At 34.6% G+C, this 136,170-nt stretch overlaps 21 protein-coding genes, 1 long non-coding RNA gene and 5 pseudogenes across 68 annotated transcripts in view; 13 read left to right on the top strand and 14 right to left on the bottom strand.

Moving 5' to 3' along the window:
• The first annotated feature begins 1,204 nt into the window (after nt 1-1,204).
• On the top strand, nt 1,205-7,399 carry LOC111284846 (Translation elongation factor EF1A/initiation factor IF2gamma family protein). 7 transcript variants are annotated; one of them, XM_022873872.2, is made up of 13 exons: nt 1,205-1,401; nt 1,817-1,937; nt 2,101-2,207; nt 2,430-2,585; nt 2,894-3,115; nt 3,345-3,422; nt 3,863-4,383; nt 4,505-4,615; nt 4,698-5,182; nt 5,948-6,116; nt 6,311-6,550; nt 6,637-6,771; nt 6,884-7,399. In XM_022873872.2, exons 3-13 carry the CDS (start codon nt 2,105-2,107, stop codon nt 7,010-7,012), a joined length of 2,349 nt encoding a protein of 782 aa, XP_022729607.1. In that variant the 5' UTR covers nt 1,205-1,401; nt 1,817-1,937; nt 2,101-2,104; the 3' UTR covers nt 7,013-7,399. The 7 variants fall into 7 exon arrangements, with proteins under 7 accessions (XP_022729607.1, XP_022729610.1, XP_022729611.1 ...); XM_022873873.2 differs by having other exon boundaries at nt 1,226-1,401; nt 1,812-1,937; XM_022873875.2 differs by lacking the exon at nt 2,894-3,115.
• A 1,897-nt stretch (nt 7,400-9,296) lies between these two features.
• On the top strand, nt 9,297-11,719 carry LOC111286720 (uncharacterized; annotated as a pseudogene). Its single transcript, XR_016343026.1, has 3 exons — nt 9,297-10,366; nt 11,083-11,119; nt 11,509-11,719. The product of XR_016343026.1 is annotated as an uncharacterized LOC111286720 (transcript).
• Nucleotides 11,720-12,087: 368 nt separating this feature from the next.
• On the bottom strand, nt 12,088-14,399 carry LOC111286719 (cytoplasmic 60S subunit biogenesis factor REI1 homolog 1-like). Its single transcript, XM_022876861.2, has 5 exons — nt 14,231-14,399; nt 13,186-13,764; nt 12,925-13,094; nt 12,622-12,837; nt 12,088-12,414 (listed from the first exon to the last, which is right to left on the bottom strand). Exons 1-5 carry the CDS (start codon nt 14,333-14,335, stop codon nt 12,255-12,257), a joined length of 1,230 nt encoding a protein of 409 aa, XP_022732596.2. The 5' UTR covers nt 14,336-14,399; the 3' UTR covers nt 12,088-12,254.
• A 726-nt stretch (nt 14,400-15,125) lies between these two features.
• Nucleotides 15,126-21,766, top strand: LOC111284580 (flocculation protein). Of its 11 annotated transcripts, none has more exons than XM_022873296.2 (13): nt 15,126-15,467; nt 16,018-16,082; nt 16,227-16,384; nt 16,626-16,732; nt 16,832-16,968; nt 17,979-18,161; nt 18,665-18,914; nt 19,027-19,103; nt 19,299-19,335; nt 20,343-20,424; nt 20,589-20,677; nt 21,002-21,101; nt 21,183-21,766. In XM_022873296.2, the coding sequence occupies exons 1-13, from the start codon at nt 15,200-15,202 to the stop codon at nt 21,520-21,522; spliced, it is 1,893 nt and encodes a 630-aa protein (XP_022729031.2). In that variant the 5' UTR covers nt 15,126-15,199; the 3' UTR covers nt 21,523-21,766. The 11 variants fall into 11 exon arrangements, with proteins under 11 accessions (XP_022729031.2, XP_022729034.2, XP_022729033.2 ...); XM_022873299.2 differs by having other exon boundaries at nt 20,361-20,424; XM_022873298.2 differs by having other exon boundaries at nt 16,832-16,953.
• A 590-nt stretch (nt 21,767-22,356) lies between these two features.
• Nucleotides 22,357-24,614, top strand: LOC111284581 (COP9 signalosome complex subunit 5a). 2 transcript variants are annotated; one of them, XM_022873303.2, is made up of 6 exons: nt 22,357-22,759; nt 23,240-23,521; nt 23,607-23,754; nt 23,884-23,960; nt 24,053-24,136; nt 24,264-24,614. In XM_022873303.2, exons 1-6 carry the CDS (start codon nt 22,379-22,381, stop codon nt 24,351-24,353), a joined length of 1,062 nt encoding a protein of 353 aa, XP_022729038.1. In that variant the 5' UTR covers nt 22,357-22,378; the 3' UTR covers nt 24,354-24,614. The 2 variants fall into 2 exon arrangements, with proteins under 2 accessions (XP_022729038.1, XP_022729039.1); XM_022873304.2 differs by having other exon boundaries at nt 24,059-24,136.
• A 7,220-nt stretch (nt 24,615-31,834) lies between these two features.
• HA5 (plasma membrane H+-ATPase) lies at nt 31,835-39,105 on the top strand. Of its 2 annotated transcripts, XM_022875177.2 has the most exons (16): nt 31,835-32,156; nt 34,084-34,203; nt 34,292-34,528; nt 34,627-35,388; nt 35,476-35,598; nt 35,697-35,801; nt 35,888-36,032; nt 36,113-36,277; nt 36,590-36,828; nt 36,930-36,962; nt 37,054-37,135; nt 37,245-37,405; nt 37,496-37,669; nt 38,096-38,278; nt 38,403-38,584; nt 38,747-39,105. In XM_022875177.2, the coding sequence occupies exons 1-16, from the start codon at nt 32,100-32,102 to the stop codon at nt 38,841-38,843; spliced, it is 2,865 nt and encodes a 954-aa protein (XP_022730912.1). In that variant the 5' UTR covers nt 31,835-32,099; the 3' UTR covers nt 38,844-39,105. The 2 variants fall into 2 exon arrangements, with proteins under 2 accessions (XP_022730912.1, XP_022730911.1); XM_022875176.2 differs by having other exon boundaries at nt 37,245-37,669.
• A 320-nt stretch (nt 39,106-39,425) lies between these two features.
• On the bottom strand, nt 39,426-41,271 carry LOC111285639 (peroxidase 16-like). Its single transcript, XM_022875189.2, has 4 exons — nt 40,687-41,271; nt 40,400-40,597; nt 40,079-40,244; nt 39,426-39,926 (listed from the first exon to the last, which is right to left on the bottom strand). The coding sequence occupies exons 1-4, from the start codon at nt 40,888-40,890 to the stop codon at nt 39,511-39,513; spliced, it is 984 nt and encodes a 327-aa protein (XP_022730924.2). The 5' UTR covers nt 40,891-41,271; the 3' UTR covers nt 39,426-39,510.
• A 1,122-nt stretch (nt 41,272-42,393) lies between these two features.
• On the bottom strand, nt 42,394-46,729 carry LOC111285638 (centromere protein O). Of its 4 annotated transcripts, none has more exons than XM_089762670.1 (13): nt 46,644-46,729; nt 46,411-46,446; nt 46,277-46,325; nt 46,130-46,178; nt 45,248-45,318; nt 44,978-45,036; nt 44,678-44,776; nt 44,193-44,250; nt 43,825-43,961; nt 43,681-43,737; nt 43,459-43,556; nt 42,935-43,146; nt 42,394-42,667 (listed from the first exon to the last, which is right to left on the bottom strand). In XM_089762670.1, exons 2-13 carry the CDS (start codon nt 46,420-46,422, stop codon nt 42,597-42,599), a joined length of 972 nt encoding a protein of 323 aa, XP_089618796.1. In that variant the 5' UTR covers nt 46,423-46,446; nt 46,644-46,729; the 3' UTR covers nt 42,394-42,596. The 4 variants fall into 4 exon arrangements, with proteins under 4 accessions (XP_089618796.1, XP_089618795.1, XP_022730921.2 ...); XM_089762669.1 differs by having other exon boundaries at nt 45,248-45,321; XM_022875186.2 differs by having other exon boundaries at nt 46,634-46,729.
• A 2,286-nt stretch (nt 46,730-49,015) lies between these two features.
• On the top strand, nt 49,016-53,894 carry LOC111285637 (uncharacterized). 5 transcript variants are annotated; one of them, XR_016343028.1, is made up of 4 exons: nt 49,016-49,489; nt 50,046-51,845; nt 52,507-53,272; nt 53,366-53,894. XR_016343028.1 is itself a non-coding variant. In XM_089762672.1 (2 exons), exon 2 carries the CDS (start codon nt 50,193-50,195, stop codon nt 51,450-51,452), a length of 1,260 nt encoding a protein of 419 aa, XP_089618798.1. In that variant the 5' UTR covers nt 49,370-49,489; nt 49,720-50,192; the 3' UTR covers nt 51,453-51,953. The 5 variants fall into 5 exon arrangements, 1 of the variants encoding a protein (XP_089618798.1); XR_002689750.2 differs by having other exon boundaries at nt 49,140-49,489; nt 49,717-51,845; XR_016343027.1 differs by having other exon boundaries at nt 49,304-49,489; nt 49,720-51,845.
• Nucleotides 53,895-54,763: 869 nt separating this feature from the next.
• LOC111285635 (uncharacterized) lies at nt 54,764-59,021 on the bottom strand. 3 transcript variants are annotated; one of them, XM_022875179.2, is made up of 7 exons: nt 58,940-59,021; nt 57,539-57,606; nt 56,009-57,217; nt 55,698-55,748; nt 55,530-55,628; nt 55,257-55,421; nt 54,764-55,114 (listed from the first exon to the last, which is right to left on the bottom strand). In XM_022875179.2, the coding sequence occupies exons 3-7, from the start codon at nt 57,191-57,193 to the stop codon at nt 54,962-54,964; spliced, it is 1,653 nt and encodes a 550-aa protein (XP_022730914.2). In that variant the 5' UTR covers nt 57,194-57,217; nt 57,539-57,606; nt 58,940-59,021; the 3' UTR covers nt 54,764-54,961. The 3 variants fall into 3 exon arrangements, with proteins under 3 accessions (XP_022730914.2, XP_022730916.2, XP_089618797.1); XM_022875181.2 differs by lacking the exon at nt 57,539-57,606; XM_089762671.1 differs by lacking the exons at nt 55,698-55,748; nt 57,539-57,606.
• A 4,723-nt stretch (nt 59,022-63,744) lies between these two features.
• LOC111285357 (calmodulin-binding protein-like protein) lies at nt 63,745-67,158 on the top strand. Its single transcript, XM_022874772.2, has 2 exons — nt 63,745-64,154; nt 64,842-67,158. Exon 2 carries the CDS (start codon nt 64,872-64,874, stop codon nt 66,105-66,107), a length of 1,236 nt encoding a protein of 411 aa, XP_022730507.2. The 5' UTR covers nt 63,745-64,154; nt 64,842-64,871; the 3' UTR covers nt 66,108-67,158.
• On the bottom strand, nt 66,689-67,485 carry LOC111284427 (uncharacterized). Its single transcript, XM_089762673.1, has one exon. It carries the CDS (start codon nt 67,336-67,338, stop codon nt 66,967-66,969), a length of 372 nt encoding a protein of 123 aa, XP_089618799.1. The 5' UTR covers nt 67,339-67,485; the 3' UTR covers nt 66,689-66,966.
• Nucleotides 67,486-72,054: 4,569 nt separating this feature from the next.
• LOC111284428 (protein KINESIN LIGHT CHAIN-RELATED 3-like) lies at nt 72,055-75,102 on the bottom strand (annotated as a pseudogene).
• Nucleotides 75,009-76,985, bottom strand: LOC111284986 (uncharacterized). Of its 2 annotated transcripts, none has more exons than XM_089762675.1 (2): nt 75,802-76,985; nt 75,009-75,651 (listed from the first exon to the last, which is right to left on the bottom strand). In XM_089762675.1, exons 1-2 carry the CDS (start codon nt 75,870-75,872, stop codon nt 75,189-75,191), a joined length of 534 nt encoding a protein of 177 aa, XP_089618801.1. In that variant the 5' UTR covers nt 75,873-76,985; the 3' UTR covers nt 75,009-75,188. The 2 variants fall into 2 exon arrangements, with proteins under 2 accessions (XP_089618801.1, XP_022729910.2); XM_022874175.2 differs by having other exon boundaries at nt 76,562-76,933.
• A 376-nt stretch (nt 76,986-77,361) lies between these two features.
• LOC111284984 (pentatricopeptide (PPR) repeat-containing protein / CBS domain-containing protein) lies at nt 77,362-83,397 on the bottom strand. 2 transcript variants are annotated; one of them, XM_022874169.2, is made up of 12 exons: nt 81,979-83,397; nt 81,728-81,910; nt 81,464-81,596; nt 80,850-80,947; nt 80,528-80,689; nt 80,350-80,418; nt 79,925-80,060; nt 79,213-79,445; nt 78,881-78,958; nt 78,437-78,505; nt 77,896-78,072; nt 77,362-77,647 (listed from the first exon to the last, which is right to left on the bottom strand). In XM_022874169.2, exons 1-12 carry the CDS (start codon nt 82,165-82,167, stop codon nt 77,384-77,386), a joined length of 1,791 nt encoding a protein of 596 aa, XP_022729904.2. In that variant the 5' UTR covers nt 82,168-83,397; the 3' UTR covers nt 77,362-77,383. The 2 variants fall into 2 exon arrangements, with proteins under 2 accessions (XP_022729904.2, XP_089618800.1); XM_089762674.1 differs by lacking the exon at nt 77,362-77,647 and adding an exon at nt 77,654-77,801 and having other exon boundaries at nt 81,979-82,409.
• Nucleotides 83,398-84,099: 702 nt separating this feature from the next.
• LOC149518551 (F-box protein AFR-like) lies at nt 84,100-84,907 on the top strand (annotated as a pseudogene).
• Nucleotides 84,908-85,051: 144 nt separating this feature from the next.
• On the top strand, nt 85,052-85,671 carry LOC111284429 (F-box protein AFR pseudogene; annotated as a pseudogene).
• A 613-nt stretch (nt 85,672-86,284) lies between these two features.
• Nucleotides 86,285-88,027, top strand: LOC149518552 (uncharacterized; annotated as a pseudogene).
• A 1,108-nt stretch (nt 88,028-89,135) lies between these two features.
• On the top strand, nt 89,136-94,354 carry LOC111284749 (coatomer subunit beta-1). 4 transcript variants are annotated; one of them, XM_089762676.1, is made up of 6 exons: nt 89,136-89,271; nt 90,234-92,293; nt 92,554-93,063; nt 93,394-93,479; nt 93,854-94,097; nt 94,191-94,354. In XM_089762676.1, the coding sequence occupies exons 2-5, from the start codon at nt 90,248-90,250 to the stop codon at nt 94,056-94,058; spliced, it is 2,847 nt and encodes a 948-aa protein (XP_089618802.1). In that variant the 5' UTR covers nt 89,136-89,271; nt 90,234-90,247; the 3' UTR covers nt 94,059-94,097; nt 94,191-94,354. The 4 variants fall into 4 exon arrangements, with proteins under 4 accessions (XP_089618802.1, XP_022729384.1, XP_022729383.1 ...); XM_022873649.2 differs by having other exon boundaries at nt 89,136-89,265; XM_022873648.2 differs by having other exon boundaries at nt 93,854-94,354.
• Nucleotides 94,355-95,977: 1,623 nt separating this feature from the next.
• LOC111285285 (uncharacterized) lies at nt 95,978-98,756 on the bottom strand. Its single transcript, XM_089762677.1, has 3 exons — nt 98,481-98,756; nt 97,318-97,865; nt 95,978-96,309 (listed from the first exon to the last, which is right to left on the bottom strand). The coding sequence occupies exons 2-3, from the start codon at nt 97,687-97,689 to the stop codon at nt 96,127-96,129; spliced, it is 555 nt and encodes a 184-aa protein (XP_089618803.1). The 5' UTR covers nt 97,690-97,865; nt 98,481-98,756; the 3' UTR covers nt 95,978-96,126.
• A 618-nt stretch (nt 98,757-99,374) lies between these two features.
• LOC111285123 (major centromere autoantigen B-like protein) lies at nt 99,375-101,152 on the bottom strand. The gene is made up of 2 exons (XM_022874380.2): nt 100,327-101,152; nt 99,375-99,930 (listed from the first exon to the last, which is right to left on the bottom strand). Exons 1-2 carry the CDS (start codon nt 100,620-100,622, stop codon nt 99,528-99,530), a joined length of 699 nt encoding a protein of 232 aa, XP_022730115.2. The 5' UTR covers nt 100,623-101,152; the 3' UTR covers nt 99,375-99,527.
• Nucleotides 101,153-106,860: 5,708 nt separating this feature from the next.
• On the bottom strand, nt 106,861-110,166 carry EXO70G1 (exocyst subunit exo70 family protein G1). The gene has a single exon (XM_089762678.1). It carries the CDS (start codon nt 109,559-109,561, stop codon nt 107,513-107,515), a length of 2,049 nt encoding a protein of 682 aa, XP_089618804.1. The 5' UTR covers nt 109,562-110,166; the 3' UTR covers nt 106,861-107,512.
• Nucleotides 110,167-112,109: 1,943 nt separating this feature from the next.
• On the bottom strand, nt 112,110-113,974 carry LOC111286270 (putative WRKY transcription factor 17). Of its 2 annotated transcripts, XM_022876155.2 has the most exons (3): nt 113,138-113,974; nt 112,562-112,687; nt 112,110-112,451 (listed from the first exon to the last, which is right to left on the bottom strand). In XM_022876155.2, exons 1-3 carry the CDS (start codon nt 113,821-113,823, stop codon nt 112,274-112,276), a joined length of 990 nt encoding a protein of 329 aa, XP_022731890.1. In that variant the 5' UTR covers nt 113,824-113,974; the 3' UTR covers nt 112,110-112,273. The 2 variants fall into 2 exon arrangements, with proteins under 2 accessions (XP_022731890.1, XP_089618805.1); XM_089762679.1 differs by lacking the exon at nt 112,110-112,451 and having other exon boundaries at nt 112,558-112,687.
• A 184-nt stretch (nt 113,975-114,158) lies between these two features.
• LOC149518553 (uncharacterized) lies at nt 114,159-115,359 on the top strand. Its single transcript, XR_016343030.1, has 2 exons — nt 114,159-114,298; nt 115,120-115,359. It is a non-coding gene; the product is annotated as an uncharacterized LOC149518553 (long non-coding RNA).
• Nucleotides 115,360-120,081: 4,722 nt separating this feature from the next.
• Nucleotides 120,082-131,490, top strand: LOC111284533 (nucleoporin). Of its 13 annotated transcripts, none has more exons than XM_022873212.2 (10): nt 120,082-120,341; nt 120,684-120,820; nt 121,256-121,873; nt 122,018-127,851; nt 128,137-129,025; nt 129,124-129,806; nt 130,253-130,394; nt 130,517-130,598; nt 130,745-130,855; nt 131,167-131,490. In XM_022873212.2, the coding sequence occupies exons 4-9, from the start codon at nt 122,023-122,025 to the stop codon at nt 130,845-130,847; spliced, it is 7,728 nt and encodes a 2,575-aa protein (XP_022728947.2). In that variant the 5' UTR covers nt 120,082-120,341; nt 120,684-120,820; nt 121,256-121,873; nt 122,018-122,022; the 3' UTR covers nt 130,848-130,855; nt 131,167-131,490. The 13 variants fall into 13 exon arrangements, 10 of the variants coding, with proteins under 10 accessions (XP_022728947.2, XP_022728943.2, XP_089618807.1 ...); XM_022873208.2 differs by having other exon boundaries at nt 122,029-127,851; XM_089762681.1 differs by having other exon boundaries at nt 120,689-120,820.
• Nucleotides 131,491-131,810: 320 nt separating this feature from the next.
• On the bottom strand, nt 131,811-133,312 carry LOC111284535 (putative sarcosine oxidase). The gene has a single exon (XM_022873214.2). The coding sequence runs from the start codon at nt 133,227-133,229 to the stop codon at nt 131,994-131,996; it is 1,236 nt and encodes a 411-aa protein (XP_022728949.2). The 5' UTR covers nt 133,230-133,312; the 3' UTR covers nt 131,811-131,993.
• A 2,603-nt stretch (nt 133,313-135,915) lies between these two features.
• Nucleotides 135,916-136,170, bottom strand: part of LOC111285982 (cytochrome P450 714A1-like) — a 5,766-nt gene continuing 5,511 nt past the window's right edge. Inside the window, exon 5 of the mRNA XM_022875726.2 lies at nt 135,916-136,170. This exon is cut by the window's right edge and continues 1,688 nt beyond it. The gene's annotated coding sequence lies outside the window, so the exon portion shown is untranslated.

Here is a 136,170-nt window from a genome sequence, read left to right on the forward strand (position 1 = left end):
AAATGCAAATATCATACAATGATTTAAATGTTACAAACATGATAAAAATGCATACCTCAACCATGATGCAAATGCAGTCATCAATGATTTATTTATTTTACATAGACTAGGTTTTCATACATGAAATCACAATTTATTTTACATAGAATTCCAAACTTTGATAGAACTATTATATTGAAGAATTATATGAAATAATTTTTCATGTATTTTACATAGAGTTTCAAACTTTAACAGAACAATCATGTTGAATTATTATTTTTACATTATTATAGCAGTTGAAATATTATTTTTACATTATTATAGTACAATGAATTGAACTGTTAAAGTTATTTTCATAACTTATAACATATATTTTTATTATACTGTATACATTAATAACTATCCCAAATAGGTTATACATATTGTTTTTAAAAAATTATACAAAATATACCATGAACAGCAGCAACGCGCAAGAATATACTTAGTATTATATTATTTTATCATATTTATATATATTTAAAATAAAAAATATATGCGTTAAATACAATTTAGAGAAATCTATATGAACAGCTCGTGACTTACCAACATATCAAACCAAAATGACATAATCAAGACATAAAAATATAATTAAAATAAAAATCAATTGAAAGATATGCTAAACAAAATTCAACTAAAAATTCACAAAAAATAGCCACAAATTTCTCAAGAACAAATTGCCAAATCTAAAATTTATTATTTTTTTGAATAAAATTATCAGTTGTACTTCCAAATAAATTTATATTATACAGTTTATGAATCATTACATCTTATAAAATAAAAATACCTTTAATATATTTAATCATATAATTGTATTAATATTAGAATATATTAAGATACAATAAAACTAAATATTTTTAAAAAATAAAAATTATTTACAAAAAATTTACTCTCGCAACAACACATAAGAAATACATATAAAAATGTTTTCAAATATATTAATACTAAAATTATCATTATATTTTAAAACTTACTTCTTTTATAAATATTTGTAAAACAAACGGACCAAAGCGGGATAAGGTCCAAAACTTTAACAGTCTTAGTATATATTTATTTCACGGTGTCTTCAAAACATTAATTTCATGGCAAGGTCCAAACTTAAAAGGAAAAAAAAAAAAAAAGGAAGTCAAGAGTCCGGCCCATTTTGAAGAAGCATAAAAGTAGGCCCTTTCCTCGCAAATATTTTTCTATTGGAGAATTATTATTCACTAGTGCTCCTTATAATTAATCGAAGTAACAGTGAAATTCAATTCTTTATTTTATTCCCGTATCCCAAAACAAATTATCAAAAAGAAAAAAATTCCGAAAACAAAAATCTTTGCAGGTAAGGAAACCCATTTTGCATCACAGCATTGCTCACATCCAGAGATCTTCCATCTTCCTCAGGTACTTTGTTTGCTTCCTTCTTGCTTTTCTTTTATATAAATAAAATAAATCGTTTTTCAATTTCATTTTGTTTTACTAAATACCAATAGTATAATATTGGGGTTAAATTCCGTGAAAATTATAATTGATTGCGATTCTTCCAAAACAAATAAGCAAAGCGATTTTTTTCAAAACTCTCAATTTTTTTTGCCAACCAACTTTGTTTGATTGCTGAGAAAAAACTTGCACTAACTAAACTAAGAAACCGAAACACTGTTGAGTTTTCATTTTTAATTTTTCCTTTTGGGGTTCTAATAAGTACAAGGAGAAGGGGAGGAAGCTTTTTTGAAATCTGAAATAATTGGGTCAAAACAAAAGTGAAAGAGAGTATATACCCTGTGAACTGAATGGCATTTTGGGTCGTTGTGTAGTGCAGATTCAGGCTTCATCGATGTGGGGGAGACAATAAACTTCGTGTCAGAATCAAACTCATTCTACTATGGCTATTTGCAGTTATCAACGCTTTCATTTTTAGGTTAAGGTTGCCCCTTCAGCTCGTAAGTCTTTGATCTTAGTATCAAGTAAAGGTTGATTTGGTTTCCCCATGAATTCTTGCAATTATTTAGCTTTTGTGACTCTTTCCTTAGCTTAGACTTGAAATTCTGCTTGTGATCTTGTTCCATCCTTGATTGAAGTATCTGTTTGTTTATCGGGTGCTAGAACTATGCCTCGAAAAGTTAACTATGGAGTTGATTATGATGATGATGGTTATAATGACTATGATGACTATGATGACTACGACTATGGCTATGAAGTAGAAGAAAATGGTGAGTGGATCTTTTTTTCTTTTCCCTTTTTTCTTGTGACGTCTTAGCTTTGTGATGAGATACCAATTAGGTGACCTTGCTCTTTCTGTTGGTTTGCTGGACATTTCACTAAAAGGCTCTCAAAGATGACTAGTCCAATTTGATAGGGAGCAAAATGGTTATCAGAACTTATACATGTATCATTCTGCTTACTGACTTAATGCTATTTGTTCCCTATAACAGTGAAAGCACCTTCTGAGCAAGACACTATCAAACATGGTGTATGGCGTTGCTCCATTTGTACTTATGATAATGAGGAAACCATGTCATCATGCGATATTTGTGGGGTTCTTCGCGGTCCCTTGGTCAACAACGGCACCTATGATGAGAAGAGAACAGGTGTGTCAGTTGCAATTAACCTATTGATGTTGCTATTTATATCATCTAGTTTGGGAGAATGAGCTACTCTTTGTTCTTATTCTATGTGATATAACCATTCTTTTTTCTCTTTCGTTCACCTCTGTCTCCTGGTTTCTCTTTTCACTTCCTAGTTAAATCTGGATGAACATGGTTCCATTTTCTTTAGAAGATTGTCAAACTGATAACTTGTGAATATTTGGATGTCCAATATATATTAAGTTTCTTTGTTTCATAGGTTCCTTTTTATATTGGTGGGACCTTTTATAGATTAGATCTCTTTCCTGCAGTTGATGACGTAAACAAAGATTCTGGAGTATCTATTATGGCCAAGTCTCTTTTTGCATCACTGCCGCATCAGATGTCTAAAAAAGTTGTAGATTCTCGACAAGAGAATGATGATTTTATGGTGAAAGAGGGCTATAACTTCCATCTGCTTGGGAATAACCAAGGACAATTTCATGAATTCCATAAAGCTTATAGTTCTCCTACCCATTCCCGTATTAATATAGGTCTGGACATATTTTGAAGCAGGAAATGGATATCTATCACAAGTGTTACTTTAAGTTGAGAATACATTGTCCCAAACAGTAGAAACATTTTGTTGGTAAAAATTCCTTATTTTTATTTCTTCTGCTGGATGCTGTCTTTGGGAGTCAGTTTACTGCTTTACTTCTGAAAGATAGTGCTAGATGTATCATGCCATCATATATTCTAACCATACATGTATTAATGATACAGCCCCTTTTAAGTTTGATGTTCCATCTCCTGATGACGTGGTTTCTAATGGATTGCATTCCTCAAAACTGCATTCAAAAGGTATTTCTTTAGCTATCACAATCAGATATGTTGAAATTATTCCCTAATTGTTGCTCTGTTTAGGCATTAAAGGAACTAAAGGATTGTTGTTTTTCACTAGTTCAATTGTGTTCTTGTCATTACTGTGAACCATTTAATTTGAGCTCTACACAGTTTTGTTATTAGAATGAATTCATGTAAGATACAGCAAGTCACTAATACCTTTGTAGTGCTGCCTTGAATCAGGATCACATTGAAACTATATCTCTCTGCATTATAAATAGATGCTGGTTTCTTTTTATGAAATACATGTTAGTTTTAGTGTTCTAAGAGTACTTTTATACATTAAAGTTCAAAATCTCAAAAATAGACCTAGAGTGAATGGATCTTGTGGAAAACTTGTTCTTTTTACGGAGTTGAAGTTTAGTCTTACTTATTTCTATGCTGTCATTCACTTGCAGCCAACAATTTTGACTTAAAATCTTCCAGAATTCCCTCAAGAGTGGTTGGGAAGAATGAGGCAGTTAAACTGCAATCAAGTACTGAAGGGTCAGATGGCTCATATGACTCAACAGCAAAAGACAAGCACAATAGAGTGGATGAGGTCATCTTTTTGAAGAATTTAGAAGTCAGGGCACCATCAAGTTCCAAAACTGCAGATAACTCTTCTTCATCAATGCCAAAAGGCAGGCTTGATAATGTGGATGAAAGCAGTGATGCAGTTAATATGCGATCTAGAGGTCAAAGCTCATCATCATTGATGCCAAAAGAAAAAAGTGATAAGGTGGGTGATAGCAGCTCTTCAAGGCATGGAGGTGAGGCACATACTCTTAATCTGAAAAACATGTCTTTGGCTGCTAAATCTGGGCACTCAAATGATATAAGCCTTGGAAGAGCAAATTCACGAGCACAGTATAAACCTGAAAAGTGGATGCTGCCTGAAAAAGCAGAAGATTCACTGACTCAACTAAATCTTGCAATTGTAAGTTACATTTTAAGTTTGGGTCTAATGATCCTAAAAGTTTAGGTGTTATTATATTTTCATCTTTTTTATCTTAACATGGTAATTAACTAATGATGATATAACTCTTCAAATGTCTTAGGTTGGGCATGTTGATTCTGGAAAATCAACGCTGTCTGGTAGACTGCTTCACCTTTTGGGACGAATATCGCAAAAAGAAATGCACAAATATGAAAAGGAGTCCAAATTGCAGGTAATTTCAGGACTATTTTCTTTGAGTGTAAATGTGAATACAAGTCCATAATCTGATTATTTTTGTGTTTATTTTCAATCAGGGAAAAGGATCCTTTGCTTATGCTTGGGCATTGGATGAGAGTGCCGAAGAAAGGGAAAGGGGAATCACTATGAATGTGGCGGTGGCTTATTTTGATTCTAAAAGATATCATGTCGTCATACTTGACTCCCCAGGGCACAAAGATTTTGTTCCAAATATGATAACTGGGGCAACACAAGCTGATGCTGCGATTCTTGTCATAGATGCCTCTATTGGTTCATTTGAAGCTGGTATGGATGGCACAAAGGGACAGACAAGGGAGCACGCACAACTTATCAGAAGTTTTGGTGTTGATCAAATTATAGTTGTAGTTAACAAGATGGATGCTGTAGACTATTCTAAGGATCGATTTGATTTGATAAAATCACAGCTAGGGCCATTTCTTCGCTCTTGTGGCTTTAAGGATTCCTCCGTCTCATGGATTCCACTGAGTGCTGTTGAAAATCAGAATTTAGTGGTTGCACCTTCTGATGTTCGTCTATCTTGGTGAGTTTCTTCTTGCATGTATTTGAAGTTACCATACTTTTGGAATTCAGATGTTGTACAGTCTCTATTGACTACGAAAAAGAGCAAAAGTAGTCTTAAAAGATCCTAATTAAAACTTGTGGGGAAGAAAATATTGTAGCTAAATGTTTGTAGGAAATGATATTAGTTGACTGCTGAATTGTGGCTTTGCCTGGTATAAGTGACACTAAATCTAGACTTGGCTAAGCCTTTGTCAAATTCTGATTGACAATTTATTTCTAAGCCCCACCCTGCTTTCGTTAGATGTATCTGTCCTGAGAAATTTGACCATCACTTCCAAGTCTATAGTTGAATTTATTTGTTTCTTAATTCCTGTCATCCTTTCTGTTGGCCTATTATCTTGATTGCATGAGGCAGGAGATATGGTCTGCCCTTAGTGCTATTGATGAAGAGCGAAGGCCCTTGTCGCGTTCCTATTGCAGTAAACATATGATTTTATCATTTTACGTGTCTGTTGCATTTATCTCATTGAAAGGCCACATCTTGTTCACTGATTAAAACCTTCGTTTAGGTTAAACATGTGAGCCAGGTTCGACTTTAAACTACAAGATGTATCTTGGTGATTTTCATTATATAAGATACATATTTATGTTGTGGAGTTCTTAGCTAATTATGTAACTAAATTTTATCATCACTTAGAAGTGATACTGCACTCTGGAGAAATATTTGTCAGAATTCCCATGAACATGCAGATATTGTAGAATTGATTTGTTAATTTTAATGCAGGTATCATGGACCTTATCTATTAGATGCAATTGATTCCTTCCAACCTCCAACTAGAGATTTTTCAAAGCCTTTACTTATGCCTATATGCGATGTTATAAAATCATCTTCACAGGGGCAGGTGTCTGCCTGTGGCAAGTTGGAGGCTGGAGCTGTTCGAAGTGGAATAAAGGTATGCCATTTTGTGGGGATAATATGTTACCTCCTATTAAAAGTACTGCTAGAGTTGTTAGGAATCATTTTCCTATCTTGGCTTGCTGCCTTTGATTAATATTTCCTGTCCCAAAGTCTGTTTTTGGTACCCAGTGATATAGATAGAATAACATGTATATCATCCTTAACAGTGAGTTCGTTGTGTGGTTGTAGGTTTTAGTTATGCCATCTGCAGATATAGCAACTGTGCGTTCGTTAGAGCGTAATTCCCAAGCTTGTTCAATTGCAAGAGCTGGAGACAATGTAGCTGTCAGCCTGCATGGAATAGATGGAAATCATGTGATGGCTGGTGGTGTGTTATGTCATCCTGATTTTCCAGTTGCATTTGCAAAACATTTGGAGTTGAAGGTGCTTGTTTTGGATGGTGCAACCCCAATTTTAATCGGTTCTCAGGCAAGCTTCCTCTTTGCATTTTGTAGCTTTTGTCTGAAACATTTTGGTTTAACTAAACAATCTAATAATTTGAATGGAATAATCAGTTGGAGTTTCATGTACACCATGCAAAGGAAGCTGCAAGAGTTGCAAGGATATCATCATTGCTTGATTCAAAGACAGGGAAAGTCACAAAGAAGGCACCCCGCTGCATTGTTGCTAAGCAGAGTGCAGTTGTTGAGGCAAGTCAGGAGGATAATATTGTTGCTGTTGCTAGTTGCTGGCTTATTTGAGTTATTGGCCTGATAATTGCAATCAAATTTGGTTTAACCTCAGTTTGTTTTCTACTTTCAGGTGGTTTTGCATGAACCAGTTTGCATTGAAGAGTTTTCAAAATGCAAAGCCCTTGGAAGGGTGTTTCTTAGAACATTAGGAAGAACGGTTGCTGTGGGTATCGTGACCCGAATAGTTGGGGAGCAGTAATAGTTTTCATAGTGTGTTCATACGCATACCTGAGCAGCTTTCAACGATTAGACTCCTGTCTTGGTGGATGAATCCCTTGGTAAGAGAGGAATTTCTGTACTAATTCAAGATTCACGTGAACAATATGAAGGTGCTTTTAAAACGTCTAAAGGCATTTCTTTTGTGCGGCCTATCTAAATGTCTATTCCATGTGTGTTGTAGAGACAGATTTAAGCTGTAGTCTGTACCATTTCTGGTAGTGGTTCTACAATTAAATCGATTGATTCTTTATACATAGGATAAGGCTTAGAAAGGTCTAATCCACTTAGAAATATGTAAATCTTCTTGAAATCAAACGAGTCAACGGCTGCGTAATTTGTTGTAAGAATGATGGATTTTTAATTTAAATTTTGATAGCTTCAAGTAAAAAAAATCATCCTGAAAGCAGTTGCTATAGGTAACAAGATATACCAACCTGAACTGTCTAGGACTTGGTTACAAAACATGTCTAAACTCAGAAGAGACTGCATCAGCTTTAAAATGGAGTGTAAAAGCGGCTTCAGCTTGCGTTTTCCGTTCCAAGTCAAAACACAATTTTCTTCGCTCATAAATCCAAATCCAACTTATTCAAAATCAGACAGTCATTGAAACTTGAACGTAATTATTATTATAATTCATGATGGTAAATTTCTTCGGTTTTGTATTGGCAGTTTGGGATGAATCCCCCTCGAAGCAAACTTTACTACACTCGTAAAGAACTTTAATGGGTTTGACTTTGAGAGACATAAAATCAGGCAAAGTGCAAGTGTGTAAACCAAGGATAGTCTATATGAGTACGGCACATCCTTCACGTTTGCTTTTCAAATTCAGATTGGCAGTTTTGGGTTTTTATAATGAAAAAAAAAATAGTAATTCTTGGTTCTTTCCTAACGTGTCTAAATGACAAGGTGAAAGAAGAAGGTGGTGGTCGTCAATGGAAAGGGGCAATTACGTCAAGTGATTGAAAAGGAAAGTGTGTATGCATTAGTCGTAGGCTAGTAGCTTGCCCTTTTTATCCCAACGGCAATTAGTCAATAACTCCTTCGCTTTCCGAAATGGAAAATTAATCTAAAAAAATTATACATATAAAATATTTGAAACATTAATAGCGAAGATTTTTATCTTCATAAATAGAGTTAAAAACGATGGTCTATATTAATTTTTTTAATTTATAAAATATATATTAAAAACATATATTATTATCTTAATTTTACTTATTAAAATTTAAAAATTTTATTATTAATACATTCAATAATTTTTTATATAAAATTAAAAAAATTTACTCTAATATATTTGATAATTTTTCATATATATATATAATGAAAGACCAGCAGGAGATTACCTGCTTTCGTAAAAAAAAAAGGGAAAAAAGCTACCTACTACTGCAAAAAAACAAAATCAATAGGAGGGAATTTCTCCATTCTATCAATAACACAACAATTACAAAGAAAAAAGAAAGAGAGAGAGAGAGATGAGAAGAGCAAAGTCTCTTTCTTTGTCTTGTAAAATTCTCAATAATTTTTTTCTCTTTACTTTCGCTTCTCAACAAACACATCTAAGGTAAGCCCCCAACCCTATTTTGTCAATTCTCCTCTTTTTTCTTCTTTTTGTTTTTATTTTTCTTTAAATATGCTCAGTAGACAGCTTTTATATTTGGTTGATTTTCTAAGTTTTTATTCGTTTAACCTGCTACCCATGATTGTTCATTTCTTTTTATTCTGTTAATACTACCAATTTTGATGTAATCCTTTCTCAATTTTTTTTCCTTTTGCTGAATACCCAATTGATCATTTTGGTTAGTGTTTAGGACTTTGGATACGGTGATGAATCTGGTTGTTTTGATTTTTTTTTTTTAATCATTTTCGTGATTGTCTATTCTCTCTTTTGTTTTGTTTTTTTTTTTGGTCATATTAGTATTTCGTTATTAACAATTATGGCATCAGAGTTCAATCATTCTACTTCCTTTTATTTTCAAATTATGAATAATAGTAATAATATCATCACCATTGTCAATCTGGATATGACTTCATCACTCTGTTTGGAGATCAGTTCCGTGCTATTGGAGGCATCTGATATGTTGATCGGTCCTAAGATTGTACTTAACCTTCAACTTCAAAATTATTTGATAGCTATAATGCTCTTTCCATGCTATTCTTTTGTTGAATTTGAATTTTTGGCATGATTAAACTGTTGCCACTTGCCAATGACCTTAGGAATATGTTAATAACTGCAACTTACAGTTTTCTTCTGCTATGTGCAGCTTTTAAGTTGGCATCTTATTGTAGATCAATGGTTGATTCTGCTTGTTGGACACCTTGAAGCTTGGTTGGTTTGTCCAAGAAGTTCTTTCCTTTTTTTTTTTTTAATATAAATCTAAATTTCTTGTATGAGGCAGGTGCATGCCATGTGCGTGTAGAATATTATTCAAATTGTCTCTTTATAGCCTCTGAACCTTTTTATGAAAGAGGGCACCAACCCAACTTCTTACATGGAGGATGTTCAGTTGAATACCAACTGGGATGATGTGATTTGTCCTATATGTTTGGATTTCCCTCACAATGGTGTACTCCTCCAATGCTCATCTTACGAGAAAGGCTGCCATCCTTTTGTGTGTGATACAGACCACTTGCATTCAAATTGTTTGGACCGATTCAAAAATGCATATGGGATGTCGTCCCCTTCAACATCTGATACAATTTCTATAACAAACATTCAGCTAACAGTACCTGAAGACAACTGCAGGCCAACTTGTCCCTTATGTAGAGGGGAAGTCACTGGATGGATAGTTGTTGATAATGCTCGTCTATTTCTAGATGAGAAGAAGCGTTGTTGTGAGGAGGAACAATGCACATTTGCTGGAAACTACTTGGAACTACAGAAACATGCTCAGTTGGAGCACCCTCATGCACGGCCTTCAAGAATTGATCCTGCTCGGCAGCTTGATTGGGAAAATTTTCAGCAGTCCTCTGAGATAATAGATGTTTTGAGCACTATACATTCTGAAGTCCCACGTGGGGTGGTTCTTGGAGATTATGTAATTGAATATGGTGAAGATGAATCTGGAGATGAATTTGAGGACTTCCCTGGTGACGAAGGTAACTGGTGGACCTCTTGTATTTTGTATCAGATGTTTGATAACTTCAGGAATTCTAGAAACAGAAGGAGATCAAGAGTCACTGGTACTAGGAGGGGAAGTCGCCGCCCTAGTTATGCTTCATCAAACTCTGATGAGGGTTCAGTGACTTCTGTAGAATATGCAGAATATAGAGTAGATGAGACTGATGATGAATTTGTGAGCACAAGTGCCCCCTCAAGAGCTAGCTCCAGCTATTGGAGGTCAGTAATTTTTTTTCTTTTCACAATTCTCTTTTCTTTGATGTTCTGTTGTTCTATTCAACTCTAGCTTTACCTATTGTTTTCACAATTATGATATTGTAATGGGTATCACCGAAAAACAGTTGCTTTATGTTGGATCCAGACGTTGAAAAGCATCTCGCGGTCCATTTTTTGATTTATCGGTTTTCTACCTAGATAGTTATTTGTGAAATCATTTGAGTCTCCCCTGAAAATATCATAAAGACAAACTTTTTAGATAATTAATGAGATGGTTGTTTGATTAGAATTGCTTGTGTTGATGGGCTTGGTCATATTCCTAATGAATCAGTCTGATTTCCAAATAGAAGTTTGGAATGAACCAAATTTGTGATGCAATGAGTATGATAAAGATGAAAGAGTTTCTTTCAGCATCATAATTGTGTTTGGTGCAGCGGCAAGCTATACAACTAGCTTGATTTCCCATGTATAATTGCTGTTGGTGAGCAGTGACTGCACCAAACAGTCCAAATTCTCTATTGTATCCTTAGGCTATAATATGAATAATTTATTTATTTCATCTCCAACACCATCCTCCAAGAGTAAATTGAGCAGTGAAAGGTATAAAAATGGTTGCAGTTGTGTCATTGACATGTTTAGTTTGTTATAATTAAATGACAGCAGTTTATGTTTATGTTATTTATTTTTCCTTTATCAATTTTTTTTCATGATTTTCACAGTTCTCGAAGACGCCGTTCCCGTTTCTATGATAATTAGGTAGGTACTGTTCAGAGCTCCTGCGTTTCCTTTTATGGAGGTTTTACTTTGGAAAGCCAAATGTTGATGAGCTTATCTTCAGTTTTCACTGATATTTGTGATAATGCTTTTGGTCTTAGGCTGTGCTTGTTAGGAAGGATGGAAAGAGGTAAGGAAAGAGAACTTTTTAATCTAATGGTTAAAAAATTAATAGCCACTTTCTTACATTAGAGCTTAATCATTAAATTAATAAGATTTTCGTCCTCACTTTTTTCCATCATTGCTACCAAGTAAAGCCTTGGTTTCTGTAGAGGGTGAGGCATGACTTGTTTTTTAGGACTTACGGGTGATATTTCGACTATTCTAGTTTCAATCATTGATTCATGCATTCTCTCAATTTTTGCTAGCAGCAACCAAGAAGAAGTGAAGCTAAGGATTGATACGGTAGAAATGGGAAGCAATAGCTACTTGCTGCAGCATATAGTTTTAGATTTTAAAAGATGTAAAAAAATATACCTTTGGAACTTGTTATGCTTGTGATTGAATGTTCTTCTGGCTAGACTTGAATTTAAAACATTAGAATTTTGTATGTTTATGAGCACATTGGGATCAGTTTTCATAGACATTTCATTTAACCAAGAAATGATTTTCAAATCAAAAGAAACGATTTTCAAGAAATGGGCAACGTAAAATTGAACATAAAACATGTTAATAAAATCTTTTGGAAGTAGTAGTATTTATTGTTGTAACGGTCATGGATGCAAGTCAAATAATATTAGATTCGATTGAATGATGTGTTTAGGGTGTGCTTTCAAGAGAACATTGACAGCACAGAACCAAACAAGAAAGAGAACAACTTTTAGTATTGGAGATGTAAAGGATAATACGTTCTAATTCATATATATCCATTTCTTCTACTCTGAAAGTCTTTCTTTTCGTTTCTTTTGTCAAAATTTCTCTTTCCAATCACTTCACAAGAAAACAAACGATTACGCTTAAGCAAATCAACCAATTGGAAATCCTGTGAGTACTTTCAACCAGTTTTGGCTTATAATTCTCAGACAATGCAAATTGAGATGCATAAACAACTAGAAAGTGTAGTTTCCTAGAAATACAATAATACCGAAACAGAGTCCAATGTGCTGAGAGTGACTGACTAATATGGGACATTCTTAGGCAAGTTTCGAATGACATTATTCTTCATGCCAACTTTTGTTCGCATTGCCTCCACACCAGACCTATTCATTGCTTTCATCACCTTCATTCTCACTATTTGCTCTCTTGACTGCACGGTTGCTAAGCCCATACTCCTGTACCTGAAAATTAATACAGAATTCCCCGTTAAAATATGATTATAGTTTTGTGATAATTGTTGTTTGAAAACACGGGGGGAAAATTCAAGGATTTCAATCCATTTCATTTGGTGAGAAAAGGGAGGGGGAGGGGGAGGGGTAGGGGAAGGGGTTGCGGTTGCAGTTGCTATCACAGATGGTCCAAAAGACTTGATAAGAGTGAAAATAGACCTTGAGGCCAAGGCAGCTGTAATGGCCATGTTATTAGCAGGTGATGGGCGAGGCTTCTGGCGATAATAGCGCAAGTATTCTCGGGAACCAAGTGTTTTAGTCATTATGCCCTGATCTGATCTTCTGGTTATAACAAGCTCTGAACCACTACCAAGTTCTACAGTGTTGCCCATATCACCAGCAGCAACCAACTGCTTCCCACTCTCATCCACATAGCTGTTTTCAAAGAAAAAATAATGACCAATAACAAATTAATATAAAATAGATAAAATCAGATAAAATGATTATTGAAGAATAGCATACCTGCAGCTATAATCATAGAATTCTTCCAACTCTGCTTCCTCATCTTCATCATCATCACCATAATGCACCTTGCAATGACCTTTGGCTACCATATGTTTCCTAACAGCTTCCAAGCTAGTGAAAGGATGGCACCGTTCGTTACAATACAGACACATGAAATCCCTCTTAACCTGAGATAAATAAACCATAACATGAGCATGAACAGATCAAAATTTAGTATATAACATATTTAGCTAACAAAAATCACATAGCGTTTGGTACCTTAAGGCCAAGGTAGGTGAGCAAGCCTTCTGGGTCCTTCAAATACTCAACATCAGGAATGAAGAAACCATGTAACTTGTGCATGTGAACCATGCAACTTTCAATGGTATCATGGTCTAGATCGCACATAAAACAACAGCACGGATCTAACCCTTCTTCTTCATCACCATCATCATCTGTATCCATTTCATCACCAGCTGCATGTTCATTTACATTCAGATCAGTTAAAGAATCTGCAGCCTGACCAACCAAGTCTTCTTCCGGATCAGCCTCCTCCCACTCATCTTCGCTTTCCTCATCATTTCTATCCCTTGATTGTGGAGGCTTGTTTACAGCACGACGAGGAAGTGGCTTGATAATTGCCTTCTCCTCTTCAGGGTTATTGGTTCCTTGAGAAGCCCGCATGACATGGGTTCGTGACTTAAGATGCTGAGAATAAGCCTTGGAACTTCGATAGCCCTTGCCACAAAGACCACAACTGTAAAGCATGGGGGTTTCATTCTGCTTATCTTTCTCTTGAGCAATTGCTGATTGTCTAGCAAAAAATAGAGCTTCCGTCACTCCGGGAACTCCAGCTACCTGATTTAATTTTACCATAAAAACTCACATAATTATTCAAGAGAAACCATTGATCGGACAATCATTCATAGAGATGTCAAACTTTAACATAACATCAAACCTTGAATAGATTAAAAAGCTGGAAATATTTGTGCACTTAACGCACAGAACAAAACAAAATTTTAAAAAAAAGAAACTTTTAAATAACTAGAATCAACTGCTCATGCATCTTTGAATTTGCATAATAAAATTGAATTCTAATTACAGTATTTCTATTTTTAATGTAAAAAAATAGAGAATTTTTTCTATTATAATAAACTAATGCAGTTTTGAATTTTCATCCTAGAATTGAAATATACAGGGAAAAATCACAAAATCAAAGATATTTCATAAATACCATCTCAAATATAAAAAAATTAGGGTTAATAAAATCATAAATAATAAAGAAATAATTATAAAAAAAGAATAGAAGAAAAAGAGAACAGACCTTGCGCTTGAGATTGTAGCGGTGCCAATCAGACTTGTAATGGAGCTTCTGTTCTGCATCGTCAACGAATTCTTTGTTACACGCGTTGCAGGTTAGCCCCGTCATTTCCTCTTTTGATCAACAAAACAACTTAAAATCGAAAAGACACGATATCGGATTAGGAGATCCTGTTTGTTGTGTGGAGGCTATTAGGCTTTATACGATGCCTCCCACTGGTTCGTAGTCGGTGAGACGGCGTATGATAAATGATGTATGATCTCACTCCCACCTCTTCGCTTGCGTAATCAAGCCCTTTTCTTCCTTTCCAATATCGACCCGAATCGTTTGGGTTGGATTTTGTTTACTGCCCCTAAATTTGAAATTAAGATATGACCCCTATTGATTGGATTCTAATGGTTGGTTGGCCTTGGGCCTTAACTTTGCAAGCCCATCTATTCTTCAGTTTTATTTTAAGAAATTTATTATATCTTATAATCTATGAGATATGATATGAAATAAATATGAAAATAATATAATTTAAAATTTTATATTTAAAGTTAATTAAAATAAAAAATAAAATTTATATTTTTTATATTTATACAAATTATAATATATTATTATCACATAAAATATAATATAAATACACAAATTATTATTATTTTATATAAAATAAATACACTGATTTTGCATATGACTGTATGTATTTGCAGCTGTTTACCCATTATCTATCAGTCAGGACTCCTCTTGTTTTTTTTCCTTTTTGGACATGATTTACAGATTCCTAAATCTTAACGATCCATTCCGACCGAAAAGGCCAAAAAAAAAAAAAAGGAGGAAAAATAGGCCAATTGAATTTGGACACGTCGTACAATAAATTACGGGCTATTAACCGCTGAAGGATAACAGAAATAATAGTAGCAAAAAAAGCCCTAAACATTGCATCCTGTTTGGAATTGTAACTAACGAACCACTCTCTTTTCATCCTTCGATATGGCCACGATTTCAGGAGCTGGCCAACGCCGAGAGGCCAGATCCGGTGGCAAAATGGTGCGCCCCAGGCGAGCCTTGTTGCCCAACACGCCTTACGACCGCCCCCGATTGCTCAATTCAACTCAGCAAAACCCTAATTGGATCTCCAGGCACGTTTTTTCTCCCACCCGCACGATTCTCACTGGCGCCAGCAGGATGCTCGCCTCTGTTCTCGGCTTTGAATCCTCCTCCTCCTCTTCTTCGTCTTCAGAATGCAATTCCGCTTCAGGTTCCATGTACCCCTTTTACATTTATTTATCGGAGTGCGATTTTTCCCATTTATTTCCTCTCTCCTATTAGTTTAATGATATTTCGAATCACGCATTTCTACAATCAAATTATGTAGCTTTTTTGCTAACTGTTCAATTCCACACAAAAACGGTGCCTACCATGTCGATTATGGCCACATTCTGCAGGCAGTAACGTTAGGACTCGTATTGATTGTGTTATGCTTCACTTTTGCAAAGTGATTTGCTTTGCAAGCCAACTGCTTTACGGCTACTTGTATTCAGGGATGTTACGCATTTTTATTTTATTCTTGAGGCTTTCTTTATCTTTCCTGTCCTTTTTCACAGGGGCCTTAACCTTTTAAAGGATAGTTAAGCATATTTCTTTTTGGTAGAAATAGAGACTAAAAAATCAGATTAACATAGGGGGCGATAAACGATCCATGTTGTTACACTGTCTATGCTTCTGAAAAAGTTCTGTTTCCTCGAGTAAGCAATGTATGTATGGTAGTCAAGCTGCATCATTTTTGTTCATATGATTTTTTGGTGCAGATGACACTGATGACAACGATGATGATCAGGATGTCTCATCTCAAGGGGTTCTTGCAATAGAAGATGTAAGTATGCCTCCCTTTATGCTTTGCGTCATGCTGCAAAAGGAACTTGGATTTTTCTTTTAGAATTTTAAATGGTGATACTGGTAAATTTGATGCTGATTAGATAATATTCTTTTTCCCTGTTTTGCTTACTTGTCATGGTAGCATGTAGACATTCTTGATGCTAGTGATGATTGTAATGATAGTAGAGGATGCCTTAGTTGTTCCTTTGTGGGGCATCAGAGAGAGCCCCAATCTTTTGCAGGAAAGAATGAAACCAAGCGTCTAATAGAGCAGCTTCTCATGCAGGAGTCTTTCTCAAGGTAACGAGGAACTTAATTTTCTTATTTGCTTATTTGAACTTTTTGCCTACTTTAATCCTTTTCTTCTTCCTCCATAAGGTGTCCTGCTCATAAACCATGTGATTGACACCAAGTAATGCATGCATATTATGATATTTATGGCATTTGATTCTTTGGCAAACTTCAACTGATTATCCTTCATTTATATCTGCCATTTAGCATAATTTGACTTCAAGTTTTGAATGTGTGCTATTTTAACCAGGGAAGAGTGTGATAAACTGACAAATATTATCAAGTCAAGAGTTGTAGATTCTCCAACGATCAGAGACTTGGGGCTTGGGAAACGGAATGAAATGCCTAAGAGAACAGGTGGAAGTAGCATGGCTTTCATAAACTTGAGAGACAATAGATTTAAAGAATGAACTTCTCAGCACTCATAGTTGACTGATTGTGTTTCTTATTTTTCAGATGTTGAAATTCATGATCTTTGCGGCACAGCTGTTTTGGAGGCTAGAAAATGGTTAGAGGAGAAGAAGTCAGGGTCAAATACTAAGTCAGAATTGCACCATGAGAACTCTGCTGTAAATTCTGTTACGTTGACACATGTTTGTAACTCTTTTTCCTATGATGCTTGTGGACTGTGCTTCTTTGTGAATACTTTCTTAGAAGGAAAAAGTACAAGTGAAAAGTCATGAGATAGGAATTTTATCTTGGGAAAGGGGTATATAACAAGGGCTTTAGTTAGTTATCACCATGATACTGCCTGTTTCATCAATGATGCTAGCTTCTCAAGTACAGCTCTGTGATTTGATATGAATTAACCCCCGTTACCTCATATTTCTTAATAACTTATGCTGAATATTCTTTTTTTTTGTCTTCTCCGGTTGATTCTGTGCCATCTCCTTTCTGCTTTGCAGAGTTTCCTCTACCTCTGTCTTCATATGACTTTTAAGCTGATGTCTTTTCATGTCTTTGCCTCATATAACTTATGCTGAATGTTATTTTTTCTTCCTCTTTTCCCCTTGGTTCTGTGGCATCTTCTTTCTGCTTTGCAGATTGAACTATGCTTTACCTCTGTTTTTGTAAAACTTTTAAGGTGATATCTTTTCATGTATTTTTTTCTTCCCTTTCTGGATACATGTATGTTAATATGTGTGTATTATGTTTGTGGTTCCTAGACCTCAAATTAACCCCTTTTCATTTAGTATAGAATACAAATGTATATTATATAAATCATGCTTCTTGTGAAGTTTGTTGGAAGATCTAGTAAAGAAAAATACTTAACATGTATCACAGGGATGAGTTTGAATATATGAACCATAAATGGATATCAAAGTTCTATTTTTTGTCTCCCTAACTTTAGAAAAAATTCCTATAGATGTCAATTTCTTATAATGGGTAGTTGTGCCAGTGGTTTGGTTTCACAGTTTACTCACACTTGTGAAGGCAAGGATGAAAAGTGATGCCATTTCCTTCTTGCATAATTTTTAGTGGAATACTGATGTAAACATCACAGTTGTTGAAAGAAAATTACAGAAGAATATTGTTGACATCTGAATATTATGTTAGTGAAAAATATGTCCATTTCTAATTCAGGAAGTTTTTATTGCTGCAGGGTGTTGAAGGTGAAGCAGGGTCACCTGTGGACATGGCCAAGTCTTACATGCAAACTCGTCCTCCATGGGCATCACCTTCTACGAAAAATATTGAATTTAGATCTCCATTACCAGCTGGGCTGCCACTTTTTAAGGAAGAAACACCTTATTCAATTGGAGGCAATTCCTTGTTCTTATCCAAGGTGCTGTTATATGCTTATTTGGATGTATGAATTTACATAAAAATGTATATATGTATCTTATGGGCGTTAATTTTGCTGGTTTTCTTTAAATTGTCTATGATATTATAGTGTTATCAATAGATGTGTTATAGTGCCATCAGAGGAATTTCAAATACATGTGAGAAGTCTGATGTTTCTTTGTCATATAATATGTGGCTTGATCATAGATGGACATAATATAAGTTTCCAGCTGATCCTTTTGTGTTATTTCTGCAATTGCTTTTGTGTATGAGCCTGTAGTTTTTTTTTTCTTTCAATTGTTATCATAGCAGAAAAGAAATTGCATTTTTCTCTGACCTGAAGGTTATTGAAACTTATTTTACTGGACTGGAAAAGATGAATGCACTTATGCTTGTGTATGAGTAATGTGCATGTGGTGTGTGTATAAGTGTGATTGTGTGTGCAATGCCTTTTTCCCTTGGTTATGATTTAATTTGGAGCTAATATATTTAACATGAATGCAGCGGAAAAGGGATTCTCCTGCCACCGGCTCATGGAACATCCAAGATGAAATACGAAAAGTGAGATCTAAAGCAACGGAAGAAATGCTGAGGACTCTATCATCCTCAAAAACTGACTGGTCTTCATTCGCATTAGAACATAAAAGCAGTCCTGATTCTTTAGTTGCTGATAACTTAGGACCTGCTAAGGAAGATAAGCCACAGAGCTTTAAAAAGCCAGTAGATGCAACCGTAGACTTGGCTGCAAAATCAGGTGCAGTTTTTGTCATCATATAGAATTTCCTGATTTTCAAAATTTGGCTAGTCTGTTCAGTTTCTAGGTTGTAATAATCAAAGACATTGCCTCTCCTCCTTTGTCCTTTCAGTTTCACAGATTACGCAAGATGCATTTCATAATGATGCTTTACCAAGCCCAGCTACTCTTGGTTGTGAACAAAACCAGGTATCTTAATATTGGAATAGGAAGCTTACATAGTGCACGTCAAAATGTCTTTACTTGTATAGTTATGCTGATATTTATGCCCTTAGATTATAACCAAAATCTTTTCATTGTTTTTATAGCGTAGATTTATGTTAATAATTCATTTTATTAATCAAGGAGTATGGTTTTTGACATTTTTATTCTTTTCTTGCAAAGGTTATGGAAGCCATTCAAATCATTGAGGAAAAAAGAGGTATTCTTGCAGCCTGTCTGTCATTTATTGTCAATTTTGCCTCAAATCAACGTAGTGGCTCTATATGCTGCTTTATGAACATTATTTGATTAACTTGAGGGAAGACAGTTACATCTGTAATTGTTATGCGTGGTGCATATCTGCTTTGTATAAGGCAATTAATAATTTGGGATGTAGAAGGGGCTTGCAATTATCATTTTAGCATTGAGAGAAATGCATATTCTGTTCACCTAAAGTTCTTCAGTTAGGTTTATGCTGAGGTATAAATAAAGGTTGACAAGTATCAGTAGACTTGAAAATGTTCATTATTCATGCATTCTAACTTTCACCTAAAGTATAACCTACCTTGTGAAATCAATTTTTTGTCATGAAAAATTGCGGACAGTGATTTGAATACTAGATGTTTTTAAGTTTCCTGACTATGTTATTTTCTAGTTAGCCGTGGTTTTGCATTCATGCTTTTGGAATTGTTTATGAGTGAAAGTAGGAAAACCTGGGGTAGTCCTCCTGTTCAGATCTGTTATTCATGAATTTAAGATTACTGATTCATGGACATAAATAGAGCCATGTGGTGTATTATTTACGGATTATGATTACTGATTCATGGACATAAATAGAGCCATGTGGTGTACTATTTGTGGAAGATTGATGGGTTATGATTTTCTGCAAGGGCTCCCAGTGGCTCAATGCAAAAGTATTCTCATTTTTTAGACTCTCTATATCAAATGAATTTGTGGTCGAGGCATTTTCATTTTCCCTTGTGGATAATTGCAGCCATACTTTATTCCATCTTTTTCCCTCTTTTATATAGTCTGTCATATGAATAAAGATGTGATTGAGGCATTGTCATTTTCCCCTGTGGATAATTGCAGCCATACTTTATTCCATCTTTTTCCCTCTTTTATATAGTCTTTGTCATATGATAAATCTTTATTCCATCTTTTCCCCTCTTTTATATAGTCTTTTTAATATGATAAATCTTTTCCCTCCATAAAATGTTTTCTAAGCGAGCGTTCTGGGATCAGATGAGACATTAGATGTGGGACAGAGACTTCAATCAACAGTATATATGAAGACTGCATCACAGAGGTTGGTATGATTCTCATTAAACGCACATTTCCCCCCCCCCCCCACCCCCCCAAAAAAAAGAGTCAGCAGTGATATTGAAAAATTCCCTTGTGAAATCTCGTCTCTTTTATGGCAAGATCAATGGTCATTTTCTTCTTGTAACTTTTAATATATTTATGTCACAGTGATGTTGTTGCTGCTGATGTTGATCATTTAAAGGACTCCAACGGATCTATCCTACCATTTAGCTCTACTAGGGAAGGAATTGTACAGGGTAAGAAGCTACTTATTTGAGTTTTTCTACTTGATGCTTCGTGAGGTTCTTACTGAGGCGTGTCACTATCCTTTTTAACTCTTCTTAACCCCTCTGACTATTACCCCACCAGTAATGCTCGCAGCTGTAAAATCTATCAGTTTGTATGATTCAAAATAGAATGATTGGAAGATAAAATAACTGGGAGAAGTCTCAGCTGTAAAATTTTTTTTATTGTTTGGGTGTTTATTTGAAACATTTAGAGGAAGGAGAGGGGTGGAGAAGGTCTGTTGTTTAATGCTTAGTTTCTAATGAGCCTGTTTCACCCCTAAACATATTCTGCAGACTCACAAGTAGAAGATAAAAACTGTTTGACATTAAATGAAGTTGCTGGAGTAGGTGGCGCTGCATCTACTGCCAACGGGTTCCCTTCTTCAGGATCCAAGTAATACAGCTGCTAACCTCAATAGTTTAGTTTTGTATTGTTTTAATTAATTTTTGTTTAATTAGTTTTCCCTCTTTTTAGTATGTCTGCTGAACTGGATAAAGAGCAAAATCACAGACCAATTAATGAGGAAGACAAGGCAGTTGGTTCTGGACATGACAATGCATTTAGAGTTGCAGAAGAGGAGAACTGTGAGCTTTTGAGTGAGGCCTCCATTGAGGTGCCAATGGTAAATGAAACTGATGCTGTTGCCTCTGATTCTCAACACAGTTCCAGCTTGCAGCATGAAGGTTCCCCGCAACACCAGAATACATCAAATTCAAATCGCAGCTTGGCAGGCAAAAGCAACAGTGGTATCGAGAAGCAGCAGAGAAAGAAAGTGAGCAGATACAACAGGAGAGGCAGGGGACGGGGCAGATGATGCTATATCGTGCCTGTAGCTTACTGTAAAATGACCTGTAGACTAGCCGAGGGGAAGTATAATGGCTTGACAGACCATTTGTAAACTGTAGTAAAATTGATATGTGTAGTATTAAACCTGTTTTTAGTTGTCAAGATGGCGGAGATTAAGTTATCAGGAATTGATTTTTGTAGTTTCTGTGCATCAATATCATGGTAAAACAAATCGTGACCGTAGTGGAAGTGATTCAGTATTTTGGTCTTTATCATCTTATAGGGAAACCCACAGCAATTTGTAGTATTTATGGGTTCGTTGAAAACATCTGTTTACATTACAAACTGCATCACTTTTCCCTGCCTCTTTCTCGTAACCTCGTTACATTTGCACCAGGTTTTCTTGTTGCTGTTGTACTTTCTTTTGCTCTGTACAAAGCCATTTTTGATCGATGATATATGCTATGATATCAACAAACATTTTGGAGTTTTATAGACATGAATATATAAAATTATATGCATTACAATAAAAATATTATAATTACTAAAACTAAAGTAGTAATATTTGTAGCAAATGTAGTTGTATATTATACTACATATGACTTGTTATTTTCTATTTTTTATTTCAATTCTGACTCTGGATGAACCAGGATAATGAAAAGAAAATTATCCAATCAGTGAGCCGATATTTTCGAGCAAAAAACAATTAAAGGCCATGCCCAATAACAGTAGAACAGTTTTGGGCCAACCGAGAGAAATGGGCCTAAAGTCCTAGGGAGGCGACGGTTTTTGATCCCTCTCGCGCCTCGTCTATCCTCTCCGGTGCTTGATATAAAAGTATAGCCTTCACCTTCGGTGCTTCAGTCGGAGTTGGACGTACAAGAATGGATTCCGCAATAGCCCGGAAAACATGGGAATTAGAGAATAATATCCTTGCAGTGGAAACACCCGACAGTTCATCGGACTCGATTTTCTACTACGACGAGTTGGCTCAAGCCAAGTTTCAACAAGAGAAGCCTTGGGCCAATGATCCCCACTACTTCAAGCGCGTTAAGATCTCTGCCCTCGCTCTCCTTAAGATGGTTGTCCACGCCCGATCTGGTGGCACCATAGAGGTGATGGGGCTGATGCAAGGCAAGACTGACGGCGACGTCATCATTGTCATGGACGCCTTTGCTTTGCCTGTTGAAGGGACTGAGACTAGGGTTAACGCTCAGGCTGATGCCTATGAGTATATGGTCGATTATTCCCAGACCAACAAGCAGGTGTTTTTTAATCTTCTTTTTTTTCCCCCAAAGCATGGATTTTTCTTCCTTTTGTATATGGTTTTGCTTTAAAGCTGATGTTGATGACGCCCTAGATTAGCTCAGTCTCAGTAATTGACTTACTATTATTAATTATTTAGGCCAAGCCAAGACAAACGGAAGAGTTTATAATTATGTATGGAAACGGAAAAACCTAATATTTGAGTGTTTTTATGAGTATCCTTTCACTTGTGAGCTATTTCCCATCCGTTTTGCACCAACTAGAAGGAAAAATGTTATTAACCTCAATTTTCCTCCAACCTTGTATTTGAGTTGAACTAAATGGGTTTCACTTATATCCTTCTTGTTATATATTTGTATCAGTAATAGCTGTTTTTGTTAGTTTATCTCATGTTCTGGATTTCTAACACCGTCAGAAACCATTGTAATGTTGTCTATGAAAATCTTTTCTCTTAAAGAATAATGCTGTTTGTTTCATAGGCTGGACGATTGGAGAACGTTGTTGGATGGTACCATTCTCATCCTGGGTACGGGTGCTGGCTGTCCGGTATTGATGTTTCAACCCAAATGCTCAACCAACAATTTCAGGAGCCCTTCCTGGCAGTTGTCATTGATCCAACAAGGACTGTTTCTGCTGGAAAAGTTGAGATTGGAGCTTTCAGGACATACCCTGAAGGATATAAGCCTCCTGATGACCCTATCTCTGAGTATCAGACCATTCCTCTGAATAAGATTGAAGACTTTGGTGTGCACTGTAAACAGGTTATTATGTAATTCAATTAACGCTCTTTTCGAGAATGCTTGTCATCTCACTGTTTATTAATTTTTGTTGTATGTTTTTCTACAGTATTATGCATTGGATATCACTTATTTCAAGTCCTCTCTTGACTGTCACCTCTTGGATCTGTTATGGAATAAGTACTGGGTAAATACCCTTTCTTCTTCACCTCTCTTGGGCAATGGAGATTATGTTGCAGGACAAATTTCAGATTTAGGTAATTGTTCTTCTCTTCTTTCAGTTGAGAGGAAAATGTTGTTGCATACATAATATAGTTTCTTGTTTGCACATGAAATTGTGACCAAATTCTTGGTCGTTTATTTTATCACATTGTTCCATCTTGCAGCTGAAAAGTTGGAGCAAGCAGAGAATCAATTGGCTCACTCTCGCATTGGCCCATTAGGACCCCCTCGAAAGAAGGAAGTCAGTATGATTTTTGTTATTTGTATACTCAAGCTATTTATAGGATAATTTTTTTTCTCTCAATAAATGCAATGTGCATACCCACTTATAAGTTGCAGGAGGAGTCGCAGCTTGCTAAGATTACCAGAGATAGTGCAAAGATAACTGTAGAGCAAGTCCATGGTTTAATGTCACAGGTGACTAGCTGTTCCAGATTCTTAGAAATCCTTAACTTTAATTCTGAAAACTTGTCCATCCATAAATTGATTCTGGCGTTCAGTTTTAACCATTTATCCTTAATATTTTTCCATTTTATACTTTTAGGTTATCAAAGACATCCTTTTCAACTCTGTACGACAGTCAAATAGGTCCCGTAATGAGCAATCTGGTCCTGAGCCTATGGTTGAAGCCTGATCCTAACATCCTGGCATCTTTCCAATGCTGCAACAGATGAAATGATGACCTTTCTGATGTTTCCTTCACCTTTAGAGACCAGTTTTTACAAGAACGAAAACATTAATTCCAGGCTGCATAGTTTTGTTTCCGTCCTTACACTGATGTGCGGTCATCATTGATTTGTTTGGAACTTAGCTTTGCCTAATTCGTCTTCATTTATGCATGTTGAAATCTTAGTATGGAATCAAATGACAGTAGTTTAAAACTGCCAATTTCCAATTCAGAGTTGTAAAATGGTGAAAACTGGCACGTTATGGGATTGGCAGAAGTCAAATAAAATTTGCTGAATTTTATTCCTGACAGCTTTACAAAAGAGAAAAGGGTTCAAGTCGAGAATAATTGCAGTGAAATGAAAAACATATGATAGATTATCCCCTTCCCCCCTTTTCAAAAATGAAAAGATATTCTTGGTTGCGGCATATGAAACGAGGAGGGAAAGCTATAAAAACGGAGTTTCTTGAGCATGCTGAAGCCTGACAGATCAACTAGTCCTTTACGTTGTAGGCATTCAAGAAGAGCTCATGTACGGTCCACAACTAAAGTCAAACTATTGTTAGGTTAGGCAGCAGGAGTGGTAAAGGCTTGTGTGGCCCAACCCAAGTTTCAACTCTCTACTATCAACTTTGTAAAATTCCACGTCCAATAGGTTGTGGCAATTTCTTCGAGTTGCACCTTCGGAATTGGGATAGCAATTATCATCCTTTACCTCATGGATCGTTTGTTGTTTGGGTTCCAGGTTCCAACTCTCTCATCACTTCTTTTTACTCGCTATTTTACGACCGTTACAATTCAACTGCCTAATGGTTCACCATAAATTTATTTGTTTGCAAATGTAATGATTCTAACATTCGATTAATTAAAAGAAAAGGTGACATCGTATTGGTTAAAAACGAATACGATGTAAACGATAGTACGATCAAATGAAAATTTCTTAAATTAACAAATAAAAAGAAATTCTAAAAACATCCACTGTGATAAAAGGATGCCGCTCATGGTCATGGGGCAGTAGTTGCAGCCTACAACAGGCTATGCAAAAGTTTGACTTGTCGAAGGCAAAGGAGAAAGGATCCGTTTCTCTTGTGTTCAATCAAAGAAGATAGACGATATGGATGGATGGGAAGAAAAGAAAATGAAAGAAAGTCACCAGCATCCAATTAAATAGGAAGAAATCCACTGAACAAATCCTTGGAGAAAAGGACAGCGTTCTAAGCACCAGTGCTTTTCACATGCAAAGGAGGAAAAGCCATTGTGAGCCTGTTTCTTATATAGGTTTCTCAGATTACAATCATTTTGGAAGCCAATGTGTGAGGACTGAGGCCTTCGGCTAGAGAGGACTTGTCATCACCATCACTCTGTCAAGACCAATATTATATATCGCACTACATAGAAAAGTGCCGAAGACAAAATGCCTTACAGAATAGCCTACCTTTTTATCTTTGGTCAGATTTTGTGGACTTTATTCAGCCATACATTCCATGCCTCTCTTACCCGCACTCTCAACCATTTATCACAGTTAGATTCGTATATATCAGATAACAAAAAGGGATTGTTTTCACAGAGAAATGGTCCTCTTCATGGGCTTGCGCTCTTTTCCATGTACCTTTCAGGCAGTACCTGTGACAATCTCACATGGGATCAACTCTCCACCACTAGCTCATTTTTTCTTTTACGACTCTTATATTTTTTCCCTTCTCAAGTTTCGTTTCTGTTCTCCCTTATCTTCTGATGCCTAGTCATATAGTATTACCAGGGGAGGTGACATGTGAGACCATTTCCAGAACTCACCTGTGTATCAGTGCACATCTGTGATCACAACAGTTTGGCTACTCTCTCTCTCTCTCTCTCTCTATAAAAATGATCCATCGTGTTCGTCCATGTGAGACAGCGAGCCCTCTTAACCAACCTCATTCATTGAAAGCGTTTTCAAACAATTCATACTTGGACAACTCTCGTGAGTGATCTGGATTCATCACAGTATATATAAATGTTATCACGGCCTCAGGTCATGGAGTGCATTTTCTACACGTAGTTTTTGTATTTGATTTGGCCGTCTCAAATTCTATTAACAGCTTAATTAACACTTTGTACAATCTTTAGAGAATATATAAAGAATTACCAGTGAATAGGAAATCACCAGCCAAATTTGTGTGGATACTGTTACAGGGTCAAATTGCAGGTTAGATGTATCTTAATATTTACCTCATTAGTGTCCATCCTACAAAATTTGTATTGTATCATTATTAAGAACCACAAACCTTCAATGAAACATGATAATTTTAGTAAAAACTGGTATTTATTATTTTTTTTATAAAAAATATTGTAACTTAAAATTAGAAAAATTTATAAGTATAAAGATTTAAATCATATTCTTATTAAATAATATTTTTTAAAAATAATTATATAAATTAATTGACCTAAATTTCGATCCTTGATACGTTATTGGCATAACTCTTCCATTCTAAGTTGGCACTGGGGAAGTGATGGGAATCATCAAATATGCTTTAACCACTTGGGAACTGGGCTGTCTACTCCTTATCATCTCCAGTTTGAAACAATACTAAGCATTTCCACTGTTTTTCATCACCTAGCCAATGACGATGTCAGGGAAAGTTGAAACCTAGGCAACAGGGGTAAGTTCACTGGATGTGTCATCCTTTCTTTACATACAGTATTCTTTCTCAATTGAAAGGAATCATAACAACTCGACCAAAGCTCTTTTTCTCAAGAATCTTCTCGATGAAGAATCCCTGTATATAAAAAAAAAGGCCCTATAAAAAGCATTGGTGCCAATAATTCTGAGGCTGTAGGCAGTCACATCTATTTTAGCAATTATTCCGCAGATATCCATTCCCTCTGCCTGTCTTCTCCGCTTTCTTTTTTGTAAATTTTGGTGTTGGTTTCTTTTCTTTCTTTCACTGGCTCAAATGGGTCAAAGGGTCTTTTAAAGAGCCCGTAAAGAAGTTGGTGGACCCTAGGAACAAAAATTATGGACCATTAATGGTGTGTTCAATGATATCACTACCAGTACCGAGCATTATTGGAGGTTTGTCAGTGGGAATATTGTGCCTAACAACAGTTACCGAATTGAACACAATATCTGCTATAATCGTTCTGCCATTCTCAATCCTTCTGCAATCACCGCACACTTGTCTCCTCTTAGAAATCTGATGCTATTTATTCTTTAGGAGTGGAGTAATAAAATTTCAATTTGTTATCTTCCAAGTTCCAACCTCAAAGACACCTAACATTGAGAAAAAAAGGTTGATAATCAAGGGCTCCACTCTCCCACTTTTTTATTCCAATATTGTTTGTCAAAGATCAAAAGCCTGTTAAAAAAATTGTGATTTACATGGATTCTTTGTTCCTTACAGATTGGGGCCCAACATAATGAGAAATCATGGTCTAGTCTCCGCAGTCTAATTTTTTAATATAGTAAATTAGTAATGTGCTAAATGTCATGTTAAGATATACTTTTATCACAAAATTAAGCAATAATAAATGATTCTTTTTTCTAATTTATAGTGACAACTGACAACATTATTGCCGTGTGTTGACCGGTGACCAACGGCCATTAGTGCAGTACTAATAATGCTCAATGCTGCAGCGAAATTTCAACTACTAAATATTTAGTATTATTGATTAATTAATATTTGAAAATTATGAGATTAGAAAAACTTTATATAAATAATATTTTTTAAGTAAAGTACGAAAAATTTAAAAATAGATTAGAAATTAAAAAAATATACATTTTTTAGTATTAGTGTATTAGCTATGCAAGTTAAAAGAAGGTTAATTTTTAATATTTAAAAATATAATTTATTTATATTTTAAAAAATAAAATTAAGATTTGATTTTTAATGTTTATAAATTTAGGAAACAAAAAAGTCAAAGATTTTTAAATGAATGTGAACATTGACAATTGGACTGTCTTAAAATAAATACGTATATATGATAAAATAGAGTAAAGCTCTAAATTAAATAAAATCAGCAATCTACTGTATATCTGAGAACAGGGATTCATACATATCGTCGGGGTTACGTGTTCAACTCTTGAAATAAAATAACAATAAAAGGTAAGAAAAATCAAGCAACAAAATTTGAAAAAACAAGAATTATTTCCAGTTAAGCTTGGAACAATTTAAATCAGCACCAGCAAAAGTGTCCAACAATTTGACGAGACTTAACACAACTGCTTTAATACTTTAATCCATCGTTTTTTTTATTTAAGTAAAAATCCATTAGTTTTGCATTTCTAATAGTAATATAGTGTGATCCCACGGGAGGCCTAAGATTGGGTAGAAGAGTCAATTGCTTAAGCCCGCCGATGTGGGAAATTGGACTTTGATATTTCTTAGGCATTAGCTGGCTTGTGCGTCGGCAGAGGGTCCCGCCATTTTAAGGGTCAATTACCCTTTTAATATTTTGAAATCGCATCCACCTCAAAAAGATATCAAGCCAAGCGAAACAATCACTTGAAAAATGAAAAAGCCAAATTCGGCAGGTTCGTTTTCTCTCCTTTGTTTAGTATTTAATTTTCTTCTTTTTTTTTTCTATCTTTCAACGCTGGAAGTGGGGTGGTGGTGGTGGTGGTGGTGGTGGTCCAAAGTTGATTGAAAAAGACAAAGCAAAGGGAAGAAAATTAAGAAAATGAATGTGAAGGATTGATTTTCGTACTTGATTCATTTACTAACTACTCCTTATGATCTTTTTAACTAATGCTAATTGGAACGCGAGCTAGCAGATGCTTAAGAATATAAGTCATCTACATAATTAAGGAACCAAATTTGACTGATCGGAAGGCTCAAATTGGGCAGCAGATAAATGAAAGCTACATTATATATCAAATAAAAAGATTACGGTTCAAATTTGAACAGTTTTGAGATTCATTTTTTTTTCTTTTTCTTTCCTTCACTTAGTTTCTAAGATAAAAATAAAATACTTTGAGTAACATTAATTTATTGTAGCCTAACTACCCTACACATACTACCTAATCTATATTTATATATGCAATAAAATATATAATATAAAAGTGTGGGTGTGAAAATCTTTTGAATTGATCAAAATAAATATTTATATTGATTTTATTTTAAATTGCTAATTTTATTTTAAAATATTAATAAAATTTATCCAATCTATAAATAATAATTCTACTATGATTGAAAGACTTTTATTAAATAATTTTATTTGATAAATAAAAATGAATTAAAGTTTACATTAATTTTTTAAAGTTTTAATTTTACATTAATCTTAAAAGTAATAAATTTATATATTGCACATGAAACGAATTTTACATATAATATGCATTTTATTAATTTTATTTGCAATATACAATTATATATTTCATATATATTATTTTTAAAAATAAATTAAAAAATATATATATATATATATATATATATATATTCATTTATAATGCACGTGACAATAAAAATAAAAATATATTTATATACATTTGATAAACACGTTGAAGGAAGAATTCACGTGGATGTTTTTCTAATATAAAATTTTTGTGATATCATCCGGTATAAAATTTTCTATGAATGATTTTTTTCTTTTAACTAATACAGAGCATCAAAATTTTACATTTATTAATCATAAATTTCATTAGTGGTACCGAATTGCAAGCCAATTTTAGGTTTTGATGAAGGTGAGTGATGTTCTTTCAAAAATAAAATAAACGTAAGAGGAAAAAAAAAAAATATTTTTTTGCAATGTAGTGTATAAATTATAATACTATTAGATTACTATATTTTTCTTGACTTACAGTTTTTAAAATCAGGCAAATAACTCTGATGTCATCAATATCATATTTTTCATAACCATCAAATATGCATTAGAGTTTTTAATAAATCGTGTGAATTTCAAATTTAGTTTAAATTATATATAATAAATAGGAGTCGCAATTATTCTTAAATTAAAGAATTTGTTTCATATCTATTTATTATTGAATATTAAATATTATAGATATTTAAAAATTTATTTTTTAAAAAAGATAATTTAAAATTAATTTTCTTTAATCTATAGACATATTATTGTAAAAAAAATGTATAAACATATTAAATCTTAATTAATTTACGTATAATGTGTTCATTCAAATGTATTATTTCAAATTCATCTTTCCTTTTTCAAATAATATTTCTTTGATATTTGATAATTAATACAAATATGTCAATTTAATGGTACATTAAGATTTTCTCCTTTTCTTTAAATTTTCCTTTATTTGTACTTACCGTTCATAGTGAATACAACTAGGCCTCTAGATGACTTAACCTAATAAATAAAAAAATTGTGTCCCTTATCAGAGCCTAAGGAAAACATCTGCAATTGAATAAGGCAGATATTCCGGCCTAAAGGATGAAGATTTTTGTTTGCATCATGACTAAACAATACAAAATTAATGAAGAAATGTACGGTGAAGAAGAAAATAAATGTACTTTTGCATTACTATTGTAACAATTAGGCAATTTTCTATTTGGGTAGAAAAAGAAAAAAAAGGAACATCCAATGAGTATTAGACAATTGCGATTGAAAGAGATTGTGGCTTGTGGGGGACATCTGAAGACAATACCTCAACTTGGAGCCGGTTATGAACGGAAATTTCCTACCCTCAGCCACCACAGTTTGACACGTAACCTTTTTGACAAAGGGTGCGGCTATAGAGGGTAGAGATAATAAAAGTTTATATTGAGCAAGATTTTCTATTTAATTTCGTTCCGCGGCTGTTGCCTTGCACTATCATTCTGCCTCCACCCTCGCGTTGCTAGCACGCCCCGCTCTTTCCCATTTGCCCCAATTGCACTTGTGCCTTTATTCTCGGTTGCTCCAATTGACAAGACGTCAAACAATAAAAAAGCAAAAATAAACAAAAAAATAATAAAAATATTTATTTTGATTAAATCATCTTCCAATCATAATAATAAAAAGAAAATGACCTTGATTTATCAATTTTTCAAAAAAAATCATTTATGAAAAGTATTTGAAGATATACGATTGTCATACCCGAAAATAATGGTTCAAATTGATAAATTTACAATTTTCAATAATAAGAAAGATAAAATCATGAGAATTATTTGGATTCATTGCATCAAGATTTCTACGATCTATTGGCGGCCAAAATTTGTAGATGTCGTAGGCGTTTGTATAATTATAATTATAGTACAGAATAAAGTTAAGCCTAGAGATTTTCTTTCTATAGCAAAAAAAAATAAAAATTGTTAAAGAGAAGAGAAGTCCGTGGAGATTTTGGAGACAAGCGTGTAAAGTGAACTGAAAGAAGCAGCGCGTGGCGGGTCAAATAAGGGATGAAGGACCAGGCTAAGCGGGTCCCACAGTGGCGTTCTGTGGCCCTTCTTCTTTCCGTACTATAAATCTAGGGCAGCGATTAAGGCTCCTCCTCCGCCATTTCACGTATATAAGATCCAAAAACAGAGGCTCCATTCATTTACGTTTATAGGATCCAAAAGAGAAAAAAAAAAAAGAAAAGAAAAGAAAAAAAGGAACGTGCCTCTATTTCTTGCTCTACCTTCATTTTTTCTTCGTAGATTTTCTTAGTGGTGCTTCTTTGTATTAGTATTAGACTAGTATTAGACTTTTTGCTCGGTTTGAATATGAGTATTTAAGAGTCTCGGTGTTTCCTTTGGTATTGGCTTCTATACCCCAAAAGCTTTGTTCCTTCTCTTGCTGCTCTCCAACTAAGCTTGGAAGATGGGTGGCGACAAGGGCATCAGCCTTGAGGAGATCAAAAACGAGGCCGTCGATCTGGTATAATCTTTCTCTCATCCTTTAAATCAATCATATTAATTTGATACATTCAAGTCTATATGTATTGGTTTGTGTTTGTTTTTTATATTAAAAAAAAAAGGTGATTATATTTGAATCATGTGTTTTTGTACCGTTCTCTGTTTTGAAATTGAATTTCGATTTTTTAAAAAAATTCACCATGCGTGATTCAGGCGATGCTTTGCTTCTTTTTTCTTTTAATTTTTTTTGTGTGAATTTTAGCCAAACAAAGCAAAAAACCATTTCCCTAGATATATATTATTTTTTTCTGTTGTTAGATGAAAGTCATGCTATATGATTCAAACGACAGTATAGTCGTTTCATTGCTTCTTTTTTCCAAGCATTTCGTACATACCAAAGAAATTAAGTGACACGTTCTGTTACGACTTGCTCTTTACTTTTGTATACTTTAATACTAATATCTCCTTTTTTTTAATTTTCTTTGATTAATAGCTTTACATATTCTGTGTCTGGCAAGATTTGCTATTATTTTTCTCCTCCTCAATCGATATTCCATCGTGTGCTTTGATCACATCCTTTTCACTCTCTGTTTCTATCTATTCTCTCCCCTTCTTTCTCCAGTAACTCCATTTTTCGCTTTTCACTTTCCTCTTTTTCTCAAAGAAAAAAAAAGAGGTTTGGATTCAGCTAAGATCTAGTAATGAGTGTAGGAATCATTACTTTCGCCACAAATCTTGCGTTTGTATTCACCGATGATTTTGCTATTGAAAAACAAACCAAAGTTCCTATAGTTCTTTTCTAAGTTTCGCTTTTTGATAATTTTGAGTGACCAAATCACATGATCCAAGTGGGTCGATAAGGCTTGCGAATCACTCGAGAACGTGGTTGACAAATGGATTTGATGGCTAAGAGAGAATCATGATCTGACCTAACTCACCAATTTTACTTATACGGCTTTTTACCATATGCCGTTTGTACCTACGCGCCGTAAGCAAAAAGGCTTGCCATTTTTCGTTGTCCTACAATTGATGCTATATAATTTCCCGTATTTTTAGAAAAAAGAATTCTATTTAATAATCTTACAATATTATAAATTTGACATATGTATGTTGTTGTACTTTTTTTACTTCTTGGATTTTTTTTTTGGCCAAAATTTCTTTGGAATTGGATAATACCTTTTTATATTAAAAAAGAGAGTATAATTCTGTTTATAATACTAATAAAAGTTTCGATAATTTCTTCAGCCATAAGGGTTTTAATAGTTTGAAAGTATACACAATTTCAATGGGTCATAGTCATACTCTTATGTTATTATTCGTAAATAAATTAGTATTAATTAATTATTATTTCAATTGATGGGCTGTAAATATCAAAGGGTGGGCATAACATTTTGACTTTAAGACCCCTTGTCTTTGAAATGTGCTCGGTTTCACATTATCAATGTGAATCTCTTTACGAGTTGAGGGGGAGGTTCTGTTTCCCCGAATTAGGTTCTGCTAGCATTTGGTTTGTTTAGTGCCTGAGATCAGGTGGGTTACTTTGAAAAGTATAGATTCCACATAGGTAGATTAGACGCCACTACGTTTGTGGCTTCTCAGATTCTCTAAGAAAAGATGCTATTCTTAGATAAATTTAGCTGCAAATCTAGCCTTTGTACCGAAACATTTTCTTCAAAAGTAGATTCTTATCATTATTATCATCATAAAGTGATTATTGGTTGTCACTAGTCATATTTGGAGTTCTTTGTTCTGCTAGACTTGATTTCTCTCGGGACAAAACCACACAATTGAAATTTTATTTAATTGATTTTGAAAATGAAGACAAAAAAAAAAAAAAAAACACCGGTTCTTGGATGGATGAATGGAATCACAAGCTAAATCAACAGGCATACTCCAAAAATGCATTTTTTGCCATTTAAGTTGGCTAAGGAAGTGATACTTGCTTACAGGAACGGATTCCTATTGAGGAAGTTTTCGAGCAGCTGAAATGTACAAGAGAAGGCTTGACTACCCAGGAAGGCACCACTCGCCTTCAAGTTTTTGGACCAAACAAACTAGAAGAGAAAAAGGTCCATATCATAAACCATTTACATATGAGTTTGTTAAATTTCAGCTTGTATATTGCTTGTATAATCTGTTATTATACCTTGCAAACAGGAGAGCAAATTTCTCAAGTTCTTGGGTTTTATGTGGAACCCTTTGTCATGGGTCATGGAAGCTGCTGCTATAATGGCTATTGCCTTGGCAAATGGTAGTGGAAGGCCTCCGGACTGGCAGGACTTCGTTGGTATCATTGTCTTGTTGCTGATCAACTCCACCATCAGTTTTATTGAAGAAAATAATGCTGGTAACGCTGCAGCTGCTCTCATGGCTAATCTTGCTCCAAAAACTAAGGTGAAAATGAAACATTCAGAACTTAACAGTTCATAGAGCCATCTTTCTGTCGTATTTTAATCATGATTTCAACTTGTTGTTCTTGTACCATAACGTAGGTTCTTAGAGATGGTCGATGGAGTGAGCAAGAAGCAGCAATTCTGGTTCCAGGGGACATTATCACTATTAAATTAGGAGACATAGTTCCTGCTGATGCTCGTCTTCTTGAGGGTGACCCTTTGAAGATAGATCAATCTGCTCTCACTGGGGAGTCTCTTCCTGTCACGAAGAATCCATCAGATGAAGTGTTTTCTGGCTCAACGTGTAAACAGGGTGAAATAGAAGCAGTTGTTATTGCAACTGGTGTTCACACCTTCTTTGGTAAAGCTGCCCATCTAGTGGACAGCACCAATCAAGTTGGGCATTTCCAGAAAGTTCTTACTGCCATTGGTAATTTCTGCATTTGCTCTATTGCTGTTGGAATAATCGTTGAGATAATAGTCATGTACCCAATACAGCACCGCAGGTATAGGGATGGAATTGACAATTTACTAGTTCTCTTGATTGGTGGAATCCCAATTGCCATGCCAACTGTGTTGTCCGTCACCATGGCTATTGGTTCCCATAGGCTTTCTCAACAAGGGGCTATCACAAAGAGAATGACAGCCATTGAGGAAATGGCAGGCATGGATGTTCTATGCAGTGATAAGACTGGGACTCTGACTTTAAACAAACTTACTGTTGATAGAAACCTAGTTGAAGTGTTTGCAAAGGGAGTAGAAAAAGAGCATATTATCCTTTATGCAGCAAGGGCTTCAAGGACTGAAAATCAGGATGCTATTGATGCTGCAATTGTAGGAATGCTTGCAGATCCAAAGGAGGTATTATTTTCTTCCTGGTCTTTCTTCTGTTTTATCTAGGATTGGGTCCAACGATTCTTTAGTCATTTTTTTATTCCGATTGGCCAGGCACGAGCTGGTATTCGAGAGATTCACTTCCTACCATTCAACCCTGTAGACAAGAGAACTGCTCTAACCTACATTGATTCTGATGGAAACTGGCATCGTGCTAGCAAAGGTGCACCAGAGCAGGTAATAATACTTTTTTCTCATTTTGAAAGTTTCCCTTTTGAAAGTTTTAGGTAGATAACTTCCAACTTACACACTTTTTTTTTTTTTTTCTGAAATAGATCATAAATCTTTGCAATTGTAAAGAAGATGTCAGGAAAAAGGTTCATGCGGTTATTGATAAATTTGCTGAACGTGGACTTCGATCTTTAGCTGTTGCAAGACAGGTTTGGAAATTAAACTTTGCATGCTTCATGTTGATTAGGCAAGTAAATAGGGGTAAAATCATATTGTTTGATTTGTGTTTCTGCAGGAAGTGCCCGAGAAAACAAAAGAGAGTCCTGGGGCACCATGGCAGTTTATTGGTTTGTTGCCACTGTTTGATCCTCCAAGGCATGATAGTGCAGAAACTATCAGAAGAGCTCTAAACCTTGGAGTGAATGTTAAGATGATTACCGGTAAGAGTTGTTTAAATATTATTTTAATATTGAACAGTATAATTTCATGAGTAAATATTATATTTTTCTATTATGTGCAGGGGATCAGCTTGCCATTGCCAAAGAAACTGGCAGGAGGCTTGGAATGGGAACAAACATGTATCCTTCATCTTCCTTGCTGGGCCAAGACAAGGATGCTTCCATTGCTGCCCTCCCTATAGATGAATTGATTGAGAAGGCCGATGGATTTGCAGGAGTATTTCCAGGTGTGTTTAGTTGTACAATTTCTTCCTAAATATGTGATATTCTGGAAAATGGAAAATTTTAAAATCTATGTTTTAATAAGAATTTTGTTGATAATAAAGATGATATATTTGTAACTCCGATATTCTTGCTTTCTTTTCTTTTTAAAGAAAAGAGTCCTGTGTAACACCGGCCGCTTGTTATCATGCACATTATGCAGGCACCTTTGATATTGTTAGGTCCTTTGTTACAGTGTTACTAAATTTCTTTTCTATAGGGTCATTTACTCTTTTAAGTTTTTTTCCCCTAACAATTCCTTTTCATGTCAATTACAGAACACAAATACGAAATTGTTAAGAGGCTACAGGAGAGGAAACATATTTGCGGCATGACAGGAGATGGTGTCAATGATGCCCCTGCTTTAAAGAAGGCAGACATTGGGATTGCTGTTGCTGATGCTACAGATGCCGCTCGAAGTGCTTCAGACATTGTACTTACTGAACCTGGCCTAAGTGTAATTATCAGTGCAGTGCTTACCAGCCGGGCTATTTTCCAAAGGATGAAGAACTACACGGTTAGCCATATCTTAGCTTACTTTTGTTTGCATTTTACAGTCCTTTCGTTCCACAGTGCAAATGTTTGTAACTTTTTGTCTTGTTCTTTTCAACTTTGTAGATCTATGCAGTTTCAATTACCATTCGAATTGTGGTAAGTGTATAAAGACTTGCTGAGACATGAACACTAAAAATGCTAGATAATTTTACAAATGGATTAAGTTTATTCATTTTCATTTTGGCAGTTTGGCTTCATGTTTATCGCCTTGATATGGAAGTTTGACTTTGCGCCCTTCATGGTTTTAATTATTGCCATCCTAAACGATGGTGAGATGATCTTTATCAGATTGTTACATCAATATGCCTTATTGTACATGTCACCAGGACCAACCCACCATGTTCTAGAAGCTGATTTAATTCATCATCACATCTATAGGTACAATCATGACAATCTCGAAGGACAGAGTAAAGCCATCTCCACAGCCAGACAGCTGGAAACTCAAGGAGATTTTCTCTACTGGCATTGTGCTTGGCGGTTACTTAGCACTAATGACTGTGTTATTCTTCTGGGCAATGAAAGACACCAATTTCTTCTCAGTAAGAACAACCTTTTTCTATGCCCCATTTATGTATTATTTTGGTGAGATTTCTTTTGGTTTCGCTAAGTTTCCTTTTCCTATATTTCAGGACACGTTTAATGTTAGATCACTGAGGGATAGTCCTGAAAAAATGATGGCAGCTTTATACCTTCAAGTTAGTATTGTGAGTCAGGCCCTCATTTTTGTCACACGGTCTCGCAGCTGGTCCTATTTTGAACGTCCTGGATTTCTTCTAGTCACTGCTTTTATAGTTGCTCAGCTGGTAAGAAAATTTAACCTATCTTTTTAGATATCTATTTCAAAAGTCTGCCTTTTTCTTCATACAATTTTAGCAGGCCCACTTTCATTTTCTGTAAAGCAGGTCTCTAGAAAAGACATCTTTTTTCATAATTTCTTGTCAAAGTCCCCAGCAACTAGTTATCTAACTTCTATAGCTAAGTTGGAATACATACTTCATGTTGCAGTGAAGTTCTGTGTACCACCGATGCTATTGAAATTGTGGTTGTTTATATTATGTTATTTACATAATAAAAGGTGAAGGGTAAATGATAAGCTTCACAAATTCAACTTCATGGATTTTAACTTTTTGCTAATTCATCGAACTCACTTAAATCCTTTTTGTATTTATTTTACAAGCGTAATAGATAACTCCCTGTTATAACATAATGAACCCACTTGTATTTGGCAGGTGGCCACTTTGATAGCTGTCTATGCAAACTGGGGTTTTGCAAGGATTAATGGTATGGGTTGGGGATGGGCTGGTGTAATCTGGCTTTACAGTGTGGTGACTTATATCCCACTCGATTTTATCAAATTTGCAATCCGCTACATTCTTAGTGGAAAGGCTTGGGATAACCTTTTGGAGAACAAGGTATGATTCATTCATTTGTAATTGCGATTCCAATATGAAGAGCTTTGACTTTTTCCTTGTGCCTCATGAATTTCAACCTTTCCGTTTCTGATTCAATTGCACTTATGCTGTCTGCGCATCATAGACTGCCTTCACTACAAAGAAAGATTATGGAAAAGAGGAAAGAGAGGCACAATGGGCCGCTGCACAGAGAACTCTGCATGGCCTTCAACCACCTGAAACCTCAAACCTTTTCAGTGAAAGGAGTAGTTACAGGGAACTTTCAGAGATTGCGGAGCAGGCCAAACGCAGGGCTGAGGTTGCAAGGTGAGTGAACTAATTTCTTCGGCTACTTAACCGTGCATATGCACAAATAAAATGCTCGAGGGTACTTGTTATTGTCCTTTTGCCTCTTTCTAAAAGAAATTATCTAGTGAAATGTTTTATCATTATCGCTTTTCATGATGATTTTATTTATACATTCTATAGGCTGAGGGAGCTGAATACACTGAAGGGGCATGTTGAATCAGTTGTTAAGCTGAAGGGACTTGATATAGATACCATTCAACAGCATTATACAGTTTAAAGAGCAAAGAGAGTTTTGGATAAAACTTAGAATCATGTTTATGATGATCTTTCCCTCAAAAAAAAAAAAAAAAATTATGATGACGAACAAGGCCCAGTTCATGATGAATATTAATATATTTAGTAGTCTAGATATAGGGTCATTTTCCTTTTCCTAAATCTTGGAATTATGTTCGTTGTTACTCTGTTTTTTAATGCAGAGATGTAAGGAACTATTCTCCTTTAACAGCAAAATAACACCAGCTTTTATAGCTGCTTACCCATTTCTTCCTCCCAAGTCCCACCCTTCTGTTTTGTTTTTCTTTTCTTGCCGTTACATCACAAATACCTCTGCTTCTTGCTCTTGCGAGGTGGATGAACCTTTTATGGTTTTAAATTTAGATACAAAGTTTAACCCCCAAACAAGCTTTGTGCAGCGCTGCAGCTTAAACAAACAAAAAAAAAAAAAAGCGTAGACCGTTCATTCACTTGACGCTCTATTTGGTTGTTCTATTTCTATCTTTTTTGTATGGTCACTTTTTCAGTGGCAGAGCCACCATTTAGTGCGATTCAGAACGTGGCCAATATGATACGAGGATCCAAATGATAAAACGAGACAAAGGTTATTCTTTATTTGCATTTTAACCGACTCAAATTTTCAAGGATGAAAAATATTGCAAGCAAACAAGTTAGATAATCTTGTTTACAGCAGCACAATCATGCCTGATTTCACCCTGTTTTCCCCTCCTGACCCCTATCCGCCCAAGCTTGGTTATTGCAGCCACAAAAGCCTCTTCAAAGGCCGTTTTGTTGGATGCAAATATGTTAACAGCAGTTCTTGACCTTGCATCGGTGAACAATGTCTGATCGGAGGTGAAAAGTCCCTTTCCTTGTTGAAGGTTCCTGTAGTACACATTATCGAATGTTCGAGGCGTGGCTGGGTCCATGTCAATGGCCATTCTGGGGTCTACTTTTTCCGGACACATTTGTCTGAGCCGCCTTGCATATGGTGGATTAAGTGTAGGATCAATTTTGCTCTTGCTTTTAAAGTTGTAAATTCGTCGGGAGAATCGGTTGCAGTGCGAGAACCCAATTGTATGTGCTCCTACAGACAGATATATTGCCAATTACCATATTGGAAGATATAATGTAGAGTCAGTCCTATCCAAATTAACATGGGATCAAAACTTTGGTAAAAAACGCATTTGATTTGATTAAAAGGTCGAACAAGTTGGCTTTTCTAAGGAAACTAAGTACCTGATAGTGCAATCATATCCGTAAGAGTGAGACCATGAGAGGCAAACATGGCCTTGAGTTTGTCTAATTTGCGATCTGGACTAGGAAGATGATGCCGCACGCTGCGTTTTGTAGAGATCCTACCATCAAGTCTTCCCAGTTCTACCGCATAAGATGGGCCTCCAGTCTGCATCACAAAAAGTTACTAAAAGGGATTCCACAAGAGAATGGTGGACGATTAGCCAGCTAGCAGCTTTAACATATCGTATTAAACAAAGAATAAATAAGTTTCTTCTGTGTAGCTCTCAACTTTGAATTAATTGTAGAATATAAGATTTGTACCAAAGCTATGACATCCCTAGTAGCCATGGCCAAGATGTCAGCACATGAAACCTTGTTCCTGCACTTGGGCACACTATCAACAGCGGCCTTGGCTTTGATCACAGTGTCAAATCCATCACCAGCTAACGAAAGATTATCCGGATTATCCTTCTCTGCGGTTTTGTTCCAAGAAGCTAGCATCACCGAAGCATCACAGCCCTATACAAAAAATAAACTAAACCATGTAATGGCTTTCAGATATTAGAGAGCAAAACCATGCGTGAATTAGATAGGGCATGGTGACAAACCCGGACGAAACAATCATGAAAGAATAGTCTAAGAGTTGCTGGAGCTGTAACAAATGTCTGCTGGAACTTCTGTTTAACAGCAGAGCTGACGATTGATTCAACATCTGGGCATGTGTTCTGATAATAATTAACTCGAAGTTGAGCATGGCTTAGAGTAAGATGGAGAAACAGGAAAATTGGAAAAAAGAGACTTGGAGAATTCATTGTTTCAATGAAGTTGTTTTTCCATTCGATGTCATGTGCTCATAATTTAGAGCAAAGATGGATAGATTTGGAGTTGTTTCTTTCCTTTCAAGAATCTTTCAGTGGATAAAGACTAGGAGAAGAGACTAAACAAAAACAAGCAGGATTGAAAAAAAAAAAACTACTTGAGACGAAATGGGGGAGGAAAAAGTGGTAAGTTAGGTGCAGATTCTGACAAGGAAACTCTGGCAAATGATATTTGAGAATTGGAATTGTTTGTTTACTCAACTTAGGCAGGAGCTCTTTGATTGGCAATTACCTTCTGTAAGACGGTCTAGTCTAGTGGGAGCTCACTTCCTTTCTGAAAAGAAAGGAAGTGGGAGCGCATTTCTTTCTTTTGCCACTGGTGCCTCGTGAGTTTTTGTACTTTATATTTTTCAGTTTTTTTTTTTTTTTTGTGTGGAATTTCATATCTTGAAGAATGACGATGGAGGGATATTATTTTCATGGGTGACTTATTTTTCTTCTCATTGATGACCGATGACAATAGAAAAAGGCTAAAATCAATAGTTCATAATTCATATTGACATAGCCAATCCTGAGACATTGCCACACTATTCTATTTTTCAGTAAGACATTTTTCTTGTTCAATTATCACTCGCATGGTGACAGACGGTTTTTTTTTTAATATTTAGAGTTCAATAAATAATAAGATTGATTTTTGCGAGCTTGAAAATAAAGTAAAAATAAGATTATATATTATAGTGGTGAAATTGATTTATTATAAAGATAAAATTAAAATCAATGGTGAGATATATATTTAAATGTAAAAATTATAGTAGTGATGAAATGAATTATAATAAAAAAAATCATTAAAAACAATAAATTAAATATTATATTTAATAAAAAAATTTAAATTATTTAATATTTATACAATTAATTAATAATTTAAATTATTAAATTATTTTTATGTCAAATAATAGTTTTATTAATAAAAATAAAAAATTTAATTTTATAAAATAACAAATCATTTGAAAACTTTTAAATAAAAAATTTAAAGGTAAAATAAAATATGAAAAAAAAAGAGAAACAAACAAAATAAATTGAAAATAAATAAATAAACGTTGAAAAACAAAATAGAATAATTATGATAAAGAGCTGCGATTGCTCTTCACTAGATCCACGAAGGCATTGCCTCTAACAGAAGTTGCAGCACGACCAGACTGTCTTCATCGCGCTGACTTGTGTTACTCAAAAACATATTTTCGGGACGATTACCCCCTCCAATCATGCCTAATCATGGGAGAGTGTAAATCCAAATAAGCACTTAATAATATTTTAATCTTAACCATTTTGATGATCTGAAGGTTAAAAAAATGTATAACACTTACAGATCACTTATGCTTTAAATGTGTGTGTGAGAGAATAATCCTCCAAAATATAGGTTAGACCATTTTGCTTGTGTCAATTGTTTCCATCTGATTCCTCTCTACCCATAGAGATTCAATGGTCATGCAAGTATAATTGCAAAAGAAAAAAATCCTTGGCACCAAAAAAGTCGAAAAGAACCCCAATGAGGAGAAAAACAGTGGCTTAAAGTTGGGGAATCTTCCTATACAATAAAAGATGAAACCAACAGTACCCCAATGATTCATAAGCATATATTTCATCCTATACAACCATGTAACTTTGTACAAGCTTAAACTTCTGAACAATAAAGTGAAGAGCTAACTAGGGCTCCCAAGCTGAGATATTTGCTTCAGGGCTTGTTGTAGATTCAACACAATCTCTGCATATGCTGATAAAAAGAAAGCAAGAAGCAAACCAAGTGTGAGAGGAAAAACAAGGGTGAAGAACTGAGAAAATCAATTATAAATTAGTAACTGAATGATAGGAAAGCAGAAAGAAAGGTGCTTTCAAGGCAATGAAATTGCGATCAGATGAAAGATTTTCTTCAAACTTGAATGCAAAATGAATTCAGCAGCAACAGTTGCACATGTGTCAGAAAAAAAAAACAACTAGCAGGAAGCCCTTCAATCGGAGATAGGAAAAGAAAAAATAATACCTTCGGGTAAGCTCATGGTTCTCAAGGCATCCTCTGCATAAGACAAACGAGATGGAATAGGTTGGGAACTCATTTCTCCATTTTCCTTCCTGCTCAAAACAGCTGAGCTTGTATGTTTCTTCTTGAATTGATGCATTGGCCATGCTAGAACTTTCACTCGAGTTGGAAGTATGGAAACAAGATCCGGATATCTAAGACTGATTGTTACTTTGCTGCAACAAATAAAACATAACAATCCCATCAACAACAAAACAAATATAATTACTTAACATTTAGTAATTGTTTAAGTTAATTATCGGACCTTTTATTGAAAACTATTCTAACAGAGAAAGAAACAGTTATTCCATATTCTATAGTAAATATTAGAAAATAAAGACATGAACTACCTACAGGAAAACACAATCTAAAGCAAGAGAGCTTAAAATAATGTTAAGAAACCAAAATATCCCCATGATAGATCTAATCTATGTAAATATACATAAAGAATAAATAGAGATACTCCATAAAGTGCAAAGTGGACCAACCAATCAGAATCATCTAGCACAAATTCAATAATGTGGTACGGAAGGCTATGATACAGCTCTCCTATTTGATTTCCATACAACTCCTTAATAAGCCGAACCTGCAACGATCAAGCAAACAACGCTTCAAGAAACTAAACATTGCCTAAACAAGAGAACTATGGATTTGGGATAATAAAAGATCATTCCACTTCCATATAAGAAATATGACAGCAACACCATTACCTGTTCACGTCTGTCTACATAAGCTTGCAATAATTCTCCAATATGATCTATAAATCTCTGAAAGTAGATAGATAAAGAAAAATATTAAGAACTGATCTATAGGATGATCTTATCAAGTAAAAACCAGAAAGGAAACCAAGTTACCATGGCATTGGAAGAAAGAAGATCATTTTCTACTTCTCGTATTGGCAGAAAGAAAGGAATTGTATGTTCGAGGACAGTCATCTTTTCAAGAAATGACTTGCTCTCAAGCACACAATGGTACAGCTCACAAGGCTCCCCTACAAAAATTAAAGAAACAAGAATTATAAGAGCAACCCTTGTCACATATATCAGGGATTCAAGGCATTTACTTATCAACTTCTCCTAAAAAGTTTACATCTTTAAATAAAAAAACACCATACATGATATGCCTCGGCTTGAAGTGATAACTTTTTCCATGCAATATATGCCAATTAAATAGCTAACTGCACATACTAATAATCAAATGATAAAAACTTCTTTAATAGTACCTGCAAAAGACGTCTCATATAAAATGCCAATTCTCGTCCCTTCCAGACAACAAATCACCTGTTCACTTATAAATCTGAGCTCCCAAGAAATAACTTCATAGATACAACAATAACAAAGCACATACATAAAGAGTAGCTGCAATGTGGATCACTTAGAAACAAATTTACCGATAGTACATCTACTCTTTCTGAAGCTGACCTGCCTAACTATAACTAAATAAAATTTTCTTTTTCTAAATCCCATATCTTACAACTCTATAAAAATTCAAAGCAATTTCTCATTAAACTTTTAATCCTATCGAAGAAACTGTTAGAAAACTGCCCATATTCCCTCATCTTTGAGTAACCTTTGATGATATTAAATGCAATCACCTTCGTCCAATTCAACTTTTGCATTTTAAGAAGAAGATTTCAATATCAGTTATAATCTCTACAGATTATAGATAATGAACATTGCAAAAAATATTCTTAATATATTTTATTACCTTACTTCCAATTCTGTAAGTAATCCTTTCCTGGAAATGAGATGTCGGCATGTTGTTTGTGTCCCCAGATGTTGCCTTTCTGTCAGCCTCCATGTGAACCTGATAAAAAAAAACAGGTAAGTTACCATCTAGACAACTTTTATCAAAAGGAGAGTAGAAATTATTATTATTAACAGAATGATTCATTAAAGCAAGAACAATTATTATCGGACAACTGTTTCAATCATCAAATTCTGACTTGAACATTAAAATAGAACAAAATGAAATACAATTACTTTAAAGTATTCAGAAAAGCCATACCTGCTCTCTTATTGTAGCTAATAACCCATCATTCCACTGTTCACCATCCAAGTTAATCTCTGAATACCAAAAGGAAAAAAAGGCAATTTCTTGTCAGAGTTAAAAATGCTTAATTATCCCACATTTGTTTTCAAATTTATGTATTAGACACAGTATTGCACCACAAGAAAATTTTAAACATATAAAATAAAGAAGCATAGAGTGGATAATGGATTGCTACAAAACACATTTATACAAAAGTTACTCTATACTGCAAATACATATATTTACCTTGAGTTTGAGAAGCTCTTGCAGCTTCAAATTCTTTTTGTAGACGCTCAAATATCATCTTATCAGAATCCCTACTAAATCACCACCATTTAGAGCATTAATCCTCTAAGAGCCACAAAATTTCATATTCATGTCACATTTTAACAAGACTCACTATGGCAGGAAATTTACATATGAAAAATGTCCTATAATCAAAAGGTAAGCTTCTAAATTCACCAAAACATTGAGCACCAATCAACTAAGGGCAGAAAATACAACAATATATGCCTTGTTCACACTCGTACCAAATTTAACACAAACTAAAACTAAAACTATGGCCAGAAAATACACATGAAACATGCAGAATAATTAAGAGCTAACCCATATAGTGGCCCAAAAGGTTAAGCATCAAGCCCCCAAGGATAAATATAAAGCCTAATACTTAGGTTTTGGTTTATATATAAGCAATTCTGTTTTTGATGCATCAGACACCCCTTTTGCTTCTTCAACCTTCTAAGAGAAAACGATTGCACAAACCCTTCATAACTCAGTATCAAACAATTTCTATACAATATTGAACATGAGAGGATCAGGCATCCAACTACCAAAATTCAAAACTTGCACTTAACATTCACAGCCAAACTCCCAATAACACAGAGAGAAATTTTATTAATGGAGTTCTAAAAGTAAAAGAATAACAGATAGAAAAACTTTATTAATGGATTCCTAAACATGAAGGATAAAAATAGGAACATGTTCATCAGCTTTCTACTCTATATTCATAACAGCAACAAGAAATCAGCTGTCCTAGGCAAGTACGTATAAGCCATCACTGCCATCATTTTCGGGTAATTATATGTATAACAAAGAATGATGCCTTAAGAATTATGACAGAAGGAATACCTGGAGAGACGCTCCGTAAGTTGGGCATGCCTTTTGACAACATTTGCAACTGCAAAGAGGCAAAACAAAACTCAATTCTTTTAGAAACAGAAATCCCACATATAGATGTGGAATTATTATGGGAAGAAGAAAGAGAATATTATGTACATCTTGCTCGCGTAGCCTCCAACTGCATATCTTCCTCTTGCATAAAATTCTGTAGGAATTACACAGTGAGATACTGCCGCAAATTAAACTAAACTAAGCAAATAAATGAAAATGCATAGGAAATGAATAATTACCACTTCTCCCATCACTTGTGCTAAGTTGTTAGATTGCTGCACAATTTCAAACATTTCAATTCAGATTCCCATTTTAGCAGTAACTTCATAATTAAAAACATATAACTGCTAGTATAAATTATTCTTGCTAACCTACTTGATAAGTTGAGCGCATCTCAAAAGAAAATGTAATAATAATAATAATAATAATAAAATACAAGAGAAATCGGAAATATCATTTAACCTGTTCAAACCTTAACGATTCAGAGGAAGAGAAACGGATTCGAAAACTGATGGCTTCTCTGTTTTCTTCCAAATAAACCCTAAAGTAATGGGGGACGAAAGGCTCTGTTTTTCTTTTGTTATTATATCTAAGGGCTCAAATGTTTCAGGTATTGGGCCTTAGTATTTCCTTTTTTCTACAGAAAATGGGCCAAACCCAAATCTTCTTCAAATAAACACTTTGGGCTGACTCTTACGTTATGTATGTTATCCCATTTATTGGGCTACTTCCCTACCCCTAGGCAAACAAATCAAATAATTGTTCCCCTCGTTAGAAATGAATTGAGATTTTTTTATTTTTAAATCAAAGGAAAAGAAAAAATCATAATGGGCAATGGATCTCAGGTCTTTCAATGAACTTTGGACCGTGAGACATGGACTATCTCTAGCGATTCAATTAGGCTATCAGAAAGCTATTAAATCCCTTATTTTTGGGAAAAACAAACAATGGTAACCACTTTCTTTCTCTCATTGTTATGGATTGTAAGATTATGCTTCGGAGGTTCGAAGACTCTAAGAGGGGGGGGGGGGGGGGTAAATATCAGCATTGACGCGTTAGTTAAGCAAGGATCCAGTGGTGCTTAGGATGGCAATGGGTATCTTTTAAATGATTACCTTTCATTAAACCGATTAAGTAGAATTAGGATCGGGGTCAAGTATAATTCAAATAGTAAATTTATTATTTCTTAGATGCAACTACGGTATGGTTCGATTTTATTTTCATTCGGTTATTTTGATTACTATATAATATTATAAATTTTAAAAATTAAATTTGAATCTAGTTTGAGTTTTTTTTTTTATAATTAATATGATTTGAATAAAATTTTATTGGTTTAAATTGATTTGATTTATCGGACTTCTCAAATTAATTTTTAAATTTTATACTATTTGAATATAAAATTTAATATATATAAATATATTAAGATGTAAAATATTTATTTTATTTTATAAAAAATTAAAATACATATAACTTAATAAAAATATATAATTTTATTTTTTATTCAAAATTCAATATGAATCTAATATATATATTTAATGTATGAATTTAATTTGAACTGATAAAAAAATTAATTTGATTCGAATTAAAATATTATACTTTTGAGTTAATTTTTTATTTTTTATATTTTTTTCACCCTTATTACTTGTCATGAATTCAAATAAGATTCAACAGTGCTCTTAGTATACTCATTATTGAACCCAATTATAAATAAAATTTTTTAGTATGATTATATTTTATTTATAAATTATTTATAATTAATGTAATACTTAACAAAATTAATTTATTAAATGTTTTAATTAAGATTTTTAATTTCAATTTATTTGTATGAGTTGATTTTCATTTATTAATTTAATTTTTAATAATATGTAATAAAATTAATTTCAAATTTAAATTTGAAAGTCAAACATTAATTTAATAAAATAGTATTTTATGAATTCGGATAATTAATGAATATTTTTTATATTATATGAATAAATTTCGGATAACACAAATAAAATTGTTCAAATAATTATTGGATTTGAATATTTTAATAAATACCAAAATTCAAAAACAAATAAACAAAACTAACGAGTACATTATCCGTTGCGATCTACGATATTAGTGCTGTAAGACTTTCTATGTATCAACATGTGCTAGACTTTATTTTAAATTTTTTAGACTGTGATTGGATTGTTAATGTGATTTATCAAACATTATGTTAGTTAATTAATGAAAGTATCTTTAAGAAAAAAAAAAGTAGTCAATTTGAGGACAACGTTGAACGCCATCTGACGATTAAGCTCTGCTTCCCTCGAAAGTGGCAACTAATATCAATCCAAACATTACCACGACAATACAGTCGCCTTTTTGCTGTGTTCAATTGCAATGTTGGGGACGACATTTGTTATCTATGTTTTAAAGATGCAACACTACTGCTTAAGCTAACAGAATAAAAAAAGCTTTTGAATTACAATATAATAATTATTTAAATTCGTAATATTTTATTATAATTAATTAATTTTTTTATTTTTATTTAATTAAAATTTTAAATAACAAAATTTAGTTAGGTCTCACATTATGTGTCACGTTTTCAAATAATTTTCTGTTCATGAAGTTAATGATATTCAAAGTTACGTATCTCACGTAATTAAAATTTATTTTTTAAAATGTTTAATTGAGAGATAATATTATAGTAAGAATTTGATTTATGTAATAAAATATTAAAAATTTAAATAATTATTGAATTATAAAAATTTTGTAATTATTTTTACCCTTTAATCTATTTCATAGTAGTACTAAATTTCTTTTTCCAAATTTAATTTTTTGAAAACATAACAAAAGTTGATGGCAATTTCCAAAAACGTAGTATCAAATATCACAAACAAAGATTTGAAAAAAAAAAGAAATTGAGGAAAATAAAATAAAAATTAAAACAAGTTGTTTGCAGTAAAAATAACACAATATTAGACATAGCAAGAAGAGAGGGAGAAGAAAGAAAAAAACCAGGAAAAGAAGTAAGAGAGACACATTATTTAAAAAAAAAAAAAAAAAAAAAAGGAGAGAAACTAAAATAGTAGCAGCGAGCGAGCAAGCTAAAACGAAACAAAGCGGAGCTGAAAATAAAATAGCAAATCAATAGGAAGGGGAAAGCTCGAAAAAAAAAAAAAAACGAGGAATAAGAAATTGCACTCCAAATTATATAGTATTTAAAAAAAAGGAAGGAAATAAAAAAATCGAGAGAGGGAGCCACAAAGAATCGAGGCTGCGAACAATCCAACCCCAAACAGCAACTGCAGTGGCACTCGATTTCTCTGCAATTGGTCAAGCAAGTTGTCTAAGGTCAGCCCTCTATCAATCTTTTAACCTTGTTTTTAATTACTCTGGAGCTTCTTTTTTCGCTCTTCATTGTTCTTATTTTCGCTGCAATTCATGCTCTTTTCCTTAACTCTTATCCTTCCAACTCCACTGATCTCTTTCCTTCAACTTCAATTTTCCAATTCCATTCCCTACTTTTTCTTTTTGTTTTGAATTGCCTGTAAAAAAATACTTGGGGGTTTTAATTGCAGCAGTGATTTTTATTTTCGGTTCGTGCTGTTCCGGGCTTGAGACGACGCGCTGTTAAGTTCGGTGATTCCAACTCTAGGGTTTTGATTTGTTCTTCGCGTTATTCAATTGGGCTTTGTTTGGTGGGGTTTCTATTTATCACTCCAGTGGAGTTTGATCCCTAGGGTTTTGGTTCTGCGAAGATGAGATTTGTATTTGCATTGTATGGTTTCTCCGTGGGTTAATTTAGGGATGTTTGGAAACTGAAATAACTCTTATCTACCTCGGGAATTCTGAATTTTTTTTTCTTTCTATGGGATTTCATGCTTGTTCTTTTACTCTCAATATGCAGAGATTGAGGGTTTGATTCGCATTGTATGGTATGCAAATTGGTGGATTTGGACTCGTTTGGTGTTGGAGAAAACTGTCAATTGGGGTGGAAACGGGTTTAAGTGGTTTTGTAGTTCTGTGAATGGTGTGGGAATCTGCTTATTGAGCAATGCAACCCCAGCAGGGCTCCAGAATTGATTTAGGTGAATTGAAAAGTCAGATAGTGAAGAAGATTGGGGCTGAGAGGTCGAAAAGGTATTTTTATTATTTGAGGAGTTTTCTAAGTCAGAAGCTCAGTAAAAGTGATTTCGATAAGTCATGTTACCGTATTCTTGGAAGGGAGAATCTGCCTCTGCATAATCAGTTGATACGTTCAATCTTAAAAAATGCATGTCAGGCTAAGACTCCACCACCAGTTCATGAAGCGGCTCCTGTGAAATCTTTGATACAAACTGTGATAAGTTCTGGTAGAGATGATGGACATGAACCAACTGGATCCCTTGTTCCTAACCAGAATACAAACGTGCCCATTTGGTCAAATGGGGTTTTGCCAGTGCTGTCCCCACGAAAGGTTAGGTCTGGAATACGGGATAGAAAACTCAGGGATAGGCCCAGCCCTCTGGGGCCAAATGGAAAGGTTGAGAGTGTCTCACATCAATCCATGGGTATGGAAGACAATGGCAATAAATTGGGTATGGAAAATGGGGATTTGACACCATATGATTATCAGAGGCCAGTGCAGCATCTTCAAGCAGTTGCCGAGCAACCTGAAATTGAAAGAGAAGGTTTCTTGTGTTCTACAGAAAAATCAAGGGTGCTTATTAAAGGCCAGACTGAAGGAGCCATTTTTGAAGATTGGGAGGATGTGGAGCCAGCTAACCACATTAATCTCTCTAGAAGTCCTCTGCTTGCACCGCTTGGGATTCCATTTTGCTCAGCTAGTGTTGGTGGGGCCTGCAAAGCTCGGCCAGTGGTAACCAGTGGCGACTTCATTAGCTACTATGACAGTGGCAGTTTGTATGATACTGAGACATTGAAGAAACGTATGGAGCAGATTGCAGTAGCACAGGGCCTTGGAGGGGTTTCTTTGGATTGTGCTAGTATGTTGAACAACATGTTGGATGTATACTTGAAGAAACTGATCAGGTCATGCGTTGATCTTGTGGGATCAAGGTCTACACATGAATTGAGAAAGCATTCTGCCCACAAGCAGCAGCCTCAAGGCAAGCTTGTTAATGGTATGTGGTCAAGTAATCACTTGCATACGCAGAGTAGCTCTGGGCCCACAGAAGTTTTGCAGGAACAGGGGCAGCGGTGCTCAATATCTTTGCTTGATTTCAAAGTGGCAATGGAGCTAAATCCCCAGCAGCTGGGTGAAGATTGGCCTTTACTGCTGGAAAAAATTTGTATGCATTCATTTGAAGAATGAATGACCGGCAAAACTTTGTTTATCCTTGTTCAATGTGCTTGAAAAATGTTGATCATTGAAGCTCCCAGTTTGAATTCATTACCAACATGAACCAGATGGTGCCCAGTCAGATAAAGCTCTGGCCCTTGCAAGATGAAATTATGGGTTTGAGTGTGGGGATGCCTGTACCCCTGCTGGAGAGCTGGTATGGATCAGAAAAATATTTTTGAGCAACTGAGTTAAGGTGCTTGAAAAGGTAGTGCTTACAACTGGTTGCTCTGTTGTACGATTAGCATTGTTGTTGGCTGTCTTCTGCCATCTCAACAGATCTCAGGCTCTTCTTGTAATTTACAGCCAATGAGGAGGAAATCTAAGAAATTTTTGCAAGGATACTGTCTTGTAGCTTGGTGAAAGGTAAAATTATTTATGTAAGAGCTGCAGCATTGCTCTGTATGTAATTTTAAAATCTGAGAATTGATTGAGTTCCAATATTAATAACAAAACGACATCCATTAAATTGTCCATGGTGGTTAATATTAGATATTTCCGCTGGATGACTGCTGAAAATCTATTTGCTAAGCTCTGATTCTATGTTTTTGTGAAGTTTATGACTTGCTAATTGTAATTAATTGTCATTTAAAACATTTGGTGGCTTACAGTTTATCATAGTGCTCTAACTACTGTTCTTATTGTTGATTAGATGTATGAAGTTGCCCCTTTTTTGAATTCCATTTAGCTCTCTCTCTCTCTCTCTCTATATATATATATATATATATATATATATATTGAATTAAACATGGCAAGTCTACTACATCAGTTGATTATCAAATTACCATGTTGGTTGTTTAGTGACTTGGTCTCAGGCTAGCTAATGTAACAAATTTCATGAGTTGCTTATTCTGAGCTTACCAATGTCAAGCAGTTATTAATTGATCTTAAGCTCTACATGTGGGGATATTTTGTTCCCTGCAAAACCGTCATGCTAGGTTTATTGCAGAATGCTTGCAATTTTCTGCAAGTATTTTATGGATTAAATCATCCAATCTGCATTCTGATGTCTGGCTATCTGGAACAGGAAAAGGACAGAGGTAGATGAACAGAATTGCATGTGATTGAAAGGGGTAAAAGTTTCTCAATATGGGATGAGAAAAATTCTGTATCAACAATCCTTCCCTGTTCAGTTGGAGTAGGCACGCTTACTTGCTAGTGCTTACTTGAACATTTCTTCGACTTCACTCTGCTCTAGATATGAGTATCAATTTTGCAGTCATTTTTTGTAATTGATAGCATACATATGCTTTATTTTGTTGAGTTGTCCTTTATTCTTGAGCTGGTTTTCAGTAAAATTGTTTTTTGGAATTCTTTTTCATGTTTTTAGATAGTTAGGTTTGCACCTTTCACCTCTTCACTTTGGGATTTTTCATCATTTTTGTTACTTAGTGTATCATAACATGAAAAATGGAAAACTGTGTTCTCAGTTATATTTGCACTTTAATTTATGTCAAAGGAAAACACTGTAACCATTAGTTGTGCAAAAGTTGGTGATGGTAAGTACTCCTTTTAATTCTTTATGGTAATGTTTGTTCCTTTGTTATGCATATACTGAGTCGTTCTCTATTTGATTTGTTTATTCTTGGAACTCATTAAGGAGGTGCTTGGTGTTCTGTTACTTTTTTAACCTATGGGTTGCCTAATCGTGTGTTTGAGGTTGGGGAAAATCTCAATCAGGCAGCTGCTATTAAACATTAGTAAGCTGAAGGGATTGGCTAATTCATAGTATGAAGACATTTACATCACTTGTGATGATGAGAAGAGATCAGGCATGCGCTTGATATGAAAAAGTAATGGAACTTACTGCAACACCAACGAATATGTTGTTAGCTTTTTTTTTTCCCTAAATATAGAAATTTATACTATTTCTGTTGAAGCTGCAGAGGAGATCAACCGGGTCTCGGTGAAAGTTCAGTTATCTTGGTCTCCATTTTTCTTGCTTGTATCATGATGTAGATGGGTCACAATGCTTTGTTTTTGTTATCAGCATCAACCTTGTTAGCCATTTAAGCTATCTGGACCATGCGGCTAGTATTGAGTTTCAGTTGATGAACTAGTGAATGATGGCACCTGAAAAGTATGTAATTTGCGCTTGCTGATGGTGGAGAACAGCCTTTCTAATTCTGTGGTATGATCATGAAGGAATTATGTTGGGACATTATCAAAATATGAATTCTCCCGAACTTTGATATACGTTTTAACTTTGATGGTTGATAGTTACGAGCAATGCTTGAGAAGATCAATGTAATTATGATGTTAAACCTAGAGCAATGACATGAATGATGAACCAAGAAATCTTGTGCACCTGTCGGTTACAACATTTCTCCTGCAATCCAGTTGCTAGCCATGTTCTTCCCTGGCCGTAGATTTTTTAGATTTTCTATTATAATATTGGTCCTGAATTCTGATGAAGGGATTGTTTTACACGTCTCTTCGCACACTGATATGAACTTTAAGTCTCTTAAGGTCCGTTCAAATGGGAAGAATTTAATTCAACCATTTTATATACAGAAATTTTGAAATAAGTTTCAATCCTTGGAATCCCTAAAACTTTGAAGATTCAAGTTGGTATATAAATAAGAAGTATATTGTTTTCAATTCCCGAATAAAACATACAACCTTTGATCAAAGGAACCAAAAGAAAAAAACGACACAACCTTCTCATTACAAAATATAGACAAAGGTTTCTACTTTTGGAGCTTTGGTTAAATGAGAGAGTATTCTGAAATTCATGCATGTCTTATTCCAATTTGATGCAATCCCATACCTCCTCAGATGCACGAACCTGAAAAATGTAGGTAAAAGCACCAAACCGTACAACCGGTGTAAATGAATGGCATGCATAGCTTAAAGAAAGGAACAAGAAGGTGACTGCCATCAAAACAGTGTCAAAGCCATTGCATTGCTCGTCAGGTGCTTCCCATTTAATAGAATCAGAAGAAGCAGAAGACGGAGTTTAATTGCAAAAGCGACCGCATAGAATGATATAAAAGAGGGAATTTATGCAGAATCTGATATAACTTGTTACAGGGGAAAATAAGGGAATAAAGAAAAGGGAAATGGCTCATAGCTGTTACTGTCAATAAGATCCTGTATCGCAGTTTATCCAAGCTTCAAATATCAGCAAAGTCCTATAGCATCTAATGGTCTGAGAGAACCACAAAAGTAAAAGATCTTGGATTTGCTAGCAATTAAGGGATGGAAAAACGAGTAAATCAAGCACCTAACTGACATTTACCAAGGAGAAAAACTTATCACGGTCAAACAACAGCAGTAACATGTGTATTTTAATTCACATTTCTTTTATGGGTGAATGAGTTCCAGTGCAGAGCCAAAAGCACCTGGTTTATTAGCTGCACTGACATGAAAGGAATTTGATATTTACATATGATCATATAAAATAAAAAATGCTGAAGATAAGCCATCAATTTGTACAAAAGAAAACTCAGTCTTTTGCTTTCTATTCAAATTCAACATAATTATGAGGAGGGCGAAGAAGACACCGTGGGTTCTGCTGATGCTTTGCAAATAGGGCACCAATTCTTCACCCGCAGCCACTGCTGTGCGCATGCCACATGATACCTATGCTCACACTGCAACCTCCCTAATTCATCTCCAGTGACATACTCTTCCTGCAAAAGGAAAACCAATGAATTCCAGTAAGTTGAAGTGAAACCAGTCAAGAAACCATTGCAGTCACATCCAGAGATGACCAGAGAAAAATAAATAGAATAAAGTTTTCATTGATAGGGTGGAAGTTAAACAGAAAAGGACCTGGCATATACTGCATTTGACATCATCCTTTTCACCATCACAGCTGACATTTGCATCCTCAGAAGATGTTGCCTCATAGATGCTTTTCTTAAGGCATTTGGACATTGCTTCTTCCGATAGAGCAGTGCTCACAGTACCCATCCTCTCTTCTAGAGCTAGTAATTCCTGTCATGAATAGCAAGAAAAGCAAGTCCCGTATTTTATATTTAATAAGTATAGAGCAGAGAAAATAAAATGCAAACTTGGAACCAACATAGTGAAACAAAAACAAACCTCATATGACATATCATCTATATCCAGTCTCATGTCTCTATGCTGATCATAAAAGTTTAGGCCATTAAGGAACAAGCTGGTCTCTAGAACAAGTAATTGCTGCAAGACCGAAACAGAATCAACAAAAGAGAACAATCAGGTAAAGTGAGACACTTCAAAACTAGTTACCTCATATGTCAACTCTTCATCTTGTTCAATCCTCTCAAGTGCTAATAATACCTGGGTAAACATAAAAGAATAGTAACAGATGAAGCTTCAGTAATTCAATACTGCAAACAAACTACTAATGGTTCATTTTTGCCTCTCCCTAGAGAGAACTCTGTAACACCATATGATTTGAAATATTAATTGGTAAAAGATATTTGCAACCCTACTCAGTCCCTTTCCCAAGTTCCACAGAAAGAAAAATAAAATGAAAATCAACCAACTTATAAATCCGTGCATAGGACAATGCAGGTTGAAATATCCATTTAATATACCTCAGCAATGCCATCCATATTGTAGCGTTGGAAGCTACCCCGGTTCACTGCAGAGCGGTTAATGCCAACTTCTGAAGGACTAGAAGGCATAATACTGAGTAAACTCTCACTTATACTACCTGGTCTACCGTAAGAACTGGAAAGCATTGAGGCAGTTTCTGTGGAAACAGGACCATTCAAATCAATAGGAATATCAGATTGAGGCACTTGAGGAATAACTTCGGGGCACTCATTCAAAGTTAAACTATTTCCATTTGCTTGGTTAGAGAGTCTCCCTCTACCATAACTACTGTTTGATCTCCGAGTCCTAACTGAAGAAGCAACACCACTATCCCTGTTAGGAGGCCAATTTCTGGTTTGCCTTGAATCAGAAATAGAAACACCATGGTTAGAACTGTTGTTCCGTCCCTCCAAAGATAACCCACTCAACTTCTTTCCCCTGGAGGAGGAACTACCATCTCCATCAGAGTTTCTCTTTTTTACAGTGTCTTTCCTTCTACTGAGGCTTGAATCCGATGACGAACAACCAGAAGGGTCAACATCAGAAATAGAGTTACATCTTAGATTTCTCAAACCATACCTGCTTGTGTTAGCATAAGTTGCCTGGGAAGCACTTCGAGAAGCCAAAGTAACAGATGGACTGGCCCGAGTATCCTGGTTGCCCGACCCAGATCTCTGAATAAAGTTCCGCCTTTGTCTTGTGTTTGATGCTACACTAGAGCTTCCCACTTCCATCACTGTAACTTCCCTAGAATCAGCATCTTCAGATTCAGGCTGCAGCCCTCTTTGAATCTTTCCTGGTGGGGATACGAGCTCTGACACTTCTGGTTCATCATGGACACTAATAGTTTCACATGAATCTGTTTCCAATTGAAATGATGGCTTTTTCTGAAGATTTTTAGAGGATTTTCTATTGTTGCTAACTGCAGTGTATACCCTAGACGAACTTCCAATAATTTCCTTGCCACTTGATGAAGGACGGTAAGAAGGCTTCGAAGATTTGGCTTTTTCTGAGCAGCCATTTGGAATGCCTTTCGTGGAGTTCAGCCTGCCACTGCATCCAATACGGTTGCAAAATTGAGCATTTCGTTCTCTGTTATTACCATGATCCTTCAAGATGAGACCTGATCCCTTGCTGCGTATAACAAGCTCATCAACAGCTCTTTTACCAGTATATCCATCCATCTAGGTAACAAGAATCCTTTATATCTGGAAATACAGCAAAAAAATGTATCATACAATAATGAAAGAAATCCTCCACCATGACATAACTTTACCTCAAGAGGGGAAAGAAAAACCTAAAAACCCTAATTGCAAGAATACACAGCATTTACGCTGCATGAATCAGTCAAAATTTATTGGACGTAAGATAATAATTAAAAACAAAACATTGCCTCTTTAGCCATCCCAATAACAGGAGCTCAACCACGTTCCCAACAACAACCTTACTTCATTCCAAAAGATAATTCTCAACACTCACTTCCATAAAAACTTAAAAGTTTTAAAAAATAAGCCATTTGTTAAACTTACATAGCAGGGAAACATTCAATGCAACACTAACGTACATAAATCCAACCTCAAAAGGTCCTTGGCCTTTTCTGAACAAAAACCAAATTTAGTACCTTCAAATTATTTAATTTATAACTTAAACAAGATAAGATTTTGTGCCATTAACATAATCATAACCGATCAATCAGCAATGCAATTACCTATTAAATTCAAGAAATCCCCAACAGACAGTGACTGGCAGCAATAGTTAAGATACTCAAATTTGGAACCATAAAGAGAATTTTGCAACCTATTTTCAACCTAAAATAATATGTATCACTGTAACCATTGCCCCCCCCTCCCCCCAAAGGAAAAGGAAAAATAACACAAACCGTTAACAAAGACAAAAACTTAGTCATAAATCCAAATTAGAAACTCAATTCTATTTTACAATCTACGCAGCTTATTCACCAAGAGATAAATTTTTATTTTCCTTCTATCAAAAAGAAATTATGCTAGAATTGCATAACAGAATTATGAATTCTAAACAGGACTTCACAGAAAGAGATGCCATAATCCAACATAAAATCACCTCAAAACTGAATTGATCCGATAAGTTAGATACTTGAGAACACACAGGAAAGAGGAAGAAAGGCATAAAAGAATGAGACACCTTTGTTATCAAAGGATCAAACATGTTCAAAGCGAGAACTTTAGGGTGTTTTCTCAAAACAAAAAGTAAATAAATAAATCAGAAAAGTAAATATGAAGAAAAGAAAGTAGAAAAAAAAAGAGCAGGAAACTAGATGGTCAAATGCTCCAGTTTTGTATTTGATCCCAACAAAATTGGGTCTCTCTCTATGGTTTTCAAAGGCCGATGTTTTGTTTGAATTATTCTCCACACAATGATTTATATATATATATATATATATATTCATTTCTTCTTTTTTCTAAAAATAAAAGAGACTTCATCCGTGATTTAAGGGTGGAAAAAGCTGATAAAACCTTTAAAAACGAAATTAAACTTAAAATTATAATAGACAAAGGAAACCAAAAAAAGGAAAACGCATATTGAAGATTTCTTCAATACTTGTCCACCCCTTTCCCTTCCAAGCCCCCATACAGAAATTTGTGAGAATCAATTACCAAATTATTCTTGGAAAGCAGAATGATCAAGTCATCAAAAATAATCAATCTTTATAGATATTATATATATAGAAACTTGGATTAAAACAAACACCCACAATTTTTTTTTCTTCAAAACAAGAAGAGCTATAAAAAAATAAGAATTTGATAGAAATGATGATCAAACTGCGTGTGTGGTGATAAAGAGATTCATGGAGACCAAAAAAAAAAAAATTGAATAAAAGGGGAAAAAAGGAAAGGAGAGCAAGGAAACAAATAAAGGACATTAAATATGAAGGAAAGGCAATCGTGTTCTACCTCTTTGCTTCTCCGTCTTCTCCTTTTGATTCTTGGAATATACAGCAAAGAGAAAGAGAGAGAGAGAGAGCTTTGAAGTCTTAAAGAAGAGGAAGAAGAAAAGGGGCTTTAAAGTAGGAAAGAATATGAAAACGTGTATGAAACAATGATCGAACGCTGCCTGCAATTGCGAACCAAATTCCTAATGCATTTAATACTACTATGCAATCGCAATGTGCTGCCGTCCCCTTCCTAACACACCAAATTGGTGTTGGGTGACATCGACACCCTTGATCTTGGGTCAAAGATCAACGGCACCACAATTCTGTGGGTCCCGCTTTTTGTTTCAATAAATTAAATTAAATAAAAAAACCAAAAATTAGAAAAGCAGCTTAAAATGGAATTAATTTTGTGGACCGAAACCGACCAGAACCCCACGCCAACGGCTGAGCCGCCCCAACCTCGTCTTTTATCTTCTCTTTTCTTGCTTTTTCCATTTTCCATTTTATCTTTTTATTTTTCCAAAACTTAGATTTATAATATAATCTACTATTACGAATACTACTACTTACTGCAAAACAAACATTACTGAATGGTGAGGGCGGAGTGTTGACACGCGTTGGTTTCATCGCCATGGCCTTTTTTTTCTTTTGGGCCAAAGATCACCGTGGCCTTTAATCACTTGAAATTGACACTTTTTTTAAAAAATAAAATTGAAATTGACACCTATTTTATTTTTTTTTCCTTATTATTTACATATGTTGTTGACTTGAAAGGCATTTTTTCTTAAATGCATCTGCGGCGTTTATTTGCTTTATTTATTTATTTATTTTCTTTATCTTTATTTATTGCGTCATTTTCTTTTGATTTTTTAAAATCACATTTGAGAATGTCATTTTTTTATTCAAATTCCCATTTTCTTTTATGCTTTTGGTTAATATCACAAGTTACTTTCAAATTTTTGATAAATTTTGTTCTCCTATTTGCCTTATATTTTGCCTTTTATGTTAATATCCAAGTTTTTGTGTTTTAAAATGTGATTTCACACTTAAATTGCAATTTTAGATATCCTGTTTATGTTAATGAATCAGAATATATTAAAAAAATAAATAATTTATTTGCATTTTAATTTTAAAAGAATTAATAATATTTACATTAATATTAAAGTATCTAACTGAGTTGATATCACAAATCAACCATACTCATCACGCTAACTCAATTTAAAAATTAACATAAAACTTAAAAAGTTGCAATAATAAAATTAAATTAAAGATATTTATTTTTTATTATGAAACTTCTCATTTATATTATTTAAAATTATTAAGTTGGTGTAACGAGTCAAATCACATTAATAAAGTTGACAAAATCACATAAAAACCAAATAAAATTAAAGATATTTGTAAAGTAACTATCCACTTTAAAAAAATCCATATTTTTACTTAAAAAATTACCTTTTTTTCATGCGTTATTTATTTTAAAATATAATTTTAAAATAAAAAATATGGTTTCATCCTAATGAGTGTTATATTATATATTTTTAAAATTTTTTTTATTAAAAAAATAAGTACTCACTAAAAATTATCTGCCTTTTTAAAATACAACTTAAAACATATTTATTTTGTAAAAATTATTTCATACACTAACAATTAAATTTTTAATTTTACAAATAAAATTAAAAAAATTAAAACATATTTTATTTTTAATATATCTTAAAAAATATATGTTATCTTATTAATTTTATTTATGCATTGTTAATATATTTAATAATTTTATTTAATTTTCACCTACACATAAATATGTGTGATAAATTATAGTTTAGAAAAGTAGTTTAATATTAGAGATATTTTTCTTGTTAAGAAGGAATTGGTATGGAAAGAATTGATTCCAAAATTTAATAACGCGGCACCAACTTAGAATTTGTAGATGATTACTTAATTAACTTAATCAATTATAAAAAAATAAAAAAATAAAAAAATAAAAAAATAAACCTTTTTACTGATATTTCATGGACGAACAAAATCTCATACAAGAAGCAAGGAATTTTATTACAGTAAGTAAGGCGCATTTAAAACGTAGATAAATAGGTACGGGCGATTGGTTGGGTCCAAACACGCGCTTAAAGGCCGTGGGTCCAACGTCCTTTTCTTTACTTGCCTTCCTCAACCACAGCCTGCATATTATACGCTTAGTACACACGTAGCCCATTTACCATTAAAAAAAAAAAAAAAAGACAATAAGCCACCAGAAAGGCAGAAACCGCCCTGCAATTGAAATTGAAAACGTATTCTTAATCTGATTCTGACTTTTTTTAACGTTGCATGTGTACTAGACTGTTTTGATTAGCTACATAATAAAAAAACAATAATCCCTTTTAGTAGCAATAATTTTTTGCTAATTATACAAACAAATGCATTAACATACTAGAAATTTGGAGCAAATCTGAATTTAAAATCTTCTACCATTTGCAGATCCAAAATTTAATATATATATATATATATATAATAACCACTTGATGATCCAATTAATGTTTCAAATTCTTTTTTTTAATAATTTTTTCACATTATTTTCGGTAAGCACAAATTTGGTTAAATGAACTTAGGACTTCTGTTTTGGGCCAACAAAAATATGAATTAATTTCAGTTGTGTATTTATAATTTTAATATCCTAATCTTTTTACCACATGTTTTTCGTCCAAAAAAGAAAAAAAAATTAAATATTAATAATTAATTAATTCATAGTTGAGATGATAAAAAATATTTTGTTCACTTGTTGAGAAGATGAACCCTTTCAATCTGAGTTTATTGGAAGATTGAATTAATAAAGATGGTAGGCAAAATGTAACTAGTCAACAAATTAATGATCGATTATTCATTTGAAATTGATCAGTAAATGGTTTTAACCAAAGCACATAATAATAATAAGAAGAAGAAGAAGAAGAAATCATGTTGAGGAAGGGTGTGAATGCATTTGAATCAAGAAACGTTGGTCAATTTGCACTAAGAATTGTTCTCAAGGAACTTATAATTGTTGAAAACTAGTCATTTAACCAACTAAGCCATTAAAAAAAAGCCTTTTTCTTTGCCCACTTGATGGAATTTATACGACCAGTTGCTTTCCTCACCAAATCGTTTTTTCTAGAAAGAAAAATCAAAATCAGCAATCGATTGGGTAAAGAAGAAATGATGCAAAACGTCCCCAATTCATTGAAATGTTTGGGTCAAATTTGTATTGGATTAGAATTATGAGCCCCAGGTGTGACTCTTTCTATTTTTTGTTAATGGTATTGGAATTTTCCCCCAGTGGGATAATGATATTGTTATGGATTTGGCAATGAAAACAGAAAGGAAAAAGAAATAATATTTCTTCTCTTCTTGGTATAGTATGCTATATTGTTTAACCACTTCGATCAACCAATGGAAACAATTTTTGAATAAGAGGAATGCTCCATCATTAAAATGTGGCCAAATCCCAAGCATGATAAACAACATAATGGATCAACTGAAAAAGTTGGAGACATATTGTTGTCAGACAATTGCATTTTCTTGAAAGCATTTAGTAATTAGATGGACAAATTCCTCTGTAAACCCAATTTTCGTTGCTAATTGTATTAGACAAAGACCTTGGTGGACTTTTATTTAATTTGCCTAAAGGGAATCATTTTTAAAAATAATATTCAACAATTTAAATTTTGTAATTTGTAATTTTTTTCTTTATTTTCAAATTATCTATATATATATATAAGCTGCATGTCATGCCTGCCAATTGTAACAAAAGGTGAGGTCCAAGACCCCACCGTAGGAACGCTAGAATTACTTTATATTTGTATGTTTAATTTAAGCTCTTGTCGTTTGTTAGCTATATTAATTAATATATTCACATTAAGATAAGCTTTGGACTATAAAAATAGATGTAATTAGCTTTCCCGATGACCTGGAAACTAAATAAATATATTCTTTTTTTCTTAAAAAAAGTTGAACAAAGGCAGCAATATGTGGACAGACATTAATGAATAAATAATTAGTGATTAGAGGAGACTACATACCGGCAGGCTTAAGCCACTAATAAACGTATAGTATTAGGCATAAGGGCCGTGTTTTAGAATGACTTGTGGGCAAAGCCTTGTAGGAATTACCCAATCATTAACCAACAACAGAAAGTGCTTTGAATGGTTATCACTTGACAAAAGCAGAAACCATGTTTTTTTTTTTTTTTCGTTGCAATTTCATCTTGTTTTCATAGAGAGTTCTAAGAAGCAGAAACCAAACATGTTATTTGGGTTTAATTTCCATTCAATTTACATAGAGTTAATAAATAAAGTAGTGGGCCTAAGTGGGTGACATGTTCTAAACTTGGAAATTATTAATTAAATTTTATAGTGACTACAAACTGGAAAGGTTATATATTCAAATCAAATCTTCAACTTATGATATAGCATTAATCATGATCTGCCTGCGTTTTCTTGATGGGGAAGACTTGGCTTGGGGCCCTCCTGGCTCTAGCTAACTCCATATGGAAGAAGCGGCTACGCATTTGATTTTCCTTTTGTTTCAGATATTTCTAATGCATATATATTAGAATAGCTGAAGCTAAAGCTAACTTCATGTCAAGAATGTGAAACGAAACTGAGATAGCATTCCACTAACCATTTTATTTACTATAATGATGTAATTAATCAAACGTAGTAAAAAATTATACAAGAATTCATCCTTTATAAATATAAATTTTAAATAATATTTTATAAACTTTATATAATATTAATTTATAATCGATTAATTGTATTACAGTACTAATAAATGATATGCATTCGGAAATTGATAAGAGGGTTAAACAACATATATAGTAATATCTGTCATGTTTTAACAACAACAGATAGGCTTATTACATGACAAAAATAGAGGCAGCGTCAACCAATTTTCCTAAGACGTGCAAAGCTGTTATCCTTCACGTTAATACCAAAGAAATTATTGAGCTATGGTACTTTTGTTTGGGCTGAAAAGGTCAACAATCCCCGCATGTATCGGTTAGTTTTTGACGAACAAAATATGGTTTTAATTTCAAAGGTCTCAATGCCACCGCTACAGCTAGCCATTACTACCTTTAAGTTGTGCGAAATTCACGCTACTTCTATCAAACTAAGAAACCTCTCTTGCTCCTTCATATACTCTTCTTCTTCAAATCATTTCAATCCTTGGTTCCCACACTTTCACTCTTCCACGAATTTGCTTTCATCATCAAGGTACGCTACATATCTATATGTCCATCTTTCTTCAGGATATAATATGTATAATATGTATCCCTTCCTCATTTCATGCCTTTTTTTTTCTCTTCAAAGTTAAATTTTCTTTTGCTTGTCTTGAGGGTGGTGGGATAGGAATTTTTCACGCAATAATATGATAGCGATGTTTTCATAAAGAAAAAAAAAAAGGTTTCCACAAAATATGCACAGAAAAAGGCTCCTCTCCTACAGGACAAATGAGTAATATATATATAGGAGTGCCTTCTCTTTTAACGATGGGTGATGTTGGATTTGAAAGTTATTCATTTTTTTCTTTAAGAAAAAGGCTGGATTTTTCATGTAATGAGAGGACTTTGAAAATGTGATTATACTAAATACAATATGTTACTCATATATACTATACAAATGGCTTGAGTTGAAATTATAGTAGCAAACTGAAGTCAACATTGTTTTCTGCAATTTTTTCTTATAAGAGGGAAATTAGTACTAATATGCATAGGTGATTAATAGAAAAGAGGATTCTTTTCGACCAAAGAAAAGAGGATTATTTTCGACCAAAGAAAAGAGGATTCTTTTAAGAGGATTTTGATCCTTTCAGCACAGATGCACTTTCTTTGGGTGGCACACTCACTCTTGGTTATGCTTTATTTTTTATAATAATGCATGATTCTGTTACAATTTTCTTAGTGGCTCAGGGTCAGAGACACTCAAGAATTTATGGCAACGACTAAAAGAGAAAGCACTTTGGGGAAAGAGAAGAGGGGCACTTCTCCAAAACTTTCCATCACTCATGGCCAAAGAAAACCCTCTCCAGTTTCCACTGAAAAACAAGTACCAAACTATCTCAAACCTACAATGAGCTCACGCACTGATGCTATCAAGAATTTAAAGAAGCCTGGGCCAGAAGACACCTCCCAAAGGCCTAATCTTCTCAGAAGAAGGTCTTTTGATAGGCCTCCATCAGCTGCTCGAGTCCACAAGGCACTTATCTCTCCTGGTCGAGAGAAACCAACAGCATCCCGACCTGTTTCTTTTTCCTCGAAATCCACTACTGCACCCAAGGCAACCTTGGAAAGGGATGTCAAAAAGCCAAATGCAGGAAAACGGCAGACGTTATCTTCGTCTAGGAGCATGAAGAAGACCCCTAGTCCCACCACTAAGAGGGGAAGTACTTCGTCGGCTTCAAAGAAACCTCAAGGTAGTCATGATAAAAAAGAAGCACAGAATCTTGAAACCAAGCATGAAAATAAAGAAAATTTGGATCATCAAGTTGAGGAGGTTTTGAAAGATGATCAGGGTGAGATAGATGCTAACGAAATACCGAAAGCTGAAGAAAGTGAACATCCGGATGTTGTAGATACTAATGAAGTCAAAAGTATTGAAGAAGGACAAGATACTACTGATATTTCTAGTACAGTACTTTCGCAAGAACAAAATGTGCCTCAGACTGAAGAAGTAGAAGATAAGTTTCATGAAGGAAAATCTGATCATACTCAACATGATGAAGATAAGGAGAATCACAGCGAAGAGGAGATCAATGTTGGTCACGATCACCAGGATAAGATTCCTCATGAGGAGGCCAAAACAGAAGCTGAAGATGAAGGAGAAGGAGAAGGAGAAGGAGAAGATTATGCAACTGACGAGGTGGCTGCTACTAAAGAAATTGGAGAAGAAAAGCAACTTGAAAGCAGGCAGGAGGATGATGAAGAGAGCCAGCAGGGCCTTGAATCGAGTAAAGAAGAAATGGTCGAAGAATTAGAGGCAGAGGCAGCAAATGTGGTCGCCAAAAGCCAAGTACAAGCAAGGAATGGGAGGAAGGAATCTGCAACACCGTACAATGATGTGATCGAGGAGACAGCCAGTAAGCTACTTGAAGAGAGGAAGAACAAGGTGAGAGCACTGGTTGGGGCATTTGAGACTGTCATAGATAAAGAAACTACTAACGCCAAATGAATTAATTCCTCCTCAAAATCGGTAGACATATAAATAAATGAACCATTTCCTGTGATTCACACTCACTTGTAAACACTTTGTATAGCTTATAGATTTCTCATCATCAACATCATGTGGAGAAACGAGGTTGCCATTGAGTTTTTGTTTATACTCTTTACAATTTCTTTCAGCTGTTGTATTTTCTCCTTCCTACTAATCTTCCCCTGATTCTCTTTGTTCTTGCAAAAAATTCAATATACGTAGCAAAAATTTGAAAGGAACCGAAACATTTTGAACATTTATCATGAAATGTTACTTAGTGCATCATGACAGTATTCATTTTATCATCAACAAATTGCATAGCCAAAGAAGAAGTATTTTCTCATAAAATGTGTCCTACATAAAACATTACCATCCACGAAACAGAGTGGAAAATCATTTTACTAAGATTATAAGATGAAAAAATCATAACCACAATAATATAATGATCCCTGCACTCCATATATATATATATATATATATATATATATATATACATACCAGAATTGCAAGTTCTCAAAGCAAGGAAAATGACAGAATTCCTATTGAAACAAGCCCCTGAATTTAAGTACAAAAGATATGCAGTTCAAGTTTTTACAACCAATCCTGCATCACAAAAATAGACGCAAGATAGAAAAAACAAATACTACAATCAAAGCTCAAGCAATACCGGAATTTCAAACAATTTAGCAGTATAAATAAGGTATAAAACGTCGCCAAAATAAATAAAAAAAAAATACTAGTGTAAATCTAATCTCGTTCTTGATAAATCTTATAGGGCCTACTTACAATAGGCTATTGCTCAATCCGCTTGATGTTGGCATATCTTCAGTGTTGGAGATTAGTCTCCGTTCAACTCCAAACTCCTAGTTCGGCAGTACCTTAGCTGCAAAGAAACCTGCTTTTCTAACCGAAGCTGCCGACGGAAATTGGAGATAAAAATCTCTGCCCTTTTGTCGATATCATCATCTGCGGCATAACTTGTCACTTTCTGAAGAGCTCGAACCGATCCTCTTTCATTGGATTCTTCATCCTCAATGCAACCATGCAAGCCCAAGCGATCATTAAAGCTGAGGCTCAGTCTCCTCCTGCGGGAAGCGCTTTTGAGGAAGCAGGATATGCACCATTTGGTTAGGTTTAAGCGAAGTAGCGAGTTTATCTTCTTCACTGCTTTCTTGAGGCGGCCCACAACAGACCAGTTTTCTCTGCCCATTTTGTTGTTTCAACTTTCAATCCAAGTGAGAGTGTGTTGATGCAGAAATATTAGAAATTGATTGGAGGTTTAAGGTTAATATCCCATATATATATAGCGGTAGAACCTGAGGATTTTCGAGCAAGATTCTTTGTTTTCAGACTCGGAAGCTTGTCAGAAGGAATGATTAGTGTGTTAATGCACGCGACAACTTATATTTACGTGCGAATTTCATGGAAGGGACGTCACCGCCGAGAATTATTATAATCACCAGACCGTTACGTGTTAACCCAACAAATGAAGGATAGATTACAAACGTCATCATTCAGTTGGACTATTGGTGCATGTTATGGCAAGACTGTCCCATTATTGACCCATTGCTTAGTGACCAAGTTTTGGCTTTTTGCTTTTGAGAACTGAGACCTGGCAAATTGAAATATGGGGCGGGACTTTACTTTTCTAGATGTTATTTCTTTCTGTCTATAGAATCTTTAGGGGGAATTTTGGTTGTCATCGCAGATGGTTGTCTCACACGAAACACACTTCAGTTCCCTTCTCTGTCTCAAAATTCAAACTGAACAGCCAAAGCAGAAAATGTGAACCATTGTCCATGCTAACGTGCATAAAGGATGTTAGAAAAAATAAATAAAGGAAAAGAAATAATCGAAAAGAATTTTGATTTTGAGAGGTGAAGAATATTTTTTAAAAAGTAATTATACCTTTGAGATATAATAAAGTCTCAAAATTTTTAATCAAAAATAATAAAAATAGTTATACTAAAAGATTTATTTATAATGAATGAATAGACATAAACTTTTATTCATATGATTATGATCTTCTATATAATCATGTCCTTTATGAATAATAATATATTTATATTCAAATAATTATGATCATTTGTCATATAATAATTTTTTCTGTTCAAATTTAAAATATAAATAAAATTAATACAAAAATTAATTTTATTTATCAATAATTAAATCTTTTTATCCAATGTAGAATACACCACATTTTAAACTACCAACAATCCCCCACTAATTTGGAACGTTAGTGCTTAGTTTTTTACCTTTCACACAAATAAATATTATGAATACAAAAGAGCATCTTTCGATTTAAACCTTCAATTAGCATATATATCTTAAAATTCTAACGAAATTGATGGTATCTGCAAATTAAACCTCAACTCTTAGTATTAGAATTGAATATATGATACACATAATACTTATTTATTCTTCTGTCAGAGATTTATAACCGCTTTTAGCATTATTATGACTATATGGTTATCCTATTCATAAACATTTACAAGAGATACTCCAATTCTTCTTGTTGAAGTGACACCACTTATTTGTTTATATAGGTAGAGTTTCTATTATGTCTTCATTGCTTTAGACATTTAAAACTCTATTAAGAGTATAAAAACTCATCCTCCCTACGTAATGGATTAAACTAGTTTCTAAAATTTAAACGGATTTTACTAGTGTTTAACAGACACATAATAATAACTTGTTTTTACCTATTAAACTTTGGTTACTAATTCAAAGTTGGGTTTCCATTATTAGTATCTAATAGTAAGGGTTTAGATCCATTTTACTTGTAGTACTACTAACCAAATATCTTAAAATTCAATTTTTTTTTATGGGAATTACCTCACTTGAGATTGAATTTTCAATATAATCACTTCATATTAATATATCTAAACTTTTCATTTTACATATTATTTATATGCTCCAAACATTGTTGCCTCATTTTTATCATTAAGAAATAGTTGGTTTTGGTTGTGGTCACAACTCTATATTTATTAATTTCAACTATTCTATTTTCATATTTTTATACATTTTTAATACAATTATACTTCAATTACAATTAGATAAAATCAATGAATAAACCAAATGATTTTAATCCTTTTAAGATTTTAAAGACCTTTTTATGACTTTACTTTAATAAGTGTCTAAACTTATTAATTAGCATGTATAATTTGCTTATAAAATTATACTAAAATCTTATAAAATTATGGTAGCAATTTTTATTTTTTTTATTCTTATCACTTTCACCATATGCAAGTATGCATTCTTTTATTAAAGAATATCTCACTTAATTTTCAAAATATCATATATACTTAATCAAGTTGTTATTTTATTTATCTTTTCACTATTTGGTGATTTTTTTTAAGTAGGAGATTTCCAAATCCACCCTTAATAAAAAAATAACTAGCAAATATCTTAATATTTTTATAAAAGTTTCAAAATTTTTATATTTTAACTCAATATAAGAATTTACATTAATAAGTAGATTTTAAATATAATCATGCTTTTATAGTCTCATTTTAAGATTTTTTATATTAATTCATAAATACTTATATAAATCTATTTCATCATAGACACTATTAATAATATTTTATTACCATGAACAAAAACATTTTCATCACCCAAATAGATTAAATATCATTCTTTTTGCTATTATAAAAGTTTTCGAATTCAAAAGATTTTTGAATTACTCATGACTTCTAAAGTAAATATACTTTAAAATTTTCACTATATAAAACTATAGATAATAAATTATATGTACAATCCATGAATTAAACCATATACATAACAAAAAATTACCATAATGTGATCAAGATTGTGGCATTAATTTTGACTTATGACTATTTTAAACCAACCATAATAATCCATATCATACTTACAAGTCATGTAGATTTGGCTATTGAAGTTATCATTTATAATGATGACTTTTAGTGAAAATCAGCTATCTTAAATGTTATCATGAGTTTTCAATGCATATAATAATTGCCCAATGGTCAATTCTAAGTTCATGATTATTAAAACCTCTAAACTTGATTTCAAAATTTTATGAGAACTTTATTTTTTCACCATTATGTAACCTATATATCTCTGTTATTTATCACTTTTAATTGGTCATAATATTTTCAGATATATAATCAATTCAAACTTCACTCACAAGACCAATATGCCTACATAAGTCTCTGTTTAGAGGAGTTTTTATAAAGTTTGAGTATGCTTAAAAGAAAAACAAAAAAAAGAACTATGTGTTGATTCGTGATTTGGTTGTTTACGTTTTTACACAATTTTTGTTTCACAGAAAATATGCAAAGAGGGGCAGCTGTAGACACCCCAATCTATCTGAAGTTTTAGTTGTTGATTAATTAAAAAATAATAAATAAAAATGAACAAACGAAAAAGAAAAATCAATGGTTGGGTTTGGGTAAAACTTGGATTGAAGAGTTTGAGGTGGATTGTCGGAGTTTGGGTTGAATTTAAAATCTAAAAAGAGAATTTAAAAGGAAGTGAAACTTTTTTTCAGTTTAAGGTTCTTTGAATTTAAACTCTATAAATATATGTCCACATAGAAACACACACAAATCAGACACACAAAAATTATGGAGAGAGGCAAAAATCAAAGAAAGCACGCAAAAGGCAATCAAAAAATTTTCAAAGATTTTTTTGAGTTAAAAAAAAAGAGATTTTTTTTTCTGAAGCCAATATGTTCGTTTCTAGATTATCATATCAATGTAAGTTATGAAACATGAATCTAAAGAATCATTTTCATAAAATGGTATAAACAATAATTATAATATAAGTTCTACTCATATTTCATGCAAAAATTAGTGATGAATTTGCATGTTTTTTTTTAATTTATAAACATGTCTAATTAGACATTGATGGGCATCCTTCAAAATACTAGTAACTAATAAATGCATCAATATTTTTCAATGACAAGCCTTTTCGTTTAATCAATATCTCATATGCAAAAAGCAATAATGCTTTTTTGTAACCATTTATTAAATCTTTGATGGTTATTTATAATTTTCACTTTGTGATTGTTCATAATGAAATTTTATTTTGTAAAATCACTTCTAGTATAATACACCTAGCAAGCAAAATACATGTCACACTCCACATATTTCTGATTTTATTATTCACCAATTAATTCATGAAACATCATATCTTAATAATAATTACTCACATATATCAATTTAATTTTTATTGATTTTCATGAAAATTGAACGCTATTCAAAATTTGAACCAATAATAAATTATATATATATATCAACATTTAATTTATAAACTACCAATAAAGATAAAACTATACAAATAGCTTAACTCAACTTATTATCTCAATTTTGGTCTCATGATTTAATAATAAAATTAATATTGTAGTCAAATCTTATTTTTTATATTAATTTTTTACTTGCATCTAATTTCTTATAGTAAATTTCTTTACCAATTTCTGATTATTTTCATAAAAACTATGAAACAATTTGCCAGTTCTATATATATCCAAGACATGATAATTAACAATCGACTATTCCATTAGAACCTAATTTAATTTGTTATTTGATAAAAAATGATAATTCTTTTGGTCATAAATCAATTCATTTCTTTCTCCTTTATGTTTTCAGACTATTTCACATCCTAGTCTTAATAAGTATTGATTTTTTAAATAAATATAATACAATTCATTAAATTTAATTGTAGAGTCAATTTCAGTATATGCATAAATTTATGCAATGTAATTAATATTTTGTATATTGTGTTTTGACTTTACACATTAATTAAATAAATTATTAACGTATTTATCTCATTTAGTTAATTTTTTACCAGTAATTATGCAAAAAATAAAAATACATACCTGTAATGAAGATTTCATAAAAATTAATATTTTGGTCCATAAAAATATTAATCCTTTAATACCTTGAGCCTTCTTTAATATTGATCTTCAAATTATGCCAATTGCATCATAAGTGCCTACAAAATTACTGTATACACCAAGCTTATCAGGGTGGTGAGGTCCATACTGTTGCTCTATAATACTCTTGGCTTCTTCAAACAATTCAATAGCCTTATTAATAGCAAAGCGTTGCACACAAGCCAGCCCCATTTGATTGAGAGCAATGCCAAAGAAGACAGATTTCCTCTCTAGCATTGAAATGGCACTTTTGAAGGAGTTGTAAGATTCTGAATAATTCCCCAACATGTAATACATTACTCTCATCTGGGCTTCAATTCCAGCTGTTGTGTTTTGCTGACCAGGGGCATCATTGTATATTTTTTAGGTCTTTTGTAGCAACTTGATTGCTTGATCAAGGTCATTCATTGATTCATAAATAGCAGAAACATTTGTGAGGCCACTTGCAATCTCCTCTGGAGGGATCCCAGGCATGGGCTTTTCATAGATTCGGAGGGCATTCTCACAGTATGATTTTGATTCCCTTAATTTCCCTGTCCTGTTACACAAATAAGCCAGCCGGACAAAGACAGATCCAATAGCTAGATGATTTTCTCATTTGGCTGTCTTAAAAGCTATGAGTGCTCTCTGATAGGCAAAAACAGCATCATCATATCGAGACAAAGATAAGTATGTGTCTCCAATGCTGCAATCAACAGAAGCCACCACTGCCTTCTGGCCATTTGCCACCATGGCCATACTGGCTAAAACAAGATGCTCCAAAGCAGCTTCATGGTCTCCCTTTGTTTCACATACGAGACCCATGAGCCTCCTATCTGCTGCCTCTTCAAGAGAAGCCGGTGAACCATTCTTTCTGTGAATGTCAAGAGCCATTTGGCATAGCCTCTGTGCTTTACCAAATTGCAATGCTTGCACATGAGCTTCAGCCAAAAACCTGCAGGTCTCATCAACTCTGGGATCTGTTTCTCCAAGAACTTGTCTCTGGACTTCAAAACCAGTGCTGTAACTAGTTATTGAGTTTTCAGGCTGTCGTAGCATTGCAAAAGTGTCACCCAACTGCATATGACCATCAAACTGAGCCAGAGCATGCTCTTGGCCTTCGTCAATCACTGGAATCTCAATTGATTGCTCAAGAAGAGGAATTGCCTCATTGCACTAGCCTAAGCTGCGATATATTGCTGCACCGACATGTAGGTGTCACGGACCTAAGGGGGAGTCCTGAATCTCACATCGAATATAATAAGAAGATCCCTGGGGTATAAAAGGGTTCACACCACCTCCGTCTTGTGAGGCGCTTTTTGTAGGATAAAACCGTGAGGCCAGGGGAGGCCAGAGCGGACAATACCTCATAAGGGTGTGAACCGTGACAGGAAGGCTGATTTGAGACACCGGAAGGGTGAATGCCCGGGTCCCGGAGCCGCACGGGTTCGGAGCTTGAGTCTCGACCCGTGACAAGTGGTATCAGAGCCAGCTCTAAACCGTTCGATCCACGTCAAGCACCTCGAGGGAGGTAGGCAGGGTGGCCAATCTCCGTGACGAGGGCATCACGAGGTTGGGTGCGGGAGAATGTCTAGGATCTAAGGGGAGTCCTGAATCCTACATCGAACATAATAGGAGGATCCCTGGGGTATAAAAGGATTCACACCACCTCCGCCTTATGAGACGCCTTTTGTAGGACAAAACCGTGAGGTCAGGGGAGCCAGAGCAGACAATACCTCACAAGGGTGTGAACCGTGGCAGGAAGGTTGATCTGGGACGTCGGAAGAGTGAATGCCCGGGTCCTTGAGCCGCGCGGGTTCGAAGCTTCAGTGTCGACCCGTGACACAAACACAGGACTAGTTCTAAACTGGGTTTTCCATTAGCGCAAAATTCATATGATTTTGCCGCTCGAAATGCTAACTCAAGAGCTTTACGGGGATTGTCACTTTGAAGAAACCAAATCTCTAGCTTGTTTGAGTAAAAATAGTTATATCTTTCTAATGCAAAATATAAATTTTTTATAATTATTTTTAAATTTTAAGAAAAGATAAATAAAAAAATAGAAATTTTTTTTGATTTTGAGATATATAGAATAGTTTTTTAAAGATAATTATATATTTAAGATACAACAAAATTTAAACTCTTCAATATAATAAAACTTTAAACTTTCCAATTAAAAACAGTAAAAGTGATTATACTGAAATATTTATTTATAATAAATAAATAAACATATATTTTTATTCAAATAGTTATGATTTTTTATTAATCATAAATTTTATTAATAATAATCTATTTATATTCAAATAATTATGATCATTTATCATATGATAATTATTTTTATTTAAATATAATTATTTAAAATATAAATAAAATTAATAAAAAAATAAATTTTATTCATCAATAATTATATCTTTTTATTTAATGTGAGATATACTACGTAATAAACTATCAACGAAAAAAAGTAAGGGCCTACAAAATCTCTTATGTAAAGCTTGATCTATGTGCAAAATCCAGCTTCGTAACAACCAACAACTTCTTGCCACACAGTCACTGCCAAAGCTCGTGTCCGTCATTCGATTGCGAATGTCCATCTGACGTATAACTGATAAAATTTTGAAATTCATGTGGAATTCTGACTTTCTAATAGGCCAGCCAACTCACCTAACTCAACAGAAAACAGAGAGATCCTCCATATTACTAGCATATACCTGTGGTACCACGCCAATGCACTCTAATCTCGATCGTCAGATACAACTTTTCCAAGCCCACATTTTGGAGCTAATGAGTCAGAATTCCATTAACCAACCAGCCTTCTCAACTGCTGCACTGTTTAATTTTTAATCTTCATGTTTCATGTTTAAACACAAAAGAATGGCCTAATATTCGAATGCTCCGTCAGCCCAACCGGTATTTCAAATCATGCTCCAGGGAATACATAGGGATCAGTTTCAACAGAGATATACTTCTGTGTATCATGTTAATGTAAAGCCAAATTGACTGATACGTTACTAAAGATGCAAGTTATAATTTAACTCTGAAGTTGATGACATGCTTCTGTCTACGAGGCCCAATCCTCGTGAGACTTAATTCCAAAAGCATAGCTACAAAATTATTCATCCAAAACAAAAATCCTTAAAAAGGAGGAAAAATGTGCACAGAATCCAAGCTAGCAAGCAGTTCTAAATTCACAAATTTGCAACCAGCTGTTCATGAACATCGCCATGCGAACTATCTTCCCCAACACTAGCAGTTTCATCATGAGTTACTAGGCCAGTTCTTCCATGCTTGATTTTTTCCTGTTTCCCTGACCACCCATACATCTGTCTTCTGGCATCCCTTCGAGCTGCTCTCTCTGCTAGCTTCAGGTCTTTGAAACCTTGTTCAATATTTGCTTCATCCTCTGGCGAAAAGAATACTACCTCCATTTGCCCAAGCTCTTCATACATCTTCTCAATTTTAGCTTTCCAGAACAGGCCCATTTCTGTATCCATCTTGTGGTAGGGAGTTTTCAGCAGGTACTCATCAATTCCACCTGCCTTGTCAATGCAACGAAGGGCATGAGTGGTGACTTTTACTCGAATGTGGCGATCTAAGATATAACTAAAGAGACGTTTCTCCTGGACATTAGGCTTCCAAGTCCTCCTCGACCTGTCCCATCCATTACACAAGGTTAAAATTTCCCAATGCATAGAAGAGCACACACAGCTATATTTCAGTCGAGAAATTTTTTGTGCAGGAAATTAAGCAAAGTAAAAGAGAAAGTTTGAGCAGCAAAACACAGCTAAAGTTTAATCTTACGTCAACTTAATTAAAGCCTTAATCCAACTATTAGGGGTTTGGATACAGCCTACAAGAACCATTTTCTCCATTCTGCTTGATCGTGGCCAATATTGTCGGTTGGTATGCTCTTTTGCACCAATTCAGCCGCACATATCAGAGTCCAAAGTGCAGAAAAAGTGGAACAACCAACTTTGCAGCGGAGAACTTGAATGAATCACATGCTTACAAGGATATATCACATCTCAAAATAACAAACATGTGCTCAACGATGACAAATATTCCAAAAGATTTTTTCCAAGTACAGATGACCACCAATAACAGAAAACTACATAGGACTCTTGGTAGCCATACTTGTAGAGAGCTCGATGACAATTAAATCTGACTTCAAGACAAGCATCTAAACCCCAAAAATGCTTGATTGGATGTAATTTTTAGTTATGAAACTGTTTAAGATCCCACTATTGACTCCGACTATGAGTTTCCTAAGATTTTCAATAGATTCTACCCTAATTTTGCAGCGAATTCCTGAACTAATTTCTTAATATCCTCCCTAGTAATAACTCCAATACAAAGATCCTAGTAGGCATTACAGCCATTCAACAACACCAGCTAAATGCTCAACATCCAATTAATTCCACAGATCACCTCAGAACAATGACCACAAATCCAAAACAAAACAATAAAAATGATAAAATCAACAATTTCAACAAAAATTTAATTGCAGGAGAAATAAGAGAAGAAAAAAAAAAAGAGTTAAGAGATGAAAGAGAAAGAACACTTGTTTCCACCGTCTTCGCTTATGCGGTTGCCGAACTGGATGTGTCGGCCAGCGTAAAGGCCGCGTTTGGCACGGCCCATGACGACCTTTCTGTTGGGAATGCATTTCATGAGTTGTTCCTTCACTCCAGGAGCCAGGTTGTTCTCTCCCACCTTCATCATCAGCTTCTTCATCATCTCCTTCCCTCTGAACGCCATATTTTCCTTGCCCTTTCTCCTTCTGTTTTAAGTATTAATTCTCCCTCCGTAAAACGATCCTTTCAAAGGAGGTTTCTTTAGAAATGGAAGACAAAATCTCACTCACTCAACTCGCCTTTTTCAGCCCAAGCTCCGTTCGGTTTTCGGAGGAGGCCTTTTAGGTTTGGTCTTCCCCTGCTGCTAAGGTCCGTACCGTCATTTCAGCTACCGCCTCTAATTATTACCACGTCAGCATACCTTAATTTCCTCTTATCTCAAATATACGCTACTAATTTGTTTATCAGTTTATACAATGGTACACTGATGCTGTACACCATATATGAATTCACACAATAATATTGTATAAAAATTTAATTTTAACTTTTTAAAAATAAATATATTTATTTGAATTTTAAAAATTATTTTTTAAAAAAAATAATTGCATTAATCCATTAAAACACCCTAATAGTACAAAATAGATAAAAAAGCACAAAATTCCTTGACATGAAGGAGTGATGGGAGAGTCCACTTAACGCGGTTAACAAATTCCTCTTCAATTTACATGCATTAAGATGATCTCAGCTACTCATATTTGCCCAAAATTTTATTTACATAAAAAAAAAGTAAGTAAAAGATGAGAAATGCATCAAAACATCGTTAAACTTCTATGAACAGTGTGCTTTTGTTTCAGCACTTCTGACACAGGTGCCACAAGGTTAACCAATTGTTCAGCTGTAAAAACACCGACTGCCCTAGACCCATGCGTGGTACCATTCAAGTTGCTATTTTTTACAACAATAACCATTTTGTACTTCTTTTCCAAAACTAGATCAATTACATGACCAATAGTTGTTGTCGTTGTAACACAAGGAGGTGGACTTCTCATCATTGTCGAAAGTGGGGCATTGATCTGCACAAGATCATGGAGGATTGAATCAGCTCACAATCAATAGAAGTTTCAGATGAATTACAGTCTATCACAACTTGTACATGGCTGGTCAGTCATCATCCCAACAAAGTACTAGAGAGAAACATGTTTCACATCTTAATTATGCATGAAAATGCTGCACAATGATAATCGAACCAAATCAAGAAAGTCATCAGACAGGATTATAACCAATGAATTTTTTATTAGCTAGCAACAAGTTGTGGAAGTACCTCATAACAATCCTCGCGGTGTAACAGCCCAATGCAGCTGCCCCAGTCATCTATAATTGGCACAACTGGCTCTCTATATAAGCGCATTACTACTTTCTTCAACTCCAGAGTGCCGGGTAGTGGCCTAACTGTTTCAAATGGCATCATGATGCTCTCAATCAGATCACCTGGCAACACCTGAACATAGAAAATCTCGTCATTCAACCTAAAAAATTGGCAGTATATGAGGACTTGGCACATTGAAACTGCCAGTTGTAGTTGCCATCCAGTTAGCTCCATCAACAATATCATCCATGCCCATTCAACTAAACTTGGTCAATAATTAGAGTTGCTCTTATATATGGATATTTCCAGAACCATAGATTTTATCAGTAGATCCCGCAATAAAAATGCACCAAATAAATATGGTCACATCTTTTGCAATGATATTACAATCCAGAGCTAAAAATTTGTCTCACACCTATATATGTAAATCATCCCTAACAATTACTTGAAGCTTTCTCCTTCTACAGTTCAAAATGGACAGGAAGAGACTGTGTACCTGAGGAAGCAAGTAAGGACAGAACAAAGATTTGGTAAATCCCAGAAGAACCTCTATACGCAAAGCAACCTGCATAGCAAAAGTACATTGAAGGTGGTGAACATGTTTAACTGAACTGCATAAATAACATCTCATAAGGGGGAAAAGCATTTCAAGGTCAAGGATTAGTCATCAAATATCTAAGAAATTTTGACAGGAAAGATCAAACTATATTAGGTGCATTCCAGTTTAATCCCGTCAAACTAAATAAACAGGATAAGAAAGAGCACTGAGTTCATTAATCAATAGGAACAAGGGAATTTCAGCACATTTTCAACAAGGGCACATATTGTCATCCATTTCAAATATCTTATATCTTCAATGATCAGATAAGATTAAGCTCTTGTGTCTCTTTTTTCCCTAGTGTATCCGTGCAATCATCAAAAGTAAGAATTAATTCCATACCATGCCACCACGACTTGTCCAAGGTATACTCTTCCATCTGTTAATGATTTTTGTAAGATTTTCCAAAGCTGCATCAATCTGATAGAAAAGGGAAAAAAATAGATTTCAAATTTTCCAAGTTTGGGATTTCTCTCACATGGGATAACCTAGAGGTCAGAAACAAAACCTATTATTCTCATTTAGTGAAGTTGGAAGGATGCAAATAGTCTTACTGTATCAGTTCAAGCAGTACATGCAGATGAGACAACTACTCCTAATAAGTTTTTGCGCCATGCATCATTAATGCACTAGAAATTGCAATGCCAACTGTCATGTGTAGATGGATTGAATACCTGCCCATCATTTAAAGCAGACTCCATAAGAAGATGATCAGCTTCTTGTTGAACAGCCCGAGAGATGGTTCCAGAAGAATCTGGCCACAACCGCTCACGCAGATGTTTAACCATATTGTAATCCCCTTGGTCAGCAAAAGCACGCATCATGGAGAGATAAAGGTGAGGCTTTGGCCTCAAGTCCGCATTTGCACCAGCCCGCTTTAATATTTCTCCAAATATGCAAAAAGCACCTAGGTTTTTTGTTTATAAACCATTCCATCAATTATTATTCAGGTACTTCCCCAATGAAACAAAATTCTATATGTACCACTTGCAAGTGAAAAACAAAAGTAGATACGCAGTAAAACTGGTTCACTTGACATGAGTTAACAACAATGATAAACAAACCTCATTTGTAAAATAGATTTATATGAGCTTCAGCATGCTGATGCAGAAGCTTTACTCAAACATTAAAACTTTGGTGCATATGTTGTTTACATCCTACAGAGTATGACCCCAATAAAAGTTCTACTCAAAACATCAGCATATAGAAATTTTAAATTTACTTGGAGTTACACCCAATCTGGATAAAGTTCACATAAATTACGTGCAAATGTAATTAGTATGCTGAACTAGTATAAGATGTAAAATTTTAGATCTCACCCTCAATCATGTAAATAAGATAGAATCATGACCCATTGCAGGTTCTGAAACAATATCAACAACATACCCTTGTTTGAACCACAATTTAGCAAAGCATCAACCATTGCAGTAAATGCAGTACGATCAATGAACAAATCATGACGAGATTTCATCTCCAACACAATCTTCTGAACTGAATGGAGATCCTTAGCATGCCCAAAACCCTACACAGATATAAAGCAAAAAGGTAAATTCTTCCATAAGTTTCTTGGTCACATGAGAGCAATATATTGATTTTGAATTCACTCACATGAGAAAGATGAAGATCTCAGGAATACAATAAGGGTTACCGATGAAGATATAGACTATTAAATATTTTGCATCCATTTCATAGGGAATGTGCAATATAAATGTTCTCATATTTAACAAAAGCTTCAACATTTAAAAGTTTGAAAAAAAAAACTGCTCATTCATTTAATTGTTTATATCTGAATAAACACAAGACTACCTCACCTTTAATAGTGTAGTGTAAGTAACAACATCCGGGTAAAGATCAAGATGGCATAACTGCTGTGCTTTATCCTGAAAAAATTATCAGGTATAACAATTTAGGTCAACTGGGAAGTTCCCGTGATTATTCTTATTGTATGTGGGAGGCTCTAAACTGGCCTTTCAAATAAGTGCTTGTGACCTTCATTTCCTTTAAAAAACAAATTGCAGCATCTAAATTTTCTGTCTTGACACATGCAAAGATGAGAGTATTGTATGTCAGTCTATCAGGCTCTAGTCCAAGACGTAGTATTTCTTCATGCAGGTTTATTGCAGCCTGAGGACGCCCTGTGCTTGTGTATCCCTGAGAGTTTGGAGGAGCGGAAAAGAGGGAAAACATAGATTAATCTTCAAGAACAGATATTTTAACTGACAAGCAAAGGACCATGAGTAAACTTTTGGGGGAGAAAATTAAACTCTTAAAATAGTGTCCTCCTTAGCAGATATACAGGCCAGATAAAAACCTTCATTAGCAAATTATAAGTCAATATTGACGGACTCCCTCCTTCACAAAGAAGGAAACCATAGCGTGCAAAAAGATCATTAGCACGGCGTAGATCTCCTGAAATAAACCAGATTATGTATACATTGTCAGTAATGTTGAAGTTGTTGCTTACAAGGATATATCTAAAACAGAGAAAAAGTAACATGATGAAGTATATCTTCAGCAAAATAATACTCAACTATCAACATCCTCCATTCATATGAATGTTTAGGTTCATATAATTGAGCCCATCCACACGCAAGTACTAACAAGATGAATAATCACAAGTAATACTACTATAACTTCTTCCTGGTAAAAAGTATGATCTAGGGCCAAAACAGAGGCTTTGTTTTTGAAAATGGCAGCAAAATGCTATCGGAAATCAGACTTGATCCAAGTGATGAACTTAATCTGGTAGTCCAACGCTTTTGTCATTGACAAGAAAATAGGCACTAATTATGATAATAAAACCATTTATTGTAATGCTATTATGCTACTCAAAACCTTTGATTTCAAATTCATCCCAAGATTTCTACAGCTTAATGAAAGACTCCCAGATCAACAAAATGGTTTCAGCGGACTTCTAAAACTGACCTGCTTCAATTAATGCATTCAACAGACCGTAGATAAGTTGTGCTGACAACTTTGGCTTCCCTGCAGCAGTGCCTTGCTCAACCGACTCAAGTAATTGGAAGGCTTCATCAATTCTTCGAGCCCGACCCAACCCCTTTACAAATATGACAGCTAAGATTCAATCATCTAATAAATTTTCAGTAAATAAATAGATAAAATGAGTCGAAATGGGTATAAGAACATGTTTGGGAATTGTTTGGTTTATTAATTTTTTTTCTAAATTACCTTCAAGAGTGTAGCATAGGTAACAGTATCAACACCACAACTGTGGGGTTGAGCCATTTGGTGAAAAATGTTGAGAGCCAAATCAAAATCTCCACAATGAACGCAAGCCTCCACCACTGCGTTCATCACGATCTTGTTCAGCTTCCCATATTCTCTCTTCGCATTCTCGATTTCCTCAAATATCTGTAATCCACCCCAGTTAACAATAAATTCCAACAGAACAGTCAAAAAAAAAAAAAAAAACACCTGACCTGATGAAGTTGCCTACGGCGAGTGAGCTGGACGATGCGACCGGTGAGACGTTTGAGATTGGGAGGTATAGTGGGAGAGAACGTCCTTCGAAAACGACGTTGAGTCGATGCAGAAGAAGAAGATGAGAAAATATTAGAACGTAGCAACTGTTTACAAGGTAAAGGCAAAATAGCGTGGACTTGAGGCATTCTTTGGTGGTGAGAGTGGTGGTGGTGAGCCTACGCCTATCCATCAGCCAGAGGCAGCCTACGCCTATCCATCAGCCAGAGGCAGCCATAGCCATGCAAATGATTTGCAAGCCAAGAAGGGGAAATCTATCTAGAAGTACAACTACCAGTTGTAGTGATCTAAATGGTCCAAACGGATAACGTGAGGGCCTTAGTGTGGGGCGGGAATTCGGAACAAATTCATTGGAGAGTAGGCTAGTGGTAATGCCGTAGACATCTGCTGCTTGGGCTAATTCAACTTCTTCATTATGGGCCATTACTACATATTCCCAATGCCCATTTTTAGGCCACATTTGCAAATACATATGTTTTCAACATTCAGACAAATATATACTCAGTTTCCAATTTCCATCAACAACAAGAAGGCATCTTTTTCTGCATTTTTGTTTATAAATAACAAAAACAGCCATACCTCAGCTGCTATCAACTCTCACGCTTTCCATTTGAGGAAAAAGTAGCAGCATAACCTGTGCAATTGGGTTAAATAATTCCAATTCCGGGAGTAAATCTGTTCTTGTAGGTGTCACTTGTCCAAACAAGCAACTAAAGTTGATAATTAGGTTTTATATTGTCATAGATAGATAGATTCAGGGGGATTTATCCTACAATTAAGCCTACTTTGCATGTCAGCAGCCTTGATCACCAAATTTCTTAAACTTGTAATTCAGTAATTGAACTCCAATGAAAGAAGAAGGTGCAGGAGGTGAGGGTAATAATTGCTGTTATCAGGTCAATAATTATTAATGGGCTTGACATGGTCCTTTCATTAACACAAAAATGAAACAAGATCTCACCTTCCTTTGTAACCACCCTCACCCGGGTGCTCTAATCTTTATCAATTATTGAAGCCCTCGGCCAACCACATTAATTGTAGACCTAAGAGAATCCAACTTTTTTCTGATTTTCTCTTTATTCAAACTTCAATCCTCCTAGTCCAGCCCAGAGCAGCCCGGCCACGCCACCCCACATCACTATTTTTATTTAGATAAGGCACACTCAGCGTCGGGCCTCAGCGCCGGTCACCGGCGGCACGTGCTCGTCTCCAAGTTCAAGTTACGTCATTCGAGGCTGATTCCAGTGTGAAAATTTGTTTAATCAAATAAGTCCTTTGATTTTCGGATTTTCCGGATTTTGGTTCGTCACTCGATTTACGGTTCTATTAATATTCCGGTTTTTAGAAGGGAATCATGCAAACACTCACACACGAAACTCATTTTTATTTTTAAGAATTATATTTGTTGCATTGTATATAATATATATATATATATATATTGTTTGTGAATTTTATGATAAAATTTTATTAATAAAATAAATTAAATTAAATTATTTTATTAATGAATAAATTTTTTTAAAAATTAATATTTATATATTAACGAAATAATATTATCTAATTTATTAATAATTTAAAAAATAAAAATTTAGATAAAGTTTTTATGTGAAATTTAAAAAGTTCATTAAAAATAATTAAATTAAAATTAAAAATCAAAATTAAAATCGATAGATTAAAAGATTTTATTATATAAATTAAGTGTATAAATTTAAAAAAATATTAATAAATTTTGATATATTTTAAATATTTTTTTTAATAAAACATTAACCTATTTTTTATCGTTGAATAATATTGATTAAATTTGAATTATAAATAATATTTTTAATAATATTTTATATATAATTAATTTTTATATTAAATTTTTTTAATTTATCAATTTAAATTTTAATTAAAATTAAAAAAAATTTAAATTTCACTTAACAATTTTATATAAAATTTATCTTTTATAAAATCTATACATTAACCATACATCAAATATAAACTCCTATTTTTATTTCAATGAAAAAAAAAAAAAAACATTAAAATAGTCTAAACATTTTCATTTTGACAAGCCAACATTTCCTTACGCGGTAAAGTTAGCTTCACAAACTCGCCCACTTTCCCTCTACTTCCGCTCCCTTGTAATTCCAGTTCTATATATACGCAGTTAAACCATGCTCGGACACAATTCCACGACTTCTCTTCTGCTTAGCTTTGGTCTACGCCAAGAGCTTCAAAGATTAATGGCGGTTTCCAAGTCTGCCTCGAGCAAGTAACAAGACAATTATGATCGAGAAAATCACAAGATACCGGAGCCGCTGATTCAAGGCCTACGCGACGAGATCTTAGAGTTTTGTCTTTTTCATCTTCTATATCCATACCAATCGTTTTTATGTTCAGTGTCTTGCTCATGGAACAGAGCCATAACCGACCCTGGCCATTTCGGGGTCTGTCCATACCCATAAAGGACCTTGTCCCAAGGCTGTGTGCCCACGGGAGTTCTCTTGTACTTGCACGTCAAGGCCAGCTCTACGTTTTGGGTGGTTTGTGCTCTAACACAGAAACTTCCATGCATACTACGATCGTCTACACTACATCCACAAATTAATGGTCCATAGCGCCTCCATGAATCCATGATGACCCCACGATCGTTCTTCACTGCGGGGAATGTTAATGGTAAGATCATGGCCGTCGGTGGAAGTGACGGATATAATGATTCCATCACCTCCGCAGAATTAGGGATGAAAACGGATCGGATCAAAGCGAGTTTCTGTTCATCTCGAATTTAATCTGATTTTATATTCGTTAAACTCAAACATAATTCAATATTGTATAAATCGTATATGATTTTATTCGATTTAAAATTAATAAAATATTATTTTAAATTTTAAATATTTATATATAAAATTATATAAATATATATAAATAAAAAAATTAATTTAAAATTAATTTTTATATAATATCAACCGAATTTATTTAAAATTTAAATTCGACTTTTTCTTAATAATTCCACCTCGAAACCCAATTTAAAAAAAAAAAAAAAGTGATGTTATAAGATCACGTCGGACCGAAAGACGCCGGGGGTTGGGTTGCCCACCCTACGCAGAATGCCATTATCCACAGAGGGAGACATGGTAATCCGTTGCTAAAATGCGCAGGGGATCGGCCAGGTACGATTCAGCAGTGGTTGGGAGCAAGATGTACGTGAAAGAGGGGTGAACCTGCCTTTCTTATTTTCGCCGAGAGGATGGGTCTAGGACCTGGGATTGACACGTGGCAAGAATGAAGGACGGGATAAAGAAGGTTGGACCACGGTCATCGTGGTTCTGGGTGACAGGCTGTTTGTCATTCCAGAACACGTTGACTGCCCGATGAAGGTATAACTAGCTGATCATGACGAGTGGCAGTGTGTGGGTGGTGATAAATTCCCACGTGAGGCGATGCAGAAGCCTTTTGCTGTGACTGGAGTGGGTGGGAAAATCTACGTGATCTCAGGGGGCTACACGTGGCAGTAAGGAGAGCATTTGAGGGACAAAACGGGGATCTTTTAGCGGAGTGGGAGGTTGTGCCCGCCCCAAAGGCTTTTCACGTTCTCCTCGAAGTTGCCAGTGCTTCATGCCTAAAAATCTGGACCTAACTAAGAAAAAAATCGAAAAAATCGAAAAATAATTTAAAATTATAGTACTTATTTTTTTATTTAATTCGAATTAAATTTAAATATTAAATATATATAAATATTAGATTCAAATCAAATTTTGAATCGATAAATGAAAAATTTTGAATAAAATCGAATTATATATTTTATTTAATTTAAAAAAATAAAAATAATAAATTTATATTAAAATATATTTAAATATATTAAAATAATATATAAAAATTAAAAATCGATAAATCAAATCAAATCAAACTAATAAAATTTGATTTGATTCAATTCAAATCGAATGAAAATTTAATTCAAATTTAGATCAAATTTTAAAATTTTAAAATATTATATAACATTAAAAAAAATCAAATCAAATCCGATTTAAATCAAACTATTATCAACTCAAACACTAACTACTATTACTATATAGTATCCCTAAAATTCTGTCTTAGATACCAACTACTACTATGTAGTATCAACGTCATCATTGTAATTGTTATTTTAAGATCTAAGGCAAAGGAGTTTTAATTTTTATATAAAAAAGGTTATAATTTAAAAATAAAAAAATTATAAATATTAAAATTTAAAATTTAAATTTATTATATGTCATTTTTAAAAATAAATAACATAAAAAATTTAAATTAAGTTTGAATTCGAGATATAAACTTTTTCATGTGTCCTTTATTATGTGTAAATTAATCCTAGTATATTTTGTTTTACCAGGCAATTTGCCAATTTTTATCCTTTAGGAGTATGATTTACTGCTGATTTATATCCTTTATGTAGAGTGAAAGATCGGTACCGTTACGAGATTTTTGTTTTCCTTAGAATGAATGACTTTCGTTGTAATCTCACAATTCGGCTTGAAACTTAGCATGGTGATAGTGACAGCGATATGGGAACGGCAGCCGTTCAACGGCTGCTAATAGCAAGTCAGTGCCACGGTGATTTTTTCTTAATTGAATTGACAAGTTCTTGGTCTGTTCCTAAGTTAAACTCACTCCATGTATTCATGGAGTTGAGCAACTCCCCTTTCTCTCCAGTCTCTACTCTGAGTATGTTGATTCGTTTACTCTCTCTCTCTCTAGATAGCTAGCTAGCTATGAACTAGTAATTAGGTTTCTGGGAAAGAAGGACACGCTTCTGGCTTCATTGCTTCATTGCTCGACTCCATTCAATATCCCCAAGTTTTTGTAAATTGTAACCATGCTGCCAATTTCAGGATCTCCGACTAGCTCACTCTGCCAGCACATGTATTTCGCTCTCCGTGCTTCAGAAACTATTAATACTGGCATTTATTTCGTGACATGCACCATTCAATGCTGCGGGGTACAGGCAAGCTAGATGATACTACGATTTAGGAACGAAACAAACGGAGTGCTCTGTTTCAATGCTAAATGTATTTGGGAGCTTGGAAACTCAATTTTTTGATAACAATAAGGTCTCAAAATTCAAATGCATTGTACTTAGAAGAGCACTAATAAAATAATAAGCTTTCAAAATTAAACAGAAGAACTTCCTATTTCTAAGATGCTAGTACAATTATCATGTACCAATTTGAACATGAACCACCTTCAGGTATATTTAGCCAAAACTTCAAGTACCAATTTGAACATCTTCCCTGCAATTTCATGATTTATCTACAGTTCTATAACTTTGACCAGAAAAATGAAAACAGAAATCCGAAAAGGCAAGTTACGTAGATAAAAGCATCTAGTTCTTGAGTAACTGGTCAGTCAATATCATCCTGTTGTGGATACAGACACTTTATAGAAAGCTCCAATGACATCTCTTATCCTTTACCACCCGGACTGAAAAGTTCGCGTTGTTTGTAAAACACTCCTTCCAGCGTATTCTTCCGGATCCTAAACCAATAAAAGATAGAAGGATTTTCTAAGTCAACCAGCTGAGGAAGAAAGGCAGCAAGACAGTCGAGAAAAGAAGGATGTCTAACAATACCATAATGTCTCCTCTCGTACTAAGACAATGCATAGGATGTGTTGGGTGTTTGTGTATGAAAAAGATGAGAGGGTGAAACATGGGCTGCCGCAACCAGGGCAGTGTCCCTACTGTGGAGGGATGCTGCAAGCTATAAATATAAAGAGACCCACTGGAAGTTCCTCTTTTTGCCTCTGTTTTTCTGCAAGAAGAGAAAGAACTACTGCAGCAGATGTGCAAAGTAGTTGGTGATACTGTCACAACATTTTATTTGCAAGATATAGATATCTGAGTGAGTTGCGACAGTTATTCTCCGAGTCGTGCAGAGGGAAGTTGTGGCTGCCGCAAAGGCTTGTATGACTTTCTCCTTGTCGTTGCCAGGTGTTTCGCCTCAATCTTTGTCTTTGAAGTTTGATCGGAGCATATTGTAATCGTAACTTTTAAGATCAGATCGGTGTTTTCATGTTATTGGCTTGATCTATATAATATATAAATAATCAGTTAATATTTTGCTTGTTAGGCAATTTTAGTTTCTTTCTGGATAAACCTTAATAATTTATGCGGGAGAAAACCTTCCAGCAGATTTTAGGATCCCAAAAGGATGATTTTATGGTCAAATGACAAGAAGCAAAAGCACCTAGCTTTCTAAGGAAAAGGTGACATGATAATCATTTCCTTGCTCAACTCAACTAATATCTCCACTCTTCTTCTGTATCTGTTACCTTACGGTCTTCAATTAGAACATGTTTACCACTCCCCCTGGTGCTTCCGAGTTCTGAAACTATCAGTGACGTGCGCCAAGGCTACTGGCTCACTATCGCGAAAGCAGAAGACTAATTTGTTCAAATATTTAGTATAATTTTGATTTAGAGTTACGCAAGAAAACGTTTTTTTTTTTTTAATGTTTTGATTCCAAATCGGAAGAGCATTACAGTTATAGTATAAATTACTACTATGATTTAGCATTTTTTAATCATGTTATCAATTGCATGACTGTAAAAATTCTAAAATAATGCAAATTTGTTCTGTTTGACAATAATTTAATTATTATAGAGCTTTTCTTTATGAATTATTAGTAGTATTTTTACTTTTTAAAATCTCTCAAAAAATAATTTCTTTCAACTATTTAAAAATTATTATTCGTTTTCTTTTGCAAATAAATTATAAATAGTTCATTTAAAAATTTAAATTATTTAAATATTAAAATACATATATTTACTTCAAATAGATTGAGAATGGAATAATTTAATTTTTTTATTTGAAATTTTTCGATGTATAATAAATACTTTGAACTCTAATTAATAAAAAATTAAGCCAAATCAAATCTCCTAAACACATTCTCTCAAACTTATTTTTTTTATTTATAAGATTCAAAATTAAAATTTTATTTAAAAAAAAATCGAATTTATTGACTCTCGAATTAAATTATTTAAATATTTTAATCCTCGTTACAGTAGTTATTAACGCCTAAAAAAGGGGTAAATTGAAATTACATCCTTGCATTCTGCTTATAAGTTCACAGTGTTGAAATAGATCTTTAGATCTGAGACAGTGTTTTCTTCATTTTCCCAAAAAAAAATAAAAATCGGTGCGCTTATTTTCAAACATCTAATTTCCTGCTTCAGTTTCACCAACCGGCATCTCTTCTCCAAGGATCTAATCGTTCAAGGTCAAGGTTCCTTTCTCTCTCTCACTCTTCCCAATTTTCCAGATCTATTGATTTAGTTTCTAGTTGGTTTCGCGGCATTTGTTTTGGATTTCGTCTTATTGATTTGATAAATTGATTGAATCATTGATAGTAATAACTTTAAGCTGCGAATCGAATTGTGCTCTGTGGATTTGAGTCTGATTTACCTTTTATGCTTTCTCTGTTTCGTAGCGCTTTCGCAGTGATATTATTTTATTTGTTGAATTCCTTATGTTTTGATTTTAATTGTCGAATTCAGCAGTAATGTTGGAATTAGAAAGATGAAAACAAACAGATCGTAACTTATTCTTACTCAGTGGGCAGATCGACAGTAATTTTATATTAATAATTAAGCTGAAATATCCACTATTCTTTATTTAGATCTATTTCAATTGTGGCATTAAGGCAGATTTGCCTGGAGTTGTAGATATATCGCCTTTTCTGTGAATTAAGAATGGCTTAGTTAGGTGGCCCGTTTAGCATGAGCAAGAAATCAAAAAATCTGTATGTGATAGAGCTTTTCATGCGAGGTTCAAGTGGAAATTTTCTCTAAGTTGTGCATTAATTAGTTACTGTTATTGTTTAGAAGAGTTGAGGAGCAACGTTCTACGCTAGATCTGTCTGCAAATTCTGTAGTAATGATATATCATTATTATAAAATATGCACGTGGGAGATGGTCATAGAGCTGATTTATCATTTCAATGTTCAACCAAGCTTATGACATTTGAAGTAATCATTCTTCTTTGTTCAAAATGGTTTCTCTTTCAAAGCTACCTATTTTAAAACTCTCTGAATGATTTGTAAGCACTATGTTAAAATTTTCGTTCCATAGACTCATAGTTTATGCTGAGATGGCTTTATAATAGTCCCAGCTTTGAGAATCCTCATTAGTGTTGTACTTTATTTTTGGTTGATCATTTGAACTTTTTATGTTCCTTTATATTGCCAGAAAACTAGCAAGAAATGGAGAAATCCTGTACTCTTCTAATTCACTTTGACAAAGGCACACCTGCGATTGCTAATGAGATTAAGGAAGCACTTGAAGGCAATGATGTTCCTGCAAAGATTGATGCCATGAAGAAAGCAATTATGCTTTTGTTGAACGGAGAAACCCTTCCCCAGCTTTTTATCACCATTGTCAGATATGTTTTGCCTTCAGAGGATCACACTGTCCAAAAGCTTTTGCTTCTATACTTGGAGATAATCGAGAAAACTGATACAAAAGGGAGGGTATTACCTGAAATGATCTTGATATGCCAAAATTTGAGGAACAATCTTCAACATCCAAATGAATATATTCGTGGTGTGACCTTGAGGTTCCTCTGCCGCTTGAATGAGACAGAGATCATTGAGCCACTAATCCCTTCTGTTTTGCAAAATCTGGAGCATCGTCACCCATTTATTCGGAGGAATGCTATATTAGCTGTAATGTCGATTTATAAGCTTCCACAAGGTGAGCAGCTCTTGGTCGATGCACCTGATATGATTGAGAAGGTCCTTTCAACAGAGCAGGATCCTTCTGCCAAGCGAAATGCATTTCTTATGCTATTTAGTTGTGCACAAGATCGAGCCATTAATTACCTCTTGACCCATGTTGATAGGGTTTCTGAATGGGGTGAATTGCTTCAGATGGTTGTGTTGGAGCTGATTCGTAAGGTTTGCAGAACAAACCGTGGGGAGAAAGGGAAGTATATTAAGATTATTATATCTTTACTAAATGCGCCATCAACTGCAGTTATTTATGAGTGTGCTGGCACACTTGTTTCTCTGTCATCTGCTCCCACTGCTATTAGAGCTGCTGCCAACACTTATTGTCAGCTTCTTCTTTCTCAAAGTGACAACAATGTGAAGCTTATTGTGCTAGATCGACTGAATGAGCTTAAGTCTTCTCATAGAGATATTATGGTTGACTTGATCATGGATGTGCTTAGAGCACTTTCAAGTCCAAATCTTGACATCCGGAGGAAGACACTCGATATTGTTCTTGAGTTAATAACTCCCCGAAACATCAACGAGGTTGTTCTTATGTTGAAGAAGGAAGTTGTGAAGACTCAAAGTGGAGAGCTTGAGAAGAACGGAGAATACAGACAAATGCTCATTCAAGCTATTCATTCCTGTGCAATCAAATTCCCTGAAGTTGCAAGCACGGTTGTGCATCTTCTGATGGATTTCTTGGGAGACAGTAATGTTGCTTCAGCTATTGATGTTGTTGTTTTTGTTCGAGAAATAATTGAGACTAACCCTAAACTTAGGGTATCCATTATAACAAGGCTATTGGACACATTCTATCAGATCCGAGCTGCACGGGTTTGCTCCTGTGCCCTTTGGATCATTGGAGAGTATTGCCTATCTCTGTCTGAAGTTGAGAGTGGCATAGCAACCATCAAGCAGTGCCTTGGAGAGCTACCTTTCTACTCTGTTTCTGAGGAAGGGGAAGTTACTGATGCTTCAAAGAAAACTCCACAAGCGAATTCAATCACTGTCTCCTCCAGGAGACCAGCTATTCTTGCTGATGGTACTTACGCAACCCAGAGTGCTGCCTCTGAAACTGCTTTCTCCCCTTCTACCATTGTTCAGGGATCATTGGCTTCTGGGAATCTCAGATCTCTTCTCCTCACTGGTGATTTTTTCCTCGGGGCAGTTGTTGCTTGCACACTCACTAAACTTGTTCTGAGATTGGAAGAGGTACAGCCATCAAAAGTTGAAGTTAACAAAGCAACCACACAGGCATTGCTGATCATTGTCTCTATGTTGCAATTAGGACAATCACCTGTCCTTCCACACCCAATTGATAATGATTCTAATGATAGAATTATTCTGTGCATAAGATTATTGTGCAACACTGGTGATGACATAAGGAAAACATGGTTGCAGTCTTGCCGCCAAAGTTTTGTTAAAATGCTTTCAGAGAAACAGTTGCAAGAAACTGAGGAATTAAAGGCAAAGGCTCAGGTTTCTCATGCACAACCAGATGATCTTATTGATTTCTACCATTTGAAGAGTAGGAAGGTGAGAGCCTATTTATGGTCTTTATCTTATGTGCATAATTTAACATCGTTGGTTTATGCCAAGTTGATCATGCCCATATCTGGTCTACATTTTCTGTGTTCTATCTAAGCATGTTTTTCATTTGTTTTGATAGAATTTTCTTCTTTATCTCCTTGGCTTTGCAGATCTTTTGGTTATTGACTCTTAATTTTGATTCTTTCTTGGATTTTTGACATGTATATATGTACTTGTATCTGAAAATTTCTGTTGCTAACTTCCAGGGTATGAGTCAGCTGGAATTGGAGGACGAGGTTCAAGATGATTTAAAACGTGCAACTGGAGAGTTTGTCAAGGATGCTGATGATGCAAATAAGCTCAACCGTATTCTTCAACTGACTGGATTTAGTGATCCAGTATATGCTGAAGCATATGTCACTGTCCATCACTATGATATTGTTCTTGATGTCACAGTTATCAATCGAACCAAGGAAACCCTTCAGAATTTGTGCTTGGAGTTGGCAACTATGGGTGATCTGAAACTGGTGGAACGTCCACAAAACTATACCCTAGCTCCTGAATCTAGCAAGCAAATAAAGGCCAACATCAAGGTGTCCTCAACTGAGACTGGAGTCATATTTGGCAACATTGTTTATGAGACTTCAAATGTGCTTGAAAGAACTGTTGTTGTTCTTAATGATATTCATATTGATATCATGGACTATATTTCTCCTGCTGTTTGTACTGATGCTGCATTCAGAACTATGTGGGCAGAATTTGAGTGGGAAAACAAGGTATCTCTCAAAGTATTTCCTTTTTTATTACCAACTTGCAATCTCAGCCTCCCTGTTTCCTTTAGTTAGTTGGCCCAACATTGATACCTTACTATGCTTCAAATATAATGTGTTCAGTATGTAATTGGAATTTAATTTTATATTAGCTCAATTTTAGAAGTTGATCACGTCCATTTGCATAGTGTTTGATTACCCGTTGATGTTATTCCCCTCTTACTGCTAATTGAGTTCACTTCCTATATCTGTAAGCTTCTCCTGCAACTGAGCTAACTGTTCTTATTCCCATTGTTGTATCAAACTTAATTTTCATTATTGTTTTATGTGATTCAGGTTGCTGTTAACACTGTAATCCAAGATGAGAAGGAATTCCTTGACCATATTATCAAGTCAACCAATATGAAGTGTCTCACTCCACTGTGAGTTTACTTTATTTAGACATATACATAGATTTATATAATAAACTGATCAGTTTTTGGTTTCTGGCTTTCTGCATATCATGTTGTAGGTTGCACATTTTTAATACTACTGCATCGTATATAATTCACATGGCACTTATGAAACAACTTAATGAATCTATTATGCTCACTTTGTAGAATAACAAATTTACATTATGTTGGTTTTCAGGATGTATCTTTTTATGTTTTTGTGACCCAAAATAACGTTTTCTTAGAAGTTGCTGCTGAACACAGTTGTAAATCACTTATGTGAGCTCCTTATAGATCATCATCTGCATTCTTATTAATCCATTCTTTCTTGTCTTTCCTTTTCGCTGGCTGGTTTTGTGTTTCAGATCTGCCCTAGATGGTGAGTGTGGATTCCTGGCAGCTAACCTGTATGCAAAAAGCGTGTTTGGGGAGGATGCCTTGGTGAATGTGAGTGTTGAGAAACAATCAGATGGGAAGCTTAGTGGGTACATCAGGATAAGGAGCAAGACCCAGGGGATTGCTCTTAGCCTTGGGGATAAGATCACCCTAAAACAAAAGGGAGGCAGTTGATGTTGCAGTATTTCAACGTCATTTGTTTCGCTAATACTGGTAGTCATTCTTGTTTTGGCTTGTAAGTTGCTGCCTCAATCTCCTTTAAAATGCAAAATTAAGTAATTTCATTTTTGTGTTCTCTGTATCTAGGGGTAGTAGCGGTATCCAGAGTTGACATTGTTGTATTTGGAGTTACATATTTCATCAGTAAAAGGGTCATTGAACATTGGTTAAAATACTGCATTTTGGCGATGTTAAAACAGGACTTTTACGCTGATTCTTTAAAATAGTATTGAATTCTGAGCTTACTTTCAGTACGTTGCTCCATAATAAATCATCCTAATTTTTTGTGCATATCCCTATTCTGTGGTTCTGCTGGGCACGCTATTTTGGTTCTTTTCTAGCTTGCTGCTTTTGCTTGTTTATCTCTTTTCTTACTCCTGACATAAATGAGGTCTGACATAAATGAGGTATAATCGATCGAATTTAAATTAATACATTAATAAGTTTGAATTTGAATTTGACTTTAAATTTGAGATTACAAATTCAGTTTAAGTTTGATCGAGTTTTATTATTTTAATTCAAAATAAAAATTGAATTACTCAAATTTATTCCATTAAGTTCAATAAATATATAAAAATAAATTTTTGAGTCATATTTTTTTGAAATTTTAATTATTTATATTTGAGTTCAAATTCGAATTTAAAATATTTTATTAATTAAAATATATTAAAATATAAATTTTTGATTAAATTCATGAATTATTTTATTTAAATAAAAAAATATTTAAATTTGATAAATTAAATTATTTAAATTTAAGTTTAATGTTATAATAATTGAGTTACATTCTAATTTTATTTGAATCATTTAAATAATTTATAAATCTTAATATATCATTTACACTTTTAGCTGACATGCATCGGAGAGGTAGTTAAATTTCTTTTCTATTCTAACTTGGAACCATAAAATGAGAGCATCAAAAAGTAGCCTAAAAGCATACTCGTAGCTAGTTGTTTCCGACTTGAAAAACCTTGCTGCTTCTGCAAGATGAATTTGTAAGTACGCACGTATTTCTGTATTCTGCAACCATTCTTGAATTTCAGTCTTCCAAAAATGGTTCTCTGTCAATGCCGCGTCCTCAATTTAGCCTTCCCACAGTTTAGGTTTTCTAAATGTAGGAGTTACTGTGTAGGAGTTTGGAATTTAATCGTATTACTCTGACATGCTCGGTAAACATGCACCTATCCGGCCATCCCCTTTCCAACTTCTTTCCTTTCGCTTTGATTTTATCCTTTCCTTTTTTGTTCGTTTTAATGCCATGCCGAAAAGATGAGTAAAAAATTAAAAAAAAAGAAAAAGAAAAAAAAACTACGGATGAAATTGCTTCCCGTACTGATTTTCATCGCAGTCCACGTTCGTGGCAAAAGCTACGTCTTGGGCTTTCTGCTATATGTGGAAACAAGGATCTCTTGTTTTATGAGAAAATCTTTAACTTTTGAGACTTTGAGTGTCAGTATGGGGCCCTTTGGGTCTTGTATCCTAAATGGAGCGGAAAACCAGAAATCTAACTCATTCTTCTCGCAAAAAGGATGTAATTTAATTGCACTGTTGTGTTTGTCCATTAATACAGGAACGCCATTTCATTGTCATTACTTCATAATCAGTAACGAGATGCATAGAGTATATTTGTCCTGTTGAATAAAATATCTGTCGACTTCTTTGTACTATAAAATTGGAAAAGTTAATGCCTTTCTAGTTACAGTCGAGTTTCTTATTTCATAAAAAAAGAAATTTGAGAAAGCTCCAAACAACCATATTCAGTTTAGAGATACTGGCAAGTAGCTCTAGTGCCAGCTTACGCAAGAGAACAGCATGTTCAGTTTAGAGACAGTGGCAAGTAGCTCTAGTGCCAGATTACGCATGAGAACAGCAAAGCCTAGCTTCAATGCCGAATATTAAAAAAAAAAATCAACTCATACGGGAGTAGATGTCCAAAGAATCATAGTACACAGAAGGGGTTTCAACTTTCAACAGAATCAAGACACCCAAATTGATGAAATTATAAAGGATTAGAACAATAAAATAATCACTTACAAAGTTTAAACTTTTTAAAAAACAACGATACCATGGACTTGGGGTAGGGTTTCGTAGCCAGGCAAGTTGGAATGTTTTCAGGCTGTTCAATCCACAGTTTGTGAGCAATACCACCATCTGTCAATTTTTCCGACAAGTTCAATATCTGGGCTTCTCCCATCACCTCAAGGGTAACCTACATGTTCCGGAAATAAAACTGTGGTCAGATCATTCAGCCCATGGTATTATTTCAGCTAGACAGAGTACTTGCAAAGTGGCAAGCACTAACCAAAAGACTCGATTATAAGACCACTTGCAAAGTGGCAAGCACTGACCAAAAGATCAAATCAAGTAACAATTATAGGACCACTACACAACTCCAGACAAAGGTGTAAAAGATTAACACCTCGTGACATTGGTTATAATGAGATATTGTAAAATATTTTATTATGAAACCCTTTTATCAAATTAATTACATTAAAAACATAACACTAGTGCTTAGTGGATACAAGGGGCAAAGTTGAAGAGAAGGCATAAACATTGACTATTAAGTGGATTATTTGACAATAGAAATGTCAATGTCTACTCTCCTTCCTTCTTATAATCACAAACCTGTGTGCAGGCTCATAGGTAATGGTAATCAACTAACTAAAAAATAATTTTTTTTCCTAGTAGAAAAGGGTGTCACCTTTGTTTTAACCCAAACCTAGTAAGCTCTTTTACTGACTACAGCTTGCAAGCAAGTGTGTGAGAATAAGATGGGTTATCCATCCTCCACTTTGTTTTGCATCAAACATCCCTTGTTGCATAGCATTATGGGACCAATGGATCAGGCCCTTTCATTCATTTCTCTCTTCTGCTATGAGATTATGATAACTTAAAAGGACTGACTAATTCATTAATTTTTGGGTGGCAAAACCTCCCCAGCAAAGAAAGATCTATAACAACCTCGTAGGAGAAAAAAATGTGTCACAATGAGATTGGTTCCAGTTGCCATAATTGTACAAGAGCATAGAATGAGGAAGAAACCACCTATTTGACCAAAATGTTGAAGCTTCATTCTCATCTTTTTACTTGATTTTCACTTATTTCTAGTCTTATATACATGAATTTATTAGGAAAAGTCAACGACTTTAAGAAAAAAACTCAATCTGTAATAAATCATATTCGTTCAGGTGGAAAAGAAGGACAAAATTTTGCTTACCTTGTGCATAGAGTCTATATTTTCAGGACGGCAATACTGGAGGGTGTGAGGGTCGTCCTTGTGAGACCAAATGGCACTGACGGATGCATGGCATCCCTGTGTTACCACGCTCCCCAATGGCCACGTGTCTATTAGGTCTCTCCGAAGCACCACGTACTGCACAAGCACGTCGTCGTTGTTCCCTGCCGTTGGGGTGGCAGTTTTGGTGGCGGCGGGCTCTGAATTTGGTTGACTCATTGAGCTCGAAAGCTTCCGAGTGGTGAGGCGAATTGGAGAAGAGGGATGAACCCTAATGTTAAAGCTTCTACGGGAGGGGCGGTAGCTGCCAAGGATTGTGGTGAAACAACGACACAATGAGGGAAGTGCGGCCATTGACGCCTAAACGCTGCGTTGCTCCGGTGCGGATTTCCTTTCAAATTCTTTACTGGGCTTGGGCCGCATCTGGGATAGGAGTTTTAACCTCTCTTTTTTTTTAGGTTGGACCGCCACTCAGAACAAAAATTGTAGTCCAGTTCTTTATTTTTTTAGAGTTAAAACAAACATAATAACTGTGACAAAAAGAAATTTTCACCGCGTTAACAATTGTGATGTTCCATGTAATATTGAATTTTTAATTTTATTTGTAATAAGTTAATAGTGAAAACTTCAATTAAAAATATAAATTAAAAGAATAAAATTATCCTAATATACCTGCCTGCCTTTTTCTATTTTGTTCTTGAAAAGTTAAAATATAAACAATTAAGATTTTATCATTATTAATTGGAAGGAGAAGATTTTGATGAAGTTTATTAAATGAAATTGATAAATTTTTTATTAAAAATGATTAAATAAAAATTAAAATCAATTCTTACTATATGAATTAAATGTATAAATTTTGAAAAATAAAATAAATTTTAATATGTTTTTTAAATATAAAATTTTAATAAAAATTTTAACGTTAAATAAATACTTATTAAATTTGAATCATAAATGATATCTTTAATAATTTTTTAAATATGATTAATTTTAATATTAAAATTTATTAATTTATTGAATTATATTTTTTTATTAAATTATTTTATTAAGAAAATTCACCTAAAAATTTTAATCTAAATTTTGTCATATTTAAAAACAGTTGCAATCTGAGGATGGGTGTGAAAAGTGAACGAGGTAGTAGTACGTACAAGCTTTTAGAAATACAGCAAGATCTTAGCTGCCCATCAAATATTTTACGATGAATTGCCTGCACGTAACTTTATTTCATTGGTTATTCATGGGATTTTGGAATATTCTTCTGAGTTCTTCTGAATGCCAAGATGAGCAATGTCACTTGACCCCATCGCTTTACAACCCATGAAAGTGCACCTTTAGCTTCAAAATGCAAAATGCCAAACCACCCCCACCGCCTCCCAATACCTCCTTTTTTATCTCTTTGGATTCTCCTGTTTATCCCATCACATAAACCCCTTTATGTAGGCTTGCAAATATCGCAATGACAACTGGCGCTCCCTATCTCGTACTGACCTAACCTAAACGTCTAATTGAATGGAATAGATGTTCCCTGCGTATCAACCCTCTTACTCTGTTATTTATTCATTTAATTGTTCAGATTAAAGATAAAGAGATAAGATTTCCCAACATCTATCATTTAATAAGTCATCCTTGGTTGTTGGCAGTATGCATTTTTCAACACATTATTATTCATCACTAAAAATATATTTTCTTATTTAAAAAAAGAAAAAGAAAAAAGCCAAACCAACAGATCTACTATTGACTCTTATATCTTCGAAGAGTCTTCCGAAATTAGGATGCCAACCATACTCCCTTACTTTTTCTGATATAAATGGATCATTAAAAAATGTCCGATTCAAGTCTCCTGTCTGTCATCCGACAACTCAAATGTCCATACAAGGACCCAATAGTTGTAATAAACGAAAATCTAGCAAGACATATCATGCATACATACGTGTATACGTGTATCAAAACGACATATCCATATATCTAAAAACTACAAGCTACCTCTATCCCATGTGTTCTAATAAAAATTGAATTAAATAAATCAAATCAATTGGAAGATATTATTTGTAAAAACTTTTATTTATATATATGAACTTGCCAAAAATTCTGTTTTTTCTTCTAAGAAAATAGAGAAGAAAAGGGCAGCAACGGAAAAGAAAAAAACAGGTACTAATCTAAATCCTAAAGCATTTTCAGGCTAAAAGCAAAGAGTGTTATTGATGTTCTACTTGCAGATCTGCTAGAGAAAAACAACTCTGCGACTTGAAAGTGGCCTTAAGTTTGCTTTGCTGCAATTTTGGTTTTGTTGCTGCTACTGATAAAAGTTTATCATTTAGTGATGATGATGACGATGGTGATGGTGATGATGATGATGAAGATGATGGAGTTTCTTTGTCCTCTCCATCTTCATTGTCTTCATTCAAAGCAAGAAGGGGCATGGAGTTGGGGTTTCGCCAAGAGTAGAAAGATGACTTCATGTGCAATTTGTTTGCAAGCAGCACCCTCCTCCTTTTGTTGAATGGGCTCTCTGCCTTCTGCAGATCTTTCACTGTGCTTATATCTGAAAGATTTGCAAATGACTTTGATTTCCCTGCATAATGATTCGACAATCCCCTCCTAAAAAAAAAAAAAAAACAAATTTAGACCCAATAATTCAAGAAGCCCTTCAAGTCTGATAATTGATTCCTAGTAATTAAGAACAACATATCACCGACTAGAAATGTTCCCCCACTAGAATTTCGAATTTAAGGATATTCCCTTTAGAGTGCTATGCTAAGTTTTATGATAAAAACGATCAAGATTCATGCCTATCCTTTCTTTTTCTACCCCCAACAACACGAGAATCAAACAACAGCAAAATACGCACGTATAATTCAACACCATAATACCAGAAAAACAAGCCAAACACAAAACATCCGTAAAGATAGATATTTCAAATGACAAAAATTAACACAAACTAGAGATAAAGACTCGGAAAAAAAAAAGGGGAAAAAATCGGAGAAAGATACTAACTTGATGGGAAGAGAGTCCTCTAGAGAACCCAAAGAAGCCAACTCTACACCTGTTCCAGATGAAACGACGCCCTCTTCCTCTTCATCATCGCTCTCTCCCGGAGATCCGATCGAGGACGAAGTCTCCGAGGACACATCAGGAGACCCGCGATCCGACCCGTGGGTGGGATCGTCGCCACCAACATCCTCCTCCTTGAGAAACAAGCAAGAGGGGGAAATCTTCTCCCGAGGCCGGTCTCTAACAGACGTTGAAGCAGCAACCTCGATGCCAAACGTGGGACCCACAAAAACCTCCATTTTTTTTTCCAGTTACCACTACGAAACCGGAGTCAACAGATTCACAATTCACAACTTCAACCTTCTCCTCTTGGTCTTCGTCTTCGCTTTCTCCTCGTGTTACAGAGAGTTCTTACTATCATCAATCGGAAGTTAAAGGCTAATAAAGACGTATGCTAAAAAGTGCTTGGAAGCCGAGAGAAAAGCTGCGAAGGTTAAGAGGGATAAAGGGTGCGTAGGTTTAGGATTTCTATTTAGACAGGAACAAAAGACAGATATCAAAGGGGACCAACAAGAACAATGTTATCCATGTCTCCTCCATTATTTCACCACTTCCTAAAAGATAGAGAGAACGAAATGAGCCAAAGCTTTTAGTTGTAGAGAGAGAATGTTAGAATAAAAAAGGAAAAGAACAGAAGACGATAAGAGATGGATTAGATTGGATTAGATTAGATAAAATATGCTCCTATTAAAAATGGTTTTTTTTTTTTTTATTTCTACGTGTATAATAGTATGGCATGCGTATTCGTATTTTGAATCCGTATGTTCATAGAAAAAGGGTGGGGGGAAAGGAAAGATTTAACGTTAATATCTGCCGGCGGCGAAATAGGGGCAGATAGAACTTAGAACGCGGTTTGACACGTTCATAATGACGTGGCAGCGACAAAGACCAGAAAAAATGAAAAATCCCGAAAAACTGTTTTAATTCATACGGCCCTAATTTCGCTCACTGTACCTTTCCTATCTCAACAATACCATCTTTGTCTTAATTTTTTTGTTTTTTCAAGATATCTTAAAACTATATTTTTAAATATTTAAAATTTTTATTTTTTATATTTTAAATTTATTAAAAATGATAAAATTTTAATTTTTATAAAATTTTATTTTTAATATTAAATATATTTAAAACAATTTTTTAAAATTTCATAAAAATTAATACTATCCAAACAATTTAAAACAAATAATAATAATAATAATAATAATAAAATAAACTTATTTTATTCCTATTGCTTTTGCCTATTGCCTATTTCATTTATTGAAGCTTTCTTTTCTCTCACTCTAAAAATATAGGATAAGAGTTGGTCAACAGATAGACAATTTACTTCCTTTTCATTAATCTACAGTTGTAAATGTGAATGACCATAAGCTGTTAAAGATAAATTCAATGAGCATTCAGTTCAAATCATGCTTGTCATTCTAGGGAATATTTAAAAACTTTTTAATCTATATTCTTTAGAAGCATTTATTTATATATATATATAAATTAAAAAAAAAAAAGCTGGTGATCTAGCTGTACAGTGTATAATATTCTATATGCCAACTTTGATTTAAAAAATTTAGAAATATAATATTATTGTTGTTGTTGTTGGAAGTACATACAGTTTAAACTCAACTAACATGTCTCTTTTTTTTTTTTTTTTTTTTAATCATATACCCGTATATAAAACACAAGTGTTTTCATTGCATAGATAGACAGAGCATGGATAAATGATGGGGTTGACTTAAAATTTTTACTGTTTAGAAACTTAAAAAGAATGGTGCAGAATAAGTGGCTTAAAACTGATTCATTGACATTCATTGTAGATGAGTTCAATAGATTAGGTAGATTAGGCAACTAATCAAATTAAACTGAATTATTATTGATGATAGTCAGATAATTAATTTAATGGATAATTAAGATTAACTTTGTATGGATCAGCCTACTCATCCAATCCAAGAATTTGACTGCTGGCCCTTCATTATATAACAACTGCCCAATGGAGCATCAACGATAATATTAGTATTAATTATATTAAATTAAATTAGGTGGTAGTGGAAAGAGTTTTTAGGTGGGATTGTAGAAATATGATTATTATTATTAGTATTTCAATTGAGTTATTTAGTTTTTTGTGATGATGATAGATTTGATAATTTAAAATATGATACGATGATATGATATAAAAATAATGTAAATAAAATGATCTAAAATTTTAATAAAATTAAAAATATATTTTATATATTTATGTAGATGTAAATTGTGATAAATAATTTTTATATAAAATATAATATTTTATATAATACAATAACATAAATTATTAAATTTAAATAACGATACATGATAATGGTTTTAAATTTGAATGTCAACTAATTGCAATTTTAATTAGATTTTTTTTAAAGAGATGATGACTGATAGGGGAGTGGATTTGTTTGTTTTAAGCATTCTACTTTTATTTTGTTTTTTCAAGGGTCCAGAGATGACCGTGAACATCATTTTGGCAAAGAAATGCCAATGAGAGTTGTAATTTATGCGTGGTGGACTTTTCCTTATTGGCAGACAGATATTCTAAAACCTATGTTTGCTAAATTAATTAAATTAAAGTATATAATTTTTTTTTAAGCATTAAATGAATGGTAATTGGAGGATATGAGGTCAAATTGAGAAGTGACCAATGGCTATCATCTTGCCCTAGCCTTAGCCATCACCAAACCTATCTTATCTCTTTAGATAAGACTATACTAAGATATAATACTATATATAATAATCTAGTTAATTACCAGGCCTAGGTTTTGGTGGTTGGAAACCCATTATTCAGTGTGGATAAGCATAGATTGGTTTCAGATATGTAATTTAAACTTAGTTAAACACAATTAGCCATCACCAAATTGGTAAGACGGTATTTATTATTTATAGGAAATACGTACTTCCATGGTTTAAAGAAATCCACAACTTTAAAAGTTGATCTTATTACATTTGTAGGCCACGTGTGTCTCTTTTAGTTTTGATATATGTAGTGAATCAAGCTTGTGGTCAATGGAGAGTTGTAACAACAACAGCAGTAAAGCAAACATTTTAACCTTGAATTTGAATACTAGAGAACTCTTATTACCTTTTTAAAAGGAAAACTGATAGTAGTATTATCTTTTCCATCGTAGTATGAGTATGTGTATGCTTCCTATATATTTCACTACGTTCAGTTGCAAAATCAAAACCCCAGCACTCACCAGCCCAAATTAATTGGTTTTGTTCTATAGAAAGTATGAAAATTATGAAAGTGTTTGATCTAGTAGGCTAGTAGCTATGTTTCAGAATGAGAAGATGGTTATAAAGCTCTTACCAAATGTAATTTTCGGTTCTAAAAGAAGCAAATGCCTCCAAACAGATCCAGAGACAACATAACAGATTATCAGATGGGCCGAAAAATTTGACTCTTAGTATCCAGCAGAGCTTGGAGCATTATCATCGAATAGATGAATTGGATTTGTGGTGGGTTTGGCAGAAGTGTTGATAATGAGTTGTTACATAAATAATTGAACCCATAAAGAAAATATTGCATATCAACATTAGTATTATAAGTTTTCACCCTGCCTACCAAACATCTTATTAGAGGGTTTTCATGGAAAAAAAAAAGCAGATAATAGAACGGACAATTGAACAGAAAATGAAAGAGAAATGCAATTTGGACATAGATGCATATTCAGCCACAGATCTGTGCCCTTCAAACTGGGTTTGATCAAGTAAAAAATTTTGGGCTACTGTTGTAGTTAATGGTGAGATGTCAGAAGGCACGTGGCTGACGATGTTAGAAAGAGGTAACCTTCAAGGCTTAAAGTTGATTAGTCTAATTCGTACAAGTTCAAAGCATTTTATCTCATCTTCGGTGAGATATTTGACTTGTTTTGAACCCGACGTGCACGGATTGATGATGAGAATTTGCTTCCCCCGTAAAACAACCTTGTTGTTTGCAATGACGAGAGCGTTTGTGTCATACTTTCCCGCAGCAGAAAAAAGAGCAGCACGCACTGAGAAGGTTCTTGTTGCTCTAACGAAATTTCCAAACACCAAAGTGTCAACGGTAACCTTTTCAAACATGCAATGTGTCGTTAGGCAGAAGAACAAGAGTGAATGATTGCATCTGGCAGTAGAAGTTGAAAACTAAACAAGATCATTGACAACAGATTGTGGGTTGAAATATAAACAACAATCCAAATTAATTTCTTAAACGTTGAATATTAGATGATATTTTCAAATGGATTAATCAAAGCCGTCCTCCGTTCTCTCTCGTTCCAACATTCACATAGATAAAAGATCTAAAAGCATACACAGAATATCGGGTTTCTTTTCAAATTTCTTTTCATAAAAGTAATTTCAGTGGCCCTTTCCTTTTTCAAGTTCCAATCCGGCCCACTTTGAATACATGGATTGATTTTCTTCCGCCGCGTTAGCAGCGTGGCTATGATAGGAGTGGCCTAGGAAGTTTGGACTAATTTCATGTTGCAATGCAAGAGGACAGGGGAAGGGAAGGGTAGGGAAGGGAAGCATACCCTCTGCGAAAATAATTATTATCCTAAAGAATTGATTAAGGATAAGAATTCTCGATCGTTTGTACCAAGACAAGTCACATCACAATCACAGCCACCCAACATGATAAAAAATATCTCAATTTCATTTGTCAACCTCGCATCTTTTCAAAATTCAAACCAATATTTGATTTATTATAATCACGTCAGGTTACCACGTAATTTAACGAGCTCCTCAAGAAATAAACAGTTTGCTCTCACTATACTAAGCTACGTTGAATTCGGTGCGAGCGCCTAACCAGATGTTGACAACGCAATACTGCAAACGTGTTACCGTTTCCATATTCCCCTCTGATGCTTCAATACCTACTGGCGCTTCCAGAAGACCACCATGGGACAAGCAACACCTAAAGTCAAAACTACGTACATGGCTAGAAAATTAGTTGCTTTTTGTTTTCTTTATTACACCGCTATATGATTCTACATTGTAATTACTTTCTGCCCAAGCTTTAGAAAATAATTAAAATACTATAATTATCTGTTCATGCATCCGTACGCATGTCACGATTACTGGTTGAGGAGATGGTAACAAGGATGCCGTCCAAGATTGAGTTAGATAATTCAAACAGGAGCCAATAACAATTCCACAAACGTCAAACAATGGATTCCGTTGGGGAACAATTTTCATATATAGTACTTTGATATATAGAAGAAAGGCTTAAGGTTTGACATGCGGTGTTGTTTATGGTGACATTTAGAGATAGTGGTTTGCCATGTGGTCAATTTCGTGGGAGAAGAAAATTGAGTTGGTTTTCATTCCATGAGTTTGAACTTTTTAATTTGGCATCAGATTATGGAAAAAATTTAAAATTTTGAATTTATAAAATTGTTATTAATACGAGCAGTTTAATTTGGATCTTTGTTACGGGGCGAACTTAAAATGTAGCAATTATTAAGTACTATAACCTAAACTTTTGAGTGTTGATGTGATGTCATGTGTTTCTTTTACCAGATGTGACAATTCGATTGGTACATGTGGATATATTGGTTTTTTATTCTTTGATTAATGTAGTGGAGTTTTGTTTTATTTGGAATTGTTAATAATTGTTGTAGATATTGAATTTAATTTAATTTTTATGTATATTATGTAATATTATAAAAATTATAAAAATTTCAATTTTAATCTTAATTTGAATCGAATTTTTAGTTAATCCAAATTAAATTTTATTGATTTCATTTAATTTAATTTATCAATTTTATTTTTATTTTAATATATTTAAATAAAATTTGATATAAAATTATTTTTTTATTTTATAAAAATTTAATATATATATAAAACCTAAGATATATATAATTTAATTTAATTTAATTTTTCACTTCTTGATTCAAAATTTAATCCGAATCTAATATATATATATATATATATTTAATATTTAAATTTAATTTGAATCAAATAAAATAAAATAAAAATTGATTGAAACCAAATCAATCACTATAATTTTAAATTTATTTTCAATCGATTTTCAATCTTTTTTAATTTTTTTCTCACCCCTAGTTGCTTGGTGTTGGACCACAAACAGAGTGGCAACTGTCGAGTAGGGTCATAATTTCGGATCCAAAGAACAATATGGGTTTGTTTCTCGTAAAGTCGCTGAGTTTAGATTGAGTTCAGAGCCATTTGAACAAAATGTGCCGTCCTACAAATTAAACTAGACATGTATAGAAAGATTCTAAATTATTCAGTGGAAGATTAATTTTAGAATACCAATTTTTGATACTCCATTTTGTTCATTATTTAGGTCATGCAAAACATTTTTATTTTACCAAATGTTCTGTCCCACAAATTAAATTGGACAAGCCAAGTTACAGAAAGTTATATAGCAAGGACAAGAATAGAACACCAAATCACAACTCCTAGAAGCTCCAGTATGCTGAGGGGGGGAAAAAGGGGGAAAAGGAGGTCATCAAAGGATTAAGGAGATGCTGAAAAAATTTGAAGCATGAACAACTATATTTAAACTTGAAGAAATAAGAATTACAGAATCAGCCAACACTTTATTCCCAATAGTGTTTTGGCAGATTCTTGGCTATAATGCACAGGTAAGTTCACAATAACAGGTACAGCCATCCAATAACACAAATAAATAAGCATCTCATCCAACTGTATTCTTTTGGGAAAATTGATGACTAAATAATTTAACCACAGCTAGACATCTAGTTTCAATTTATGTAGAAAATTTGTACATGAAATCTAGCAAATTATATGCTTTAATGCCAACTAGCTTGTAACTGAATCAATGAGTGAATATTAAAGTAAAAGGAAAAGCTATACCTGAAAATATTATTATCTGCCAACCCAACACACTCCATTTCTATGGCCGGGACCCTCCATTTGCTTTGCATTTGACAGAACAAAACTGTTTCTCATCAAACTCTGGCAACTCCTAAAATTTGATCCTTGAGTAATGAAATGACAATGTCTAGAGGAACCGCTGTCCAAGGGCAAAGGATGAAATATGAAATATGATAAGGAATAGTTCCACACCCCTGAGAACACCAATATGTACAAGATAAAGGATTAGTACTCTAAAACATGAGGAACCTCCAAGGTTAACCACTAAATGATTGGACAATCACACAACTGCAGATGCAGTACGTCGAAGATCTACCCCATTATCAAATTTGCCGCTGGTTGGCCTGTCTTTAAAACTGCCATACCTTTCCCGCCTTGGCAGAAAAAGAGAAAGGAGAATTTGCTCCAACCTCTGCACTGTGTACTTCGCATACTTACTGGAACTTGCATCTTGCTCTACCAATGGCCCATAATTTTGCATAAAACTTCGATACACAGGCAGCACTGTCTGCACTATTAGTTGGCAAGTCTTCTCCCTCAAATCTCTTTCTGAGATAACCCAACCAGACTGCTTCTTATACATCTCATCGAAAGCTTCATTAAAAGTCTTCAGCCTTTTCTTTACAAGATCACGAGCAGTGGCACGGCTACCCGAGAACAGAATTAAACCTTCCCGGCTTAAGTGACCAGGGAGTTTCCCCCAGCTCTCTCTTAAGAAGCGGGTGGAATAATACTCCTTGTACTGCTCATGTTCCCTCAACCAAGAATCTCCCATGAGCTCTCCAAGTTTTGTCCCCTTTAAGTGTTTGTACAGATGCCAGTGGTTGTTCATGGCAAAAAGATAGGACAGGGTAGCATCATCATATGCCTTCACCCATGTTTCCAAATTCAAATCAACGGCCTTAATTATTTTCAAAACCTCATTAACAAGAATCCTCTCTTGGAATTTTTCATGCTTCCAACTTCGGTGAATGACCAGAACTTGGGTCAGGATTGGCTTATAATTATCACCAAGAAGTTTATTGCAGTAATCAGTTATAAAACTCACCAATCTTGGAACGCTGCCATCCTGAGGAGGAGGACTCTGCTTCTGTAATTCCACCTGAACAAAGAGTTCCCAGAAAATTTCAGCTGCACCATCAATCACACTCCTGATGAGATCTCTTGTAAGGTTTTGGATCTCAATACATGCTGCTCCCCCAAAGAGCCGGTTGAAATCCAATCTCAATTTGTTCAGAGATGTAAATATATCCAACAACTTCAGAAGCTTAATAGGATCTTTCTTACTTTCTGTAACAGTCTTCCCGAACTGAAGAAATGCAAGAATACCAGCTTGTGCAGCTATTTTCGCAAAGCATCCCATCCAAACATCTAGACCAATCCTCTCAAAAACATCATTACAAAGTTTGAACTCTGCCTCAAACAAGTGCTTGACTGCAAACTCCAAATGTTTTCCCCACTGTCCTATATACCCCTCTATGCTCTGCACATCATTAAATTCTGAGACTGAGATCTCAAGATAATCCAAATCAAGTGCCTGCAAACTAGCTCTGACATTTAAACTACGAACTTCAACATAGATCGTAATGCACTTCTCAAGTCTATTATTAGCAATCAACCTACCAAGAATTGCTTGCAATTTCTGAATAACAGTCACAGGTAAAGGGGATGGTGCAATGCATGCTTGTTCGCCTAGTGATGGAGATGACATTGGAAGTGGCACACTATGTTCCATCAACAGTCGTCTAAACTCATTTTCCAATTTATCTAACGCAGCATCTAAAAGCCCACCATCAAGATGTATTTTTTCCCCATCATTTTGCAACTCCCTTGGACCCTTGAGCAACTTCTTCAGCTTTGACAGGAAGAGTCCATCAGCTACTCTGTTATCCTCCAAATACTCAATTATATCTTCCAACCATTGAATTGCCAACCCGCAATTATCACCCAGAAACCATAATGCCTCTTCAAGACGTTTCAACACCGATAAATACCCAGGAAGATCATTCCTGGGATCTGATAGTAGGGACTTTTCCAGTCCATGAACAGCATCAAAAACCTTAAGCACTGCTGCAGCAGGGCCGACAGCTCGGTTAATGTGGCCCCCAACAGCGGCAAGAGCATCCTTGTCGGCACGAATTGGGCGGACAGCAGCTTCTAAGGAAGGCAATCTTTGGTTGATCTCCTCTAATCTTGGTCCAGCCTTTTCAAGAGCCAGTCCTAGGGTTTTCGATTTCTCTAAGCTAAGCTTTAGTGACTTTTTTGCAGCTATCAAATTATCAACGCAATTATTGTTCTTGCAATCATGACCAATTGCAGAAGGGTCCATCTTAATCCCCAAAGAAAAACCCTAATCAAAACCCAAACCCGTAAAATCCAAGCTTTGAACTACAAATATGAGTGAACAGAGACTACAAATTTTAAAGATCTACAAGCAGGACCAAAAAGGGTTTGTCCTAGTCTACCTTTTATGAGTGATCTGCTCAATTTCCCTCGTATTCATCGACGAAATAATTGAAATGAAATTAACCTGGACGCATGTAACAACAATCCCTCGTTTTTTTTTTTCCTTTATTCTTCACCAAACTCTCACCAAATTAAACCAAAAAATATACGGAATCCACAACTAACCAGATCGTCTTCAGACACAAGCGAGATAAAAAATAAAAAGAAACTCACTCAGAGATGAAGAAGAATAACAGTAGGTTGAGAGAGGTGAGCTATAGCGGCGAGTTGAGCCGAGCTGGAAGTAGAGAGTAGAGGGGAATCTGAATCGGTGAGTTTTGGATTCAAAGAAAGAGAGAGAAACGAATATAAATCTAAAAAAACGTAAACAGCGAAAGAGAGAGAAAGAGAACACTTTACAACTCTTTCGGCATTGTTGCACTACGCGTCCTGCCAAGGTGCTTGACAGCAAGGCTTCTGCCCCTTTCTCTCCCTAGGAGTATAAATTACGCTCCTTATACTAGTATTTTTTATTAACTTTTTTTTATTGTATACTTTTAATTTCCAGCGTAAGATGTCTGATTGATTGACATTTTCTTATATCAGAAGGAATGTTAAAAACTCTTTCGTTTATTTTTCAGAGAGAAGGAATACTTTCTTTCATTTTTGTTGGTAGGATTTTCAAGTTTAGAATTATTATTATTATTATTTTCTTTTGAGCTTTTTTTTGGTCATATAAACAAATTTCTCCTTGTGTTAATAATAAAATAAGAATTTATACCTTTTTCTAAATTTTTTTTATTAGAGAAGAGGAAAATGTGGAATCAAGTCCTTTCTTTTGTGCATAAACGTGGCTTTCAGGCAGAAAATTTGTCGTGTTTATTTTTCTTTGCGTTTATGTTCGAACGTTGAGTTCGGAGATAAAAGAAGGTTTCCTCTTTATTATTATTATTTTTTAAGGTCAGATTCCCTCTTCCCTTTCCATCTTTTGTATTTTACTTTTTTTTTTTTTTTTAGAAACACTTGCTAAGACATTTTGTCTATTATCAAATATATAAGATAGATTATCTTTGAATAATTAAAGGCTGTAACAAAAAGAAGGTTATTAGTTATAAATCATTCAAAGTTGTTGAGTATATTTTAGTACTAATTTTTTGAAATTGCCCAAGTCCAGGCATTGACCAAAAATAATTCAGCTTTGTTCAACTTTCTAACTTGATGGCTCTATCCTATGCAAAGACACGTTAGTGAAATCAGCTTTTTAAAAAAAAAAAAAAAATTATAAGTAGATAGATTATTTAATTTTTTAAATTAAAATATATAATATTTAATAACTTAAAACATATGATTATAAATCATGCATTCGATTTATGAATTACCAATAAAATTTAAATTCAAAATCTTTTTATAAAAAAAACGATCTTAACTGAACTAATTACTTGTTAATAAGTCAATCTAATTTGAATATTTTAATAGTTACTTTTAATTTTTCACTATTAATTAAATGGTTATAAGATTTTATTTTATTTTTTTATATTATATATATATATATTCAAAGATTGCATCTACAACATGTACGATTTATAGTTAACCATATACGGTTTGTTTTCAACAAGGTCCAATTTGTCACTAGCAACTATTTCATCGGCGAATTAAGACTGGAGCGATGAGTTCACATTAAAGACGGAGAAGGCAACTTGAGACCCACACTTCCGGCTTTTAAGGTGGGCCTGTATCATTAACCAAAGCCTATCCGTCTGCCTGCCTGCTGCTGACCTTCATCCAACACAATAAATTGCTCGCTAGCTGAAACGGCTGAAAAATGCCAGAAACAATTGGTTTCATGCGTTATAACCACATCAATCGCTCAAAAAAGCATGCAATTTAAGCTTCAACTTCATCAACAAGATGCTAACATTGACAAATTATTTACGGTTTCAGGATCTAATCCATGTTTAAAAAAAAGCTAAAATAATAAAAAAAATCTTAAAATTTTTATTTTATTTAAATAAATTTTTTTACTTATATTACACCCAAATAATCTTTAATTTTTAATTTTCATTTAAATAAATTTTTAATTTTTAATTTATATAAATCAATTTTTTATTTGAAAAAAAAACTTATATATATTCAAATAAAAAGATATAAATTTATTTAAATACAATAAAAATCTAAATATTTATTTAAATAAATTAAAGAATTCAATTTTTTTTTTAATATTTTGGTGTTGAAAAAATTGCTAATTCAGATCATTTTCACTCTACTTATCATGTCCTTCACCACCAAGGCCTAAAGGACTCGCTGAATTGACCCATCTCTTACACCCATCCCAATCTCCCTCATAACATCTCCTTGGTTCTCACGTAAGCTCATTTCATCACCAAAGAAAGAAATAAAAGTACATCTCACAATTATCATCCAACAACAATAAATAATTTAATAAAAAATTAATTTTACTTTTAAGGACCGATTCGCACAATCTCCAACCAGTCTACTTTTGTTTTTTCATTTTGAAAAAAAACAAATTTACATGCAGCCCCCTAAACTACTCCAAAATATTACAAGAGTTAAGTCTTGCTTTGTTTTTTTTTTTTTTTTATGGCGTTGACTCGAAAACTAGTCCCAAGGCAGGAGCCATGTTCTCTTGCATCGCGGGTTGAGAGTGGCGGTGCTCCCCTTCGTAAGTTACAATCAACATAGACGGATCATCTGGGGCTCGCTCCACGTGTTTCCTTGCAGGGCACCCTCTGATGGTACTGCACTTGTAATATCCCCTGGCAAATTCAAGACAAAACTCAAATCAGAACGGATCCTAGAAAAGCCCTGTCATCTGATTTGATGATCTAGTGATCAGCGGTTGCAGATTCAGGAATACAGTAATTACCGTGGGTATGGCGAGCCCTTGATCGGCTTTTGCCCGTACTTCCTCCAAGAATATTCGTCTGGTGGAATATCGGCGATCTTCGAACTGATAGCTGGAACTCTGATTACTTTCTTCAGCCTATTTTTTCTGAAATATTAAGAACAAATACAAGCATTAGGCAAAATTGTTCCAAAATGTTTTATTGAACATAAAGTAGACTGAGTAGTATTTTGGATTTCTATCATGCACTAAAAGTGCTATCTTGAGTCGCGTGCGTATGTGTCCGGTTTCTTTTTATACCGAAGTTCAAAGCGCCCTTCACTAAAATTTAACTTTTGTCTTTCTAACGCGTGCTCCATCGTTTAATAGCTAAACTGTTCGACAACCCCAACGTTGACCCATAACTCGCCAAAATCGAGAAGAGTCCAACTTGACTCGGTCGATTCAGATGTAACTCGACTTAGGATACTTATGACTCACTGAATTATTCATAATTCAAAAACAACTTCCTTACGGAATCCAATAAAGTCAAAATCTAAAGCTGACTGCTAAATAGACTATATATTAAAAAAGCCCTAGAAAAATCATAGTATTTACCTTCGTTTCGAGCAATGACACTTGCCGTTGATAGAGCCGGAAAACTTGCCGGAGAAGTTATCGGAGTGGTCATGTTCGTGGCACCTTTTCTTGTATGAAGAGGATAGCGGTGGTTTTCCTGCGGAAACGGCAGGCTTCGGCGTCAAGAATAGAGAGGACCCTTGCTTCCCGTTGGAAACGCTACCTTCTCCGGTGATCGCGGAAGACATAAACGAAGAGTTCGACGAAACGCTAAAGCTTTCTTTTGTAAACTCAAACTCGGTACTTTTAGTGTTGGCGCTAAACAAACTAGGTTTTGTAAAGTCGAGAGTCAAACTCTGTGGCTGCGATTGAACGAAACTAACCGGAGCCGCAGCCGGTGTTGCAATCGGAGCCGGAATTAGACTTAGATTCTTGTGGGAATTAGGAACAGTTAGAGAAGCAGAGGATGATGATGGGGAAGACGAGGAAGATGAGGACTGAATCGGTCCGCGTCTGAACCGGGCGTGACCAGTTCGATTGAGTAGTGAGATGACTTTTTTGAACTTAGAGACAGTGAGATCGGCGACGTCAGTGCAATCGACGTGGTTTGACTGGTGAGAAAGAAGGCGGATCAAGTGCTCCATGCTCTTCAATCCTTGTGATGCAGCCTCTTGAATAGCCGTCTGATCATCCATCTTTGGAAAACTCATCAGATCCAACGCCATTTTCGGAAAACAACGACGACAAACAGGGAGACGAAGCGCACAGGGAAGATGAATTGAGAGGTCAACAACTCATTGAAGCCTGCAAGATGAGAAATGTTGAAGATGAAGGGGAAAGAGTAAGTGGAGTTTGGAGAGAAGGGGGTAATATAAGGGTTAAATGATACCGGGTGACCGGGTAACAGATTGGCTAAGAGTCAAACTGGAGTTTTGATCCAACGGCTAAGATTTGTTTGAAGATTTGAATGGAAGATGGTTGAATAAACAAATCGTGGGCATTGTCTCTTTGAAGTTGTGGGTGGTGGGCCCCAATGCGGAGAGAATATGAGGTCATACTTGTTTTTGGTCCAAAGGAGTGATTAAGGGGGTTTGAAATTTTCGTGGAAGGTTGAAGAAAACAATTAACTGATCAACAACAATGACGATTCTAGAACAAACGATTCTCTGTTACAAATCAAAGTAACAAAGCGGTTCAAAGGTATGTTTGGATTCAACATGGAATTTTAGTAGACTTTTTCATTTTTTCTATTTAAAGCTTTTTTTTTACACATGGGGTTTGTTTGAAACGAATGGGATTCTAACTCTTTTATTGGAAAGCTAAATTTTACATTACAAATCAAATTACTACTTGTTCAATTTGATTTTGACGGTAATTTCTTCACATAATGAATCTTGGAACTAAAATGAATGGCAAAGGTAAATAATTTTTCGTTGATAACTTCATAAATTTTGTTAAAAAAAATTATTTGGGCACCAGCGTTCAAGTTAAGTTTTTCACGCTTTATATTTCTGTATTGAATTGAAATTTCAATTAGGTTTAGTCAACTATTGAAATCTTAATTTTTTATACTTATATTGAATTCTTCATAAGCTGTCATCACCCTTACACAGTTATTTGAATAAGTAAATGTTAATTTAGGAACATTAATAGTGGCGAGGCTTTTAAATTTTATGTTGACCGGAATTATCACGTTTTCAAAATGTATTTCTTCTGGAATCTGTGTGATTAAATTAGTGCTAATAACTTTAATTATGTCTTTTTGAGTCTAGTCTAACAAAACTATTCCCTTAATAATTTATATGAAAGACCAAAAACAGTAAGGAACAGTAAATGGTAATAGTACGAATACCGGTTGCTCAGTTTGCTGACAGGAAATTACCTATATAACGACAGGATGAAACACGGTAAATAAAGAATAAAAATATAAAGAAAGCTGACTAAAAGTGGAGATCACGTGTTATCATTTCTTTTTTTTTTTTAATCTAAAACTGTTGACCAAATTTTTTCTACGTAACCAGGTGATGCCGGTAATTATGTCCTGAACCGTTCGATTGCCCCCTCTAATCTAACGGTTGTTTAGCACATGAAAGAGTTGACTAATACTTTAATTATTTTTTCGATAACCTAAAAGTGCTAGGGTTATTGTATTCTGACACGTGGCAAATGCTTTAATGGGTCATTATAAATTTATAATTAGGTGGTGCCCACCGCCCATTGTAGAAGTGGAAAAATGAGGTCTGTCGCACTGTTCTTTTGAAGCTGTTTTTTTCCATAATTCAGTATTCACAATTTATGCTTATTCCGCATTTTTTTTCCCTTCAAAATGCACTACAAATATTTTTTTTAATTTCTTTTTGGCCACAAAATTTTAAAATTTAATTTTAAAGACCTTCTTTTTTCCAATATAAACGGAAATTCAAGAAAATATTACTGTTGTTGAACTGTTTTGGTACATCATGGCCAAAAAACAATTGTTTTAGTCAATTTTGGTGGGCTTTGTAAAAATGTATTCTTTTTTTCCCTAAAATAATTATACTATTATTATCTTAATAATAATTTTGATTAACAATGATGATCAATAAATCAGGAGCATTTTATTTGTAATTGTTTTATGATAATGTTATAATTAATTATAATAAAAATTATATAAAAATTCATCATTTATAAATATAAATTTTATGTAATTTTTTTATAATTTTGTATAATATTAATTTATAAATAATTATATTACAATTATTATTTTTGGTATGTTTCTCCATCAATCAAAAACAACTTTGCTGTGAACTTTTGACTTTGTCTCAAAGCCCTTCTTTTTTTTTTCTCTCTCTCTCTCTCTCTCTCCCCCTTGTCAACGGCCCCTGCAGTAGTATGATTATTATTAATCATTAACATAAGGGTTGACCAAGTGATAAACTGAACCATTAAATTTCTTTTTTTTTTAAATAATAACGTTCACATAAAATTAGCACATAATAATCAATAAAAAAATAGGTACATAATTACTACAAACTTCTAATACAATTTTTTATTACCAATGATATAGCATTTTTTAAATGTGTGAATTAAAAATTTTCATTCATCTTGCATTTAAAATATATATATATTAATCTTTAAATTTCTTCAACGTATCGATAACAAGTAAATTAAAAGAAAAGCAACAGTACATATACATGAATTGTGGTTTTTATAAGGATTAAAACATTTCAAACGATTCATGTGAGGATTTGATTCTTCTTAAATATGTTATAGTGAATGAAAAAAGAGCTTCTCCGATACTTTGATTGCCTACATTGTGAGGGAAGGCTGGCTTTTGTGTACTGTTATTGATAATAAATTCATAACATTTGTCAACTTGTTCCCTTTCCATTCCTAAACAAATATTATTTCTGACAGAGATGTTAGTTTTTAGTGTTTATTTATTTCTATAATGTTACAATTTGAATTTGAAGCCATTTTAAGGATAATTATATAAAGAAATTATAAAATATATTTACAGTGAAATTATTAGATTTCACATGCGAGGTTAAAAATATGATGTATACTATTTAAAGTATATATTAAAAATAATAATAATTAAAATATAAATGGAGCATTTGTTATATTTTAATATTATTTGTGAAATTTTACATTGATAATATATCAAATGCTAATTTAACTATATAATACTAGTAAGTTTTTTAGGAAAGATCAACTTACACCAATTAAAAGGTTTTCATTATTTTTTAATTATTGATTTGATTAGATTTAATAGATAAAAGGAACAAATTAAAATGAAAAAAATTTTAATCTTATTCATTAAATCTGTTAAAATTAATTATTATAAAAAAATGTAAATTTTTTTTTGTATAAATTGATCTCTCTCTTAACATTTTTTTAATATTTTAATATTAAAAAAAATAGAAACAGAGGTTGTTTATATTGGAATTCAAATTTTACAAACGTTACTAACATGAAACTTTAAAATAAGGAATATATATATATATATATAAATCTTTATTGAGGCTCTTGTTAAAATTAATTAAAATTAATGAAAATAATCGATATTATTTGATATCAAATTTAATATAAAAAATTATTATTAAATATAATATATTATAATATAATTAAAATGTATTAATTAATACAATTAATACCAAAATAAAATTAATAACAATCTCACCATTATAAAGATTTAATTGCATGAGTCTTAGTAGACCACTGCTAACTAGAATCGTGGTAAAAAAAAAAAAACCAAAGTAATATTATTTTGATATTTAAGATTATAAAAAATACAATTTAGTTCATTAAAACTAAAATTTCAGATCATATAACCATTATAAAAAAATATTAATCTTTCCTCGACCGGCTTTTTCGAAATTGTTCCTTTTATATAATTTTCGCCATGTTGAATTAAATAATATACTACTTGTCATTTCTTAACTAAGAACAATTTGCAGATTAGTTTGACTTGGATTAAATTATTATAGCAAAATGCGAAAAGAAGGAATATAAAACTTTAGTTGGTGGTGCTAAGCAACATTTCCAAAGGATTTGGTGGAAGATTTGATTCCTTGACGTGGACTCTGACAGCTGGGCCAACGAAACCAACACCTGATGATGCTTCCTCTCTTTGAAAAATCAATCCATATGTTTTACGGTAGTAATACATAATAATAACATTAGTTTTTATCATTTTATTTTTCTTTTCTAAAATTATTTTAAGATTTGGTTTGGATTCAATCACATCTTTGATGGAGTTGCGATTGCAATCAAATTATGTGTCCACTGACAGTTTGACACCCAATCAGATCTTCGGTGCAGTGAGGCCACTAGCAATTGCACCATAGCTTTTTTATTTTTATTTTTTTTTTACCCCTAAAATTTTAATGTTAATCCAAAAAAACCTTATTTCTTATTTATTTTTTGAATTTAATTGATTTTTTATTATATGATAAATTAATAAAAAATTTTATTATTGTATAATTAATAAATAAATTTTATTATCAATTTTTAATTATTTATTCACAAAACTAATTTTTAAAATAAATTAATAATTCTTTATTACATACAATTTTTATTATAATAATATATTTAATAGTTATTTTTTATTTTCATTACAATTAATCTTAATATTATTATTATTTTTATATTTAAATACATATCTCATCATTCATCATTAATTTTAATTTTTTTATTAAATTAATTAATCTCACTTTTATCATTATTTTAAATTATATTGAAACCAATTTTATTAATCATCAAAATAAACTCTAATAATCTTTATAATAAATTTATGCCCTCTGAACTTCAAAACCATCTTAAATGTTGACAATGAAAGAGCCTACAAAGCAGACTCAATTTCACGAGTCAGGTACATATTTCTTGGCCACCATTAGCCCTGACACAGTCATTGCATTATTGTAAATGTACGGTGTGAAGCGTAGTTTTCCTTTCATATATTTTTTTTCCTTCATGTTTAACTGGTTTTGTAAAAGCACGAGTTCTGATTTCCGACTATCTTCTGGGAGGGTCGGACGTAAGGGGATATTGCTTGTATTCCACGTGCCGTGGACCAGGGGGTGTTGAATATTGCCGGGAAACTTTTAATTGTGGCTTTGGAATTAGAATAATAGTGGATTACTTTCTTGGAAACCCACTAAAAGATGCTTTCTCTTTTATATAAATTCAGTGAACGTGTGCGACAGAATTGGATTCCCCCCATTAAGGGCTAAAGACTTTTCTAATTTCAAACTCGGGCATCACTCTGTCAATAGTCAACTTGCTTTTAACCAGAGGAGAATCCATTTTCCTTTGCAAATCTTCTAAAATAATGGCATTCCCTTGATTCCAAATTATAAATTAACTTCGCTTTACCGGTTTAAATTTACGGGAGTATTTTTTTTAGTAAAAAATTAAAGGAAAATGTTAAGCATGCACATTTCTCATAGATCTTGATCATGTTTCAATGAAGAAACAACTCGAGACTGAGAAATTAATCATTATCGTTCTTTCTTGAGAAAGAATGAAAGAGATTAATTACCACTATGATAAGCATCCGTCTCTACGATGTCTTAGTTTCCTTCATAATCTAAAAATTCATTTGACTTTAATCGAAGTTTCGATATGGTGCGATTTAAGCAATTCTTTTCTAATCGTGCCAAAAATTGTTGTTCGGTGGTAAGCATTCTCATGAAGAGCAATGGCTTATACTGTACAAGGATAGAGTGGCTTATCGTGATGTGTATTGGATAATAATGTTCGTATTGTTTACTTTTTATTTCTTGTTTTACCTTTAAACTCGTAGTGATAGGACTTAAATACCCAAAATACCCCTAATTAATCAAAATATTACATTCTCGTTCTTATCATGTTTTTTTTATTATTTTTTTTTTTTTACCTATATCAAAATATTACATTATTATTTGTAATATAAAATAATATTATCAATAATTTGATTGAATAATATTTTTAAAATTTTAGATATTAAATAATATTAAAAATATTAATAAAATAATATATTAATATACTTTAATATTAATATCTTTAAAAATAATTTTTTATTTCATCACTACTTTTTTTTAATCAAATATAGATCTTATCTTTAATTTTAATTTTTTCATTATAATATTCGATCTTACTATTATAAAAATTAATCTCACTGCTGATATTATTTTTAATCTCATAACCTATTTAAATTGACCCGATTGCTTCGATTAGGACTTTATTTATTTATTTATTTATTTTGGAGTAAAACAAAATCGGGCTTTCTGCCTAACGCTCGATCAGCCTCGCCCAAAGTTGCAGCCCTATTTATGGGTCTTCAGTCTTCACATTTGGGATCGAAACCCTTTAAGAGACGGATGTGGACACGATCACAAAAGATGGGCCAAAAGCCAGATCTTAACTCTCCTGGACAGCTGCCATCGGCTCACATAAACAAAAGGGGCCCACTTGCTATGGGCGCATTGGCTAAATTTCCATGTAGGTCTGGGTTTCGTTTCATGTGAAGGAACCAAATCCCAACATTACCGTTTCTGATTAAGGCAAGCAAGAAAGCAGTGAAACATATGCGGAATTAGACCTGTCACCTACACAGACTCAGGATTGACAAGTTTGCGTTAGATCAAAGTAATAAACATACCCACACAATTACATGTACGCGCATAGGTTCGCCTAACTTTCTTCCAGAACAAAGCAAAATTTGGCAACAAACAACCTCCTTCGCAACGCCACGGTATCAATCGGATCGGGGCAATTCCAGGTATTGCTATTGCAATCTTTCGACAAATAGTTTTTTTTATCGTCAATCAAATTTACCTTGATGTGATTCTCTGGAATTAGGGCTGGAATCTTTGGTTGCTTATTCTTTGAATATTGGGATTGGGGATTCTGTTTTATTTTTGGTTACGTGAAAATGTTAGAGAAGGAAAATCAAATTAAGTTATTCATCTTGCAATTTTCCCCATCAAAATTACATTTTTTTTTTTCAAAATCTTCAACCGACATGGTCTAACTCTGCAGCCATTGGAGGCTTATATGTTTATTTAATTTGATAATAATCGTTTCTAATTTATTGATTTGTGTTTGTTTGTTGTGGGCGTAGTTAAGAGGGAGATCCTGATGGTGATTGAGACTTGGCCTTGATTTATAAAGGGGTTTCGAGTGGGGAGCAAAAACGGAGGGGATCGGATGGACAAGAACAAGAGTCGTACCGATCTGCTCGCTGCGGGACGGAAAAAGGTTTCCATTATGTGTACTCTTTTATCATTGATTTTGGGCTATTGTCTCTTTTTTCCTACGCACTCTGGCTGTCTGGTTATACTCTTTCTCTTAAACCATGACTTTTCTTTGAGGGCTGGAATTTCCTACTGGGTGCTTATAGTTAACTAGCATGGTATTACTGCTTTTGATTTGTTCCTACTCTAGCTACTGATTTCTAGTGTTCCTTCAACCCGTGTTTACTTCTTTTGCTAATGAAAAGAGCTGAAGAATATCAAATCTGTCTCGGGTATGCTGCACTTAAAGTAGAAGTTTAAACTTTAGCTATTTTAAAATCCTTTATTTACTTCACTTGAGTATAACCTATTCATTTCTAGCTTATGAGATGCAACGTCTTAGTCCGTTTTGAAGGTAATAGGATTGATTAGAGTTTAATTTTATGTCATCTTTTATCAGCTTCAACAATTTCGCCAGAAGAAGGATGGTAAAGGAAGTAGCAGTCAAGGAATGTCTTCCAAAAGATCTAACAAATCCGAGCAGCATGAATCTGATGCTGGTGCAGCATCTTCTGTTGCCAAACCAAAAGTCTCTTCGCAGGTCTCTGAAGGGGAAGTTGCTGCTGTTGACTTGGCAGCATTGCAGTCTATGGAGAGTTCATTGCCTTCTGGGCTTGATACTACTGCAGTTGTTTCATCACTAGAGCCCATTGCATCTGCGACAGTCAATGTCAAGACTGTAGTAGCCCATAATGCAGGAGTACCCACTGACTTGGTAGCCCTTGGTGAGTGTGATGTTGATTCTTCAGTCCCTAATGGAGGGGAAAGTACTCAGAGTGTTGACAGTTTGACGAGCACAGAAATACCTTGCTCACCTGAGGATATCCCAGCTTTTGAAGGGGAAACAAAAGATGATGTTGTGCCACATCCATCTGCTTCAGTTGATAACATGGAAGGGACAGTAGTTAAACTTGATTTGGCAGGTGTCAACAAGGAAATGGGGCAGAATCCGCTGCTTTCACAAGACTATTTTCCTGATATATCCTTGTCTCAAGCAAGGGGAGATCAGGTAACAGATGTAGGTTGTGCTCTCCTTCTCTTGGTACATTGTTTTTAATTTTTTTTCTCAAATTCTCTTTGTTATGGGATTGCATTGGGCAAAATTGGGATGAGTTATGTGTGGTTTTGATGTATAATTAAATTCTCATTTGTTGCTGGGTAGGGGCAATGCAGGAATCTGATGGTTTGGGGTTGAACCAAGTTGATAGAGGTGGTGAAACAGAGTTTGAAGTTGATGGTAGACTTCCTTTGTCTGAGTACGGTGAATGTGCTGAACCTCTTGGAGGGACAACTTCAGAAGTAACTAGCATGGAGGGGCCATCCAGCGAGGCAGAACAGGCTGTCAGCGGAGATGATGCATCTGTATGTACTGGGGCAGCCAGCTGTTCCCAGGCAGATGGAAGTTTGGCTGCTAATTCTCAGTTGACAACTAAGCAGGCTGAAGATGTAATACCTTGTTCATCTGTTGAAGAAGAACAAGAAATGTGCTCTCCATTTGGTGATTATGGTTGTAACAAGACTTTAGAAGGAGATCAGAAATGTTTACCAGAGGGCTCCTTTGTGTCTCAGGATAGAAGTCATGAAAGATCTCTTCAGATGAAAGGGGCAAGTTCATCAGATCTGACTCTGACTCTGACTCTTTTCAGAGATGGTTCTCCAGTCAGACTCTCTCAGTTAGTAGAGCTGATAAGAAGTCTTGATGAAGATGAATATAGGCTTCTGCTAAACTTGCAAGAATTGGTTTCTGTTGCAAATGTTGGGACTGATAATTTAGCACCATCTTACCATCCAGATTTATTTGAGAAATTGAAAGAGGAATTATATCTCACAAGTCTTAAAAAAGATATATTTTACTTACAGCTTTCTGAGCAGTCAGATCTGCATTTGGAATCTGATCGGCATTGTCAGCAGCTTATTGATGAGATATCTGTGCTTCGCACTTCAGTCAATGAGGTTCACGAGGGGAATGCATGCCTTGCAGAAGAGCTAGCACGATGCAGGTCTGAACTCCATGTTTTTGCTAGTGGAAGGGAGGAGCTGCAAAACCAATTTCATACTGCTTTGGCACGGGCTGAGGAGTTTTCTTCTAGAGCAAATGAGTTGCAGATTAGACTGGAAAGGTCACAAGAGGACTTATCAAGCCTCTTGTCTGAATTAGCTGAGTGCAAGAATCAGGTGGACACTTTACAGCTGGATAATGAGAACTTGAATAGGACTCTTCATTTGCTATCTGAGGAGAGAAAGACACTTGCAGAGGAAAAGGAATCTTCTCTCAATGAGAATGAAAAACTGTCAATAGAGTTAGCTAGATGCAAGGATTTGGTGGTAACTTTCCAGGAGGAGAGTGAGCAGTTAAATTTGAGTCTTGCTTCACTGACTGAGGGGAGAAACACACTAGTGGATGAGAAAATGTTGTCTCTTCGTGAGAATGAGAAGCTACTGACAGAATTAGCTGACTGCAAGGTTTTGATTGCGGCTTTACAGGTGGAACATTCTGACATAAGCAAGAATCTTGCTCTAATGACGGAACAGAGAATGAAGCTTGAAGAAGAAAAGGAGTTTCTTGCTCATGGGAAAGAGAAAGCAGAGCTTGACTTGGAAGAGTGTAAGGATTTGTTGGCTGCTTTACAAGTTGAAAGGTCCAACTTGAATGGGAACCTTGCTTTCGTTACAGAGGAGAAAAGGAAGCTTGAGGAGGACAAGGAGTATTTTGTCCATGAGAACAAGAGACTTGCTACTGAGCTACTTGTTCTTCAAGAGCAGCTAACTAAAGAAGGTGGGGAACACATACAACTTGAGGCTGAGCTAAAAGATGTAACAGTACGCCTAGAGAAGCTAATGGAGGAAAATTGTTTTCTCAATGCCAGTCTGGACATACATAAGGCCAAGAAAGTGGAAATTGATGGTAAGGAAACCCACAATGTTGAAGCAGCGAGTCAAGTAAAAAGTTTGGATGTGGATAGCGGGGTCCATGAAAATGAACATTCCTGTAAAAGCCCTTGGAAACGAGATCCTGAAGTATCCTCTATGGTATTGGAGAAAGCCTTACCTGATGATGTTGTTGGTGGGCCATCACTTGTGCTGCTTGAGCAGGAAGTCTTTGATGATTCTTCTGGTTTTCTTGTCTTGAAGGGACACTTGAAGCAGGCTGAGAGAATATTGCAAAACCTTGGAAAGGCAATTGAACAGATGTACTCTCATTCAGCCTCAGTACAGTGCTCCAGCAGTAAATCGGCTGCACCAGGAGTATCAAAACTGATTCAAGCCTTCGAGTCAAAGGTGCATCATGATGAACCCGAGGATGAGGAAAGAGATTTGACGGAATACCAATTACTGGGAGACCTGTTTAATTCAACTAAAGAGGTAACAGAAAATCTGAGAGCAATGCTTAAGCTCTTGGGTCAGGATGCTGATAATGCCAGTTCACTCTATAGAGGAGAGAGGGATAGTAGAAAATCTTCTAATTTCTCATTTGGTGAGCTCAGGGTTCAACATGCATCTTTGAAGGAATACAGTGATAATCTTGAAGCAATCAGCATCGAGCTGGGGATTTTGTATGAAGCTGCTAAGCAACATGCATTTTTAATTGAAGCTAAGAACAATGAACTTGAGGTTCTCTATGAAGCTCTAAAGCAGAACGAAAGTGGCCTCAGTTCAGAAAATGCTGAGCTTGGTGAGAAATTGATTGAGTATCAGTTGAGACTTACGGAAATGGAGGGTCACTTTTCTGATTTACAGCAAAGGTCAGATGAGATGGCTTCTGCTTTAAATCGACAGTTAGAAAGTTCGAGGAAGGAAGCAGCTGAGAGGGCATTGACGCTTGAACTAGAATGGAAATCTACAGTTACTCAGATTGTTGAAACAGTCAGGAGGCTTGATGAGTCTGTTGGGAGGGTTTCCAACTCCAGCTTCTCAAATAACAGCAATGATATCTTGGATACAAATAGCCAGGTTGCTACATCTGTTAGTTCTGCCATTAATTCTATCCAGGATCTACAAGAGAAACTAGAAGCTGCTTATGCAGATCATGATGCAATGTCTAATTCATTCAAAGAAGTCAATGAGAAGTATAATGATTTGCTCAGGAAGAATGAATTGATGACAGGGATACTACATGAGTTGTACAATGACCTGAAGAAACTTGTGATTGATTCATGTGCATTTGTGGGCGAGGCTGAGGTGAATGTGCTAGTCCAGAAGCTGCCTGAGCCCTTAGATTACAGCAAGTATAAGATCTTTGTCAAACAACTGGAGAATGTTTTGGGTGAAAGGATGCAGCTTCAGTCTGTTAATGACCAACTTAATTCAGAATTGATGAATAGGACAAGGGGCTTTGAGGAAATGAGCAGAAAGTGCCTTAATTCAAATGCCATTCAAAAGCTTATAGAACATGTTGAGAATGTTGTAAAACTGGAAGACTATGAGAGTGACTCAGATAAAGCACCTGGTTCCTGCCTTGAATTGTTAGTTTGTTTGCTTGTTAAGAAATACAAAGAAATTGTTGAGCAGGTGAGTGATTGTAGACAGGAGTTTGGATCTAAGGTGGCTGAACTGACAGAAGTAGAGGAAAAGATACATCAGTTAGATGCACTGAGACTTCAGCAGGAACTGGAAATCCTTACTCTGAAAGAAAGTTTGCGGCATGAAGAGGAAGCCCTTATGGGTGCACATTCCGAGTTAGAGGCAAAAATAAGTGAACTTGAACAGTCAGAGCAGCGAGTGTCTTCTGTTAGGGAGAAGCTTAGCATAGCTGTGGCCAAAGGGAAAGGTTTGGTGGTGCATCGTGATGGTCTTAAACAATCACTTGCAGAGACATCTGCTGAACTAGAGAGATGCTCTCAGGAATTACAGGCAAAAGATTGCCGGCTTCAGGAATTAGAAATAAAACTGAAGACTTACTCAGAGGCAGGTGAACGTGTGGAAGCTCTGGAATCTGAACTTTCATACATTCGCAACTCAGCTACTGCATTAAGAGAATCATTTCTTCTCAAAGACTCTGTACTGCAGAGAATTGAAGAGATTTTAGAAGACCTAGATCTGCCAGAGCATTTCCATTCTAGAGATATAATTGAAAAGGTTGATTGGTTAGCGAGGTCCACCACCAGTAATTCTTTGCCTCCCACTGATTGGGATCAGAAAAGTTCTATCGGAGGTTCACACTCTGATGCAGGTTTTGTCACTGTGGATACCTGGAAAGAAGATGCACAACCAAGCTCAACTTTAGGGGAGGACTTGAAAAGAAAATATGAGGACCTTCAGAACAAATTTTATGGGTTGGCAGAACAAAACGAAATGCTGGAACAGTCTTTAATGGAAAGGAACCATTTGGTGCAAAAATGGGAGGAACTTTTGGATTTAATCGATGTGCCTTCACAGTTGCGGTCCATGGAACCTGAAGAAAAGATTGAATGGTTAGGAGGGGCATTTTCAGAAGCTAATCATGATAGAAATTCTTTGCAGAAGAAGATTGATAACCTTGAAAATTATTGTGGGTCACTAGCTGCTGATTTGGAAGAGTCTGAAAAGAGAGTATCTGACGTTGAGGCAGACCTTCAATCAGTTACTCTTGAGAGGGATCATCTTGCTGAAAGATTAGAGACTTTAACTTCTGATCATCATAACCTTTCGGCGAAGGCAGCTCATTTTGAACTTGAGAATGAAAAACTTCAGATTAAAGTTAGTGGTTTGCAGGAAGAATTGTCTAAGAGGATTGAGGAGGAGGAACATCTTCTCAAGATGGAAGGTGAAATAAGGAGATTGCAGTACTTGGTATCTGATGTGTTGCAGGATCCAGAGGCAAAAGATTTGGTTTCTGGTGGCAGTAGTACTGCATGCTTGGAAAGATTACTGGAGAAACTTATAGAGAATTACACTAATCTCAAGTCTGTGAATCCTGAACTTGTGGATATTGAAATGGACCAGACCAAGCTACCTGATGCAACCCTTGATGAAGCTAGAAGCAGGGATACAATGACTACTCAGGAGGATGTAGCTTCTTTAAAGAAAGAGCTGGAGGAAAGGCTGCATGACTTGATGCAAGTGAAGGAGGAAAGAGATGAAATCCTTGGAAAGCATCAATCTTTGCTTCATGAAGTTGAAGCACTTGAAAGGAAAACGGTGGAGTTGCAGGAGCTACTTAATCAAGAAGAGCAGAAGTCAGCTTCTGGGAGAGAAAAGTTAAATGTTGCCGTTAGAAAAGGGAAATCTTTGGTGCAACAACGGGACAGTCTGAAGAAAGCCATTGAAGAGATGAATGCTGAACTGGAACAGTTGAAATCTGAGCTTAGTGACCGGGAAAATACTCTGTCTGATTATGAATTGAAGATGAGGGAATTCTCTGCTTACCCTGAAAGAGTAAAAGCCTTAGAAGCTGACAGTTTGTTCTTAAGGAATCATCTGACAGAAACTGAGCACATGTTGGAGGAGAAAGGACATATTTTAACTAGGGTATTAAATGCAATAGCTGACATTGATGTTGGTGTTGAAATTGAAATGTTTGATCCGGTGGAGAAGTTGGGACGAATTGAGAAAGTGTGCCATGATTTGCATGCAGCTGTGGTTTCTTCTGAACAAGAGTCACAGAAGTCGAAGAGAGCTGCAGAGCTACTGCTTGCAGAGTTGAATGAAGTGCAAGAGAGAAACGATGGTCTGCAGGAAGATTTAGCAAAAGTTGCCAGTGAACTTACAGAAGTCATGAAGGAAAGTGATGCGGCAGAGGCTGCAAAACTTGAAGTTCTCTCACGTCTTGAAAAGTTATTTACAGTTCACTCTGAAGAAAAAAGGAAACATTATTCTGAATTAATGATGTTACAATCTAGTGTAAATGAACTGAGGACGGGTGTCAATGATATTCATAATCTTTTGTCCAATGTTTTCTCAAAGGACTTGGAATTTCTGCAAAATTTGGAGGCTAACATTAGTTCATGCTTGGAAGCAGATGATGCCCAAGATGCGTCTGGCTCACCATACAGTATATCCAGCAATTTAGAGGAAAAGGTAATGCTCCTTTCTGCATGCAGTTTGGGTATTCCTTTTTCAGTAAATCTAGTGATTTGCCTCTGTCATGTTTTCTTTTGTATTTGTCTGCTGTAACCAGTTGATGGTTATACTTCCTGTAGTGCGACTGTAAATATATTTTATTTATTTTTGAGTAGCATTCAAGTTATCAATATTGAACAAAAACCTTTTGATTGGCCAAAAAATAAAAACCGTTGTTGTCTCGTAGGTGTATTTTCTATGAATAGATTGTTAATTTTAATTATTTCTTGGTTTCCTCCTCAGGTGAACTTTCAATCCATGGATGCTTGGTCAGTCGTCAATATGCAGGACCTTATGGATGACAATGCTATAGTCAAAGTTTGCAGTTTAATCAGGCATCACCTGCAAGATTTGACAACTGAAATTACTACACTCAAAGAAAAGTTGATTGTGCAGTCAAAATCATTACATGGACAAAGTCAAAGTATATGGAATGCACTGGGGATCTTGCATAGAGAAAGAAATTATCTGAAAGAGTCATTTGAAGCTATGAGGAGGAATATTCTGCATATAGAATCAGTTGGGAAAGAGAAAGACATGGAGATTGTTGTGTTGAGAAGAAACATTGCGTTGCTTTATGAAGCATGTGCTAATTCAGTCTTGGAAATTGAAAATAGAAAAGCCGAGCTATTAGGAAATAATTTGGCTACTGCAGGTCTGGTGACTAACATGAAGCCTGCAATATTAGCTGATGGAGGACTTTCTTTTGGTGGAGAAAATAGTGTTTTGTCTGAGGAACATATCAAAACTATGGCAGATAAACTTTTGTCAATGATGAAAGATTTTTCGAGCATGAAAGCTGAAATTACTGAAGGAAACCAGAGGGAAATGAAAATTACCATAGCAAATTTGCAGAAAGAGCTTCAGGAGAAGGACATCCAGAAAGAAAGGATATGCGTGGAGCTTGTTGGTCAAATCAAGTTAGCTGAAGCTGCTGCCACGAATTACTCACGAGATCTTCACTCTTCAAAAACACTGGTGTATGATTTGGAGAAAGAACTGGAAGTAATGAGGGAAGAACTGACGTCATTGCAGCAGAGAGTAAAAGAACTGCAGGATGTGCAAGCAAACGCAGAGGAATTGCAGGGTAGAGTCAAATCACTGACAGATGTGTTATCATCCAAAGACCAAGGCATGTGTCATTGTTTGAATCCTACTTTTATTTTACTTATATATATATATATATTCATTCTGTTGGAATCCTTATTTGTGAGTGCTATTTGCTGACAGAAATTGAGGCACTTATGCAAGCACTTGATGAGGAGGAGTTTCAAATGGAAGAGTTGACAAAGAAGGTTGAGGAACTAGAAAAAGTCCTGCAACAGAAGAACACAGATTTAGAGAACCTTGAAGCTTCCCGTGGAAAGATTGTGAAAAAGCTTTCCATCACTGTAAGCAAGTTTGATGAGCTTCATAATCTATCAGAAAGTCTTCTTACCGAGGTTGAACAGCTTCAATCACAACTACAAGATCGGGATGCTGAGATTTCCTTCTTAAGACAAGAGGTTACCAGATGCACCAATGATGCTCTTGCTGCATCACAAATGGGCAATAGAAGAGACACAGATGAGATTTATGAGTTTCTAACTTGGTTTGAGGCAGTTGTTTCTCGTGTTGGGTTACCTGATCTGCATTTTGATACGAATAATAGTCAGGTGCCTGAATACAAGGAAATAATACAGAAAAAGATTAGTTCTATTATATCTGAACTAGAGGACCTACGGGGGGTTGCTCAAAATAGGGATGAATTGTTGCAAGCAGAATGGAGCAAAGTGGAGGAGTTGACACGCAGAGAAGAAACTCTTAAGAAGACTTTGCATGAGAAGGAATCCCAATTAAATTTGCTTGAAGGTGTGGGAGATGTGGGTCAGGCAGCTAGTTTGAATTCTGAAATTGTGGAAGTTGAACCTCTGGTAAGTTATTTGATGTGTTTGCAATTTCCTTTAACAGTAGATGTGCAGTTAGGACCTCTACAAAGCCAGTGATAGGCAAACTGTGATGTGAATGAGGAAAACTAAGTTTTATTTCAGGATTTCCTGTTTCTATATTTCTCCGTTTTCTGATCAACGTATCACATTTTATTCTGGAAGGGAGAAGTCTTGGCTGGGTTCATCACACATTCATAGATGCATGAATAATGCTATAGAAGCAAAATCTATATAGCAAATATATCAGCATTTGACACATATAGTATCTATGTATTGCTTATAAAGTGGACTGCTTTAACAAATAATGATGATTTAAAAGTTGATAGTTAGATATTTTCGTCTTATCTGTTCACAAGAATAAGTTATACTTTTGCATAACCAACGGCAAAATATTTTTGTTGAGTTGTCTATTTTGCTGAATATTTGTGTAGATAAACAAGTGGACAGTAGCAGGGACCTCTACAGCATCCCAAGTTCGTAGTTTGCGTAAAGTCAATAATGATCAAGTTGCTATTCCTATAGATATGGATGATGGTAGTAATAGTAGGTTAGAAGATGAAGATGAAGATAAAGGTATTCTTTACTGTTTTTAAAACTTAATTTGTTCATACTTATTTCTGCTTCAAGTGAAGATAACTTTTAACTAAATGCATAAATTGTTTAGTCCTTACATTTTAATTTCATTGTTTTCTCAGTACATGGTTTCAAATCACTTACCACATCAAGAGTTGTTCCAAGGTTTACAAGACCGATAACTGATATGATTGATGGATTGTGGTAGGGTTCCTTTCGTTTTATCAGTTTGTGTTCATTTGAAGTAGTGCAAATTTCATTTGGGCTGAGGTTTAGTTTATTTATTACACACCAAAAGTAGCCTTTTTATAAAGTAACTATGTTATGTTTATGTTTATGTAATCTGTCAGGGTTTCTTGTGATCGAGCGCTCATGCGACAACCTGCCTTAAGGCTTGGCATTATAATATATTGGGCTGTACTGCATACACTGTTGGCAGCTTTTGTATTTTGACGAGCCAGGTTAGTAGTGGCCTCTTTTCCAGATGTAGTTATTTCATGGAGTTCTAGGATCGTGCTTGGTGAACATGTTTTTCTTTAACCTCCCTTGTTTTTCACTCTATATTTCAGAGTTATATGCCTGCAAATTCTGTTTGAGACTAGTATTATTCTAATTTTCCGTGGATTGCATTTCATAGATTTCTTTTATGCCTTGTATACTGACTCTTTTCCTTTTTCCTCTTATCAGTGCTTAATTTCTTTATCCATTTTCTTTCTTGTTTCTTACAAAGCCATCTTCTCATACTTGAGTTTATGGTCCTGCTGTTCTGCAGGTTATCCATTGTTTGTGTCAAAGTTTAGCAAGGAGAGCCAACCATGATTCTGCCTTCAAATGCTTACCAGGCTTCATAATCTTTTTTTTTTCCTTTTCTAAACATTGGTTCATTATTTAGCTCAACCAGGCAACTTTGATTTGCGGTTTTTATTTGTATGCATCTCAGATTGCTTGGTTATGTCCAATAAGGAAAAATCCTTGTTACAATTATGTATGGCATAGTTTAAGGATTGTTCACTTTGAACCAACCAAAGGTTCTATGATGCTTACTGCAGTTAAAAGATTTGTCTACAATCAACAGATTTTGTTTGTTACACACAAACAGGAATGCTGCATTTTAAATGGTGTTCTATCTTGTTCATTGTCAGCAGATTTTCATTACAGTTTGTGCCTATCTAATCTTATTTTCCACTGGTCGCTGCGTATCTCCCTCTCTCACCCGCACCCATCCTTTCTTCTCTTCTCTCTTTTTTCTTGCCTTAATCCTGAAATTGTCCTTTGAATGTGTGGGGCTTAATGGTGATAGTCAAATCCAACATAGTCTAACTTGAACTTCTGTCATACAACTATTGACTTGGCTGATTCATAAATTAGATGAGGTTGAGACAGATATTACTGATACAGCACGCAACATAGACCGGATACAGAGCAAAATAAAAAAGTTTTATTCATTTTTCTTGATGATCATTCGACAGAAAAAAAAAAGGGAAAGCTTTGGGGTGGGGGGGGGGGGGGAGAGAAGGGTGGGGTCAGAGTCCTGATGCGGGTGATATGAATGGGAACAATGAAGAAAAACTCAATACGTCGAAATTGGTTTTGGTTCACTCACAGTGCACTTGTTAATAGCCCCACTTGATCTCCAAAATCTTTAATGTTCCCTCTGGGATTCTCCTCAAATCTTGCTATCCTAAAGTGCTTTAGCTCAACTCCTTTTGCCTCTCCAGTAAGCACGAGATCAGCCAGTATCCTCCCAATCACTGGTGACATCTTGAATCCATGACCAGAAAAACCACCACCAATCACCACACCCTTCCCAAACTCCCCTCCCAGAAAATCAATCACAAAATCTTCATCCGGTGTCATCGAGTACGCGCACAATTGAGTTGTAACTGGCCCATTTGAATCAACCAACCCTCGAAATGTCTTCTCAATCCATTGCTTCAAGGAGCGGGGTATGATTCCAGGTCCCCATGGCCTTTTATCTGGGTCACATGGGTACCCTCCATGCACTGCTATTTTAATCAGCCCCGGATACTCCAATGATGGTGTGCCGTATATATATGGCTTCCCATAGCTAGCGAATGTTGGAAAATCACTTCCAATTGCATACTTAGCCTCATGCCCTTCCTTAATCCTCCAATAGCATACATTAGTTTCCAATGGTTGAATGGGCAGTTCAATCCCACTAACTTTTTTGACTAACTTTCTCATCCAAACGCCTGCTGTCACCACACATTTTTTACCCCAAAACTTTTCGCCATTGCTTGCACTCACTATTACCCCTCCTCTCACACCATCTTTGGTTATACTATTCACCTCCACGTTGTCTCTGAGGAATGCACCATACCTAAACGCCAGCATTTGGAACATTGACACTGCCTTGGTGGGCTTGATAACACCACCTTGCTCACAAGACACTCCAATCCAGTCCTCCGGTATGTCAATCCTTCCGGAAAATCTTTCGGTCACTTGCTGGCGGTTGAGGACCTGATGTGGGATGGCGTTCTTTCGACACGTGGCAATGACAGAGAGTAGGCTCTTGGAATCAGCTGGGCCCATGTCGAACTGTTGGGCCTTGAAGTAGACCCTGAAGCCAATTTCAGACTGGGCCTGCTCCCACAGTTGATAGGACTCATTGACCATGCCGTAGTAGTAGTCCTCAGGGTATGTTGCTCGTATGGTGCGCGACTCGCCATGAGAAGAACCCCGGTGGTGAAGAAAATCGAACTGCTCTAGAACCAGGGTTTTCTGCCCTCTTTTGGCTAGTTGGTATGCCGTGGAGCTGCCCATGACTCCCGCTCCCACTACAATTACGTCAAATTCATCACCGGAATATCCCATCTCTCTCTCTCTCTCTCTCTCTCTCTCTCTCAAAGATAAAAGGCTTTATCAGTTGCTCTCACCTATTAACTTCTTTGAGAATGAGATATATACTAGTAGCCAATAGGTATTTAATATAAGATTGTTATGTAAATAACCAGCCTTTGGCTGGAAATTTCATTATTGCCATTTCATTGATATCGATGTTTATTTCTTCCTGATTTGGTTAAAACTTAATCCATTCCGTAATACATACGGAGAGTTCATATGTGATATAGTTGGCACTTCGATCACTCTACTGCCAAGAAAGGAAGCATTTCGTTTTTTCCAGCTGGCATCATAAAATTACTAAAATTAGTTGTGTAAGGACAACATATAGTTTGATTCATGAATGGGTTTTTCTTATAACCATAAATGAAAATATTCTTCCCATATAAGCAAAACTTTTCAAAAGTGATGATGTTTTTGCCATGTAAACCCTTTTGTTAATTTGTTGTTCAAATGACGGCCAAGATTATTCCTCAGGATGATCGGCAAAGTAAGATATACATGTAACCTGGGATGACAGGAACTACGAAGGCTGCTTGGTACAATTTGATTTAATCGGCCAGTGTCATGTACCATTTGCGCGTGGTATAAGCAATTCCAAGTTGCCATGGAAATTATGGTTATCTTTGTCAATCACTATGATTACTGTATTATCAAAATTCCATGCATCTTCTTTCTAATTTTCACAACTTTGATGTTTTTTTCAAACGGCCTACCCTTTCTAGTTTCTAACTCAAGTTTTTCATAAATAAAAGTAAGATACGTGTGTAAGATCATTGATTAGAAAATGCTTTCATTTAGGTCTGGACTTACTGTATTAACGTCAGGATGAAGAAGTTGAAGGTGTATTGTTGTGACAGATCAACGTGTAAATCTAATCCTTTTAGCGTCACACACAGAGAGCCGCAATTAAGCTTTGAAATGGGAACTTTATTCATCATAAAGTGTTGACATTCACGGTTCTGTTGACCTAGATACTGAGAATCTTTTGGAGAGTTCACTTTGTCAGATCTGCACGCTTGATTCGTGCAAGATGCTCACTTTTGTCACCATCCATTTGTCCTAATTCTGTTTGGTTAATTAATCTTTTGCTTTCTATCTGTAGTGGCCTAAATATTATATTGTTTATTACTTTACCCTTCTTTTCTCATTTACTATTTTAGACTAATGCTTCTCCTTTTACTTTTTGGTGCATGAAAAATCAAAATTAGCATGTTTTATCCATGTTCTGCTAAGTAGTACCAGTATTTTTTTTTTTTTTATCGATTGAAATATTTTGCCACTAATTATTGACGATCAATCATGATCCTTGAAGCACTCAGAAAACGAGCTCTAACCCATGTTTGGCCAACCGGAAAAAATGGGATCTTTGGTGCGTAAAGCATCATAATTCACGTGATTATTCAGTAAGTTCTGCAACAGACTGGTCTTGCATCAATCATCATCAAGGACAAATGAATATGCCATCGCCGACTCATGGCTGACAAGGAGAGGCCTACAAAGATCGAGTCATCCTCCACTACCCTGGATCCCTATATCCTTCAATTCAGCAATACCAGATACTCCCACTGACAATGGAATATTCTTAGTTGTGCACCGCATGTGCTTGCAAGCTGGGAAAGCCTTCTTGTTTTAGGATATTCTAACAGTCTTTATTGGTTTTCGATTCATGGTGGGTCGAAGCTGTGGCTGGGAATGGTCCTTTCTGACCCCATCACAATGGGTGTTGCGCACTGCTTATGGAATTGTTGCCAAGCAACGAGGCGATTACAATAACTGAACTGATATTCACTATTTGCTTTGTTTGATGATGATATTAAAGTTGTCCCCTGGGATTTAGCGCCTCAAATGAAGAGTAAGAGTGAAAAATCTCCTATCAATTCGTGAGATATTTGATTTTGAGAAAAAGATCAATTAATATTATACTAAGTTTTAATTTTTTTCATTAATGTATCTTATTAAATTATTAATATAAATATATACAAGAAACGCACCAAAAAACCTTACAAAAATTATAATTTTTTTAATTCATATATAAATAAATGTATAACGAAGTAATACATCAAAATTTTAATTTTAATTAGAACCGTAAATGCACTTTTTGGTAAAAATGTAAATAAGTCAATTGTTAAATAATATATTTTTTATAAAAAAAAAAACATATATATCAATTAAAGTATAAAGTTAAAACTTTGATAGCCAAAGAAAAAAGATTTAAGGTATAATTAAAAGTAAAACTTATATGGAGAGAAGTTGTAATTAATTAAAAAAAAAAACTTATTTGATACTTGATTATAGATTTAGAGTCTTATGAATAAATTAAAAAGTTAATTTGAATTTAATTAAATTGACATGATAGTGATTTAATTCTTAACAAATTTCTTGATTTTACGGATTTAATTTGTAAGCAATGATTGATTGGTATAATAAATAAATAATATGATTTTAATTTATTTTCATAAAAGGAAGTTAAAGGTCAAATAAAAATAAATAATAACACTTTTGGTTTAATGGTGAATTTAATATATATATATATATATATATATTTGAGAGTTTAAAATTTAGCCCCCTCTGACTTGTATTATGAGCCGCCCCTGATATCAATTGATGCAGTGATCTGCTGAGTAAGGTCCATTGTGCAATAGATATATAGTAATAGGATGCTTAGGCTTTAGACAGGGAAAGGCAACTTAACAAAGTTATACATCAAAGAAAGTTGCAAAATGATCAGATATTTGACTGTCAAAATAACAAAGGACCATGTCTGCTAAATGTTAGTCACCTGTGTTTGGACCATCAGTGTTTCATTTGTTTTTCTTAGGCTTAAAAGCATACTTGATGATCGAATCCTTAATAGAAAACAATAATTTGGAGAGGAAAGACATGGTTGGAGATTGTTGAAGCTGGAACAGTT

The sequence above is a fragment of the Durio zibethinus genome, chromosome 6 (genome assembly GCF_047325235.1).
Source record: "Durio zibethinus cultivar Kanyao isolate XHJ-2024 chromosome 6, ASM4732523v1, whole genome shotgun sequence".
Taxonomy (NCBI): Eukaryota; Viridiplantae; Streptophyta; class Magnoliopsida; order Malvales; family Malvaceae; genus Durio; species Durio zibethinus.

Excerpts from the sequence above, each read along its gene's own strand:
- LOC111284846 (XM_022873872.2), top strand. The coding sequence starts at position 2,105 with ATGCCTCGAAAAGTTAACTATGGAGTTGATTATGATGATGATGGTTAT. Across the intron at positions 4,384-4,504 it reads CTCAACTAAATCTTGCAATT|GTTGGGCATGTTGATTCTGG; the intron begins GTAAGTTACATT and ends CAAATGTCTTAG. Across the intron at positions 5,183-5,947 it reads TCTGATGTTCGTCTATCTTG|GTATCATGGACCTTATCTAT; the intron begins GTGAGTTTCTTC and ends ATTTTAATGCAG.
- LOC111286719 (XM_022876861.2), bottom strand. The coding sequence starts at position 14,335 with ATGACGGGGCTAACCTGCAACGCGTGTAACAAAGAATTCGTTGACGAT. Across the intron at positions 13,765-14,230 it reads GCTACAATCTCAAGCGCAAG|GTAGCTGGAGTTCCCGGAGT; the intron begins GTCTGTTCTCTT and ends AAATTAAATCAG. Across the intron at positions 13,095-13,185 it reads TCACCTACCTTGGCCTTAAG|GTTAAGAGGGATTTCATGTG; the intron begins GTACCAAACGCT and ends TATTTATCTCAG.
- LOC111284580 (XM_022873296.2), top strand. The coding sequence starts at position 15,200 with ATGGCCACGATTTCAGGAGCTGGCCAACGCCGAGAGGCCAGATCCGGT. Across the intron at positions 18,162-18,664 it reads ATTCCTTGTTCTTATCCAAG|CGGAAAAGGGATTCTCCTGC; the intron begins GTGCTGTTATAT and ends ACATGAATGCAG. Across the intron at positions 19,336-20,342 it reads AATCATTGAGGAAAAAAGAG|CGAGCGTTCTGGGATCAGAT; the intron begins GTATTCTTGCAG and ends ATGTTTTCTAAG.
- LOC111284581 (XM_022873303.2), top strand. The coding sequence starts at position 22,379 with ATGGATTCCGCAATAGCCCGGAAAACATGGGAATTAGAGAATAATATC. Across the intron at positions 22,760-23,239 it reads ATTCCCAGACCAACAAGCAG|GCTGGACGATTGGAGAACGT; the intron begins GTGTTTTTTAAT and ends TTTGTTTCATAG. Across the intron at positions 23,755-23,883 it reads AGGACAAATTTCAGATTTAG|CTGAAAAGTTGGAGCAAGCA; the intron begins GTAATTGTTCTT and ends TCCATCTTGCAG.
- HA5 (XM_022875176.2), top strand. The coding sequence starts at position 32,100 with ATGGGTGGCGACAAGGGCATCAGCCTTGAGGAGATCAAAAACGAGGCC. Across the intron at positions 36,829-36,929 it reads AAAGGATGAAGAACTACACG|ATCTATGCAGTTTCAATTAC; the intron begins GTTAGCCATATC and ends TCAACTTTGTAG. Across the intron at positions 36,963-37,053 it reads CAATTACCATTCGAATTGTG|TTTGGCTTCATGTTTATCGC; the intron begins GTAAGTGTATAA and ends TCATTTTGGCAG.
- LOC111285639 (XM_022875189.2), bottom strand. The coding sequence starts at position 40,890 with ATGAATTCTCCAAGTCTCTTTTTTCCAATTTTCCTGTTTCTCCATCTT. Across the intron at positions 40,598-40,686 it reads TTCATGATTGTTTCGTCCGG|GGCTGTGATGCTTCGGTGAT; the intron begins GTTTGTCACCAT and ends TTTTTTGTATAG. Across the intron at positions 39,927-40,078 it reads GGATATGATTGCACTATCAG|GAGCACATACAATTGGGTTC; the intron begins GTACTTAGTTTC and ends ATCTGTCTGTAG.
- LOC111285638 (XM_089762669.1), bottom strand. Across the intron at positions 45,322-46,129 it reads CTTACGGAGCGTCTCTCCAG|TAGGGATTCTGATAAGATGA; the intron begins GTATTCCTTCTG and ends GTGGTGATTTAG. Across the intron at positions 45,037-45,247 it reads AAGAGCTTCTCAAACTCAAG|AGATTAACTTGGATGGTGAA; the intron begins GTAAATATATGT and ends TTTGGTATTCAG.
- LOC111285637 (XM_089762672.1), top strand. The coding sequence starts at position 50,193 with ATGCAACCCCAGCAGGGCTCCAGAATTGATTTAGGTGAATTGAAAAGT.
- LOC111285635 (XM_022875181.2), bottom strand. The coding sequence starts at position 57,193 with ATGGATGGATATACTGGTAAAAGAGCTGTTGATGAGCTTGTTATACGC. Across the intron at positions 55,422-55,529 it reads TAGATGATATGTCATATGAG|GAATTACTAGCTCTAGAAGA; the intron begins GTTTGTTTTTGT and ends TATTCATGACAG. Across the intron at positions 55,115-55,256 it reads TCAAATGCAGTATATGCCAG|GAAGAGTATGTCACTGGAGA; the intron begins GTCCTTTTCTGT and ends TTCCTTTTGCAG.
- LOC111285357 (XM_022874772.2), top strand. The coding sequence starts at position 64,872 with ATGGCAACGACTAAAAGAGAAAGCACTTTGGGGAAAGAGAAGAGGGGC.
- LOC111284427 (XM_089762673.1), bottom strand. The coding sequence starts at position 67,338 with ATGGGCAGAGAAAACTGGTCTGTTGTGGGCCGCCTCAAGAAAGCAGTG.
- LOC111284986 (XM_022874175.2), bottom strand. The coding sequence starts at position 76,758 with ATGGCGTTCAGAGGGAAGGAGATGATGAAGAAGCTGATGATGAAGGTG. Across the intron at positions 75,652-76,561 it reads AGCGAAGACGGTGGAAACAA|GTCGAGGAGGACTTGGAAGC; the intron begins GTGTTCTTTCTC and ends TGGATGGGACAG.
- LOC111284984 (XM_022874169.2), bottom strand. The coding sequence starts at position 82,167 with ATGCCTCAAGTCCACGCTATTTTGCCTTTACCTTGTAAACAGTTGCTA. Across the intron at positions 80,690-80,849 it reads CTTATAATTTGCTAATGAAG|GGATACACAAGCACAGGGCG; the intron begins GTTTTTATCTGG and ends CCAAACTCTCAG. Across the intron at positions 78,073-78,436 it reads GTCCTTACTTGCTTCCTCAG|GTGTTGCCAGGTGATCTGAT; the intron begins GTACACAGTCTC and ends TTCTATGTTCAG.
- LOC111284749 (XM_022873648.2), top strand. The coding sequence starts at position 90,248 with ATGGAGAAATCCTGTACTCTTCTAATTCACTTTGACAAAGGCACACCT. Across the intron at positions 92,294-92,553 it reads ACCATTTGAAGAGTAGGAAG|GGTATGAGTCAGCTGGAATT; the intron begins GTGAGAGCCTAT and ends GCTAACTTCCAG. Across the intron at positions 93,480-93,853 it reads ATGAAGTGTCTCACTCCACT|ATCTGCCCTAGATGGTGAGT; the intron begins GTGAGTTTACTT and ends TTTGTGTTTCAG.
- LOC111285285 (XM_089762677.1), bottom strand. The coding sequence starts at position 97,689 with ATGGCCGCACTTCCCTCATTGTGTCGTTGTTTCACCACAATCCTTGGC. Across the intron at positions 96,310-97,317 it reads ATATAGACTCTATGCACAAG|GTTACCCTTGAGGTGATGGG; the intron begins GTAAGCAAAATT and ends CGGAACATGTAG.
- LOC111285123 (XM_022874380.2), bottom strand. The coding sequence starts at position 100,622 with ATGGAGGTTTTTGTGGGTCCCACGTTTGGCATCGAGGTTGCTGCTTCA. Across the intron at positions 99,931-100,326 it reads GAGGACTCTCTTCCCATCAA|GAGGGGATTGTCGAATCATT; the intron begins GTTAGTATCTTT and ends TTTTTTTTTTAG.
- EXO70G1 (XM_089762678.1), bottom strand. The coding sequence starts at position 109,561 with ATGGACCCTTCTGCAATTGGTCATGATTGCAAGAACAATAATTGCGTT.
- LOC111286270 (XM_022876155.2), bottom strand. The coding sequence starts at position 113,823 with ATGGCGTTGGATCTGATGAGTTTTCCAAAGATGGATGATCAGACGGCT. Across the intron at positions 112,688-113,137 it reads TGTCATTGCTCGAAACGAAG|AAAAAATAGGCTGAAGAAAG; the intron begins GTAAATACTATG and ends TTAATATTTCAG. Across the intron at positions 112,452-112,561 it reads AAGGGCTCGCCATACCCACG|GGGATATTACAAGTGCAGTA; the intron begins GTAATTACTGTA and ends TGAATTTGCCAG.
- LOC111284533 (XM_022873206.2), top strand. The coding sequence starts at position 120,770 with ATGGACAAGAACAAGAGTCGTACCGATCTGCTCGCTGCGGGACGGAAA. Across the intron at positions 120,821-121,255 it reads TCGCTGCGGGACGGAAAAAG|CTTCAACAATTTCGCCAGAA; the intron begins GTTTCCATTATG and ends ATCTTTTATCAG. Across the intron at positions 130,395-130,516 it reads AGATGAAGATGAAGATAAAG|TACATGGTTTCAAATCACTT; the intron begins GTATTCTTTACT and ends TTGTTTTCTCAG.
- LOC111284535 (XM_022873214.2), bottom strand. The coding sequence starts at position 133,229 with ATGGGATATTCCGGTGATGAATTTGACGTAATTGTAGTGGGAGCGGGA.